Here is a 121,896-nt window from a genome sequence, read left to right on the forward strand (position 1 = left end):
TGAGTGAACTCCGGGAGTTGGTGAGGGACAGGGAGGCCTGGCGTGCTGTGATTCATGGGGTCGCAAACAGTTGGACACGACTGAGCGACTGAACTGAACTGAATGTCTTACAAATAGTGTCTGAAAGTGCCATTTCCTTGCATATTGTCAGTGTTGGGAATTATCAATATAAACAAAAAGAAAAAAACCTGTTTGATTCTGAGCCTATCCTGCCTCCATAATCATATTCAACACTCTGCCTTCAAGTATGTAATCTTACTTCTTTCTCAGTTCAGTTCAGTTCAGTTCAGTTGCTCAGTCGTGTCCGAATCTCCGCGACCCCATGAATCACAGCACGCCAGGCCTCCCTGTCCATCACCAACTCCCGGAGTTCACTCAAACTCATGTTCACAGAGTTGGTGATGCCATCTAGCCATCTCATTCTCTGTCGTCCCCTTCTCCTCCTGCCCCCAACCTTTCCTAGCATCAGAGTCTTTTCCAGTGAGTCAACTCGTCGCATGAGGTGGCCAAAATATTGCAGTTTCAGCTTTAGCATCAGTCCTTCCAATGAACACCCAGGATTGATCTCCTTTAGAATGGACTGGTTGGATCTCCTTGCAGTCCAAGGGACTCTCAAGAGTCTTCTCCAACACCACAGTTCAAAAGCATCAATTCTTCGGCGATCAGCTTTCTTCACAGTCCAACTCTCATATCCATACATGACCACGGGAAAAACCATAGCCTTGACTAGACAGACCTTTGTTGGCAAAGTAATGTCTCTGCTTTTTAATATATTATCAAGGTTGGTCATAACTTTCCTTCCAAGGAGTAAGTGTCTTTTAATTTCATGGCTGCAATCAGCATCCGCAGTGATTTCTTTCTACTGAGCCTTAAATTCTCAAAGAAGGGAGTAGATTAGATCAGGGATAGAAAGCACTACCACTGTCCCATCACATGCTGAATTTCCATCCAAGTACTAACAGGCCTGATCCTGTTGAGCTTTTGAGATTAGAAGAGTGCACATTCAGGGCGGTATGGCTGTAGACCACCTGCTGAATTTCCACAGTGTTCAGAATCTTGTTCACCTCAGCCTTACGGGTGGCCATCACTAATGTAAAGAACTTGCTCATTAGGGCAAATTTCCCTTTATGTAAGAATTCAGTTAATAAATGGAGACAGAATGTTAGAATTATATTGTCATCAATCATCAGTGTTTGTTTATTTCGGGTATCAGTTCAGTTCAGTTGCTCAGTTGTATCTGACACTTGTGACCCCATGAACCACAGCATGCCAGACCTCTCTGCCCATCAGCAACTCCCAGAGTTTACTCAAACTCATGTCCATTGAGTTGGTGATGCCATCCAGCCATCTCATTCTCTGTCGTCCCCTTCTCCTCCCGCCCCCAACCTTTCCTAGCATCAGAGTCTTTTCAAATGAGTCAGCTCTTCACATCAGGTGGCCAAAGTATTGGAGTTTCAGCTTCAACATTAGTCCTTCCAATGAACACTCAGGACTGATCTCCTTTAGGATGGACTGGTTGGATCTCCTTGCAGTCCTATGGACACTCAAGAGTCTTCTCCAACACCACGGTTGAAAAGCATCAATTCTTCGATGCTCAGCTTTCTTTATAGTCCAACTCTCACATCCATACATGACTACTGGACAAACAAAAGCCTTGACTAGATGGACCTTTGTTGACAAAGTAATGTCTCTGATTTTTAGTATGCTGTCTAGGTTGGTCATAGCATTCCTTCCAAGGAGTAAGCATATTTTAGTTTCATGGCCACAATCACCATCTGCAGTGATTTTGGAGTCCCAAAAAATAAAGTCAGCCACTATTCTCACTGTTTCCCCATCTATTTCCCATGAAGTGATGGGACCAGATGCCATGATCTTTGTTTTCTGAATGTTGAGCTTCAAGCCAACTTTTTCACTCTCCTCTTTCACTTTCATCAAGAGGCTTTTGAGTTCCTCTTCACTTTCTGCCATAAGGGTGGTATTATCTGCATATCTGAGGTTATTGATATTTCTCCCAGCAATCTTGATTCCAGCTTGTGCTTCTTCCAGCCCAGCGTTCCTCATGATGTACTCTGCATATAAGTTAAATAAGCAGGGTGACAATATACAGCCTTGAAGTACTCTTTTTCCTATTTGGAACCAGTCTGTTGTTCCATGTCCAGTTCTAACTGTTGCTTCCTGACCTGCATACAGGTTTCTCAAGAGGCAGGTCAGGTGGTCTCGTATTTCCATCTCTTTCAGAATGTTCCACAGTTTATTGTGATCCACACAGTCAAAGGCTTTGGCATAGTCAATGAAGCAGAAATAGATGTTTTTCTGGAACTCTCTTGCTTTTTCAGTGATCCAGCGGATGTTGGCAATTTGATCTCTGGTTCCTCTGCCTTTTCTAAAACCAGCTTGAACATCTGGGAGTTCACAGTTCACCTATTGCTGAAGCCTGGCTTGGAGAACTTTGAACATTACTTTACTAGTGTGTGAGATGAGTGCAGTTGTGCGGTAGTTTGAGCATTCTTTGGCATTGCCTTTCTTTGGGATTGGAATGAAAACTGACCTTTTCCAGTCCTGTGGCCACTGCTGAGTATTCCAAATTTGCTGACATATGAGTGCAGCACTTTCACAGCATCATCTTTTAGTATTTGAAGTAGCTCAACTGGAATTCCATCACCTCGACTAGCTTTGTTCGTAGTGATGCTTCCTAAGGCCCACTTGACTTCACCTTCCAGGATATCTGGCTCTAGGTGAGTGTGAGTGATCACACCATTGTGATAATCTGGGTTGTGAAGATCTTTTTTTGTATCAGTGTATCAGTGTCTGTTTATTTCAGGTGCAGAGGAAATGTTAAAGTACTATGAACATGTAATCAGTGAAATTCAGACTGAGGGCACCTCTATAGTTTATATGGCTTATTTCCTTTAAAAAAAAGAAAAACGTGGGGGAAAAAAAAGGATGCAGGGGAAACAGCGTAAAAGATACCTAAAAGACATATCCACCAATTGGAATGTATGGAGTATACTTGAATCCTTATTTTTAAAAAAATACTATTGGAAAGAATCCACCGTTCATGAGACAATTAGAAATGTAAACACGGAATGGATATTTGGTTAAAGTAAGAAATAACTACTAATTTTAAAACACATGATAATCATATCATTTATGTGTAAACAAGAGCCTTCATCATTTAGAGCAGTGGTTCTCAGTTTTGAGATTTTGCTTCCCAGGATATTTGGCAATCTCGAGACAGTTTTGGTTGTCATAACTGGAGGGAAGGTGTTACTAGGCTCTAGTGAGTAGCACCCAGGGATGCTGCTAAACATCCTATAATGCACCAAATAGCTACTCACAGCAGAGTCATTTGGCTCACAGTGGTAATGATGCTGAGATTGAGAGGCTCTGTTTTAGAGATACATACTGAAATATTTGGGCGGTGGTGAAGAATCCACTTGACAAGTAGGAGACACAAGTTCAATCCCTGGGTTTAGAAGATCCCCTGGAGAAGGGAATGGCTACCCACTCCAGTATTCTTGCCTAGGAAATCCCATGGACAGAGGAATCTGGAGGGCTATAGTATGTGGGGTCACCAAAGAGTTGGACACAACTTAGTGACTAAACAACAACAAACTGAAATGTTTATGGGTAAAATGATATTATGGGTGGGATTTGCTTTAAAATAATACAGTACCCCTCCCCTCCCCCACTTCATCAGCAGTTTTATTTCCTGCCCTGTTTCTGTTACCTGTGGTTAACTCTGGTTCAAAAGCATGAAATGGAAAAATTTAGAAATAAGCAATTCAGAAATTTTAAGTTGCACACCATTCTTCTTTTAAAAATTATCTAATTGTTCATTATTTATTTTTGGCTGTGCTGGGTCTTTGTTGCTGCGAGGGCTTTTCTCTGGCTGTGGTGAGCTGAGGCTACTCTCTAGTTGTGGTGTGCGGGCTTCTCACGGTGGTGGCTTCTTTTGTTTTAGGCGCGGGCTTTAGGGCATGAGGGCTTCAATAGTTGTAGCACGTGGGCTTGGTAGTTGTGTCTCCTGGGATCTGGAGCACAGTCGCAGTAGTTGTGGTATCCAGACTTGATTGCTCCTTGGCATGTGGGATCTTCCTGGATTAGGGGTTGAACCCCTGTCTCCCACACTGGCAGGTGGATTCTTTACCACTGAGCCACCAGGGAAGCCCCTTGCACACTATTCAAGGTAGTATGATGAAATCCCACGGGGTCCCACTCCGTCCTGCCTGGGACATAATTATCCCTTTGTCCAGCATATCTGCCCATTAGTCATTTAGTAGCCATCTAGGTTATCATGTTGACTGTCATGGTAACCCAGTTCTCATGTTCAAGTAACCCCCATTTTACAGAGACCACATTCACATAACTTTCATTCCAGTATATTGCTAAAATTATTCTATTTTATTGTTGCTTACTGTTGTTAATCTCTTATTGTGCATAATTTATAATTGCATTGTAGGCAAACATGTATAGGAAAAAAATCATACATCTAGGGTTCAGTACTGTTTCATACATCCACTGGGTGTCTTGCATCCCCCACAGACAAGGGGGGATAACTGTATGTGACAGAGGAAATGGATGGAGGTCTGGAGGCATGGACTTGTTGATGGTTGTTGTTTGGGGCTGGGTAAATGTTATGGGACTTCATTATATTCGATCTCCTTTAGGTAAGTTGGGGCTTCCCTGGTGGCTCAGATGGTAAAGCGTCTGCCTGCAATGTGGGAGATCCGGGTTTGATCCCTGGGTCAGGAAGATCCCCTGGAGAAGGAAATGGCAACCCACTCCAGTACTCTTGCCTGGAAAATTCCATGAACTGAGGAGCCTGGTAGGCTACAGTCCATGGGATCGCAAAGAGTCGGATACAGCTGGGCAACTTCACTTTCACTTTCCTTTAGGTAAGTTTGAAATTCTCTAAAATAAAAAGTTTAGGGAATTCCCTGGCAGTCCAGTGGTTAGGACTCTGTGTTTCCTCTGCAGGGGATCTGGGTTCAATCCCTGACTGGGGAACTAAGATCCTGTAAGCCATGTGGTGAAACACCCCCCCACCCCCCAAAAAATCTTCCGATGAGGTGGATTGCCATTTCTTCTGGATTCCTTCTCTAAGAACCATCTTGTTTATTCTCTAGTAACTTTGAATTTTTTCTAATCTCATCCATAGGGAAATTGTGAAACAGCTTATTTTGTGTGTCCTCCTATCTCTGCCTTCCCGACCACCAGAAGGGAGGTGTGTAGGTCAAACTTCCCCCACCCTGTTTCCTTGACCGATTTTTTTTATCTGCAAAGCAAGGACACACAAGAATCTTGTTTACTTTCTGGAGATTTTTTAAAATTTTGTCTGTGCCATGAGGGATGTAGTATATTAGTCCCCCCACCCCAGAGATTGAACCTGGGTCTCCTGCATTGCAGACAGATTTTTTACTGTCTGAGTCACCAAGGAAGCCCAAGAAATTGAAGAGGAGAGGTTATTTACCAATTAACTATTAAGTTAAAATTACACTGAAATTCAAAGACTTTGCTTCCAGACCAAAGACTGCACTTAATATTAAGGGGAGAAAAAAATGCAATTTTGGTAATGCCAGATGAAATGGAATCCTCAGTCTTATAAAAGCTCCACGGGTGACTTCTCTGGTGGTCCAGTTGCTGGGCATCTGCACTTTCAATACAGGGTGTGGGGTTCTAAAATAACTTGTATAGAATTTATATTATTTCTCCCTTACATATCTGGTAGAATTTACCTGTAAAGCCATATGAACTTGAAGTTTTCTTTGTGGAAATGTTTTAAACTATAAACTCAATTTCTTTAATAGATATGATATTCAGGTTATCTATTTGTTCTTTATCTTTGGTAGTTTGTATCTATCAAGGAATTCATCCATATCATCTAAGTTGTCAAATTTATTGACATAAAAGTTTTCCATAAGCATCTCTTATCATCTTTTTAATCTTTGTAGACTCTTTAGTGATGTCGTCTCTCATTTCTTAAATTGGTAATCTGTGTCTGAAATAAAGTCTTTTTTTTTTTTTTTTGGCTGTATCTTGTAGCATGTGGAATCTTAGTTCCCTGGCCAGGGATTAAACCCATGCCCCCTGCATTGGAAGCATGGAGTCCTAACCACTGGACTTCAAGGGAAGTCCCTGAATTAACATTTTATAGAATTATTCCTTACGCTGAATTAATGCAACAGGAGGCTTATGGGAAGCAGAAGGGAGACAGTCAGATGAAAATCTGATTTGTAACCAGGCTCTGTCTTTATGAAAGGAGGATGCAAGAGTGATAGGTCACCTTGAAGTTTTGTGCATACTGAGTTACTTCAAAGAAGCACATAGTTTTCATCACGGTCATTGACTCTCACATTCTGGATCCTTTCCAAATCATTCTATTATTTTGGGAGTATGTGATCTTAAATAATGCCACTGTGCCTGTTTTTTCTCAAACACTGGAGATTCTGACAACATTCAACAGCTCAGATAATATTCTAGGTCTGCTTTTCCAGGAAGAGTCTGGGGGATGTTTGAAATTGTGGGAAAACCATAGGTTTTAGAGTAAGACAACTGTGACTTCAAAGTATGGCTGCTCTGCTCACTATCTATGGACTCAGGGTACAATTGTGGAGGTTCTTTCTGAACTCTACTTTCCTCGCGTACAAACTGGGGACAATGAGACCTACTTCATAGTGCTCTTTCGGTGTTTCAGTGTGATAACACATGGGTCTAGCATGTATTATCAACTCTGAGTGGATCTCAGGCTGTGGTCCCCGGGCCAGCAGCATCAATAGCACTTAGAAACTTGTCAGAGATGTAAATTCTTGAACTCAACTCCAGACCTACAGAATCAGAAATTCTGGGGATGAAGCCCAGTAATCTATGTTTTCATAAGTCTCCTAGGGGATCGTGAGGACCTGCCATGTTGGAGCACATGGATTAGCACATTCTTTGGCAGATGGTCGAAGCTCAAGATATACTAGTTTTCTCTTATTTATGCTTTCTTGAAAACTATTCTTTCGGCTTATTGTTGGCTCTCATATGAATTAAACTTGTCAAGAGTTACGAGAGTCTTTCTCTGTCTCATCTTTTTTTTTCTTTTTCCAAAGTTCCTGGTACATGTTAGCATTCAGTAGAACTCACAAAGTTAACTGTATTTCCACGTGTCACAGAGGACAGAACTGCCCTTGGCTTTCCAGAGCTATACTTATTTGTTTGACTTATGCAGCACCTTGGCTCAATCGTGTCTCTGAAAAACGAAGTGCTCCATGTGTGCCTGGCGTGAATACCAATCTATGTATGACACCAGGGATGTCAGAGTATAATGTCTTACTTTTGGTGTCGGCCAATAAACATAAAGGCGTGAGCAATGTCATAGGTCATTTGGTCCTGATTAAAGAAGGGATGTCATAAAACCTCACAAAACCTAGGTGGAGTGAGAGAGAGAGGAGGGCAGGCCAATAAATAAATGAAAACCCTAAGATGCACAGAAAATTCTTTTGTTTAAAAAAGGCAACTTTATTTGGTTTAAGAAACACCTTAAGCTGAGAGACCAGTCACAGCTACCCTATAGGACAGTTGTGAGAAATGAATGTGATAATCCCTGTATTTGAGGCATGGTGAAGTGACTTAGCAGCAGCAGCAGCACTTTATTAAGCATTCAGCATATTACTAAATTATTACTAGTAATAATAGTAGGTGGTAAGTGAATGTTTACTGGATAAATGGCTTATTAAATGAGTGCTTGGTTGAATGAAATAATGAACTATCAAGTTCATTCACAGATAATTTTTCTTAGCGCAAAAGCAAACTTCAGGGAAAATTGTTCATTTTGTAGTGAGTCCCATAGCAGCTACTGGATAAGTAGAGTTGAAATTCAAAAAAGGAAAGAAAAGTTTTATTTATAATAGTCCCAAACTAGAAACCACCCAAATGTCCAACAAAATGGAGAAAGAATGAATAAAGAAGCTGTGGCTCGTCCATAAACTGGATACTCCTTAGAAACAATAAGAAAAAAGCTAAGGTGTCATACAACTTAGGTGAATCTCAGAAACATTATACTGAGCAAAGAAAGCCAGATACAAAAGGGTGCATGCTGTATGATTTCATTTTTGTCACATTGTAGAAGTGGCAAACCTAATGTACAGTCAGGAAGCTCATCAGTGGTTGCCTGAGTTGGGAATGCAAGTTGGGACTGACTACAAAGGGACCAGCAGGAACCTGAGAGGGTGATGGCGAAATTCTGTATCTTGATTACAAGAGGGTGTACATTTGTCAAAACTCATTAAACTGTATATTTTATTTATTTTTAAAAATGTTGTATATTTATTTGGCTGTGCTGGGTCTTTGTTGCTGCACTTGGGCTTTCTCTAGTTGTGGCAAGCGGGGGCTACTCTCTAGTTGCGGTGCCTGGGCTCCTTATTGCAGGGGTTTCTCTTGTTGTGGAACACGGGCTTCAGGCACATGGGCTCAGTATTTGTAGCTCTCAGGCTCTAGAGCTCGGGCTCAGTAGTTGTGGTACACAGGGTTAGTTGCTCCGAGACATGTGGGATCTTCCTGGATCAGGGATCAAATCTGTGCCCCTTGCACTGGCAAGGTGGATTCCTATCCACTGTACCACCGGGGAAGTCCAAACTGTACATTTTAAAGGGATGGATTTTATTTTAACAAAATTGATTTTAAAAAATCAGAAAAAAGAACAACAACCCCAAAAGTCTCTCCTACCAAGTCTTAGAATTCACTGTGGTGCCACTGTGGATTCTGAATCCAGAGTGAGATGGAGTGAAGGCTACAGTGTGTCCTGCTCTGGCTGGAGAGGTCAGGGCCCATATGCCTAGGTGCCATCTACCAGGGCTGATCACTCTGGGGAGACCAAGGAAATGGTGTGGGACAGTGTGCCCTAAAATGAAGTAACTGCAGCAAGTAGAACAGATATTTCAAGCTTGTTTTTCAGGCCTTCTTTTGTCTTGTTCTTAAACTAAATGTTAACCTCTAATTCATCCTGACCTGGCTTATGTTCAAATGCATTTAAACATGATGTTCCAAGCCCTACAGGAATCTTTCAGAGGGCCTGGAAGAATCTTAACAAGATGTCTCACCTTGAAAGTCTATCTTACAAATCATTTTCCAAACTGCTATAATCACAGACATTCTGTGTGGCCTCCAGCCCTACTGCAGTGTGTGTTTGATCACCATAGAAGAGTTCAGACCAGTCTGGGAGAACAGGCACCAGGGAGGGCTGCTTCTATCCACCCAACTACCATTCATCTCTCCATCCATCTAAACACAGAATCCAAACATGGTCATTTAGTTTACTTGAAGCATAGAAAAAAATACATACAAAATAAAAATTACCACCCATCAGTGAAAACCATTGACTAACATTTTGATCTACACTTTTTTCAGGGATACACAAAAACACATAAACAAATTTATTTAAGATTAAAAAATAGGATCTTACTGTATGAATTGTTTTGTAATCAATTTTTGCCCTCATGTGATTCATTGGAGGGACTGACGCTAAAGCTGAAACTCCAATACTTTGGCCACCTCATGTGAAGAGTTGACTCACTGGAAAAGACTCTGATGCTGGGAGGGATTGGGGGCAGGAGAAGAAGGGGACGACAGAGAATGAGATGGCATCACCGACTCGATGGACATGAGTTTGAGTGAACTCTGGGAATTGGTGATGGACAGGGAGGCCTGGCGTGCTATGATTCATGGGGTCGCAAAGAGTCAGACACGACTGAGCGACTGAACTGAACTGAATATAGTGGGAGCATTTTCTGATGAAATAATCTCAATCAACATCCTATTAGTCAGTTACTGCTGGGTAACAAGTAACCTCGAATTCTCAGGACACACACAGTTAGCATTGGTTCTCATTTAAATGTTTTCTGGTCAGTTAGGGTGACTCTGGTCCATATGTCTACATCCTGACACTAGGATCAGTAGATCAGTTCCAGCATGTTCTCATAATGATGAGAGAAACACAAGGGGTCACACCCTACTGGCACACTTCAAATCTCTACTAATTTCACATCTGGTAACATTCCATTGGCCAGAACAAGTCACATGGGCCAGCTTGAAGTGAAAGGGCAAAGAAACAGACTCCACCACCTGTGGAGGAATTGCAGTCACATGACAAAAGCCCTGGATACAAGGAGGGAGATGAAACTGGAGCCAAGATCGCAGTCTACCAGAGACCTCATTTTCAATGCCAGACTCATGTGAATGTTCACAAATTTATTTATTTATCACTTGTAGTGCTATGTTCCAGCTACAATTCTAAGTACCTTATAAATATTTAATTCTCAAAACAGACCTGTTTACAGATGAGGAAACCGAGGTACAGAGAAGTTAAACAGCTTACCCACAGTCATACAGCTAGTAAGTGGGGCGGCAAGGAAGTTTACATCCAGAGTCTGTGCACACGAGTATCACGCTTGGCTACGTCTCTTTTGATTTGTCTGTTCACCTCCTGCTCCCACTAGACTGTGGACAGGAACTCAGCAAACAGAGTAGTACCTGGCTCTGCAAGCACTCAGTATATATTTGTTGGATCAGTTTCATCATTATCCTATCATTAGATATTTCACTTGGTTCTAATGGATTTAGCTATCAGTATTCTATAATATTATGGGGTGAAATATGTCCCCCCAAGATTCATTTGTTGAAGCTCTAACCCAATACCTCAGCATGTGACTATTTGGAGAAGGGTCTTTAGAGATTTGATTAAGTTAAATGATGCTTTTGAACTGTGGTGTTGGAGAAGACTCTTGAGAGTCCTTTGGACTGCAAGGAGATCCAACCAGTCAATCCTAAAGGAAATTAGTCCTGAATATTCACTAGAAGGACTGATGCTGAAGCTGAAACGCCAATACTTTGGCTACCTGATGTGAAGAACTGACTCATTGGAAAAGACCCTGATGCTGGAAGGACTGAAGGCAGGAGGAGAAGGGATGACAGAGGATGAGATGGTTGGATGTCATCACCGACTCAATGGACATGAGTTTGAGTAAACTCTGGGAGTCAATGATGGACAGCGAGACCTGGTGTGCTGCAGTCCGTGGGGTCTCAAAGAGTTGGACATGACTGAGCAATTGAACTGACTGATGCTGTTAGACAGGGCCCTAATCCAATCTGACTAGTGTCTGTAAAAGAAGGGGAAGTCTGGACGCATAAAGAGTTACTGGGAAGCTTGTGTACAGAGAGGAAAGACCACATGAGCTACAGTGAGAAGGTGGCCATTCGCAAGTCAGGAAAGGTCTCAGAAGAAAACCAATCTGCCAACAGTTTGATCTTAGAATTTTAGCCTCCAGAACAATAAACTGTGAGACAATTAAATTTCTATTGCTTAAGAAATTCAGTCTGTGGGCCTTTGTTATGGCAGCCCTAGCAAATTAACATCAAGTTGTTATAAGCATCCTGCTGCTACTGCTGCTGCTAAGTCGCTTCAGTCGTGTCCGACTTTGTGCAACCCCATAGATGGCAGCCCACCAGGCTCCCCTGTCCCTGGGATTCTCCAGGCAAGAACACTGGAGTGGGTTGCTATTTCCTTCTCCAGTGCATGAAAGTATCGTAGGTATGTCTAAATTTATCTAAATCTGTGCGTATATCCATAACTCCTTGAGAGATCACTTTAAAATCCCATTTAACCATATTTCGGGGGGAAGGGTAGTGTTCTTAATCCCATGGGAATTGCATATCTGTTTTCTCCATAAAACTAAGCTATTTGATGACCAAGACTGTAAACTCTTGGTCTGTATGCCCAATAACTCTGGAATATGTAAGACATATCATGGACACTCAGTTAACATCTGTTATGGGAATCAATGGTCACACTTCATTTTTTTTTGTCCTGCCTCAGCAAAGAATTTACCAGGAACTTCTGATCAGAATGAATGGTGAGAAGTAGGGGAAGGAAATTCAGGGCTTGGACTCATCAGAAGGAGGAAGTGCAGGATGAGAGAGCAAGACAGAGAAAGGCAGAGAGGAGACGTCATCAGCAGCAAAGGTGAGTTACTGTTAGAAAGATGAAGTCTTCCTTTCCTCATCAAATTAGATGATGAATAGGAAGAGCAAACAGCAGAACTTCCAGGCGACTATCTGCCTTTGCTCAGGAATGCAGTAAGGGGATAGGAAGTCAGCCAAAACGGGGGTCTAGGGCTCCTTCTGATGAAAGCACTTCATTTCCTTCTGTAGGTTTTCTTTAACAAGGAATGAAAATAATAGGGCAAGAATTATGGGTAGTCTTTAGAAAATTAACATCCTTGGGTAATGATTTGCAGGAAGTTAAGATTTAGAGTTTTGGGGCCCAAACACCCTCTACTTCTCTTCCCTCCCATACCTGCTAAATCATTCATTCCACAGACGTTTATTGAGTGTCCACTGTACTTGACACTGTGTGTGGTGTGGGAACACAGAGGGGCCAGGACAAAAAGCACCTGCCCTTGTAGTGTTTGTGTCTAATTCTCATAAACAGCTGAAAAAAACCTGAAATGTCCAGTATTGAATGAGAGTCATTGAATAATAGTCAAGTGATTTCCCACTCATAAATTCATTGTCTCACTGCTTCATTCACTAATATCTATGGCTTCCTTGGTGGCTCAGTGGTAAAGAATCTGCCTGTCCATGCAGGAGGCATACGGGTTCGATCCCTGATCCAGGAAGACCACACATGCCTTGGAGCAACTAAGCCTGTACACTACAACTATTGAGCCTGTGCTTTAGAGCCCAGGAACTGCAACTGCAGAAGCCCATGTGCCCTCAGCCAGTGTTCTACAATGACAGAAGCCACCACAATGAGAAGCCTGCACACAGAAGCTAGAGAGTAGGCCCCACTCGCCACAACAGCAGCAACAGAGATCTCCGGGCAGCAACAGATATCCAGCACAACCAAAAATAAAATAGATAAATTTAAAAATTTTAAAAAAATTAGGGACTTCTCTGGTGGCCCAGTGGCTAGGAATCTGCCTGCTAGTGAAGGGGACATAGGTTGATCCCTGGTCTAAGAAGATCCCACATGCCCCTGAGCAACTAAGCCTGTAGGCCATAACTGAAGCCCTCATGCTCTAGCGCCCATGCTCCACAGCAAGAGAAGCCCCACTCCCAGCAAACAGAGAAAGTCAATGCACAGCTGCAAAGAGCCAACACAGCCAAAAATAAATTAAAAAAAAAATCTATACAGCATCTACTGTATAGTTGTTCTGAGCATAAGAGAAGTGGCTTGAAGTGGACACCATCACTGCCATGTGAGGGTTCAAGTCTAGTTGATGAGAAATCAGATGATGCTCATGGGTGCAAGGGCAGTGATAGGAGTATGACAGTAGCACAAGGGCAGTAGTAGTATACAGAGGGTCTGCACTGTAATAGTATACAGGAAGACTGGTAATATACAGGGGGAGTGTGTTAGTATACAGGGGCACTGTGGTAGTATACAGCAGGACTGTGGTAGTATACAGGGGGACTGTGGAAATATACAGGACTGTGGTAGTTACAGGAGGAATGTAGTCGTGTACAGGAGAACTGTGGTAGTATACAGGGGGAATGTGGTAGTATACAGGGGCATGCAGTAGCATACATGGGGACTGTGGTAGTGTACTGGAGAACTGTGGTAATATACAGGAAGACTATAGTAGTAGGGGAACTGTGGCAGTATACAGGAGGACTGTGGAAGTATACAGGGGGACTATGGTAGTATATAGGAGGACTGTGGTAGTATACAGGAAGACTGTGGTAGTATACAGGAGGACTGTGGTAGTATACAGGAGGACTATGGTAGTATACAGGCAGACTGGTAGTATACAGGAGCACTGTGGAAGTATACAGGGGAACTGTGGTAGTATACAGGGGGACTATGGTAGTATACAGGAGGACTGTGGTAGTATACAGGAAGACTGTGGTAGTATACAGGCAGACTGGTAGTATACAGGAGGACTGTGGTAGTGTACAGGAGGACTGTGGTAGTATACTGGAGGACTGTGGTAGTATACAGGCAGACTGGTAGTATACAGGAGGACTGTGGTAGTATACTGGAGGACTATGGTAGTATACAGGGGCATGCAGTAGCATACATGGAGACTGTGGTAGTATCTAGGAGGACTGTGGTAGTACACAGGGGGAATGTGGTAGTACACAGGAGCACTGCAGTAGTATACTGGAGAACTGTGGTAGTATACGGGGGACTATGGTAGTATACAGGAGGACTGTGGTAGTATACTGAAGGACTGTTTTCGTATCTAGGAGGACTGTGGTAGTACACAGGGGGAATGTGGTAGTATACAGGAGCACTGTGGTAGTATACTGGAGAACTGTGGTAGTATACATGAGGACTATGGTAGTAGGGGAACTGTGGCAGTATACAGGAGGACTGTGGAAGTATACAGGGGGACTATGGTAGTATATAGGAGGACTGTGGTAGTATACAGGAGGACTGTGGTAGTATATAGGAGGACTATGGTAGTATACAGGCAGACTGGTAGTATACAGGAGGACTATTGAAGTATACAGGGGTACTATGGTAGTAGGGGAACTGTGGCAGTATACAGGAGGACTGTGGTAGTATACTGGAGGACTACGGTAGTATACAGGAGGACTGTGGTAGTGTACAGGAGGACTGTGGTAGTGTACAGGAGGACTGTGGTAGTATACAGGAGGACTGTGGTAGTATACAGGCAGACTGGTAGTATACAGGAGGACTATGGAAGTATACAGGGGGACTATGGTAGTAGGGGAACTGTGGCAGTATATAGGAGGACTGTGGTAGTATACAGGAAGACTGTGGTAGTGTATAGGAGGACTGTGGTAGTATACTGAAGGACTACGGTAGTATACAGGAGGACTGTGGTAGTGTACAGGAGGACTGTGGTAGTATACAGGCAGACTGGTAGTATACAGGAGGACTATGGAAGTATACAGGGGGACTATGGTAGTAGGGGAACTGTGGCAGTATACAGGAGGACTGTGGTAGTATACAGGAAGACTGTGGTAGTATACAGGAAGACTGTGGTAGTGTACAGGAGGACTGTGGTAGTATACTGGAGGAGTACGGTAGTATACAGCAGGACTGTGGTAGTACAGGAATCCCAGGAAGAAATGTTCACTCTTAGGAAAGGGTCTCCTAGCAAGGAACATTTGTTCCTAATCTTGCAGGATACCTGGTATTGGTCACATGGAACCTACTGCTGCTGCTGCTAAGTCACTTCAGTTGTGTCCGACTCTGTGCGACCCCATAGATGGTAGCCCACCAAGCTCCCCCATCCCTGGGATTCTCCAGGCAGGAACACTGGAGTGGGTTGCCATTTCCTTCTCCAATGCATGAGAGTGAGAAGTGAAAGTGAAGTCGCTCAATCGTGTCCAACCCTTAGCGACCCCATGGACTGCAGCCCACCAGGCTCCTCCATCCATGGGAGTTTCCAGGCAAGAGTACTGGAGTGGGTTGCCATTGCCTTCTCCGTACATAGAAGCTAGTTTAAAGCAAAAAGGATAAGTTTTATGGATCACACAGTTCTCTGAGACTCAGGGAAATCAGAATCTGCCATGTCCTTGAACTCTACAGACTCCAAGAGCCAAGGTACAGATCTTCTCTGACTCTCCAACACTTGCTCTGTCTCTCCTTCTCTCTGCACATCTGCTTTGTGTCTTCCCCTCAATAGACTAGGCATCTAGATTTCTCTGCCCACCCACAGCCTCTGAGCTTGCCCATCTTTCAATCAAGTAACCAACAAAAAAGGGCTTTCTTATTTTAGGCCGAATTTACATTTTGGGGAGAAAATTGACCGATTCTTTTTTGGTTCAGTCAGCTATGGTCAGGGAGGGGCCAGGTCACTGGTGACAAAATGGATGCCAAGTCTCCTTCCTGAAGTGGGTGAGGCATTCTCAGGAAGGGGTGAGATGATTCATGTTGACAGTGTAGAAAGCCTTTTTCATATGGTGCAAAGGTGAGGAGTCCATTAATGATTCTAATTTTAAAATCATTCAAGAAAACTGGCAGCATATGCTATGAAGAGGAGCAAACACCCAGGTCAAAATTTGAAACCAATAGAATAACTCAACACAAAGAACTACACAGTAAAGCTTGGATAATTAATACCAAAGGATTAAGTAATAGAATCTTGTGAGATTTCCATAGTCACTATAACCAAGAAGAAGGAAGTGTAATTAAATTAAGTGTAATTAAATTCAGGGGGTCAGGATCTTGAAAGCTGGAAGTAGGAAAGAACAGAAAAGAGAAAAAAATGCAATTTCCTCAGGTGTGGGGACCTATAGCACAGAGTTCCTTACTTCACAGGCTGCTGTGAGGACAAAATGAGCTTGTGCACAGAAAGAATTTAGCCCAATGCTTGGCACAATTTTACTTATAATTAGGAACATAAAGGAAAGGCAATGCACTACAATATTCTTCCTGGAGAAGCTCATGGACAGAGGAGCCTGGTGGGCTATGTCCTTAGGGTCACAAAGAGTTGGACATGACTTAGCAACTAAACCAACACCAAAAAAGGATACAGGGCACCATGGGGCTTCTCCTTGGTTATCTGGCAAGTCAGTGAAGGAATTCCTAAGCCCAACTCCAGGAAAGCAATGCCATCCAATAGAGATGTGAGTATGGGTCCCAATCTCTTTGGGCATGAGGACTCTTTCTAACATCAAAATATCTAAGCCAGGACCTTTAGTGTTCTGAAAATCCTGAAATTTGAGTGCTGAAAGGAACAGTTAATGTCATTGAATAGAGACATCTCAGTTTACTGCTGTGGATACTGAAGGTCAAAAAAGTGAAGGCTATCGTCACTATCACGCTGAAAGCTAGACATCAAAATTGACAGAAACTCCGCTCCCTACCTGCCTTCCACTAGGATTCTTGTGTCCTCAGCTGTTCTTTGACTTTTCTGCTCCTGCCTCACTGCCCCTACTCTGAGAGCTTGGGTTTTATAGCTTCTTGGTCTAAACTTCTTTAATTTGAGGTTGTGCCAACACTCATTCATTCCTTCACGTAGGCCTTTATTCATCCATCAGTGCTCAACTGCTATTTGATACCCAGGTCGTGTCTGGACACTGAATATACAGCTAGCGAACAGAGGGTCCTAGTAAATGAAAATTCTTCGTTATCAAGAGGAGTTCCCAGGACTTCCCTGGTAGCCAGTGTTTAAGAAACTGCCTGCCAATGCAGGGGACACAGTTTGATCCCTGGTCTGGGAAGATTTCACATGCAGTAGGGCAACTAAGCCCATGCACCATAATTACTGAACCTATGAGCCTTAACTACTGAACCTGCATGCCCCCAGAGCCCGTGCTCCACGAGAGAGTAGCCCTTGCTCACCACAACTAGAGAAAACCTGTGCTCAGCAATGAAGACGCAGTACAGCCAAAAGTAAATAATATATAATTAAAAAAAGAAGTGTCCCCAAATGTAGAAGGACAGGAGTGTCAGCCCCTCAGGGTCACTTGAGAATTTCTAATTAATATCAGTAGTATTAACATCTTTCTTTGGGAGTTCAGAAGTCTTACAGGCTTCAGAATGATTTAAAATTTGCCCAGTAGCTTATTTACATGGCCTGATCTTCATTTTTGATCTAGTTTAGTAACCATTATTTATCTACCTAGCCAGCTTTGTAATTCACATTTTCCCCTAGCACACAGTTAAGGGAACTGGTGAAATGTTCATGTTGGATGTGACCAAGATCCCTGTTCAGGCACGCACAGACCCAGGAGACTGAGCTGTCTCATTTTACTCCTGAGTTCATGAGTTTTGGAAAGCACATGTCCTGTCTTAAGAATGGAATGCTAAGAGTTAAGACTTATTCAAGACAAAACCATGTAAAATCAAAGTTCTCACCACATTCTTTCTAGGAAGCAGATATTTTAAAATGTTCAACCACTGGCATTGTGTTTCTAAAATAACACGTTTCCTTTTCATGTTATTTCAGCTGTTAAAGAGACAGATGAAACTGATAGTTACTTGGCTGAAAATATTTGTGTTGGGTGATGTCCCTATCCTGTCTCTACACCCAAGACATTCATTCTACAAGCATTTATTGACAATATTAGAGTACAGGGTTCGAGCTATGGGTCATGACATACTGATGGGTCATGAATGGTGCTGGGCTGCAGTTGGCATTTTTAAAAATGAAATAGAACCAAGTAAAACAGGACACATCAGCATGAATTATGTGCAGTAAGGGTAAATATTATTACATGCACCTTTTGATTCTTCTCTGTATGCATGTATGTGAGTGTGTATAAATGTGAGTGAATACTACACTGTGCTATAAAACTTATTTCTTATTGTGAGTCACCATCAAAAATGTTTGAAAACACTGATAGAACAGTTTAAAAAAAACACAGACTCTGGAGTTAGAATGAATTCAAATCCTGGCTCCATCACTTTTCTAGATGTATGATTATTGGGCAATTACTTAAACTCTCTGTGAAATGGGAATTATGGCAGATCCATTAAGCCCAGGAGGACCTGGTACATGATACTTTTGCTATTAGTGTTTAGTCACTAAATCATGTCTGACTCTTTTGCAACTCCATGGACTGTAGCCCACCAGACTCCTCTGTCCATGGAATTTTCCAGGCAAGAATACTAGAGTAGGTTACCATTTCCTTCTACAGGGGATCTTCCTGACCCAGGGGATCAAACCCACATCTGCTTGGCAGGCGGATTCTTTATTAATACCACGGAGCCATCTGGGAACCCACACATGATATTTTTTGGAGCCTACTAATATGTTTGATTTCTTTCAAAACCAGAAGGAAAAAAAATAAACCTTTAGGGCTGAAGAAGGTATTTTACACTTTTTTTCTCATGTAATAAAAAAGCAAATTTTTTAGGGTCCACCAAAGTCTACTTTGTGGGAGGGGCCCTCAAAAGCAAAAATTCCTGGGCCAATGAGAGTCATAACACTCTGAATAGGTAAGGTGACCAATTCACCCCAGTTTTAAATAGAAAGTCCTGCATCCCATGAACTCCCTCAGCCATAAGCAAACAGGACTCTCAGCTACCATGCTGATAGACTTGTTGTGAAACTGAAATTAGATGATTATTGACAAAGCTTGGCAGATTGCCTAGTACATCAGCGCTCAGTAAATGCCTTACCAAGGGTCAGGCACTGTGCTGGCCTTGAAGAACTGTAAGGTGAATCAGACAAGCCCAGCTCTCGAGAAGCAGCAGAATATTACAGTGGGTGAGAGTGAATGTGGAGCCAAATGGCAACTGTTCCAATCCCAGCTCTGCTACTTCTTAGCTTTATGATTTAGAACTAAGTACTTGGACTTTCTGTGCCTCAGATGCTTATCTGTATAGTGGATAAGATCGTAATTGTACCTACTTCACTGGAAAGTAGTAAATGTTAAATGAGTTGGTGCTTAAAAAATACTTGCGACAGTGTTTTGGAGAAGGAAATGACAACCCACTCCAGTATTCTTGCCTGAAGATCCCATGGACAGAGAAACCTGATGGGTTCATGGGGTTACAAAGAGTCGGACACGACTGAGTGACTAAGTACAAGCACAGCGTTTAGTATATGACAAGCACTTCGCAAATCTCAGCTATTTAAACATGAATCAACTAGCAGCTGGGGTTGCTGTAACAAATGCCATAGACTTGATGACTTTACCAACAGAAATTCATTTTCTCATAGTTCTGAAGACTGAATGTTCAAGGTCAATGTTTGGCAGGGTTCAGTTTCTGGTGAGAGCTCTCTTCCTGACTGACAAATGGCTTGCTGTGTCCTACATGGGAGAGAGACAGTGAGACACAGTGAAAGAGGCCCCTTGAATCTCCTCTTGGCACCCTGATAACCAGAAATGAGTCACAGGCCCATGCTTATGTCCTTCACTGGTGGAGAAATATAGGATCTTCATACTCAGTTCAGTTCAGTTCAGTCGCTCAGTCATGTCCGACTCTTTGCGACCCCATGAATCACAGCACGCCAGGCCTCCCTTTCCATCACCAACTCCCGGAGTTCACTCAAACTCATGTCCACAGAGTCGGTGATGCCATCCAGCCATCTCATTCTCTGTTGTCCCTGTCTCCTCCCACCCCCAATCCCTCCCAGCATCAGAGTCTTTTCCAGTGAGTCAACTCGTCACATGAGGTGGCCAAAGTATTGGAGTTTCAGCTTTAGCATCAGTCCTTCCAATGAACACCCAGGACTGATCTCCTTTAGAATGGACTGGTTGGATCTCCTTGCAGTCCAAGGGACTCTCAAGAGTTTTCTCCAGCACCACATTTCAAAAGCATCAATTCTTCGGCGATAACTTTCTTCACAGTCCAACTCTCACATCCATACATGACCACGGGAAAAACCATAGCCGTTTAGTTTAATTACGTTTCCTCCAAATAGGACTGGTCTTCTGTCAGCAAAGTGGAAGAGGAGCATGGCTGTCGAGTAGGCTTCTGACAGTGTCTGCCCTGAGGTGTTCACAGGCCACCTGGGAAGCCAGACAGAACAATAAGAGCTAATGGTATGTAGCTGTGGCCCTAATGGTGCAAAGATGGCGGCGGGGGGGGGGGGTGCTTCAGGGATGTGACAGGCATGTGGGGTGTTGCAGGTCTGAGAAAGATTTCACAGCTAAAGAAGTGGGCAGAGGAGAGGAAACAGCACAGGGAAGGTTGTGGAAGCATCCGGAGCACAGGGTGGTCAGGAATGGGCTGGAAGGGAGACTTTAGGAGGCAGGAGTGGGTACCGAGATTAGAAGATAGTCAGGAGAAGTGGGTGATCCCAGATCATGGAGGCATTGAATGTTGGACTTGAGAGGTTGGACTTGATCCTGAGAGTGGTCGGAACCCTTTGGATGTTTGAAGCTGGGAAGTGGCTGATTAGCTGAACCACTTTTCAAGGGAAACCCTATGTTTCTCAGTCTTGCACGTGTGCTTCCCAGGGGATAGGTGGTGGTGTGGTTGGGGCTTTTGAAGCCACGGAATGAATGAGTGCGTTTCCTTACATGTAAGTGACTGGTTTGAGAATAATAAAGAAACTTATCCCCAGTAAGCAACTTAAAATTTTATTTTGATACTGAAACAAGCAAAGACAGAGGATTTTCAAGAATAATGAAACAACAGAGAAGACTTTAAAGAAATTATGAGTTTGTGGTGAACTTCTTTGGGCTATGATCCTAGTCCTCCAAAGTCTACATTTACTGTCATCTATAATCAGGTGATAGGTGGTGGAAAGGTTGCAGAGCCCTGGAGCCAGTATGGAGGGCAGCAGGAAACTATCTTAACCCTGCTCACAGAATGTTCTTTACCTGCCCAAGATCTCTCTGAAGAAATGTTTCCCTGGAAAGTATCCTTTTCAGACAAGTTCACAGAGAGTATCAGGCACTTTGTGACTTAGTGTGAATTTATCTAAGCATACTCTACTGGATAGTTCTATTGTCAACCCTGTTAAATGGGAACTATGTTTCCACAATCCCTTTCCTGTTTGGTTTCAGGATAGAGTTGCCTGAAAGAGGAACTTGCACCAAAATGGGGAGGTGAGAGAGAAGCAGCAGCCATTACTCTCTGGATGTCATCATGGTTAGATGCAGTGCCATACGAAGAGGTGCCAGTGCATTCCTGCTAGCCCTAGCCCTCCTGCACTCTGAAACCAACTCTTCTATCAAAGTGGTGCCCCTGATGACCAACAGCAGTGGCATGCCCATCACCAGATGCTGTGGGCCCACAGCCCATACAGCTTCTCTATCAGTTTCCCCTTCACACTCCACTGGGATATGCTTCTCTGATTGTTAGGCTGGCAACTCTCTCATCTCACTCTTCCTTTCTGACTTCCACTTCCATGCTCCTCTCATGATTGCATAAGGTTTAATTCCAAATTCCTTATCCCAGAGCTCACTTCGGTTCTGCTTCCCTAATTGGACCTGGTTGATATACATAATTTCCTTTTGATGCTTCACTCAGCCTTGAGGACAGAGAGGTTTTAATGGAAAATAAAGTGAGGAGGTAATCTCTAGCAGGGACCAACTGCATAGTGTAGGGAACTAAACATTGTCCTATAGTTGGTAACAACTTATAAGGGAAAAGAATCTGAAAAAAATATGTATGTATATATAACTGAATGACTTTCCTCTACACCTGAAAGTAACACAAATTTGTAAATCAACTATACTTCAATAAAATAAACTAATTAAAAAAGATACAGGAGGTAATCTTTAAGCTGTGACAATATTTGAGAGATGAGCCTGGATAGGACATGGCAGTGGGAGGTTGTAAGCCCAGAAAGCAGTGAGGCCCTCCTGGCCCCACCCCACCCGCCGTGGGCAAGGAATAGAGAGCTGTGCAGAGGTGAGAGAGCAGCAGTGAAGGATGGTTCCCACTTCCTGCTTTCAGCACGACCTGCCTCTGACAGCAGCTTGCTTGTTCTCTTCTGGCTTTCATAATGGTTGTTTAACAGATGACGCTTTCATGCCCGAGAGAGAAACAGAATTAAAAAAAAAATACACAAAGGCAAGAGCAGTGGAAAATAGAACACTGGGTAAGAAGAAAGTCACACAAGGGATTCATTAGTCTGGACGGGACTTTGAAGAATTCCTTTTGTGGCACTGACTTTATAAAACTACATCCTTCTTTATTGTCCTTATATCTGGGATCATAGATGACATAAGTAGATGTCTCTTTATATTTTGAGAATGTTGTCTATTCCATTGTTCATGATTCTATATGTAAAGATCCATGTAAAAATTGTCCTTTAAAAGTGCAAAAGTGGGAAAAATCTGGAGTCTTGCCATTCATTTATAAGGCAAAAAGAAGTATGATATTTTTATTTTTCTTCTCGTCCTGGTTGCCAGGAAACTCAGATACACATTTTATGATTGTAGGCAGGAGTGTTCTTTAGTCTAAGTTAATTCTATCTTTCTGTACTTAGTTCCCTTGAGTGTCAGTCCTTGAAAAGTTTCTTTGTGAATGCTTAAGGCAATTTTGTGTTTGTTGAATTTGCCAAAGGTCCTTCCTCTTGCCTTCTTCTTTTTTTTTTTTTTTGTTCTGTTTTAGAGACAACCTAGAGAGGGCATATTTCATTTCTGATAACTTGGCACCATTCCTTCCTATTCCACCGAAGAGACAAACATAATTCTTGACTAGGAAGAACACAAAGAAGGTGAAAGCTGTATTTCCAGTTTGGACAGAAATGAAATTGCACTTGCACGTGGATCATATCTATGTATATGGTTATTTTTGTCATGAAATGCAACCAAGATATGGAACACCTTCAGAACTGCTCATCTGTGTGGAAAAAAGCTTAGTGGTTTGCTCCTAAATAGTAAGTGAGGAGTTTTCAGACTCATATGATGCACAGGTTACCATGGAGCCCTTGGGCTCCTTCTATTGGTTCTTCAGCTTACTCATTTTTAGGTAATGGTCTAGTTACTAAAAAGCAAAAATCATATAAATTGTTGTCAAGTAGAAACATGTACAGGTGACTTTATTCTTTTCCAACTTTTTGAAACTGTAGTTATATGATTTGTAATTAAAATTAAATTTATTAAAAAAAGTTTGTTATGACAACAAAGTGAATCTCTTTTGTAAGGTTGAAGTCCATAAATTTAATCACAATAATCCTATCCTAAGGCTACAGAAAAGTAGATTAAAATCAACATGGATAATTTAATCTGAAGCCCTGAAGGGAATTCAACCTGGTTCCAGAAAATAAGAAAACAATAAATGTCAAGGAAAATTCAATCTCACTTCATTAGAGAAATGAAGGATCTGTGTAGTACAGACCAGGTTAACTCTCAGTAAAATGGCAAAAAATGATGTAGTTGTTACATAAACATATCATAGCAAACCCAAATACACAGACATACTCTGTGTACACATGCAAGCACACCCACACAACATAAGTACCATTAAAGCAAGAACGTTTTCTGTTTCGTGGTATTCCCAGAGACCAAAACACTGTCTTAGAGTAGTAGGTACTCAAATCTATGTCAAATAAATGATTCAAATATAAATAACAAAGAAAGATACCAGCATGCCCCCTTAGACAGGGGCATATTCTCCATAAGTATTTTGCACTAAGAAAACATAGAGATTCTTAATTTAATAATATCTGTGAGAGAATAAGCTAAGACCAGCAGAATGGGTTGAAGAGGATATTGCAGACCTAAATAAAAGTTAGTACTATTTGATATATAACAAAGAAACCTGATATATTAATAGCTATGAATAGATATAGCTGAAAGTCAAATTTTGGTGGAGAGTCTTGAGAGAATCAGAATGAATGTGGAGAAAAGGGAAAAAAATAAAAAATTAGACAGGAGATGATAGACATGAAGAGGCAAAGGTGACTCTTTGATGGCTTTGAAGTAGAGACTCACGGATGGAAAAGAAGATGTATTCAGAGATGTAATATAAAAAATTTACCTTAAAATGAAAGAAGAATAAAATTTTTAGGTAGATAGGGCATATCACATGCAAAACTGATTAAAAATGATGGTGATCAGAGCAGATCTGCAGTCTGATTTAAGACCTTGAAAAATGAAGACAAATTATTCAAGTGTCCAGGAAGAAGCAGTGGAAGGCAGACTGGCCTCAGACTTTTCCACAGCAGTCCAAGCCAAAGACTATGAAGTAAAGTCTGCCAAGTTCTGAGGGAAACAAAATGTGACCTGGGAACACTGTACCTGGTCAATTCTTATCCAAAACCAGTGAGACACGCTCACGTGTGAAGGAAGTCAAGATGTCCAGCACCCATCACCAACCAGCACTTAGCAAATTCACTAAGGATGAACTGATTTAAGCTGATTTAAGCAAGAAATGAAACATAATGAATGAAAACGCTGTGGTTAAAGTACTCATAGATAAACATGGACAGACTAAGGCCGACAACAAAAGGATTCACATTTTCAGAAAAAAATATGGATACAGTAAATCTTGATTAAATAAAAATGATGTGAGCAAAAAAAAAATACTAAGAGAGAAAGAGAAGGAAAAAGAGAAAAGGTGTAGCTGTGCTGACAAGTGTGTGTTGTCTAGTGTAACAAACTGATGATACCACATAAAAACTGAAATGCATTTTATTTATTTATTTATTTTGGGCCACACTCTGCAGCATGTGGGATCTTAGTTCCCCTAACAGGGATCAAACCTGTGCACCCTGCACTGGGAGTACTGATTTAAACACTGGGCCAGTTCCGTTCAGTTAAGTCACTCAGTCGTGTCCAACTCCTTGTGACCTCATGGACTGCGCCATGCCAGGCCACCCTGTCCATCACCAACTCCTGGAGCTCACTCAACCTTATCTCCATTGAGTTCGTGATGCCATCCAACCATCTCATCCTGTGCATTCCCTTCTCCTCTCACCTTCAATCTTTCCCAACATCAGGGTCTTTTCAAATGAGTCAGTTCTTTGATCAGGTGGCCAAAGTATTGGAGTTTCAGCTTCAGCATCAGTCCTTCCAATAAATATTCAGGACTGATTTCCTTCAGGATGAATTGGTTGGCTCTCCTTGCTGTACAAGGGGCTCTCAAGAGTCTTCTCCAACACCACAGTTCAAAAGCATCAATTCTTCAGCACTCAGCTTTCTTTATAGTCCAACTTTCGCATCCATACATGATCACTGGAAAACCATAGCTTTCACTAGATGGACCTTTGTTGGCAAAGTAATGTCTCTGCTTTTTAATATGCAGTCTAGGTTGGTCATAGTTTTTCTTCCAAGGAGAAAATAAAAAAGATGCTTGTAATTTAATTAACAATCTTTTAATTTCATGGCTTCAGTCAATATCTGCCGTGATTTTGGAACCCCCCAAAATATAAAGTCTGTCACTGTTTCCATTGTTTCCCTATCTATTTGCCATGAAGTGATGGGACCAGAGGCCATGATTTTAGTTTTCTAAATGTTGAGCTTTAAGCCAACTTTTTCACTCTTCTCTTTCACTTTCATCAAGAAGCTATTGAGTTCCTCTTCACTTTCTGCCATATGTGTGGTGTCACCTGAATATCTGAAGTTATTAGTATTTCTCCTGGCAATCTTGATTCCAGCTTGTGTTTCATCTAGTCCAGCATTTCTCTTGATGTACTCTGCATATAAGTTAAATAAGCAAAGTGACAATATATAGCCTTGGTGTACTCCTTTCCTGATTTGGAATCAGTCTGTTGTTCTGTGTCCAGTTCTAACTGTTGCTTCTTGACCTGCATGCAGATTTCTCAGGAGGCAGGTAAGGTGGTCTGCTATTCCCATCTCTTTAAGAATTTTCCATAGTTTGTTGTGATCCACACAGTCAAAGGCTTTGGTGTAGTCAATAAAGCAGAGGTAGATATTTTTCCGGAACTTTTCTGCTTTTCTGATGACCCCACGGATGTTGGCAATTTGATCTCTGCTTCCTCTGCCTTTTCTAAATCCAGCTTGAAAGATGGAAGTGTACAGTTCATGTACTATTGAAGCCTGGCTTGAAGAATTTTGAGCATTACTTTGCTAGCATGTGAGATGAGTGCAATTGGCATTGCCTTTCTTTGGGATTGGAAAACTGACCTTTTCCAGTTCTGTGGCCACTGCTGAGTTTTCCAAATTTGCTGACATATTGAGTGCAGCACTATCACAGCATCATCTTTTAGGATTTGAAATAGCTCAACTGGAATTCCATCACCTCCACTAGCTTTGTTCATAGTGATGCTTCCTAAGGCCCACTTGACTTCACATTCCAGGATGTCTGGCTCTAGGTGAGTGATCACACCATCGTGATCATCTGGGTCATTAAGATCTTTTTTGTACAATTCTTCTGTGTATTCTTGCCATCTCTTCTTAATATCTTCTGCTTCTTTTAGGTCCATACCATTTCTGTCCTTTATTGAGCCCATCTTTGCATGAAAAGTTCCCTCGGTATCTCTAATTTTCTTGAAGAGATCTCTAGTCTTTCCCATTCTATTGCTTTCCTCTATTTCTTTGCATTGATCACTAAGGAAGGCTTTCTTATCTCTCCTTGCTATTCTTTGAAACTCTGCATTCAAATGGGTATTATCTTTCCTTTTCTCCTTTGCCTTTCAGTTCAGTTCAGTTCAGTTCAGTCGTTCAGTTGTGTCCGACTCTTAGCGACCCCATGAACCACAGCACGCCAGGCCTCCCTGTCCATCACCAACTCCCGGAGTTCACTCAAACTCATGTCCATCGAGACGGTGATGCCATCCAGCCACCTCATTCTCTGTTGTCCCCGTCTCCTCCCACCCCCAATCGCTCCCAGCATCAGAGTCTTTTCCAGTGAGTCAACTCATCGCATGAGGTGGCCAAAGTATTGGAATTTCAGCTTTAGCATAAGTCCTTCCAATGAACACCCAGGATTGATCTCCTCTAGAATGGACTGGCTGGATATCCTTGCAGTCCAAGGGTCTCTCAAGAGTCTTCTCCAGCACCACAGTTCAAAAGCATCAATTCTTCGGCGATCAGCTTTCTTCACAGTCCAACTCTCACATCCATACATGCATCTTCTTTTCTCAGCTATTTGTAAGGCCTCCTCAGACAACCATTTTGCCTTTTTGCATTTCTTTTTCTTGGGGTTGGTCTGGATCACTGCCTCCTGTACAATGTTATAATCCTCTGTCCATACTTCTTCAGGCACTCTGTCTATTAGATATAGTCCCTTGAATCTATTTGCCACTTCCACTGTACAATCATAAGGGATTTGATTTAGGTCCTACCTGAATGGTGGTTTTCCCTATTTTCTTTAATTTAAGTCTGAATTTTGCAGTAAGGAGTTCATGATCTGAACCACAGTCAGCTCCTGGTCTTGTTTTCTTCTGATTGTATAGAGCTTCTCCATCTTTGGCTGCAAAGAATATAATCAATCTGATTTCAGTATTGACCATCTGGTGATGTCCATGTGTAGAATCTTCTCTTGTGTTGTTGGAAGAGGGTGTTTGCTATGACCAGCGTGTTCTGGTGGCAAAACTCTATTAGCCTTTGCCCTGCTTCATGCTGTGCTCCAAAGCCAAACTTGCCTGTTACTCCAGATATTTCTTGACTTCCTATTTTTGCCAGGGAAGTCGCCAAAACATGTATTTTAAAGTAATACACAATATTGTAACCAAATGAGTTGAAAACTTATGTCTATACAAAACCTGCACATGGAAGTCTAGAGCAGCTTCATTCATAATAGCCCTAAATTGAAAGCAACGAAGATTCTTTCAATGGATGAGTGGATACACAAATTGGTGTTCCATATTTCATTCATACAGTAGAACAGTATTCAGTAATAAAAAGAAATGATCTATCAAGCCACGAAAAGACATCTATTCAGAAACTTTAAAGTGCTAAGTGAAAGAAAGCAATCTGAAAAGGCTACACGCTATATGATTCCAACTATATAACATTCTGGAAAAAGCAAAAACAGTAAAAAGATCAGTAGTTGGCAGGGGTTACTGGAGGGGGAAAGGATGAATGAGTAGAGCACAGAGGGTCTTTAGGCGGTGACACTATTCTCTGTGGTACTGTTATGGTGGATACATGTCATTATATACTTGTCAACCCAAAGAATGTACAACACAAAGAGTAAGTCATAATGTAAATTATGGACTTCAGTTAATAATGATGCATTAGTAAGAAGGGCAATGCCAAAGTATGTTCAAACTACCGCACAATTGCACTCATCTCACACGCTTGCAAACTAATGCTCAAAATTCTCCAAGCCAGGCTTCAACAGCACATGAACTGTGAACTTTTAGATGTTCAAGCTGGATTTAGAAAAGGCAGAGGGACCAGAGATCAAATTGCCACCATCCATTGGATATTGAAAAAGCAAGAGAATTCCAGAAAAACATCTACTGCTGCTTTATTGACTATGCCAAAGCCTTTGACTGTGTAGATCACAACAAACTGTGGAAAATTCTTCCAAAGATGGGACTACCAGACCACCTTACCTGTGTCCCTAGAAATCTGTATGCAGGTTAAGAAGAAACAGTTAGAACTGGACATGGAACAACAGACTGGTTCCAAATCAGGGAATGAGTATGTCAAGGCTGTATATTGTCACCCTGCTTATTCAACTTATATGCAGAGTACATCACGCAAAATGCTGGCCTGGTTGAAGCACAAGCTGGAATCAAGATTGCCGGGAGAAATATCAGTAACCTCAGATATGCAGATGACACCACACATATGGCAGAAAGTGAAGAGGAACTGAATAGACTCTTGATGAAAGTGAAAGAGGAGAGTGTAAAAACTCGCTTAAAGCTCCACACTCAGAAACTAAAATCATGGCATCTGGTCCCATCACTTCATGGCAGATAGATGGGGAAACAATGGAAACAGTGACAGACTTTATTTTCAGTTCAGTTCAGTTCAGTCGCTCAGTTGTGTCCGACTCTTTGCGACCCCGTGAATCACAGCACACCAGGCCTCCCTGTCCATCACCAACTCCCGGAGTTCACTCAAACTCATGTCCATCGAGTCGGTGATGCCATCCAGCCATCTCATTCTCTGTCGTCCCCTTCTCCTCCCACCCACAATCCTTCCCAGCATCAGAGTCTTTTCCAGTGAGTCAACTCTTCGCATGAGGTGGCCAAAGTATTGGAGTTTATTTTGTGGAGCTCCAAAATCACTGCAGATGTTGACTGCAGCTATGAAATTAAAAGATGCTTGCTCCTTGGAAGAAAAGCTGTGACCAACCTAGACAGCATATTAAAAAGCAGAGACATTACTTTTCCAACAAAGATCTGCCTAGTCAAACTATGGTTTTCCAGTAATCATATATGGGTGTGAGAGTTGGACTATAAAGAAAGCTGAGCACCAAAGAAATGATGCTTTTGAACTGTGGTGTTGGAGAAGACTCCTGAGAGTCCCTTGTACAGCAAGGAGATCCAACCAATTCATCTTGAAGGAAATCAGTCCTGAATATTCATTGGAAGAACTGATGCTGAAGCTGAAACTCCAATACTTTGGTCACCTGATGCAAAGAATTGACTCATTTGAAAAGACTCTGATGCTGGGAAAAATTAAAGGCAGGAGGAGAAGAGGACAACAGAAGATGAAATGGTTGGATGGCATCACCAACTTGATGGACATGAATTTGAGCAATCTCTGGGAGTTGGTGATGCACAGGGTGGCCTGGTGTGCTGCAGTCCATGGGGTTGCCAAGAGTCAGACAGGACTAAGTGACTGTCCTGAATATTGGTTCACCAGTTGTAACAAACATACCACACTAATGCAAGTTGTTAATATTAGAGAGGGGCTTCTCTGATATCTTAGCTGGTAAAGAATTTGCCTGCAATGCAGGAGACCCCGGTTTGATTCCTGAGTCAGGAAGATCCTCTGGAGAAGAGATAGGATACACACTCCATCATTCTTGGGCTTCCCTTTTGGCTCAGCTAGTAAAGAGTCCGCCTGCAATGTGGGAGACCTGGGTTAGACCCAACCAGAGGTTAATTAAACCAGTATTAATGCATCATTATTAACTGAAGCCCGTAATTTGCATTATGACTTGCCTTTTGTGTTGTACATTCTTTGGGTTGACAAATGTATAATGACATGTATCCACCATAACAGTACCATGGAGAATAGTATCACCACCCTAAAGACCCTCGATGCTCTACCCATTCATCCTTTCCCTCTCCTGGAACCCCTGGCAACCACTGATCTTTTTACTGTCTCTCTAGAGAAAACTCTGTGTGGGAGAGACAGTATACAGGAACTCTCTGTACAATCTGCTCAGTTTTTCTATAGACCTAAAACCACTGTTAAAAAAAAAGTCTACTAATTAGAAATTTTTACAAAATTTTATAAATTTTAAATAAAAAATCTAAAATGTAAAGCTTTTGTCTCAATGTTTGCCAGCCAAAAATTTTCAAGTTATTAATATATTACAATAGATAAGTATACAAGTAATTAATAGATAAGTGTACAAGAAATTAAAACTTTAAAATAATACATTTATAGCATTTATACTTCAGAAGCTAATAAAGACTAAAGCTGTATTAATAATTTTGGGATGGTTTATTATTCTAAAATGGTAATATTGTGGCATCTGAGTGAAGATGGTATGTGGGAATTCTTTGAAATTTATTATTTTGACTCCTGTATGTCTGCAATTATGTCAAAATAAAAACTAAAAAAAAAAAAAAAAAAAACCTCAAACATCAAACCTTGCAGGCTTATGTGTTATTGAGTTTAGTTCATAGCCAAATACTGTTTGTGTGCTGCTTCTGAAAATCTAGCTTGATCTTTCTTTCCCTGTGGTGACTGGTGTGTAAAGTACAACATGTATTTCACTTTAGAAAGTCTATACCAAAAACTCTAGACCATTGGACCCTTAGAGGCTCCACCCATGTTCTCAGGGATTATCTCCCCCATCTGGCTTACAGAGGGATCTACGTGCTGGCTCCTTGGGCCCACCAAGTCCATTTAGCATGACGAAAACCTGTAAAGGATGATCTTGGTATTTTTCGGTCCTTCTAGAATACATTATGACTGTGTATAGGGGAGAAGACATGGCCTGAGGCAAGACAGGAAAGGTATTTCACTGTTCCTGCCAGAGGGACAGGATAGGATGGGGAGAAAAACATTTGCTGGGTCAATAGTGACACACCAGGTGCCAGGGCTGTGTGGATTTGCTCCAGGGAAAATACCACCCCTGCAATCATGCTGTGATTCACTTCACCGTTTGCTTCCTCTCTGATCCTTCTCCATGACCCACCAGACTGTGTGCCGACCACACGGGTGAGTTAGTTGCAGATAAAGTGGGAACCACTACCCTGCATCTTCAAGTCTTTGGTGGTAGCATTAAGCTCTCATGGGGAAAGAGAAAAGCGTTATAAGAAGGATGACACACTGAAGGAGCTTGATGAATGGTAGCCGTCATCATCATTGATGTCACGTTGTCATTGTTATTGGTTAAGGCAAAGCAGGGCCAACATTCAGATTACCACTTTCCTTTATAAGTACCATATTCCACTGGTCCTAAGGAGCACATTGTTTTATATTTTAAAGTCTCTGAAATCAAGATATGATAACAGTTGATGATGTGTTACTGCTATTCAGTTGGATTAAAACTGAGTGCATTCACAGAGGCCTTCTGTTTGCTTCTGCCAGTCCCTTGTGGGCAGAGTTAGGCATACCCAAAACCAATGAAACTGAAACTTCATGGTCCCTCTCTTGTGTGGTTCTTCCAAGGCCCTGCAAGGGGCTTGAGTCACAGTTTCACATGATCATCTGGTTTTGTCAAATTTGTAAGAATAAGATATTTCATATTCATTTTCTTAAAGATGGTCCAAATTGCATAAGCTTCAGGCTCTGGCTGAAGCTTCTTTTGTGTCATTCTGCTTGTCTTTTTTCTTGCTATTTCTTTTCTGTATATTTCTCATTTACCCCTAAACCATGGCCTTTAGTGTCTCACCTTTATCTGGGGGTCTTGTAGCAGACTTCCATTGGGAGTGGCTTTATTTCTTAGTGTTATGTTCAATAATGATGTATTTTATAATCAATGATGCCTTAAGTTCCATGAACATAGTATGTAATAGGACACTCAGGCTGGGGCCAGCTGAGATCCAGGGGGCCAGCCTGTGAAGTTGGACAGCACTGTTCCCTAGAGTTTCCTTTTGTGGTCTGGAGAGAATAGCTTCCCCTCCCTCAACTACAACTGACAGTTCAGGAGTTTCTTAAAACTCAAGAAATATCTGGGGACATTGAAAAAAATGCCTGGTCACATATTTTGGTTTGTGTGGGGCTGAGGAAAGGATATGAATTCAGCCCAGATGTGGCATTCAAATCTGTCTGAGGAACTGAACTGGTTGGAGGTGGTCCGGATGTAACTAGACTGAGGGAGAGGTATGGGACCTCTATGAGGGAGTGAGAACTCGCAGAATGGCTCAGCTGAGCAAGTAGGGGCTAGATATGAGCCTCTTTTGATTTATTACCCCTTCCAGGGCCTGTGCAATAAGGAGGAGAGGGATGTGGCATAAAACAAAAGACCTGTGCCACAGGAGGCCAAGCACTCTTCTAGGGGAACTCCTTCCAAAAGAGCTAGCTATGAGAAGCAGTGTAGCGGAGTAGAAGGATTACCTGGAGGAAGCCTGTGAAACTGTTGGAATGGGAGTCACTCAATTTATACTCACTTAGGATACTCAGGGATACATCCCTGCCAGGCACTTCAGACGTATTTGGGAAAATTAAGCAGGACTTCTCACAAATAAGCTTGCAAATATGCCTTAGTTGTTTTCAAAAGGTAGTTAAGCCCATGGTACATCCCATACACCTCTACTCAACTTTAATCTGCACTGTCCAATATGGTAGCGACTAGTCATGTGTGTCTATTGAGCTCTTGAAATATGGATAGTGTGGCTGTGGAACTGAATTTGAAATGTTATTTAATTAAAAAATGGAAGCTATATAGAATATTTGTCCTGTAAAACTTATAAGAAGATTTTGAAACATGTTTCATTTTTGATATTTATAGATTTAGAATTGATTTCAATTTGTGCAATACCTCCTTAAATGTGATATTAATAATTAGACATAAGAGTGAGTGGATTTACTTAATTAGGTGTGATTTTGAAGTTGACATGCTTTTGCTTCAAAGTTACATGAATTCTTCTCAAAAAGGTGAATATAAAAGGTCAGTGTAGTTGTAAATATCGAAGGAAAACAATTTTTTGGTACTTGGGTTTGTGAGTCTACTTGCCAACTATAAATTTTATGAAAGCTAAAAAAAGATCAAATACTTCAGATAAAAGTTTAGTATCCAAATCAAGATGAAAAAGAAGGGCAAAATATAAACCAGATTAGAAAATTTAGTTCCAAGTAAAGAACGGAAAATTTCTAATGAATAATTATAAAACATAACATCAATTACGTGCAGAAATGATAGGATTTTGGATATAGCAAGATTAAATAAGTCATTAAGATTAGTTTCATTGGTCCCCATCCCTTTTAAAAATGTGGCTCTTAAAAAATTTAAAATGACATATGTGGCTTGCATCCATTTCTTTTTTTAAAAGATAGCTTTTTTTAAAAGTTATTCTTTATTTTTGGTTGTGCTGGGTCTTCACTGTTGCAAAGGGCTTTCTCTACTTGTCTGCATGCTTCTCACTGAGGTGGCCTCTCTTGTTGCAGAGCACAGGCTCTAGGCACATGGGCTCAGTAGGTGTGACATATGGGTTTAGTTTCCCCTGGCATGTGGGATCTTCCCAGAGCAGGGATCAGACCCATGTCCCCTGCCTTGGCAGGCAGATTCCTATCCGTTACACCACCAGGGAAGTCCTGCATTCCATTTCTATTGGACAGTGCTGATCTAGATGATCTGAAAGCAGGTCCACATTTTGTCCTTCTCCATATCCTCAGTGACATGTAACAGGGCTACATAAATGGTCGCTGAGGAAGATGATTTAATCTTGGAGCAAGTTTTCTGCAGCTGAGCATGATGGTTGCTCAGGTAAACTGCTAAGACTGAAGTCATAAAATAATGTGTGAAGCCACTCTTACTTTCCCAGGACAGCTTATTACTCTCCATGTTTCTCTAACATCTTTTCTTTTGGTCACCACTAGCTAAATGATCTGTAGAAGCAACCCACTCCAGTTTTCTTGCCTGGAGAATCCCAGGGATGGTGGAGCCTGGTGGGCTGCCGTCTGTGGGGTCGCACGGAGTCGGACACGACTGAAGCGACTTAGCAGCAGCAGCAGCTAAATGATGAAATGTTGAATCTACCACTGGTCTATTGATTCCTGCCCCACCACTGCTCATTGGTTTCTTCCCAAAGCACCTATGGCATCACTGATTATTATGAAGGGAGTTGGCAGTAACTTGTCTCTAGTCAGGTTTGCCAAGTAGGCTTTTGAGTTTGAAACTGTGAACCTCACTCATATGCATTTCCTGTCCAGGCCCTCAGTAAGAAACTGAGCTGCAGAAAACAAAACAAAACAACAAATACCTATGATTTGTCCAAAGAAGTTAGGTAGTTTGTTGCTTATCCACTTTATGAAGCCTCTTCCCCTAAAATTCAACATGGCTTAAAAAAAATTATTTCTTTACTTGTTTGCACTGGGTCTTTGTTGCTGTGAATGGCCAGCGAGTGGGGGCTCTTCGCTAGTTACTGGGCACTGGCTTCTTACTGCGGAGGCTTCTCTTGTTGTGGAATACGGACACAGCAGTTGTGGTGCACAGGCTTAGTTGCCCCGTGGCATGTGGAATCTTCCTGGAGCAGGGATTGAACTCTGGTCCCCTGCACTGAGGTGAATTCTTAACTACTAGACCACCAGGAAGTTCTCAACATGGCTTTTGTGTCCAATCCTAGTATTGCACTGAAAGCCTGACTCTCTGTGATGTGAATTACCTTTCCCTTTCAAGAGGAGCTGGAGAAAATGGAATATTTTTTTCTCTTATGCTTGACAGGAACAAGTGGGTTTTCTGTTGACTCTGCAACACAGCACATCTATGGTGGGATCTACTCCGGTTCCTGCTCAACCTATTGTTCAAAATAACCAGTCTATATGATCTAATTAAGCCAGTCACTTCAGCAGAGAAAATAGTTTGCTTTATTTCATCACTCAATAAGCAGATTAATTTCTTGAACATGACTGGAACTGCTGTGCTGCTGTGTCAGGAGACTGAGTTTTCAGTCAAGACTGGGCGAGGACATGGCCCGGATCACCTCTTCCCCTTCTTGTGTATTGCAATATCCAAGCTAGAAATGCTGGAAAAACCTTCATATATCATTTAAGGTAGATACTATGTGGGGATATGAAGCATGGAGTGTTTTTGTCTGATATGATTAGGGCTGCCAGATAATTTTTTGGTTGAAGTATGTCTCATGCAATATGTGGGACATATCATACTTCTATTAAAAATTATTCATTATTTGTATGAAATTCAGATTTACCTAGGCATCCTATATTTTTATTTGCTAAGTCCAGCAACTCCAGATAGGATACTAGAATGGCCCCAAAGAGGCACCACTTTCTTTTACCATTTCTCAAACAAAAAGATGATGTGTTTAAGAAAGGATATCTGTAGAACAATAGTATCAGAAACAAATAGTTAGGAATGAGTTTAACCAGGGAAGGGAAAGATCTCTACATTGAAAACCATAAGACACTGATGAAAGAAATCAAACAAGACACAAATAAATGGAAAGGTATTCTGTGTTCATGGATTAGAAAAATTAATACTGTTAAAATGTCTATTCTACTCAAAGCCATCTAGAAATTTAATGCAGTTTCTATCAAGATTCCAATGGCATTCTTAACGGAAGTAGAAAAAAACAGTTCTAAAATTTACACGGAACCACAAAAGACCATGAATTGCAAAAACAATCCTGAGAAAGAAGAACAAAGAGAGAAGCATAACACGTCCTGATTTCAAGCTATATTATAAAATTATAGTAATTAAACTGTACAATATTGGCATAAACTAGTTACACAGATCAATGGAACAGAACTGAGAGCCCAGAAATAAACTCAGGCATATATGGTCAACTAATATTTGACAAGGGAGCCAAGAATATTCAATGAAGAAAACACAGTTTCTTCAATAACTGAGAAAATTGGATATCATATAAAGAATGAAACTTGACCCCTTATCCTATACTACTCACAAAAATTAACTCAAAATGGATTAAAGATTAAATTTAAGATGAGAAGTCATACAACTCCTTGAAGAAGACATAGGAAAAAAGCTCTTTGACATGGGTCTTGACAAATGACTTTTTGGATATGACACCTAAAGCATAAGCAACAAAATAAAAAGTAAACAAGTAGGATGACATCAAACTAAACAGCTTCTGCCCAGCAAAAACAAACAAACAAAAACTAACAAAAGACAACCTATTCATTGGGAAAACATATTTGCAAACTGTACATCTACTAAGGGGTTAATATCCAAATTATAATGAAGAAAACTGACCTTTTCCAGTCCTGGGTTCACTGCCGAGTTTTCCAAATTTGCTGGCATATTGAGTGCAGCATTTTCACAACATCATCTTTTAGGATTTGAAATAGCTCAGCTGGAATTCCATCACCTCCACCAGCTTGGTTTGGAGTGATGCTCCAAACCCACTTGACTTCGCATTTCAAGATGCCTGGCTCTAGGCAGGTGATCATACCAATGTGGTTATCTGAGCCATGAAGATCTTTTTTCTAGCCACAGAACTGGAAAAGTTCAGTTTTCATTCCGATCCCAAAGAAAGGCAATGCCAAAGAATGTTTAAACTACCACACAATTGCACTCATCTCACACACTAGCAAAGTAATGCTCATAATTCTCCAAGTCAGGCTTCAACAGTACGTGAACCGGGAACTTCCAGATGTTCAAGCAGGATTTAGAAAATGCAGAGGAACCAGAGATCAAATTGGAAACATCCATTGGATCATTGAAAAAGCAAGAGAGTTCCAGATAAACATCTACTTGTTTTATTGACTATGCCAAAGTCTTTGTGTGGATCACAACAAACTGTGGAAAATTTAAGAGATGGGAATACCAGACCACCTGACCTGCCTCTTGAGAAATCTGTATGCAGGTCAGGAAGCAACAGTTAAAACCGGACATGGAACAACAGACTGGTTCCAAATCAGGAAAGGAGTACGTCAAGGCTGTATATTGTCACCCTGCTTATTTAACTTTTATGCAGAGTACATCATGCAAAATGCTGGGCTGGAAGAAGCACAAGCTCAAATCAAGATTGCCAGGAGAAATATCAATAATCTCAGATACGCAGATGACACCACCCTTATGGCAGAAAGTGAAGAACTAAAGAGCTTCTTGATGAAAGTGAAAGAGGAGAGTGAAAAATTGGCTTAAAACTCAACATTCAGAAAACTAAGACCATGGAATCTGGTCCCATCACTTCATGGCAAATAGGTGGGGAAACAGTGACAGACTTCATTTTTTGGGGCTCCAGAATCACTGCAGATGTTGACTGCAGCCATGAAATTAAAAGATGTTTGCTCCTTGGAAGAAAAGTTATGACTGACCTAAACAGCATATTAAAAAGCAGAGACATTACTTTGCTAACAAAGGTCTGCCTAAGTCAAACTATGGTTTTCCAGTAGTCATATATGGATGTGAGAGTTGGACTAGAAAGAAAGCTGAGCACCAAAGAAATGATACTTTTGAACTGTGGTGTTGGAGAAGACTCTTGAGAGTCCCTTGGACTGCAAGGAGATCCAACCAGTCCATCCTAAAGGGAATCAGTCCTGACTATTCACTGGAAGGACTGATGCTGAAGCTGAAACTCCAATACTTTGGCCACCTGATGCGAAGAACTGACTCTTTTGAAAAGACCCTGATGCTGGGAAAGATTGAAGGCAGGAGGAGAAGGGGGTAACAAGGATGAGATGGTTGGACGGCATCACCAACTAGATGGACAGGAGTTTGAGTAAATTCCTGGAGTTGGTGATGGACAGGGAGGCCAAATGACTGAGTGACTGAACCGATATAAGATAATGGATGTTAACTTATTGTAGTAATCATTCACAATATATCAAATCATTATGCTATATACTTTAAACTTACATGGTGTTGCACATCAGTTTTATCTCAATAGATCTGGAAAAAATATTTGTGTGCTATGTGGAGATAATCAGAGACCAGCATGGTGTTTGATGATTGATGCTGAATTATCTTACTGAAACCAACAGAGGTCAGATCTGAGTGCTTGTGTTCATGTTTTCTATGATATTCTGAACTATGTTAAATGTGTCGTTCAAATTGTAATGTGCTGCTCTGCCTGCTTTGATGTGTTTTCCCTTTTATGTGCCCGTATGAACTCCTCATTGAGATTGTAAACCCAACAGGGCAGAAACTGTCTTCTTTTTACTGGGATCCCCAAAGTCCAACAAAATGTCTGGGTACCAGCAGATGCTTGGAAGTGTGATACATGATAATGAAAGGGAGAATTGCCTTGGTCTGAAATCCAATGGGTATTCTAACAATCTCAGTGGGAGTTTTGTGCCCCAGGTGCCAGGCCGGAGGTCAGTGGAGTAACCTGGTCTGGAAACAGGGCAGTCTGTCGAAAGCCCTTCTCTGGTTTGCCCCAGAACAAGTGCTCCATCCTTGAGGCCAACACAAGCAACAGCCTCCCTGCCGCCTGTCAGTGAACTGCTGCCAGAGTGTAATTGTACCGGATGCTGTGAGAGGAAGCCTGAACTAAATGAGGCTTCAGCAGGGCCTTTTCTTACCTGTTAATGAAGCCTCATTAGAAACAGCAAGAAACCGTGCTGAGAACTGGAAGCACCAGTCTGCTGGGCTCTCCTTGCCAAAGAATGATTAACCTAATGATTTACGGCAGCTGCTCTTTGAGACTACAGAGCCGAGGAGACTGAGTGTGTACGGCCGGCGCAGTGTGCTGTCTGGTGGCAGCTCAGGAGGGTGTACAAATCCCTTCTCCCCTAGCTTCCAGGTTTTGGGAAATACACAGCCATTCAGATCCAGAAGTACCTCATTCTGATGGCCGGCCTTCTGAGGCTCTCTAGCTGTAGTTTAAGTTAGGGATTTAGATCGTGGCTGGGGAACAAAAAATCACTATTGTAAGTAAAAAAGAAAAGAAGCAGACCCCAGTGAACGGGCATTCTATAAAGTTGGCTGCACACTCTTCTGGAGAGGCTCTGATACCCAGGGCTGCAGTCACGGGCACCCCTGGGTGTGCAGCTATGGAGGGGATTGATGTTTTCTGAAATGCAGCCGTAGATGGTGTCTCGACTATTTCCGTGCTTCAGACAACAAAGGGAATCATGCAAAGGTGCCATGCAAACTGTGAATGGCTGTCCTGCCCACCTGACTTATTAATACAATTCCTTTGATCATGGAAGCCAAAAGGGAGCGATTTCAACCAGGCGATCCTCATGTCGTGCCTTGCTTCTCTTTCTAACTTTCTTAAAGGTAAATAAGATTCCATTTGTTTATGCTGACCTTGGCTATTTGGAAGCCCAGGAACTGAAGGAGGGGGGTCTTCGAATGTGCCCATATTGGACACACTGCTCTGTCTGGATCAGCTGCTTATGTGAGGAGAGAGAATCAGCTTGGATAATTTTTAAATTTTGGTCTGTAATTCTGTGTGACAGGTGTGCTGATAGGAGCTTGGGGGAGGAATTAAGAAATTAAGTCTGGGTTGTGTGTGTGTGTGTGGTTTTGGAGGCACTGAGAGCCTGTGCTAGGACACAGGTGGTGGTTTCAGTTTTAATCAGAAGACTGGGGAGTCTCGAATGGGTAGGTGGCGGATTTATGAACTATATTTGGCTGGCCTGGGCCCTGAGAGGGCTGGAGAAGGACCCTGGAAGAATGTTCTGAGGCTACAAGTGTAGGCAGCCACAATCACAACCTAATTCATCTCCCACAGATTTAAACTGGAGTTCCCTTTAAACTGATTGAGAGAGGTGCTCTGCCAACAGCAGTGAAATGTGGGTGTCTGCGCGTAACTATTCATGCAGAGCACACTAAAGACACCTGAACGCTCTGTGATCACGCTACATGCTGACCCCCTCTAGCGAGAACATTGTTTTTTCCCCCAATGGTGGCAATCTGGTATGCTGAGCACAACTCTTAGCCCAGAAGCACATTCATGTTGATAAACCCGTGAGCAGCTGACCCTCGAATAACGAGGAAGATGGCATCATGGTCCAGGACCCTTCCAGAAGCCTTTAAGAATGGCCCCATGAGGGAAGGCCAGGTAGGTAAACAGATATCCATCTCTGTCTGATAGTGGGTTGAACAAGGTGGGCAGACTGGAAGCCACACACAAAGCATTTATTTGAGAGGGGCAAGGGAGGTTGCTCGAGCTATAGACTACTTGAATTAAGGCAGCAGGACCCTCTCCACTTCCAGGAAGCTTTTCAGCTCAAGTTGAACCCACCAGGAAATCCAGCTTGGGGTGGGGAGTGGGAAGGGTGAGGGGAGATGGGGGTTGGGAGTGTAAGGGGGTGGGGGTGGGAATTCCTCGGGAACTTCATTGGTCACTTGGTGAGGAAGGCAGCATTTTCTTCACGAAAAGAGGGTATTTCTCCATTAGCTGAAACAAAACCCCAAAAACACATTTGAGTCAGAAAAGCCATGGATAATGAAAATTAGTAAAGAAATCACAGTAGGATTACAGGAAAGGTAGATGCTTCACAGAAAGAATTTGGCCTTTGGAATAGGCCACTTTGGGTTTCAACTCTACCTCCACGGTTATTAGCTGTGTGACCTTGGGTAAATGACTTAAGCTCTCTTTGATGTTGTTTCCTGTCTGTAAAATGGGGATAATGATGTGGTTCTGGCAGAGTTTCGAGGGGCAATGAAGATAGCACAGAGCTTGAGACTGTGCTGGCACACAGCAGGCGCTCACTGAATGGAGTTCTTGAAGTAAATTTAACCTATCTTGTTACTTTTGTGTTTCAGTTATTCCTACGCACCTGAAAAAATTAGCGTTGTTACAAACATCTAGCTTTTATAATCAACAGAAATCAATCCAATAAAAAGATAGTTGGAAACAGGAGCTGGATGACATGTTTTTCGTTTGAAAGGAGGGAGTGTTAAGTTGCTTCCTGGCCCTCTTACCTTCTAAGAAGGGGATGGTACAGAGCACAGTCAGAGCCAGGACCCTGTGTGACCATGGGAAAATCTTTTTCTGCTCTGGACTTCTTCTCTCTGGAATCATGAGCCATTGTACTACATAATCAACAAGTTGCCTCTTAGTCCTGCTCTTCTATTTCTCATTCAATGTGTGCCATAGAATGGACCTTGGAGGGCATGAAGGTATAGAATTATGATGAAAGAAAGGTTTGAATTTCCTTAAAGAATTGGCAAGGAAGCTGAGCCCCAAGCCTCATGCCTATGCTTCAGTACTGCTATATGCAGATATATGTGCACGGTGTGTATGTATACATACCACACATGTATATATGTGTGTTATATATGTATCTGTACCACACACACACATGCATGTATATATACCATACACACACATATACGTCCATTGACGTACGCATGTCATTCCCAACCTCTCACCTCTGTCCACTATGGAGGCTGGAAAAGCTAAATAGTTGCTTTCCCAGCTTCCCTTGCAGGTAGGTCTAATCATGTGAGCAGACTCCGGTTAATGAGATAAAAGAGAAAGCCGATTGGAGGCCTTCTCAAAACATTTTCCCTTCACTGAAAAAAGGAGTGAGTTATGCACGGAAAATCCTTTCTTCTGTCCCCTCTTCCCTCCTTCTTCTTGCCACGCATGAAGTTATGCTGTCTGGAGCTGTGGCAGGCATTTGGCAATCATGGGTGACAAAGATGAAGACAGGAACGGTAAATCAGAGGGATGAAATGAGCTGGGGACCTGGCTGACATCACGAGCAGCCTAGCCTACTTCATTTCTGAAACTTGCAGGTGAACGTGGTTTATGCCCTTGCTGCTCAAAGGGTGGGCCATGGACCAGCAGTACAGGTATCACCTGAGAGTTCTGTCAGAAATGCAGAGTCTCAGGTCCTGTCTCAGACTTACAGAAGCAGAATTTGCATTTTTAAAAAGACGCCCAGGCTTGGCATGTTTCAGGCATGTTGGTTTATAGCTTCATTAATAAGGACTTACTACACACAGCAGAAAGCATTGCTAACAGCTGCCATGTAGTATGAGGTAAGTGTGAGCCATATAGGTGTGTCTATAGGTGTGTGTCTATATGTCTGTATACTTGAATATACAGTGACATCCACACATATATGTACACACATATAAGTATATACTATATATTCATCTATATACTGTGTTGTTGTTTAGTTGCTAAGTTGTGTCTGACTCTTTGCAAACCCATGGACTATAGCCCCAGTCTCCTCTGTCCATGGGATTTTCCAGGCAAGAATTCTGGAGTTGGTTGCCATTTCCTTCTCTAGGGGATCTTCCCCATCCAGAGATCCAATGCTTGTCTCCTTCTTGGCAGGTGGATTCTTTACCACCGAGCCACCAGGGAAGACAAATACTATGTACATATGAATGGAAAAATCCTGGGAGGACATTCAGGCTGTGGGAGTTGAGGGGGTGTGCTGGGAGGTGATTTCTCCTTTTTACATTAATTACTTCTATAGTATTTGAGAAAATGTTTACTTGAAACCTGGACTGCAAGGAGATCCAACCAGTCCATCCTAAAGGAGATCAGTCCTGGGTGTTCATTGGAAGGACTGATGCTGAAGCTGAAACTCCAATACCTTGGCCACCTCATGCAAAGAGTTGACTCACTGGAAAAGACCCTGATGCTGGGGCGGGGTTGGGGACAGGAGGAGAAGGGGATGACAGAGGATGAGATGGCTCGATGGCATCACCGACTCGATGGACATGAGTTTGGGTAAACTCCGGGAGTTGGTGGTGGACAGGGAGGCCTGGCATGCTGCGATTCATGGGGTCACAAAGAGTCGGACACGACTGAGCGACTGAACTGAACGGATGAGTACCTACCCCTCTCCTAACAAAGCTGAGCAGAGACGCACCTGCTCTCCTCGCGGTCCAGCAGCGCGTGGTAGGATGCCACGTCCCGCTGCAGCTGGCATTTGTGCGACAGCAGGTGCTCCCGGGCCTGCAGCTGCTGCTCCGCCTCCGCACGCATCTCCCTGAGCTCCGCCTCCAGCCTGCTGACCACCGCGCCCAGGTTCTGCAGCTCGATGTCGTGCCAGTGCTTGGCGTCGTGCAAGGTGTTCTCCAGGCCTCGCTTCTACAAGAGAGGGAACGTGAGCCAAGCCTGAGGCCGACGGCCAGGCCCTGGGAAGAGGGAGGTGGGCAGAGCAGTGGGAGGGGCTGGCTTCGGCCAGGCCTGTCCGTTTCTCCCAGGACAATAACCTTGACTGACTGTGGTGGCTCAGAGGTAATGAATCCTCCTGGGGAGGCCAGAGTCTTGTTTAGTCTAATTCACTGATCCTTCCTATGGGGGTGGAGGTGGAGAGGGAGACGAGGAAGAAAAAGAGGGGAGGAAGACCAGAAGGGAGGGCCTATGAGACAGGATGATGAGAGGAGAAGAGTGAGAGAAGGAGAGAGCTAAAAGGAGCGAGAAACACACACACACAGACACACAGGAGGCAGTCTGCAGGGGTTTCTTCAAAGAAATTTTGCAGTCTTCTCCCTGAACTGCCTCCAAGCCTTTTTGCTCCTGACTCCTCACCCTCTGGGCCCTTCCTTCCTCTGTGAACCCCCACTCACCATCCTGCTGGGATGCTGTCTCCTCCTGCACGCTTCCCACATTGCACAGTCAGAAATAGCGTCTCTGGTCTCTATACCCTCGGCACGTCTTTCCCTAGTGTTTCGGTAGCACACTGCGCTAGTTCCTCTTCCCCAGCTGCCCCTCCGCCCTACCCTTAGCCCGTCTCTCTCTGAGCTGAGCCGCACCGGTTGGTCTCTACCAGACTCACGACTTGGTCATCTCTGTGGCTGACTCCTGTGCTGATGTGTCCAGCACAGACTTCTCCCCACCCATGCAGACTTGCTACTGAGGTTCTGCCTAGAAATATACACAGGTTGTGGGCACCTCAAATCAAGGTGTTCAAAATGAAGCCACTGGCTTCCTTCCAAACCTGCTGGCCCCTCCTCTCCTGTGCTCCAGCTGGTGAACTCAACAGGAGCTGGAGACCAGGGAAAGATATGCCCCTGATCCTGCTTCCCTCCCAAATTCAATTATCAGAGTCCTGCCTCTTGTATATTCCGAAACAGTTTCCCATTTGTGCCCCCTCTGCTCCAGCCACCAATACCCTGGATGGATGCTTATCACCTCTCATCTGGAGGAACCTCCAGGGCCTCCCAGCTCATTTCCTCTGACTGTAGTTCCTCCTCCTCTGCACTGCAGCTTCCACCCTTGCCCTGCCGCTAACAGCTGTCACCGTGTGCTGTCTGAAGCCCAAATCCACTTGTATCCCCCTCTTCCTCACCTGGCTGACTCCTATTCACCCCACGTCCAAGATCAGGGGTCACCTTTCTTAGGAAACCTCTTGTGCCTGCCACCACCAGGCTGGATTAGGGGGTCCCTTCTCTGGGTTTCACAGCTTCCCAAGCACACACATGCCCTTGAAGTGGGCTGAGCTTCTTAGGGGCATGTCTCTTCTAGCAGATGCTGAGCTCCTTGAGAGCAGGAACCTGGTTTCTATAACCCCAGAGACAAGACAGGACCTGATACAGAGCAGAGGTGTGTGTGTGTGTTGCCTAGATAACAGCACTTGTGTTATGGTTATACTTAGTGCCGTATCTCCCCACTAGACTGAAACTTTCTTCTCATCTTCCCATATACCAAGCCCTGAAAACTTAGGGCTTTACTGACCAGTAAACACCTTTAAAAAATGCTATACATCTTTAACAGTTTTTAGTAGTTCTAATTATATAGTTCTATAATTTAGAATCTGGCTTTTTATATGACACGTAAGAAACAAAAATCTTTCTAAATTGGACAGTTTTGTTGAAACAAGTTTCTGTACTCTCTTTTGACCATTGTGATTGAAATGGAAGATTCTTGGTCAAGATGTTCTCTTGAATCATGACTACTGTTAAGCAGAGGCCACAATATTATCTTATTTAAATCTTCCTAACTTTACAGGATATGAGAATGTTGAGTCAGATTCCCATCCTAGGTATGTCTACAGGTGGCAAAATGTGATTCGTAGAAATAAATGTAGATCAGTGTCTAATCTGGTTATTATTTACTGGTAAGATTTGGCATTTGGTATCAGATGATCCTTTGCAGTCCTCAAAACTCTCATGTGCTGTGAGATGGGAAACCCATACGACTACATTTAGACAGTCGAGAGTTAAACTTGACACAGGAAAGGCCAGGACTGTTCCTGGCCTACTCACCAGAGCTCGTAAGGACTCTGTCTCAGCCTGCAGGCTCTGGATTTGGCAGGAAGTGTTGTGCAACTCCACCCTGAGGGCTGCAGCCAGCTTCTCTTCCTGGGTCTGGGCCCTGCGAGCCAGTTCTGCCTGTTGCTGTGGAGAGTCAGGAGTGAGCAGAGGAGCCACGGCCTGAACCCGTTGTTCCCTTTCACCCTCTTGGAAACAGCCATTTGATTTAAAAATCACTTTTTTTTAAATAGGTGCCCACATGAACTTGTATTCCAACACTTAATTAATTTGAACACATAATGCATGCAAATAGAAGAAAATACAAAAGATATTCTAAAGGATATATGGCAGAAAGTCACCTTTTCTTCCTGTGCCCCAATTACTTCATTCTGTTTCCAGTTTCTTATATCTCCTACCAGAGCTATTTCATTCATTTATAAACAGATGCATATGAGCATCCCTCCTTGCTTTGGTACTTAATACATTTTTAGAAACTATTCTATAGCAGTACATGTAGATCAATTACATTCTTTTTAAGGGTTGCATGATATTACCTTGCTTGGAAGTACTGTGAGTATTTGGAAGCTTCCCACTGATTGACACTTACCTTGTTTCCAGTCTTGGCCTGTTATGAACAATGATGCAATCCCTCATTTTCCATACATGGGGGGATCTCTGAGGGGCAAATTGCTGTAGTGAAACTGCTGAGTCAAAAACATAGGCATTTCAGACTTCTCTGGTGGCTCAGTGATTAACAGTCTGCCTGCCAACGCAGGGGGCACAGGTTCAGTTCCTGGTCTGGGAAGATTCCACATGTTGGGGAGCAACCAAGCCTATGCACCGTAACTACTGGAGCCCTTGTGCTCTAGGGCCTGCGAGTCATGACTACTGAGACCACAAGCTGCAACTACTGAAGCCTGTGTGCCTCGAGCCCATGCTTAGCGACAAGAGGTGCCACTGCAAAGATAAGGTGGTGCACCGCAACGAGGGTAGCCTCCACTTGCCACGACTAGAGAGAGCCTGTGTGCAGCAATGAAGACCCAGTGCAACCCCCAAAATCGATTAATAATAAAAAACCCAGTGCCAAGGGGTCATCAGGAAGGATTAAAAAAAAAAGTAGGCGTTGTAACCACAATAAACTGGAAATTTGAACTCCCTCCAGCGTTGCAATTGTCCCACACCTTCCTCCAACAAGGAGTGAACCAACTCAACCTGATAGCTGCTGTTTTCCTGCAAAAATCCGTGTGACCACCACTGTGAATACAGGGGGAAGATCTGTGTTTCTCCCCAGAGCAAGATGGACATATTCTGATTCCCCCTACATTCAAGAGAGCGGGTCAGTGTTACTCCTCTTTGCTGGAGAAAAGGGAAAACACCAGAGTTCTCCCTCGTGTTTCTTCAGTGCAGTCTGATGAAAGGTTTCCAAGTCAATGACGTAGGAGAAAATAAACGGCTTTCTCTCCTAGGTTACTGGCTTTCTGAGTTTCCCATCTTTACCATATATGAATACTTATTTATAGAATTACGCCCAAATAGTCCAACCTAATTGACTGGCTGAAAAATCCCAAATCAAAAGGCTCAGATCTCAGAAGCAGTTCTGCCAGTTCTTGCTGTTTGAGGTCTATTAAGAGCTCAACAGAAATGTCCCTTAAATGCCAGGAAACAGCTGAAGGACAGCAGAGCCCGTGGGCCCAGCTCTGACTGGTTGGCCCACGGCTGTGTGTCTCTGGCCCATTATTCAGCCTCTCTGAGTTCCAGTCTGTACCCACAGATGACATTGAGTGGGGAATGATAATCATATGATGACTGCTTCCTGGGGTCACCGTGAGGCTCCCATCAGTTATGCATGTGGAGGTTTTTAGAACTGTAAAAGTGTGCAAATATTGGCTCTGTATATTTTCTATATGTAAGCTGTGATTCATGGGGTCGCAAAGAGTCGGACACGACTGAGCGACTGAACTGTTCGTGTCCGACTCTTTGCGACCCCGTGGACTGTAGCCTACCAGGCTTCTCCGTCCATGGGATTCTCCAGGCAAGAATATTGGAGTGGGTTACCATTTCCTTCTCCAGGGGATCTTCCCGACCCAGGGATCGAACCCGGGTCTCCCGCATTGGAGGCAGACGCTTTAACCTCTGAGCCACCAGGGAAGCCCAAGGAATAGTAGCTAACAAATGAGTTTGCAAAAGTCACTGTAGTTGAATACTCCTACTGATAAGTAATGGGCTTCCCAGGTGGCTCAGTGGTAAAGAATCTACCTGCCAATGAAGGAGACACAAGAGATGCGGGTTCGATCCCTAGATCGGGAAGCTCCCCTGTAGGAGGAAGTGGCAATTCAATCCAGTATACTTGCCCAGAAAATTCCATGTACAGGGGAGCCTTGTGGGCTACAGTCCACAGGGTCACAAAGAGTCAGGCATGACTGAGCTATACAGTAGTTTGAAATCAGCCATGATGAGACTACTTACACCATGGAAACTGGCAAACACTACAAATCAGGGATTGAATTGTTGTTTTGTTGATTGTGCAGACTTAAGAAAGGGATGCAGAAAGTGTTAATAATGCAGATTAAACTTAAAAGTGGGTCATGTCTATAGCTATTGCATTGATAATGTCACAGAAATTAGAGGGGCTATTCTTCCAGTATTTGAAAATTACTATGTGATTCACAAAGAAGTCACTCATAGCACTGATGAATGAACTCATTAAAGTCAATGAAAATATCAACCAAAATTCACAGCAGAGTTGTCCTCATTCATATGAGTGACTTTTTGTTTAATTTGATATTAATAATCAAGCACTTTTCTGATTTTGTGACACTACAGTTGATGATAGAATTATTAAAATGGCTGGCAGATTTTGTAAGAAATAGCAAGTCACATTGAAGCTATAGGTTCTAAGGGAAAAACAAAGTATTTATCTTAAAATTTGTTATTTCTAAAATAACATAAAGAAAATATCAACAGAAATTTTTATGTTACCTCTAAGTAGTATATGCAGAGTACATCATGAGAAATGCTGGGCTGGAAGTAGCACAAGCTGGAATCAAGATTGCCGGGAGAAATATCAATAACCTCAGATATGCAGATGACACCACCCTTATGGCAGAAAGTGAAGAGGAACTAAAAAGCCTCTTGATGAAAGTGAAAGAGGAGAGTGAAAAAGTTGGCTTTATAAAGCTCAACATTCAGAATACTAAGATGATGGCATTTGGTGCCATCACTTCATAGGAAATAGATGGGGAAACAGTGGAAACAGTGTCAGACTTTATTTTGGGGGGCTCCGAAATCACTGCGGATGCTGATTGCAGCCATGAAATTAAAAGACGCTTACTCCTTGGAAGGAAAGTTATAACCAACCTAGATAGCATATTAAAAAGCAGAGGCATTACTTTGCCAACAAAGGTCCGTTTAGTCAAGGCTATGGTTTTTCCAGTGGTCATATATGGATGTGAGTTGGACTGTGAAGAAAGTTGAGCACCAAAGAATTGATGCTTTTGAACTGTGGTGTTGGAGAAGACTCTTGAGAGTCCCTTGGACTGCAAGGAGATCCAACCAGTCCATTCTAAAGGAGATCAGTCCTGGATGTTCACTGGAAGGACTGATGCTGAAGCTGAATCTCCAATACTTTGGCCACCTCATACAGAGTTGACTCACTGGAAAAGATCCTGATGCTGGGAGAGATTGAGGGCAGGAGGAGAAGGGGACAACAGAGGATGAGATGGCTGGATGGTATCACTGACTCGATGGACATGAGTTTGAGTGAATTCTGGGAGTTGGTGATGGACAGGGAGGCCTGGTGTGCTGAGATTCATGGGGTCGCAAAGAGTCGGACACGACTGAGTGACTGAACTGAACTGAAGTAATAATATGAATATGACTGGAACATAAATACATGTGTTTTCATTTCCCTGCAGAGAAAAACTGGGAAATGTCACCAGCACAGCATGAGTTAGAACTGGGCATTAGGGGAAGTCCAGTCCCATGGAGGCACATTTCAGTTCCTTGGTGGGCAGGTCTGGGGTAAAGCTGCTGGCAAAGGAATGAACTGTCCCTCTCCTCCATTCAGATAATGTAGTCTGTGGTTCAGTGGTACACACTGGTCTCTGGAGATATGAATCCCCATGTCTCAGTTTTATTAGCGAAATGCTGTACCCAAATGTTTCCCAAGTCTTCTTAGACAACGAGCATGGTTTGTCACATATATGAATACCTATTCAAACTGTTTTTATTTGAATCAGTTTACTTTTTCTTTGTAAATAAATATCTTTAAGGATGTGATCTGCAGTTAAGTTCTCAAATATTAACATGTAGCTGCTCATCTAGAAGACCTTGTGAAAATGCAGATTCTGAGTCAAGATATCCTGAGTGGGGCCCAGGAATGTGCATTTAAAACTTCCATGTGATGCCTGGTTCATGGATGCAAAGTTCTAGGTTGTTAGGGAAACTGATAAAACTGTATTACTTGCCAAAGATAAAAGATAACTGAAAAGTCAATAAAATGAAAACAAGCCACTGTATTGTGTTCTAACAAATGCTGCTTGCCAAGCTGCTGAATCTCAAAGCTGGCTTTCTCTTTGTCAAAAGGTGGAATTAATAAATATAAGAGAAGTGTTAGTGATGTCCCAGCACTAAAAGGAAACTTCCTTGCACCATTTTTTAAATTAAGGTGGAAAGAAAAAGAAACTAATTTGATACCTATGGGTTTAAATATTGTTTTATATCACATTTCCAACATTCTCAAGAGGAGAAGGGGGTGACAGAGGATGAGATGGTTGGATGGCATCACTGACTCAAAGGACATGAGTTTGAGCAAACTCCAGGAAATAGTGAAGGACAGGGAAGCCTGCTGTGCTGCACTCCATGGGGTCACAAAGAGTTGGACACAACTTGGCAACTGATCAATAACGACAACCTTCTTGAATCAGCTTGCCACAAATGATACTTGCCCTTCATATGGGGACGGTCAATTGTTTTAACTCACCTAAAAGTATAGCATGTTCTTCTCCAGTGACTTTTAGATTTATGCTGACCCAACACCTCCAGATTTCTCCTCATACACCATACACCAAACAGCAGGTGTGTGTTTCTAGCCCCTGAGCATGGGAAGGGAGGACCTTGATTCAGTGCCATTGCTGGGATGTGTGCTGAGATTCAAATATGTTGGTCCCTAGGCTTGCAAACCAGCTTGAAACCTTGGCTCCACTGTGCAGGAGCTGGGCTACTCAGGTTTGCACTCCAGCAATGTTTCTGGGGCGGGAGAGCGTATTGGCATTTTGAAATATGGTAAAAAACTTCAAATTAATTTTTACAAATTGGCATGGTGTTGCACATTAAGGATGGATGTGAGAGAAAAAGAGCAGCAGGCTGTCAAGGAAGTCAGAATGAAGAATTGGATGGTAAAGAGCCATCCAATTGGAGAGGAAAAGAGCCATCTCCACACCTCACCCACTCTGCTGATTAGCGCTGCCCTTCCTCCAAACACCCTGGGCACTTGGAGAGGTGACTGGGAAGTGGTGATTGTGTGGTGTGAGGGGAGAGTGAGAGTTTAAGAGAGGCAGAGTATGGAGAGCACTGAACACGAGTCCAAGCTGAGCACTCAAGGGTGGACATGTGCAGTCTGCCTTTCCCTGAGCTGTTGCTGCATGGGCTCTGGATTGTCACAAGCTCTCTGGGTTTTGCAGCTGGGGAACAGCTTTATGAGAGCATCGCTCTGCCCACGTCCTTGCTCGTGTCCTTGATCTTAAGCTTCTCAGATTTCACAGTATTACACTGACCTCATTATGGTCACTTTCATGGAGAAAGGGAAAGCAATGGGTTCCTTGGAGAAGCAGGGGTTTCTGATTTTGCTCCACAGATGAATCTTATGCCTGGTGGGCTACACTCATGGGGCTCTCAAAGAGCCCGACATGACTGAGCAACAGACACTTTCATTTTCACATCCACAGGGAAGACACAGAATTGTGGTCTGGAAGGATCCTGACAGAAGCCTGGCATAACCTTTTGGTTCCTTAAGACAAAGCCCTCCCAACCTCACACAGGATGTCACTTGTGCTCATCCTTAAAAAAGAGGATGAATCAAGGTCTCCCTGCTCCCCAGCTCCCCACCCACTCCAAGTGATCTGTCTGGGTCAGCCTAGCAGTGAAGAATGTTGATTCTATAGTTAGAACACATAGTTTGAATCCTAGCTCTGCCATGTCCTAACTTTGTGATCTTGGGTAATTTATCTAACTTCTCTGTGCCTCAGTTTTCTTCTCTATATAATGGATGAAATCACAGTAGCTATCTGGGGTTAGGAAGATGAAATAAGAACGGGCCTGTCAAGTGCCCTGGACACTGGCACTTGGTAAACCCTTAATAAGCTCCTGCTTTCCTGGTTTGGCTCACTCTGTCTTGTGGAAGAGTGGTCTTTCTGTCCACAGCCTCCCACCTGCTCCCCAGCCAACCTAACACTAGGGGGTAGTACCGTGTGTGCAGGAACAACTTACTCACCCCTCAACTTCCACCCCAGGCACCTAAACTAGTTTTTACCCCTAGAACATACCCAATGACCTTTATTTAAGGTCAACAATGCGTCCCAGGCACAGGTTCGGGACTACAGTAGAGGAACACCTACCAGGAATGGAATTAAATCAAATCTCCTTTTCATTAGGAGGACTAGCTGTCATTATTATGACTATAAGGGGTCGCAAAGAGTCTGGCATGACTGAGCGACTGAACTGAACTGAACTGAACCTGAAGGCACTTCATCGTCACAAGTGTCATATAGATGCTACTGAGCTGAGGAAAGCTTTTGCCAGGCAGCTACCCCAGCCAGATGTAGGATTTACTAGGGAGAAGGCTGGATGCCACCCAGGAGGACTTGGGTTCTCCTTAGTGGGAATTAAAAAGAAGTTCTTGTCTCCCTCAGCGAAACATCAACACTGGTAGAAGAGCTGGCCTGGCCTGGCTGAGCCAAGTCTCTTCTTAAATTTACACGAGAGCTGTTTGGCTGCTGAAGGTGCTCTGTTTAGGGTACAGAAGCAATTCACAGCCTCAGTTGAAGCTGCCAAAGGAAACCCATGGGAGCACATGGTCTGGCGGATCCCTGCCTTCTTGGTAGTGGGCAAGCATGCCCGCTGATGAAAGAGGCAGAAGAGGCTCAAGAAGGAGTATTCTGAGGAGAAAAACAGATTTTGCTTCCTAAAGTAATTATTAAAAAGGTTAAAATGACAGCATTTTTGCTCTGGTTCATGGAGATCACTCCCTTCCTAAGAAGGCTCACCTCTGCTCTGTCCCTGCCAGGAGACCAAATGTTGAATACAAGCCACCCTACCTTAATGTCTCAGGGATTTGTGTTGTCTTGTCTTTGTAGATCTCTTGGTTTAGAAGTAAGATCCCTATGCTTTTCTTGGGAAAGAGCTGATCTCTCAGCTTTGAGATCAGCAGAATCAGGTGCCAGGAACGGCCAAGAATTGAAGCCAGGGACTTTGTGTCCACATCACCAAGCTCAGGGCCTGGCGCCTAGTTTGTGCTTGACAAAAGGCGTCTGAATGAGTGAGCGAGTGAAGATTTCTTGGTAGAAGGTGTGAGGACAAGGTTGTAACGGTGAGTGATCCCCTGACAGGCAACTGGGGGTTGACCAGTCGTGGGGCTGAAAACAGAATATAGGAGGTGAGGACCTGGGCGCGCCCTCGACAACACCTGTGATTGTGCTGGGTAGTCAGGTAAAGGAAAGGGTGGGACAGTTCATCTTCATCTTTCCCACTCTTGACTCTCCACACCTGCCCCCTGCCACACCAGCTGGGTCACACCACTGCAGCACACAGCTCCAGAAACCAAATTCTGGCCCCTGGCTCCTATACTAACACTTCCTTATAGGCTAACAACAACTTTTGAAAGCTAGCTGGAACCACCATCAAGTAAGTAAAAAGACCAGTGACAGGGAGGTACCTGGTGGTCCAGTGGTTAGGACTCTGTGCTTTCACTGCCAGGGCTTGGTTTATTCCCTGGTCAGGAAACTAGGATCCCACAAGCCATGTAGTGTGGCAAAAAAACAAAAAAAAAGACAAGTGACAAGCTAGGAAGGTATTTGCAACTTATATCATGGAGAGAGAATTAATTATTTCTTTAACGTACAAACAGCCACTACAAACCAGTAATAGAGTCCAAGACCTAATAAAAATGGGCAAAAGATATGAAATGATAGAATACACAAAAGCAAATATGGATGAAATTCAGCCATGATGTCCCACCTTCCTCATAATATGACAAAGACAAAATAAAAGTATACTGAAAAACCAATTTTACCTATAATATTGGCAAAGATCACAAAAAGATCACAGTGTGAGAACTCAGTCTTGATGAGGATGCAGGGAATATATATTCTCAAACATTTCTAATGAGAATTGTTATAACCTTTATGGAAGGTAATTTGGCAATGTTTATCAAAATTACTGATTGCATATAATTTTTGCTCCAGCAATTCCATGTCAATAAATTTATCCAACAGATACATTTTTATATTGGGAAAGGAGGGACATACAGTTAGTGACTAATCAGTTATAATATTATAGGAAAGATTGGAAGCCACCATTCATCAACAGGGTGCAGGTTAAATAAACCCTGGGATACACATTAGCTGGAACAAAGGTTGGCAACTTTTCTGTAAAGGGTCAGATAGTAACTGTTTTAGGCTTGGCAGACCATATGGTATCTATTGCAACTACTCAACTGCTGGTATAATGCAAATACAGTGTAGACAATATGTAAATGATGAGCATGGCTACATTCTAATAAAACTTTATTTGCGGAAAAACAGGCAACAGGTCAGATATTGCTTGTGGGCCAGATTTAGCTTTGTTGCCCTCTGTGGTACAGTATTGTGCAGCTAAGAAGCAGTATATTCCAAATAATACTATTTGTGTAAAAAGAGAGAAAATATGTACGTATTTTCTTATATATGCATAAAATGTCCCTGAAAGGGCACATAGGGAAAGGGCAACATTTACTGACCCAACACCAAAGACTGGCTGCCTGGGACATGGGGGAGGCGACACTTCTCACTGCTTATTATTTTGCACATTTTGAACCAAGTGAAGGTATTAGATATTAAAATGAATAAATAAAATAAGAAATAAAAGTGAGCTGGGGCTCTTTTCAAAGCTGACTCTGTGGTAATTTTATGAGGTTTAGAAATGCTACATGACTCCTTTTCAGTGCTTGCTGTGAGGTCTTATTTCACGGAACAGCCATTGAGATTTTAGCCAACTCATCAACACACAGGGACCCCCAGATTACAGATATTCTCGGAGTCTGCTCTCCCAAAGGAACTCCCCCAGTTGACTATCATGGCAGGACCATATGGAGCTTCTAATTTATCATCTTGCAGCTAGAGCAGGTGACAGTTGAGTGCCAGAAATGCATTTAATCCAAGTTCATATATCCTAGAAAATATTGACTCTTCCAGGTAAAAGCAAGCAAAGAAAGGGCACAGACACAGCAGCCTGTATAAAATATCTACCCTCACAGGGCAAGCTACTGTTGGTGAATACAGATGACACGGTGACATGTTATCCAAAGCATTTAGTTGCTCACGGGGAGCTCTAGATCCATGCTGCCCAGTATGGTAGCCACTAGCCAATACACAGTGATTTATGTAAGAAGTCATAAAAAAGAAATCAAGAGTTCAGGTTCTCAGTCATGTCAGGCGTATTTCGGGTGCTCAATAACCACGGCTGAGCCGCCTCACCGACTACTGCACAGGTTAGAGAACAGCCCCTCCCCGCACCTGCCCACGGACATTTTCATCAGAGGGCACCACTCCAGTCAGCCTCAGTGTCTTCTCCAGCTCGAAGTCAGCAACAACCAGAAACCTCACAATTCATCTCCATCTGTTCACCTCTCTTCATTCTTAACCGTTTCCACAATCTGTCATCCTGACTATCTGAGGTATGATAGTTACAGCACAGAGAAAGTTTCTGACCACAGATGCCTTAAACTGATCTGAGGCAAGTGTGGCCTACTGTCAGGGCAGGAGGCATGGGAGCAGGCTATTTGTTGTGGAGTCCCTGCCCCTGAGGGACTCATCAGAGCGCGCCCCCCGCCCCCGCATTAAACAAGCCTTTGATTACTGTGCACATCACCCAGCTGCAGTGAACAAGGGACAGATATGCAACTTCTGGGAATTGGGAGGAGGGCCTCCAAGTCCATCAAGGGCAAACTGAAGTGGTTAAGGTCAACCTTTCAATCCCTAAGCAGCCTGATTCAGAAACTTTGGGAGCCCTTAGTCTGCAGAGTGGCCCCATTTCCAGGAGAACTGCACACTGTAAGGAAAACATCAGGTGGAAGAAACAGGGATTATATACATCATGACGGACTGACATTGACATAAAACGCTATGCATGTGTGTGTGCTAAATCTCTTCAGTTGGGTCTGACTCTTTGTGATACTATGGACTGTAGCCTGCCAGGTTCCTCTGTCCATGGGATTCTCCAGGCAAGAATACTGGAGTGGATTGCCATGCCCTCCTCCAGGGGACCTTCCTGACCCAGGGACCACGCCCCCGTCTCCTGTATTGCAGGATTCTTTACCACTGAGCCAGAGGGAAAACCCACAAAAGACTGTAACAGACATTTAGGACTACATTCTTCAAAGTGTCTTTTTGGCTACCCAGAACATCATTTTCCTGTTGATGATATGATGCTTGAAGTGTTTGCAGCTGTGAAGAAAAACTTAGTAGAAACAGCCTGGTTGCAGGGAATCTAGAAGCTCCCAGATCTTTCTCCTCCTTTTCTCCCTTTCTGCTTGCTTTCCTTTCTTCCTTCCTGGTTGCAGAAAACACATCTATGAAGTGGGAATAACAATAGTTCCTACTTTTGAGGCTGTTTGAATGAACAGAAAGGATGTCAGAGGTCTAGCCAGCACAAATGGCCTCACATGGTTATTGGCTTTATTTTTGAGTTTTATTAATAGTCTTCTAACAATGATGAACAGATGACTTCAATGCACCTGTAAGTTCTGCAAAAGTTTTAGGAAGAAGAACACTAAACTTAACCTAGCCAACGTCTGGGTAGAGCATACTTGCACTCAGGACTCTCTGTTTTGTTTGTTACTCTACAGAGTGGAACTATCTCAGCACATGAATCTAGGAAACAGGCAAATAATAGTGACCCTGCTGGATTTCCCAAGGAGGTCTTTTTAAGGTCTGCTAGTTGCAGACTGGGTAGTGTGTCCATGGCTAACCAGGTGGTCTGGAGGATGGTGTGGCATGCTGTTGGAGGTTCTCAAAGTATACCCGGATATCATGAGTTGGGTAACCACATCAAACAGAAAAGAAAGGGCCAGACTTTAAAACACTCTAGAAATTCTCTGGACCAACCTGATGACCCAGTCACTGAATCCTGCAACTTGAGAAGCTCCAAACACTGGCCCACTGTGGGAATGTAAATTGATACAGCCACTATGGTAGACGTATGGAGATTTCTTAAAAAACTAGGAATAAAACTACCATATGACATAGCAATGCCACTACTGGGCATACAGCCTGAGAAAACCATAATGGAAAAAGACACAGGTACCCAATGTTCATTGCAGCACTATTTACAATATCTAGGGCGTGGAAACAACCTAGATGTCCATCAACAGATGAATGGAAAAAGAAGCTGTGGTCCATATATACAATGGACTATTACTCAGCCATAAAAAGAAACACATTTGAGTCAGTTCCAATGAGGTGGGTGAACCTAGAGCCTATTAAACAGAGTGAAACAAGTCACAGAGAGAAAAACAAATATGGTATATTAACGCATCTATGGAGTCTGGAAAGATGGTGCTGATGAGCCCATTTACAGGGCAGCAATGGAGATGCGGACACAGAGAACAAACTTATGACATGGGGCTGGGGATGGGTAGGAAGGGGAGAGTGGGGATGAATGGAGGGTGTAGCGTGGAAACAAATACACTAACAAATGTAAAAGAGATAGCCAGTGGGAATGTGCTGTGTGACTCAAAGAACTGAAACTGGGGCTCTGTGATCACCTAGAGGGGCTGGATGGGGTGGGAGGTGGGAGGGAAGCTCAAGAGGGAGGTGACATATGCATACCTACGGCTGATCCATGTTGATGGATGGCAGAAACCAACACAATATTGTAATTATTCTTCAATTAAAAGTAAATAAAGAAAAAAAAACTGGGCCTCTGAGGTTCCCAACATCTATAACACCATGACTAGAGAGAACCTATCGGGAACTTCTTTACAAGCTTTTACCGATTAAGAGTTGGCAGGAAAGTGGGAGCAGATGCTGATAGCCTCCACCTTGACTCCTTAGGTGACACGTTAGTTCTCCCCAGCTTCCTTCCCAATGCCAGATTCTGCACCTGGGAGCTCTCTCTGAAGACTCTGAAAGGTCACTCTGCTAGCAGATGTCAGATGACTGACAGGAGAGGGTATTACTACCCCAGCTTCCTTATCTCTCTTATATTCTTTACTGTCCCCCAGACCCACTGTGGGGACGCTCCAGTCTCTCACAGTGGGAGCTGGCTGGATAGTGTGTTCTTTATTGGTTCACTTCCCTGCTTTCTGCAACTTCCAAAGAAACTACCTACACTTCAACATTTGTCTCAGGGTCAGTTTCTGGGGGAATGTAAATGAAGACAAATTAATCATGTCAATTAATTTTTAGCCTCTCCAGACTGAGAGGTAATTAAATACATGTCTGTATTCTCTCCGCAAAAGGTTTTGAAAGCAGTGTGTGCTAAGCTATTTCACATTTACGCTTTGGCGCCAAGAAACTGACAAGAGATGTTCAGGCTGGACAAAAGTCAGCCCCAGAGGGCACGATGGCAACTGACAAAACTATTTATTGGAGGACTTTTGGCTGTCAGTTCTGATTGCTGTGGATGATTAGAAGAATTCACTCATTCTGCAAATATTTTCTGAGCTCCGCCTCTCTGCAAGAGGCCCACTGGAAGCACTGACCAATCTGAAACAAACACTGTATTCTCTGAGATGTAGCTTTCAGATTACTCTATTTAGAATAAAAAAAAAAAAACTCTAATGGATCTGTTTCAAATTAATGTTTGAACGACTGTTGGGCTGATGATGATTCTCAAGAGGGTAAGGGATGAATAATAATAACAAATTTTTTCTTTTTCACGCAATGCACAATTTATTTCTGTTAATTACAGTGCCCCTCCACCCTCTCCCAGAGAGATAATCACTGTGGCGTGGTAAGGACCCCGGGGGTGTTGGGACAGAAGCAAGTTTGCAAACTGCTGGGTCAGTATGATTTAGCTTTGGGAACAGGGCCAAAGAGAAGTGACAGCCCAGTGCAGAGAAAGGGTCTCTGTACCCAGAGAAAGGAGAGCTAAACAGTGGTGTTACAACCAGCTGTGTGACCTCAGGACACCATCTACCTCTCTGGGTCTTAATTTCCTCACCTCTAACATGAGGGAACGGGACAGATGGTCTCTAGGGTCATTCACTGTAAATGTTCCTGAGTTCCCTAAGAAACAATGGACCCAAACCAAATCTATGTTTTGGTTTCACTGTCTTTCTGTGCTGTTTCACCTCTCACGGTTGTCGAGGCTGTATTTCAATGGAGTTACTAGGCACTATTTGCTGTGGAAATTGTTTCTAGTGACCTGGCCCAAGGAGTTGAAAGAAGAGGTGTTGGAAAGGCGTAGAGGGTAAAGAATTGGGGACTGGAAGATACTTTCTGGACTGGAGAACTTTGGGGGTTCCACATTTGTGAAGACCCTGTGGGGAAGTTTCCTGTTGATATGTGGGGGTAGGGGATGAGGAGGGCTGAGAAAAGAAAGAACAGAAAAGGCCTTCCTCATTTCTTTTTGGTAGATTTGATCCACCCATGGTCCCCAACCTTGGCTATGTATTAGAATCACCAGTGAGCTTAAAAGCCAGGAAGTCCCTCTCCACCTTCTGATTTAATTGGTCTTGGGCCTGGGTATTTTTGAAAGTGCTTTGAAATAATTTTTCTGTGCAGTCAGGATTGAGACCCACTCAATGGTCACCAAGACTTCAGAGCAACCCTCTTGCCTTTTTCCAAATTCTATCTTACTTTTCTCATTTCCTTTCTGCTTCTCTTCCTCTTCTGCTCTTTCATCCTCTGTCTCAGAATTCCAGAGTCATGAATTGGTGGGAGATGGACAAGGGAAGAACAAGCCTTGTGCTTTCTATTTCCTGGTTAATTCCTTTCTTATTTCTGAGGTCTAATAAAAGATACTTTCCCTCCATGAATATAAGTCATACTATTTAAGAAAATTTTGAGAAATACTCAAAAACAAGAAAGAAAACACACCACAACATGAAATGGGTCCCTCACTTAAAGACAACCACTGCTAATGCTAATACCTTTACATTACAGGGTTTTTTCTTTCTGATTTTTTTTAAAATGGGAGACCTTTTCTTTATAGCTTAATTAAGGTATAATTTGCTTAAGTCGCTCAGTCATGTCCAACTCTTTGCAACCCCATGGACTGTAGCCCACCAGTCTGCTCTGTCCACGGGGATTCTCCAGGCAGGAATACTGGAGTGGGTTGTCATGCCCTCCTCCATGGGATCTTCCCAATCCAGGGACTGAACTCAGGTGTCCCACATTGCAGGAGGATTCTTTAGCATCTGAGCCACCAGGGAAGCCCAAGAACATTGGACTGGGTAGCTTATCCCTTCTCCAGGGGATCTTCCCGACCCAGGAATTGAACCAGGGTCTCCTGCATTGCAGGTGGATTCTTTACCAGTTGAACTACCAAGGAAGCCCTAAATTATATAATTATAAAGGTATAATTGAAGTACAATAAACTCCCTCTGACTTTTTCTTGAGGCTTAGCTTCTTTGTTTGAATGCTTTATCTACTGTGTATAGCAGGGGTCAGCAATTACAGTCCAAAGGCCAACTCAAGCCCACTCACCTCCTGTTTCTGAAAATAAAGTTTTATTGGAACACAGCCATGCTCACTGGTACTTTCTGTCCACAGCAGTTTTCACACCACAGTGGCAGAGCTGAGTACTGCAACAGAGGACCTCTGGTCCAGGAAGCCCCAGTATTTACTATCTTGTTCTATACAGAGCAAGTTTGCTAGCCCCTGGTACATACCATTCTGTACTCTCTTTAGTATCCCCATTTTACCTTATTGCCTGAGCAGTCCCCATACTGCTTCATAAATCTAATTTCTAATAATTGCCTGATATTCTATTGTGTGCTCAGGTTGTGGCTTACTCTTTCTCCTGTTGTTAAACATTTATCTGCTTTTCCTCCCAATTTTTTCACCCTTGTAATAATAAATGCGTCAGTGGGTATATATGGATGTAAACTTTATCTATATATTCAATGATATCTTTAATGGGGTCTAGATTATTTAGTTGGTAGGTAGGGGCGTTTTAAGACTCTTGATACATACCATCAAATTCCTTCCTCAAAGATGTCAGACTGGTTTATGCTTCCCAATAACTCAGGAGAGCACCCACATGCTTGCCAACATTGAGTATTAACATTTTAAACATTTTCTGCATTTAGACAGGTAAACAAAAAACTATTGCTGTAAATTGCAAGTTTTTGTCTGTCTAATGAGATTGAAATGGTTGCTTTCCTTCTTTCACATGTTGGCTGCTATTCATCTTTGCTCAGCCTCCTTCTGCACAGGGCAGAGTGAGGGTGCTGGTCTTGCCTCTCACCTTAACTTGGAGCAAGGCTCCTGCCTGCACGCGGTTCTTTTCAACATCTCTTTCCCAGTGAATTCTGATCGTCTCAAGGATGTCATCCAGCCCAGTGCCAATGGGAACATTCAGTTGTTCCAGCTCAGACCCTGCCAGCTGTTTGTACAGCATTTTCACATCCTGAAAATGACAACATACACCTCAGTGAATTCAAGAGGAGAAAGAAAAGACATGAAGTTCTAGCAGCCAAAGCCCAGTTCCATGAGCGATACTTGGCTTCTCAGTCTGCTGCTGCCCATCGTGGGGCTTCACAGAGACAGGCAGCTTAGGCACCACATTCTCTTTTCCCTAGGATGTGTTTCTTAAGTTGGTCTTCACAATCCCAGACCCACCCAAAGAAAACTCAAAATAAATCACAACACAGAGTGAGCAACAAAAGCAAGATGAAACTTAAGAATTTCATCAAGTCAGAGTAGGCGGAAAGAAAGTTAAAGATAACTGTGAAGTTTTTAAAAAGGGGTACCTTTTAAAAAGGGTGACAAACATGGAACTAAGAACAGGAGGAAGTGGCTGGCTCAAGGTTGGACAAAAAAGGTAACTTCCCAATGCGAACATGGTTAAGTGGGTTTTCACTTTTTCAACTGCAAGCATTTTAGATCTTGGATCAGTGATAGGTGTCATGCAGTTTAGAATCAGTGCAGTTCTGCAGGACACTGGACCATATCACCGTTGGTGGGCTCCTTTGGTCTTGTCACTCTGATCTGACCTAATTTTATTATAAAGTGTGACTAAGCCACAGCGTGGATCTACTCTTAGAGTTATTTCGTTTGTTCTGTCCAGTGTTGAAAAAAGGTCCGAGCTAGAAACCTTGGGAGATGCTCCCTTTAATTCAACACACATTCCATCATTCACTGCTGCCTGGACCTGCTGCCTCCCCATTTATGTACTTGCCTGGTCCCTGAAGCAATTTGAGTTTGAGACTCAAGATAACCTCACCCACTATAAGAATCTAAAAATATTTTATTGGCATTTTGCCCACAGCCCAGGGCAAGCGACACAGAAAGGCTGTTGTCACTTGTGTTGTGAAGCTCAGCCAGACAGGTGAGGGCTTTTGGACCTGTAGACAGCCCACTCTCCACCTACCTCTTCATAGCTCCTGGACAGAAAGCCGAGTTCTTCTTTCAGGCTTTCTATTTGACTCTCCAGATCCATTTTTGACGAATTCGCTTCATCAATGACTTTATACAGAGAGTTAATTTCCTCTTCTGCTGCCTTTCTAAATGGCTGCTCATTTTCATACCTGTAGGTAAAAGAACCCAATCAGCAAGATTGGATAACCCTGAAGAAAAGCAATCAGATTATAAATGTGACCAACAGGCTAATTATGGGATAATCAGGAAATGAATATTAAAAGTCAGTGTTTCAGTGGGTTTGAAAGAAAGAAAAGAAAGTGAAGTCACTCAGTCGTGTCCCACTCTCTGCAAGCCCATGGACTGTGTAGCCTACCACGCTCCTCTGTCCACAGGATTTTCCAGGCAAGAGTACTGGAGTGTGTTGTCATTTCCTTCTCCTCAGTGGGTTTGAGGGCACTCAATGCAACTGTTACATATTGATTTATTAAAATGAAAATGATTGCAGCCAACTGCTGAAAACAGGGCGCCTGGGTTATCAAAGTATGAGCCTCATGGAGCCTGGAAACAAGGAGCTCTTGGGAAAGCTTCTCCAAGAGACCATTTCCAGGTAAGGGGACCAGTACTGTCATCATTGTTCTAATTTGTCATCCTTTTAACCTGAGGATACTTTAACAAACATTACTGAGAATCTGCTAATCACCAGGCAGAAAGTGAAGAGGAACTAAAAAGCCTCTTGATGAAAGTGAAAGAGGACAGTTGGCTTAAAGCTCAACATTCAGAAAACTAAGATCATGGCATCTGGTCCCATCACTTCATGGGAAATAGATGGGGAAACAGTGGAAACAGTGTCAGACTTTATTTTGGGGGGCTCCAAAATCACTGCAGATGCTGATTGCAGCCGTGAAATTAAAAGACACTTACTCCTTGGAAGGAAAGTTATGACCAACCTAGATAGCATATGAAAAAGCAGAGACATTACTTTGCCAACCAGGGTCCGTCTAGTCAAGGATATGGTTTTTCCCGTGGTCATGTATGGATGTGAGAGTTGGACTGTGAAGAAAGCTGATTGCCGAAGAATTGATGCTTTTGAACTGTGGTGTTGGAGAAGACTCTTGAGAGTCCCTTGGACTGCAAGGAGATCCAACCAGTCCATCCTAAAGGAGATCAGTCCTGGGTGTTCATTGGAAGGACTGATGCTAAAGCTGAAACTCCAGTATTTTGGCCACCTCATGTGAAGAGCTGACTCATTGGAAAAGACCCTGATGCTGGAAGGAATTGGGGGCAGGAGGAGAAGGGGACGACAGAGGATGAGATGGTTGGATGGCATCACTAACTCGATGGATATGAGTTTGAGTGAACTCTGGGAGCTGGTGATGGACAGGGAGGCCTGGTGTGCTGTGATTCATGGGGTTGCAAAGAGTTGGACATGACTGAGTGACTGAACTGAACTGATGTGTCAATAATCTCAAAATGAAGAACGTGTTCCTCTCTCCAAAGAGCCCATGTAAAATTTCAGGACTGTGGCTGCAAACCCAGATGCCTGGGGCCAAAAGGGGGATATAGATGAGTGACAAGGGCCAGGTCTGGGCCAAAGTGAGACGTGGGGATTGATGCACCTAGGAACACACATCCGTCAGCAACAGGGCACTGCTGCCCAGCCCCTCCCCAACACTGCAGCATCAGAAGGGGTATGCCTTTCTCTTCTACAGAAACTGGAGACCTGGATTTATATGTGAACTATGCAATAACATAGGGCTTGCCTGGCAGCTCAGATGGTAAAGAATCTGCCTGCAGGAAACCCAGGTTTGATAACTGGGTCAGGAAGATCCCCTGGAGGAGGGCATGGCTACCCACTCCAGTATTCTTGCCTGGAGAATTTCATGGATAGAGGAGCCTGGTGGGCTATAGTCCATCGGGTCGCAAAGAGTCAGACACTACTGGGTGGCTCACGCACATGCATTAACACACAAACACATATACATACACAGATACAAGAGTGAAACCATCACCTCTGAGTCTCTTTAATCTCTGGTTTGCACAGGACTTTTTTTCTAACAACTATCCAACATATTTTCCAATTTCTCCCAGTGTCACTCCTTTCCTTCACCACCATCCACTCAGTCCCATTTCACATGTTACCTTCATCTATCCACAGAAGGGAGATGTCTCATACCTCTCATTCCAGAAAGCATCTTAAGGTCTTCGAATTTTAACGAACTTTAGCGTTTGACTATTGCAGCTCCTGCCAGGTGACAATCCCCTGATGGTGTTATTGATAGGTGATCACACAGGCTCGGCTTCAAAACTTCCAGCAATGGGACCTCATTGCCCAAGGCCACCAGGCCATTTTTGAATGATTCTAACTATTGCAATGGAGAAGGCAATGGCACCCCACTCCAGTACTTTTGCCTGGAAAATCCCATGGATGGAGGAGCCTGGTGGGCTGCAGTCCATGGGGTCGCGACTGAACAACTTCACTTTCACTTTTTACTTTCATGCACTGGAGAAGGGAATGGCAACCCACTCCAGTGTTCTTGCCTGGAGAATCCCAGGGATGGGGGAGCCTGGTGGGCTGCCGTCTATGGGGTCGCACAGAGTCGGACACAACTGAAGTGACTTAGCAGCAGCAACTATTGCAAATTGCCTCCTTCAGGAGCTTTAGTTTCCATTCCTATAAGAGTCTGAGTTCCATCCTCTGCAACACCTGAAGTCAGTCTAAATCCTTCACTGGCTGCCCCCAAACATTTGGAGATACTCCCTTACTCACTCTCTCATCCCGTCTCCATCCCCTCCACCCCTCCAAGACCTTTCTCCTTCAGGTTAAACATTCCCACTTCCTTCCTCCATTCTTCACGTAAATCAGTTTTCATATCCATCATTACTGAGGGCAGGGTCTATGACCTTTTCCATTTTTTTTCTCCATCACCAGGTTTAAGATATATTTGTGGAATGATAAGAAATACTCTCACTGGTCTACATCCTTCTTAAAATGTGATACAGAGAATGAAATGTAAAACTCCAGATGTTACCTGATCAGTTCACAGTCCTGGAGTCTGCTCCTTTGTTTAAACCCTTTAATTCTATTCATCACACACCCTAAGATTTGCACTGTGAGTTTTTGTTGGGTGTTTGTGTGTTTCAGTTTGACCAGCTGTAAGAGTCAGACACGACTGAGGGACTTCACTTTCACTTTTTACTCTCATGCATTGGAGAAGGAAATGGCAACCCACTCCAGTGTTCTTGCCTGGAGAATCCCAGGGACGGGGGAGCCTGGTGGGCTGCCGTCTATGGGGTTGCACAGAGTCGGACACGACTGAAGCGACTTCACAGCAGCAGCAGCAATCAAGGAGAACCCCTGAACATTTTTCATAAGAGCTGCTTGAAACCCAGTTTTCCTATCTTGTCTAAGTGCACCTAGTATTTGAATCCCCAAGTAGGAGTTCATGCTTATCCTCTTAAAATTTCATTGGCCTATTATTCCAATGTGTTGGGACCAGAATTGTGATTCTGTCAGTCAACTCTTCACTACCCCTCCTGGCTTTGGATCGTTGGTCATTTTGTCACATCTGCTTTCAAGCACCTTACAGTTAAAACTAGTAAATGAGGAGACTGAGGACAGGGCCCCATGACATACCCAGAGGCTTCCCTCAGAGCTGGGCCTGTATCTTTGAATCAGCACTCAAGGGTGGTTTCTGAAGCATTTTTTCTGTGTTCTATATGTAGGATTACATTTTCTACCCAAATGCATTCTTTTTTTGAAGGACTGTATTCTCATTAACACTTAGTCCCTTTGGAGACAAATCCTGTCTCTCCAGCTGAAATGGAAAGCCACTCATGTAATAGGGATTGGTTCCTTTTGACCCAAATTGGAAGACTCCTTCCAGTACATGATCCATTCAGCATTACTAGAGGTTTTGGTCTCCTAAAGACCATTTTTTTGGAAGTCCTCTGAGGATTTGAAATATCTCTGTGACATCCCCGAAGGCTGGTGTTAAACCTTTAGCCTTTTTTTAACCACCCCACTTAGAGTGGTGCTTCCGTTAGAGCCCCTGGGTGCTCATGGCACCCAGAACCATCTTGCCTCGAGCCGCAGGCCTCCCTGACACGACGGTGTCTATGGCATCTCATCACTGCTGCTTGACTGCTCCACCATCAACGCAACTCAGCTTCCTCAAAACCAAACTCATTATCAGTGCCTGAATTTTAGACAAGCTTTCCCTCCCCAATTTTCCATTTCATTCAAAGAATCACCAGTGTTCTAAATTACTCAAGTTCAAAGCCTGGAATTTGCCTTTAACCTTCTCACTTCAGGCTGTCTAAATAGATAATTTTCAAATCCAGCCAGTTAATTTTTCAACCCATCCCTCAAGTCTGCCCACTACTTCCATCCCAGGCCAGCCCTGAACTACACGTGCCTTCTAGTGTCTTCCCAGACTCACAGTATTGCCCACAGAGTGACTGTACTTAACCGCACTGAATCATCTCTCTGCTCAGATGGCTTGTTGCATCCTCTGGCTCCTCAATAATCTGACAAACTGACTTTCCAACCACTGTCCCAATCCAGACCCTCACTCCCACTGTTTCCTACTTATTTGCCTGCCTCTTCTCTCTACCATGACAAAGCTTCCTTTAAAGCTCAAGTCTGGTAATGATGGGCCACTGCTCAGACCCCTTCTGTGGCTCTCCTCTGCTCTCAGATACGTCTGAGCCCTTTGGAATGGCTGACGTGGCCCTCCAGGATCGTTTGCTCTACATGCCCGCTTGGGATGGCACTAACACACCATGTCTTCTCACGTCCTCCCAACTTGGCACATGCTGCTCATTCTGCCTGGGAAGTCATGTGTCCTTTATTTGCCTGGTCAACTTCTACGTGAGTTCAGGACCCAAATCAGGTATCACCTCTTTTGCCAACCCTCCCTCATTTGGGCTCACCTCAGTGATGGCATCTATGCTCAGTGAGACCACTGTCTGCTCACTCCTCGGTCTTTGATATTAAACTGTGGGCTCACTGAGGTCAGGAACCATGCCTGATTCACTTCACGCCTAGCACCTGGCAAGGGGCCTGGGACAAGCGGACATTCAAACACATGTTGAACTCGTTCATTCACTCATTCAACAAATGTTTGTTGAGCATCTATCTCATGTCCTCTGTTTCAGGAGCTGGTGATACAATGGGGTACAAAATAGATCAAACCCCTGCTTTCAGTGAGTTTACATTCTATTCTGTTGAACGGCAGGACAAAGGTATGTATGAATAAATGAATTAATGCCTGAAGGGATAAATGAATGAAAGACATTTCAGTCAGATCCTGTTTTATCACACTTCATTAAGTTCTACCTTAAATTTAGTGTGAATGGTTTGCTATTTACTGGTGTTTGTCTTTAATTGTGCACTGAGCCATCGTGACTGGATGATGGATCCACTTCCTTGTGTGCCTGTAACACTGGCTACCAGTGTTGGGTAAATGGCAACCCTGGCTGATTGAGAGTCTCTTTGACTCTAGAGTGGCCACTATTGGAGGCCTTTTAGCAGGGAGAGGAGCTTGGTGTCAGAGAAAGGAAAAGACTAGGGATCTGAAGAGATGGTGGGGATTCCCTTTTTCATCACAGTTCAGTTCAGTCCCTCAGTCATGTCCAACTCTTTTCGACCCCATGGACTGCAGCGTGCCAGGCTTCCCTGTCCATCACCAACCTCCAGAGCTTGCTCAAACTCATGTCCATCAAGTTGGTGGTGCCATCCAACCATCTCATCCTCTGTTGTCCCCTTCTCCTTCTGCCTTCAATCTTTCCCACCATCAGGGTCTTTTCCAAGGAGTCAGTTCTTTGCATCAGGTGGCCAAAGTATTGGAGTTTCATCACAATACCCTTCTTATTCCTAAGATAAGAATGACTGTGGGATCATAGTCTTCCCTACAGACTCCCAACTATATGCTTTTCTTCTTCATCTTTGCCAGTTTAGGGAATAACAATCCCATGATGCACCCATTTGCTCAACTCCCAGGACACCTTCCCCACAAAATATTCTCAAAATCACTGTGCTCATCCTTAAAAGGGCATCTTCATTCTGCTTTTCCATTAGGCCAGTGTTTTGCAAAACTCACTCTCCTTCATGATTTTGCCCTAAATGTTTATCTCCTTTATCATTATTTACTTTTTATTGTTCCTCAAATTCATCTACTTCAAGAGCAAACCTTAAATCAACAAACTTTAAACTTTATATTAAATAAATAAATTTTAAATTGATACTATAAAATGTAGTCCTATAGTAGAAAGACAGTTTCATGGGCCATAAACAGAAGGTAACATGAAGATCAATGACCATTAAAAATAAAACGTTAATCTTCATACCACTTAAATGATCTTCATCAGTCACATGTTAGGAAATACTGTATTGGACTCCAAAGAGATGGTTCTCAAGGCTGGATGGACATCCAGAAAGCCTGGGGACCTTAAAGATACAGAGGCCTGGCCCCAGCCCTGGGACTCTGTTTTAATTAGCCTGTGGGGCTTGTGTACTGGCGCCTTCAAGTGCCCGGGTAAATCCCATATGCAGCTGGAATTGAGAAGCATAGATCCAAACCAGTAGTTCTCAAAGTGTGTTCCTAAGACCAGAGTATCAGCTTCATTGGGACCTTGTTAGAAATGTGAAGTTTAGGTACCACCTACTGAATCAGAAATTCTGACTGTGGGCACAGCCATCTGTGTGTTCTACCAGCCTCTCAGCTGATTCTAACGTTCAGTGAGTTTTCAGACCCCTGCTCTAAACCAAGTGACACTCGTGAAATCTCTGAGGCCTTAGACCTATTTGTGTCGACAAGGAGCACTTGAGCAGGGTGGTCTTGGCTCCAGATTCTCCCAGGACTGCTGTTATCCCACCCAGCCTTCTGTGACACTGAGGTGCCTGCTGCAGACACATTACCCAAGTGACCCAGGAGTCCTGGGTGTGGAGGGACAGTCCCCTCTGCTGCAGAGTGTTCAGTTCAGTCAGTTCAGTTCAGTTGCTCAGTCGTGTCCGACTCTTTGCAACCGCATGAATCACAGCACGCCAGGCCTCCCTGTCCATCACCAACTCCCAGAGTTCACTCAAACTCATGTCCATAGAGTCGGTGATGCCATCCAGCCATCTCATTCTCTGTCTTCCCCTTCTCCTCCCGCCCCCAACCTTTCCCAGCATCAGAGTCTTTTCCAGTGAGTCAACTCGTCGCATGAGGCCAAAGTATTGCAGAGTGTTACCTCTCCTTAAAGTCGTCCGCGCCCGCCTGGATATTCTCTGTCTGGAGCATGAGCCGTGCGTTTTCCAGGACCGCCTCGCCCACCTAGAACGACCACACACCGAAGGACAAGGTCACTGCCACGTCTTCCCACTTCCCACTGGGACTCATGCTGGGCACAGAGGCTTTGGGGCACTGCGAGAACTTTTCTCATGGCAAGTATTTTTAGAATTCAAGTGTCCCTCTTTAAGAGAGGAGGAGATAGACACTAAAGTCTAAAATCTGGATGTATTTTAAGGGCTTTTAGGGTTGGATTTTGGAGGAAAAAGATTACTTAAGGCAGACTTGTCCATAGTCTCTTTCACAACGATGAGCTTTTGGCTCTCCAGAGAAATTTCTGGCTCCTTAAACAAAGTTTCAGTGGCTCAACCTAGTGTCTCTTAACATTTTCTGGTCATGGATGCCTTGAGAAGCTGATGAACTCTCTAGACCAGTGCTGGCCAACAGAATTTTCTGTGATGATGGAACTGTTCTACACTGCGTGGGCCAACAAGTGGCCTCAAGTGGCTATGGAACACTCAAAATGTGGAAGAGGCAACTGCAGAAGGGGAGCATTCAATTTTATTTAAACTTAACTATTTACATTTAAATATATGCTGGACAGCTCTAGAATTCTGTCCACTCTGAAAACATCCATGTGAACATAAACACTGTACATACAGTTCAGAGGTTTCATGGAGAAGAATGGTTTTTCAAACTTGGACCACAACACCTCTCAAGATCCCCATAGGTGGGAATTGGGGGGGGGATGGTCCTCTTTTTAACTTGAGAAGCTTCTTTTAAAAAACATATATTTTTAAAATATTGACTTTTGTATAATCTTCAGTTTGGGCTGGGGGATAAACTAACTGGTATTTTAAAAGAAGGAGGCAAGAGGCTCTCTTGGAGACTCAGTGGTAAAGAATCTGCCTGCCAATGAAGGAGACACAGGTTTGATTCCTAATTCAGGAAGATCCCACATGCCCCGGAGCAACTAAGCCCGTGTGCCACAATTACTGAGCCCATGCTCTAGAGCCAGGGAGCTGCAATTACCGAAACCTGTGTGCCCTAGAGCCACGTGCTCTGAAACAAGGAATCTTCACAATGAGAAGCCTGTACACTGCAACAGAGAAGCCCCTGCTTGCCACAACTAGAGAAAAGCTCACACAGCTATGAAGACCCAGCCCAGCCAAAAATAAAAATAAATAATAAAATTAAAAAAAAAAAATGGAAGCAAACCTGAGAAAACTTTCTGGAGTGATGAAGATGTTCCAGGGACTTCTCTGATGGCCCAGTGGTAAAGGATCCACTGCCAATGCAGGGGACATGAGTTTGATCCCTGATCCGGGAAGACTCCACATGTTAGGGAACAACTAAGCCCGTGCACCACAACTACTGAGCCTGCACATTCTAGAGCCCACGTGTCGTAACTCCTGAGCCCATGTGCTACAAATACCAAAGCCAGAGTGCCTACAGCCTGTGCTCCACAGGAGAAGCCGCTTCAATGAGAAGCCCTTGCGCTGCAGTGAACAGCAGCCCCACTTGCCAAAACTAGAGAAAGCCTGTGCAAAGCAACAAAGACCCAGTGTAGCCAAAATAAAATAAAAAAAAAACAAAAACAAAAAAAACAAAAACATGTTCCACATCTGGATCTGATGATTACACGGATATATAATAAGCAAAGGGACTTCCCTGGTGGCTCAGATGGTAAAGAACCTGCCTGAAATGCAGGAGACTTGAGTTTGATCCCTGGGTTGGGAAGATACTCTGGAGAAGGAAATGGCTTACCCACTCCAGTATTCTTGACTAGAGAATTCCAAGGACAGAGGAGCCTGGTGGACTAGAGTTCATGGAGTCATAAAGAGTCAGACACGACTGGGTGATTAACATAGATAACAGGTAAAAATTTGTTAAGCTGTACCTTACAGATTTGTGTACTTTACTATATGTAAGTCAGTAAGTAAAGTTGTTCAGTCGTGTCTGACTCTTTGCAACCCCATGGACTGTAGCCTACCAGGCTTCTCTGTCCATGGGATTCTCCAGGCAAGAATACTGGAGTGGGTTACCATTTCCTTCTCCAAATATATATAAGTTATGTTTCGGCTTTCCTGGTGGCTCAGATGGTAAAGAGTCTGCCTGCAATGAAGGAGATCTGGGTTCAATCCCTGGGTTGGGAAGATCCCCTGGAGGAGGGTATGGCAACCCACTCCAGTATTCTTGCCTGGAGAATCCCAGGGACAGAGGAGCCTGGAGGGATACAGTCCAAAGGGTCACAAAGAGTTGGACATGGCTGAGCGACTAAGCACAGCACAAGTTATCTTTAATAAAAATATGTAAAATTGAAAAAATAAAATGATGCAAATGACTGTTTTAAGCTCTTATCAGTCCTTTGCGCTTAAAAATTAATGAGTTGCAAGTTCTTTGCTGACTTGGCGGAGGACTTCCAGCACCAGAGGTCAGAGACTGGAGATGAGAAAGAATGAGGAGAAGGAGACCCCAGTTTCCTTCTGCCCTGTGTGTGTCAGGGTGGGGCTGGAGCAGCAAGAAGATGAGGTTGCTGTTGGGAAAACCAATGAAGTGGACAAACCACACAGGATGACCCTACTGGATCAGAAGAGCACCGTTTTTTCCACCTGGAGCTGGGACTTGGTCCACCCTGCGTTTTCTGTATCCCCAGCAAAGTCTCATCTCACCATGCTGAAGTAGCCCTCCCCAGGTCAGCCCCTTGTTCCTTGCTGTGTCCCCAAGCTTTGGCTTGTGGTGGCCATTCCATCAACATCTGGAGAAGCACCAGGTTTGGTCAGGAAGGGGTGAAAGGAAAGCATGGGTAAAGGTTTTATTGTGGTTTTCATGGGAAGAAATGGGCAAGGCAAGGTAAGCAGCTGGGACTGGCTGGTTTAAATAATTTCAGTGGTCTCTATGCTATAGTGGTGGTCCCCAGTTTTCTCATACCTGGCCCTGGGTGGTCGGAGCAGAGGAATATTGCCTCCTGGAAGGTGACAGCCAGCAATGGGAGTCAGGTTGGGGTGCTGACTCAGAATGGGCTGATCTGCATCTCAAAGGCATTCTCCCAGGTAAGCGGTTAGTCTCTCTAGGATTTGCTAGCCCTGTGAAAGCACAGTCTCTGCCTATCAGTGAGGCCCCAGCTGTCAGAGCATCAAGAATACAGACAATAAGAAGACACAGTTGTGTTGTTGAATAGGGTTCATTCCAGGGCTCTGGCTAAGCGAGGCCTCTGAGGACTATCTCTGGCAGCTCTGACCCAGCCCTCTCTTCAGCTCTTCACACACTGCCACCCCCACGCCAGGAGCCCCTTTCCTTGTCTCTGGATGCTCAGTGATGCCATCTTGTAGATGATGAATTTGAAGCTCAGGGCATTCACTCTGCTTGTTTTCTCACGATTGTGCCCGTGGCAAATATTCCACCCTGGTTGGGACCTCGAGGCATAGAAGGAGTCCAGATTGTGGGCTCAAAAACCCCGATACAGAGAAGATGGCTTCAGAAGTGCTCTAAACCGTGTGGCCATGTGGGGCTGATGCGGGCAGAACAGGCCTGCAGCTTGTACCATTTGGAAGACCACCGTTAAGGAATAAGACAATGACTAATGTAGGGCTTCCCTGGTGGTCCAGTGGTTAAGAATCCACCTGCCAATGCAAGGGACACTGGTTCGATCCCTGGTCTGGGAAGATCCCACATGCTGTAGGGAAACTGGGTGCGTGCGTCGCGACTACTGAAGCCCACATGCTCTAGGACCGATGTGCAACTACTGAAGCCCTTGGGCAGCAAGGAAGACCCAGTGTAGCCATAAACAAATAAGTACATATATACATATATAAAGACTAAGGTGGGGCGTCCCAGTGAGGGAGCTCCACGTTTAAACTATTCTCTTGGGTACAACTCCATTTTGTGTCTGCTTTTTTTTTTCTCTGTACCAATAAAACTTTATTTACAAGAACTTTATTTACAAGGCTGTATTTGATCTGTGGCTGCAGTTTCCTGACCCCTGATGGAGCTGGTGGACAGCCAGGTGCTGAGTTAGGTCTCGAGTCTGGGTCTTCTGGCTCAGGATTCTATCCCTGTCCCCGGTGACACATGGCTTCCTCTACGTGTGGCCCAGGAGAGGCTTATCCACCAACCAGGAGCCAAGCAGCTGTTTCTGGAGCTGCTTAGAGCCTTTGGGAGAAGGGAAGGCTGTGTTCCCAGCCTGTGAGATGCCTGCAGGCACTTCCTCTCTTATGGCTTGATGTGTTGTGAACCCCCTGATGCTCAGGTGGGTGTTGCCACCCCTCTGCTGCTGGTTGACAGTTCAGCAGAAGTGAACCCTGTGAGCTGGTGTGTCTGCTTTTAAAACTGGGGACCGAGGGGTTGGACAGAAAAAGTTAAAAACGAAACCCAACCCTGGGGCATGAGTGGCGGTGTGTGTGTACCAAATTCAGAGGCACACAAATCTGGAAAAGCAGAAAGATGCTTGCGGATGCAGTCACCTACGTCTGGTTGTCCAGAATAAACACTCTAGTGCTGACATGGTGCGTTACGGCTGGGGCGTGGCTTGTGGGATCAGTGACCTCTGCCCGGTGGACTGCAGGCTCTAAGTAGGAGCCTGCCAGGAGCCCCGGCACAGGAGTCGGTGTGAGGTGCCAGCTGATGGGAGGCAAGGCCGGGACCCTGCCCTTGCTTCTCCTCCTCAGCCCGGATGAGGACCGGAGGCGGCCTGGGACCGTTTGGAGGCTGCCCAGCAGATGAAGTGGTTCTGTCCGAGGAGGCTGGGCGCGGCGCTGGGCTCCGGGAAACTGGGGGCCTTCCTGCTTTCACTGTTGTTTAGTAACAACAAGGGGTTTATTCGAGCCTCAGGCGCAGGCTAATTATAGGTCCCAACTTGCCAAAGCACAGCTGGCTGGCGGTGCTACCCCATGTCCACAGACGGGATCCTAAAATAGACCACCAGCCAGGGCTGAGCCACGGAGAGCCTTCCTCTGTCCTCCTGTGGTCCCTCAGACCCACAGAGGCCACGGACCTTGGGTTTCAGTGGTGGCTCAGCGCCCGCAGCCAGGAAAGGGCCGGGAGGCCGGTCCAGGGCTGGGACTCAGCTGAGGTTTAGCACAGGCTGAGGACTGGGATTGTGGCCGAGGCCAAAAGTAAGCATGGAGCCTGCAGTGGAACAGGGACCATCTTTGTCTCTATATCTGGGAAAACCATCTTTTCTGGGGCTGAAGACAGAAAAGGAAGAGAAAGGGAAGTCGGACTTACTGCCCATCCACAGGTGTGCGCGCCCCCGCCCCCCTCCATGTGCTGGCGCTGGCTTGGACTGGCTTGCCAGGGCAGAACTGTTAACTATTTCAGGAGTTTTGTGAGCTGCTTGTTAAACATAGCCATCACGAAAATTTTAATTACGTGAATTTACATGTGCTGTGTTGTGCTTAGTCACTTAGTCGTGTCCAACTCTCTGGAACCCCATGGACTGTAGCCCCCAGGCTTCTCTGCCATGGGGATTCTCCAGGCAAGAATACTGGAGTGGATTGCCATGCCCTCCTCTTGGGGATCTTCCCCACCCAGGGGTTGAATCCAGGTCTCCTGCATTGCAGGCAGATTCTTTACCATTTGAGCCACCAGGGAAGTCCTACAATTACATGAATTATATTAAAAACAAAAGTAATAAATACTCAGAATACAAAAGTAATGAATACTCATCAGTTCCAAATTGTTTTGCTATGTTTGACTGTCATCTCTGCTTATGAGGTTATTTGTTTCTATTATATCTATAGTGATGTGTGGACAGGGAACATTGCTTGCCATCCCAGTAAACAAATGTTGCCTGCCTTTCTATTAATAGTTCTACAAGGACCAGGCCATTAGCCACTGCAGCTGCCCCCTACCCCCATGGTGCACCCTGAGAACCCAGGATGGAGGAAAACAGGAAGCCTTCTGTGCTTTGGATACCAGCCTTAGATAGTTAAGATGCATATTGAAGGAATAATTTCAATGAGCTCAGACTCTTCATCTCCCTTTATATATAAAAGCACTGAAATCATCAGCTTGAGATGTCAGTTTCTTATGATTAGCAGTACTCTTTTGATGTTTGTTTTCTAGCATAAAACTCCTATATCCTGCAACTTACCTTACCTCTTCCAAGCAGGTCCTCAGAGCTATCTGAGAGGCTGTCTTCTGGGCTATAGTCGTCAGTAGGACCCCAGATGAAACTTAATTCTCAACTCTTAGGTTGTGCATTTTTCTTTAATAGACAGGTGAAACTGTGTAACGCTGTCCTACATGCATCTCTTCCCAGCTCTGCGTCTGTGTGGGTAGCTTGATGTCATTGGTTGAGAGCAGCTCCACTAGGGAGACTGGCAAATATTGTACCACAGAACCTTTTATCCGTGGAGAGCCAGCTGTTAAACAGATCCCAGCTCACCAACAGTGCCCTACGCCCACTCAGTACTTACATTCACAACTTCACTAAATGCTCATGCCTCCCCATCCCTCCCCCCCATGCTGATATCAACACACCCATTTTACAGATGAGGATGCTAAGGCATATGTTAATTGCCTAAGCAATTAACCTTAGCAATGGCAGAGCTGGAATGTGGCAGAGCCAGAAGGCCAAGTCAGGTTAATGTGACTTGAAAATGTGCAAATCTTTGTCATCAGTTTTGGAAACCAAAAGACACATCAGAATCAAGAGAGACTGTGTTGTGGAGGAATGTTTTCTGTCTTTTTGCTGTAACACAGAAGAGTCAGGATTCCTGGTTCCTATTTGGGCTCCATCATGAAGACAAAGAGACATCTTCCCTACTGTGTGTGAGAATGCTAACCAATCAATCCAAGCCATCTCCCACTCTAAGTCCCTGAGCTTTCATTTCTGAGCTCTTTAAGCTGGGAAGAGCTGAGGCAGATCTGTGGTCCGACTCTGAAGGCCCAGAGGGCTCGTGTGGCTGCATGCTTTGCTGTCAGGCCCTAGACAGCAGAGGTCATTTGTATTTAAGGCTTCAAGAGGCATGCGTTATCTATCTGGTCCTCTCGGATTTATGGCTATAGTGGATGCAAATTAACCTCACTTCTCCAATCACCTTTTGTTTCTGGGGAGAAGGCAATAAAAATACCACACACTAAGATGTGCAGTCCCTGACTGATGCTGGGAATGCATCATGCTTATTCATGACCCTGGAGCCACACCCGTCCACTTTTCTAGTAGGAGAAAAGTATACCGTAAACTGATGTAACAGTTGCTCTCAAGAGCAGACTTAAGGGAGGGCCAGCTGGCAGCTTGTCCCCAGGTATGCTGGGGACACCAGCAGGTGACATCCTTTCCTTCTCTCTGTCCCACTTCCCAGAGCTGGGACTCCTACCATCAAGGCCATGTAACTTAACACCACTTCTATTAAAAAGAAACACCATCATAGCAGCAATAGGACAAATTGCTATGTGAGATTAGCTGGTTTTGAGGGATTAGTACCCATTGGTTTTGCTAGAAGCAAAAATAAAACTCACCTGCAAAGCCTAAAATGCTGTGGATGAGAGTAGCTGGGGTTGACTAGCAGGGGAATGGCAGTCAGAGGTCAAGGTGGGTAGGGGTGTGTTCTGTTCGGGATGGTACTGGTGGGAGGGACTGCTCACTGGCTGTGTGGGTTCAAGCTGCTCCGGGCGTGGCCTGCAGCTGTCTCATCTGACATCCCTGGACCTGTCTTCCTCTGCGCCTCCACGTGGAGGCTTCCTTAGTAGAATTTACCCCAGTGGTTCTTAAAGTGTGGTCCCTGGACCAGCAGGATCAGCATCACCTGAAACTTGTGAGAAATGCAAATTCTCAGACCCTACCTGCCATGTCTGAGTCAGAATCTCTGGAATGGGTCCTAATCTCTGTTTTAACCAGCTTTCCAGGGGATTACAATGTACATTGGACTTTAAGAGCCTCTGCTTTGCACAGACCTGCCTCCAGTCCTGCTCAGGCCACCCCCAAGCTGCTCCTGGACCTCCTTGCTCTCCTGGCCCTCCTTGCTGTCCTGGCCCATGCTGTGATCTCTACCTAGAACAACTGGTCTTGCATCCCGAACCTGGCCACCTGAGAAACTCTTCCCCACTTTAGTGTTCATCTTGAACATGGCTTTGTTTATGAAGCTGCTTTATTAACTCACTCATTCCTGCCTTCATGTCTCCAGCACGTGATGATGATTTCCTCTGTGCTGGTTATGTCCTGGTTTTGGGGAATTAGCAGGTATGGTAGGAGACATGGTTAGAAAGGCAGGCAGAGGCCAGATCTCAGGGTGAAGGTCTTGGGAAGAGTGGAAAGGAGATGGCCTCTGCTGAAAGCTTGTGAACAGGCACAGGGGGGACCCCCATGGTAAGTGGACCCCTCTGACTCCTGCAGGAAGGGGGCTGTAGGACACTGGGGGCCATGCCAAGGGCCCAGCTGAGGGGCTTCTGCATTCACCCAGGAGAGGTGATGGTGCTTTGACTAGGGAGGAGGTGGGGATTGAGCAGTTGCAGGGAGCATGAGAGAGAGGAATTAAGGATGATCCCTAGGCTTTCAGGTGGAGCTACTGGGGGCTTCCCTGGTGGCTCAGATAGTAAAGAATCTGCCTGCAATGTGGGAGACCCAGGTTCGATTCCTGCGTCAGGAAGATGCCCTGGAGAAGGGAATGGATACCCACTCCAGTATTCTTGCCTGGAGAATTCCATGGTCAGAGGAGCCTGGCAGGCTACAGTCCATGGGACCATAAAAAATTGAACACGACTGAGCAACTAACAAAAAACAAACAAAAAAACAAACTGACCCTTGCTGCCTCCCTTCCTTCCTCCTTGGGTTATCCTACATCTAAGTCAATCCCTTTCCCCCACTCTCTGGTGATCACGTCTGCGACTCTCTACACAGTGTAAATGCTGTGTAGGCAATGAACATGTTGGCCTGTTCTTGACCCCAGCTCCTCCCTCACCAGTTTGGGCCAGTTGCTGGGATAAGTGATCTAAGATTCAGTTTCCTCATCCATTAAATGTGGATAATGCCGTGCTCTGCCTCCTGGGGTAGTTGTGAGAATCACATGAGCTGGTGCATGTGAAGAAGGGCAGGTGAGGATTTGACTATCGTTGTGTTTCAAACAGGGCAAGGATGAGCAGCATTTTCAAAAGGGTTTATTGTTTGGGCTCAAGGGTATAATGAATGCTTTATTCGGAGTTAATGATGTTGACATCCCAGCAGACAGAGCTGCAGAAGGGGAGGAGGTGGGTAAGACTGGGCCCCAGGAAATGAGACTCAGCTGGTGCACTGGCAGATGTAAGAACCCTGGAAACACTTCTCATATTTGTTTGACTTTCAAGTTTAGAATAAATGCTAACCTGTCTCCTGAGAAACCTATATGTGGGTCAAGAAGCAACAGTTAGAACCGGACACTGGACAACTGACTGGTTCAAAATTGGGAAAGGAGTATGACAAGGCTGTATATTGTCACCCTGCTTATTTAACTTCTATGCAGAGTAGATCATGTGAAATGTCAGGGTTGGTCACAAGCTGGAATCAAGATTGCTGGGAGAAATATCAACAACCTCAGATATGCAGATAACTCTAAAGGCAGAAAGTGAAGAGGAACTAAAGAACCCCTTGATGAGGGTGAAAGAGGAGAGTGAAAAAGCTGACTTGTAAGTCAACATTAAAAAACTCGGATCATGGCATCCAGTCCCATCACTTCATGGCAAATAGATGGGGGAAAAGTGGAAGCAGTTACGTATTTTATTTTCTTGGGCTCCAAAATCACTGTGTATGGTGACTGCAGCCATAAAATTAAAAGACCTTGCTCCTTGAAAAGAAGGCTATAACAAATCTAGACAGCGTTATTAAAAGCAGAGACATCACTTTGCTGACAAAGGTCTGCAGAGTCAGAGCTATGGTTTTTGTAGTAGTCATGTATGGATATGAGCTGGCTGAGAGCCTAAGAATTGATGCTTTCAAATTGTGGTGCTGGAGAAGACTCTTGAGAGTCCCTTAGACAGCAGGGAGATCAAACTAGTTGATCCTAAAGGAAATCAACCCTGAATATTCACTGAAAGGACTGATGCTGAAGCTGAAGCTCCAATATTTTGGCCACCTGATGTGAAGAGCTGACTCGCTGGAAAAGAACCTCATTCTGGGAAAGACTGAAGACAAAAGGAGAAGGGGACGATAGGGGATGAGATGGTTAGATGGTGGTATTACTGACTCAATGGACATGAATTTGAACAAATTCTGTGAGATAATGGAGGACAGAGGAGCCTGTTGTGCTCCAGTCCATGGGGTCAAAAAGAGTCAGACAAGACCTAGTGACTGAACAACAGCAACCATGACTTGTTTTCAGCAATAAATGAACAAGAAATCATCATCTGTCCCTATACCCCACCTTACTGCAATTTCATCAAGATATTGAAGGCCACCATATCTCCAAGCCAAATGGATGCATCTCTGTGCTCATCCTGACCTGCTCATTGCATTTGTCACAAGACATACTTTCCTCTCTTGGCTCCTATGAGCCACTCTCCCCCACTCTTCCTTCTACTTTTTTGGCCAGCTTTTGACTATTTCCTTTGTGAAGTCTTCCTCTCTTCTCTGACTTCTAAATGCGAGAGTTTCTCAGGATTGGGTCTTTGGGTTTGTTCTTTATAATCATAAGTGATCTGATTCATTTGCATGGATTGAAACGTATATGCGACGACTTCTGTATTTTTGTCTCTAGCCCAGAACGTTCCTTTCTATTCCAGGCTCGTGTACCATTCTCCCCTTGACATCTTCTCTACTTAACAAACTTAACATGACTAAAATGGAATTTTTTCCCTCAAAAACCACCCCCTACTTCTCCATGCCAGTAAACAGTACCAACATCTACCCAAAGGCCAGAGTCTTGACATCACATTTTCTCTCATCTGCCACATCTAATCCAACACCAAGGTTAGTCAGTTTTACGCCCACTCCTACCCCAATGTGCCTCAAATCCATCTACATCTCATGTTTCCACCCTCACCCTGGTGTACATCTCATCACGCTCTCTGACCCCAAGACACCACCCTCCTAATCCATCTGTCCTCCTCTCCTTGAGTCCGTTCTTTATCCTGCTTCCAGGGAGATTTTCTTCAACTCTTCACATCAGACCATGTTGCTGTGATTAAATAAAAACTCTTCTGCAGTGTTTCTTTTGGTTAGAATAAAACCCAAACTCCTGACAGCAGCCCTCAAGGCCCTGCAGGTGTGATAATCTTCCCACTGCTCGCAGATTAAACCCTGCTGGTATCGGTTTCACGGACCATGCGGGCCTCTCTGCTGCCTCAAGGCCTTGGCGGGTGGTGACTCCTCAGCCTGGACTGCTCTCCCCTCTTTGTGTGGGTGGCTCCATTCTCGTGATCTCCCCACCGAAGGCAGGATCTTCTTCTGCTCTTCCTCTGTCTGCTTTGTTCTCTTTCTTTAAAACACTTATCACAGCTGCGTGTTCCTAGATGCTCAGTCATGTCCGACTCTTTGTGACCCCATTAACCATAGCCCACCAGGCTCCTCTGTCCACAGGAATTCTCCAGGAGAACACTGGAGTGGGTTGCCATGCCCTCCTCCAAGGGATCTTCCCAATCCAGGGACTGAACCCAAGTCTCCTGCATTGCAGACAGATGCTTTACTGTCTGAGCCACCAGGGAGGACCATGAATGCTGGAGTGGGTAACCTATCCCTTCTCCAGGGGATCTTTCCAACCCAGGAATTGAACTGGGGTCTCCTGAATTGCAGCGGATACTGTACCACCTACTAGAGAAGCCCATCACAGCTTATAATTATTAAAAATCTTTGTTTCTTGATTTATTAGTTGCTATCTGTGTATTTTCTGCCAGAATATAAACTCCTTGAGGCCAGGCACTGCTTTTCTGTTCTGCTGTTGTTCCATCCCCAGCACAGTGTCTGGTACAGGATGAGATGGATAAATGGGCCCAGAAATGGTGCTGCTTCTTCAGGGACAATCAGACAGGGGAGCCCCTCAAGGCACAGCCAGGTCTGTACCTACTTCCAACCTGAGAACCACCTTCGGCACCTCCCCTCACTCCCAAATCAAACATAACACTTCCCTACATTGACATGCTTCATTGCATCCCATCCCTTATCCAGCTTGGTTTGAGTCCTAATCATCTATTTTCTAGTTCAACCTGCTAGTTGTTACCTGTAGATGGAAAATATGAAGCCCACAGCCCGAGTTAAGGTTGCACCTGCAGGTGGAGTTAGGGGACATGTCATCAGATGTCACCTCCCAGACAGCTCATCCCAAGCGTAGTCACAGCCACTGGGTATCCAGGGAGAATCGGGGACACCGAGGGCCAATTTTGGTCTTTCTGGGGAAGCTGAGGTTGGGGGAGCCCTCCTGAGTCTGCACTGCATGTGAGTTTTGACTTCATCATTACACTGCACTCCACCTGAGAGAAGAGGTCTTAGTAGGAGAGGTTGGAGGATTGTGGAACACGAGGCTGATAGTGCCGGTGTGGGTGCTGGTGTTAGTGCTGGGCAATCAGGAGCTCCTAGTCCTTAGAGGCTGCCCTCAGTCATGGGGAGGACAGAATTCCCTTGTCTTCACCCTCGCCGGAGGCCTCCTTCATTCCACAACCCCCAACATCCTGCCTCAGTTACCTTGGACTTGCTTTGAGCAAAGAGTTTAACCGCCACAGTATAGCAGTATGTAATCTTGGATATACATGTCAGAAGGGTTTCTTTGTCATGCTGCTAAGTCGCTTCAGTTGTGTCCAACTCTGTGCGACCCCATAGACGGCAGCCCACCAGGCTCCCCCGTCCCTGGGATCCTCCAGGCAAGAATACTGGAGTGGGTCCTGCTCCAATGCATGAAAGTGAAAAGTGAAAGGGAAGTTGCTCAGTTGTGTCCGACTCTTAGTGACCCCCTGGACTGCAGCCTACCAGGCTCCTCCGACCATGGGAGTCTCCAGGCAAGAGTACTGGAGTGGGGTGCCATTGCCTTCTCCGTTCTTTGTCATGCTGCTAAGTCACTTCAGTCGTGTCTGACTCTGTGCGACCCCACAGATGGCAGCCCACCAGGCTCTGCCGTCGCTGGGATTCTCCAGGCAAGAACACTGGAATGGGTTGCCATTTCCTTCTCCAATGCATGAAAGTGAAAAGTGAAAGTGAAGTCACTCAGTTGTGTCCGACTAGTAGCGACCCCATGGACTGTAGCCCACCAGGCTCCTCTGTCCATGGGATTTTCTAGGCAAGAGTACTGGAGTGGGGTGCCATTGCCTTCTCTGTTCTTTGTCATGAGCTGGCCCTAATTTCTATGGATGCCCTAATAAAATCAGAGATTTGAGTACCAAGCATTTCAAGATGTGGTGACTCTGGGAGGCTCTGTCTGGGCAGCCAGCTGGTCTCCCTCTGCGACTTCTCTCTGTATCTCTCCACGTTCTACATTTGAAGCAAATGCTTTCCAAGTTCTCACTCCCCTTTCTACTGGAATGAACTTACTAAGAGCACATTTGAATTTATTCAGGGGTGTGCTCTTAAATAAACCCCAACAACTTGACCCTGCTCTTCACTCTGGCTTTCTCTCTCCTCTCCCCTGCTGTGGGCTGAACTATTTTCCTGAACAGATGAGGGCCTTTCCAGGTTCCAGACCTTGGCTCACACTGCTGCCTCTGCATGCCATGACCAAACCAGGCCACCCAACCCCACAATGGGGAAACTGAGGCCCAGAGAGTTCAGGAACTTGCCTACACGACTAGGCATCCAAGTTGAATTTAATCCTCATATGTCGTAGCTCATTGCCCCTTTGTCTTTTAAAAAAAATTTTTATTATGGAAAATTTCAACTACATAAAACTACAAATAAAGGTAGAAAGAGACACATCTCCTCACTTCAACAATTAAAATCTCATGGCTAATGAAAAAAACCTCCATTTCCACTGACCTCTACTGCTTATCTCAGATTGTTATACACGTCACTTCATCTGTAATTATTTCAGAAACTCTCTTTTGTATGTCTTGTACTTCAACTTAAAAATTAACAAAGCCATGCACACACTAGTTTAAAAATTAAACGGTACTAAAAAAAAAAATGCTTTTAAAGGTTTGTAAAGAAAAAGCACTCCCAGGCTCACATTTTTCTGACCTCATGTCCTAGTCCCCAGCTGTTTGTCTGTCCAGAGCTTGCCCCATCTTTCTACAGATTTTTTGATTGCTTGAGTTCTCAGCCATAGGCATTATTTATTGACTTCCTGGCGGACATAGGAAGATTTACTGCTCTCACACTGCACCTCCCTTTTCCTTTATTTATTGGCTCTCTTGGTAACTTTCAATAATAAAGCTGTCTGTCTTGCTGTATCAATTATTCACTCTTTCTCTTATAATTGCAGATGTTTTATATTCTAAGGTCAAAAGAGAAGACAGGAAACCAGTTTAATTACTAAAGGACTGATGCCTCTGTAAACTACAGGTCCTTTTTGCTAAGAATTATGATGGAAGTGCCCCTGATTGTGAGAAGCTGCAGGCAGAGAGCCAAACTGTTGCTTCATTTCTCAACTGAGCATCCTCAGGCCTGCAGAAAGTCACTGTTTGATCATTTTTCATGGCGCTGCCCTCTCCAGGGCATGCCTGCACCACCCACACGCAACCATCTTGCTTCGCCACCCACCATGTTTGAATTGTGATTCTAACACTGAGCAGCTTAGTTTTTTCTCTTGTCAAAGGGAGCAGCTTTATCTTGATAGTACCAGGCACACAATGATCCCTCAATAGATGTTTGTTGAATGAATAAGTGATCCATGTTTAAAGAGCCAAACATGAAATAGCACTGAGAACCCAGTTCACAAACATCAGACTGGCAAACCTTTGGAAGTAGAGGACATGAAGAAGGGGGGCCTCACATTCTGTTTCTGGGAGAGTACCTTTGTGTGGCCACTCTGGAGAGGCATCTGGCAATGTTGGATAAAAGCTGACGATAGGCAGAGCCCATGCTGCTCCTAGGTACCAACCTGGAGCCCAGTAGGAAACCCTTTCTTTTTTGGGGGGTGTGCTGTGGCTGCTTGTGGGATCTTAGTTCCCTGACCAGGGATTGAACCAGGGCTCTCAGCAGGGGCAGTGAAGAAGCATAACCACTGGGCCACCAGGGAATTCCCGGAAACCTTTCTCTAGTGGGACAGAGAGCAAATACTTTAGGCTCTGTGGTCTTTGTTGCAAACACACAACTCTGCCTGGGAGTGTGAAAGCAGCCAATTAGTATACAATTAGCACGTGAACAGGTGTGACTGTGTTCCAGTAAGACTTATTTACAAAACAGATGCCTGGCTGGATTTGGCCTGCCTGTAGTTTGCCTACCTCAGGCCTAGAAAGGACCTCCCCTGTGAACGTGAAGTTTATGCCCCTCTTGTTTGTGACAGTGAAGCAAAGCAACCGCTTGGGTTCAACAGTGAAGCAACCTCTGTCCATCGACAGAAAAATTCATAACCTATGATGTAAATACAATGAAATGCTACATGCATCAACAAGGACAAATCTCAAAATCAAAATGGAGAGTTATGAAAGCAAGTTGCTTAAGGAAACAGTATATAACAGTTAATTTCATGTGTCAGTTGGGCTTGGCCATTTCATGCAGATGGGCACAATAAAGGACAGAAACAGAAGGACCTAACATAAGCCGAAGAGATTAAGAAGAGGTGGCAAGAATACACAGAAGAATTGTACAAAGGCCTTAACGGCCTGGATAACCATGGTGTAGTCACTCACCTAGAACTAGACATCCTGGAGTGTGAAGTTAAGTGGGCCTTAGGAAGCATTTCTATCAACAAAGCTAGTGAAAGTGATAGAATGCCAGCTGAGCCATTTTAAATCCTAAAAGATGCTGTTAAAATGCTGCACTCAATATGTCAGCAAATTTGGAAAACTCAGCAGTGGTCACAGGACTGGAAAAAGTCAGTTTTCATTCCAATTCCAAAGAAGGGCAATGCCAAAGAATGTTCAAACTACTGTACAATTGCATTCATTTCACATGCTATCAAGGTAATGCTCAAAATCCTTCAAGCTAGGCTTCAGTAGTATGGGAACTGGGAAATTTCAAATGTACAAGCTGGGTTTACAAAAGGCAGAGGAACCAGAGATCAAATTGCCAACATCCACTGAATCTTAGAAAAAGCAAGGGAATTCCAGAAAAACATCTACTTCTGCTTCATTGACTACACTAAAGCCTTTGATTTTGTGGATCACAACAAACTGTGGAAAATTCATAAAGAGATGGGAATATCAGACTACCTTACCTGCTTCCTGAGAAACCTGTATGCAGGTCAAGAAGCAACAGTTCTAAGTGGACATGGAAAAATAGACTGGTTCAAAATTGGGAAAGGAGTACATCAAGGGTGTATATTATTACCTTGCTTATTTAATTTCTGTGCAGAGTTGAGCTGTGAAATGCCAGGCTGGATGAAGCACAAGCTGGAATCAAGACTGATGGAGAAATATCAACAACCTCACAAATGCAGATGATACCACCCTAATGGCAGAAAGCTAAGAGGAACGAAAGAACCTCTTGATAAAGGTGAAAGAGGAGGGTGGAAAAGCTGGCTTAAAACTCAACCTTCAAAAAACTAAGATCATGGCATCCAGATTCATCAATTCATGGCAAATAGATGGGGAAAAAATGGAAACAGTGGCAGATTTTATTTTCTTGGGCTCGGAAATCACTGCAGATGGTGACTGCAGCCACGAAATGGCTGATTCATGTCAGTGTATGGCAAAAACCACTATAATATTGTAAAGTAATTAGCCTCCAATTAAAATAAATAAGTTAATTAAAAAAATGCTTGCTTTTTGGAAGAAAAGCTATAACAAATCTAGACTGCATATTAAAAAACAGAGACATTGTTTTGCTGACAAATGTGCATATAGTCAAAGCTGTGGTTTTTCCAGTAGTCATGTATGGTTGTGAAATTTGGACCATAAAAAAGGCTGAGCACTAAAGAATTGATGCTTTCAAACTGTGGTGCTGGAGAACATTCTTGAGAGAGTCCTTTGGATAGTGAGGAGATCAAACCAGTCAGTCTTAAAGGATATCAACCCTGAATACTCTTTGGAAGGACTGATGCAGAAGTTGAAGCTCCAATACTTCGGCCACCTGATGGAACTCATTGGAAAAAACCCTGATGGTGGGAAAGATTGAAGGCAGGAGGAGAAGGGGGCGACAGAGAATGCGATGGTTGGATGGCATCACCGAATCAATAGACATGAGTTTTGCAAACTTCGGGAGATAGTGGAAGACAGGGAAGCCTGGTGTGCTGCAGTCTGTGGGGTTACAAAGTGTTAGACATAGCAACCCCAAAACAGCAACAAATGGGGCCAAGATGGCTCAGATGGTAAAGAAGACGCTTGCAATGCAGGAGACCCAGGTTCAATCTCTGGGTTGGGAAGATGCTCTGAAGATGGGAGTGGCTTCCCACTCCAGTATTCTTTTGTCTGGAGAAGTCCATGGACAGAGAAGCCTGGCAAGTTATAGTCCATGGGGTCACAAAGAGTTGGACATGACTGAGTGACTAACTAACATGGTGCCCAGATATTTGGTCCAGCATTACTCTGGATGAGATTAACATTTGAATTGGTGACTTTGAGTAAAGTGGATTACCTGCCACAATGTGAGAGGACCTCATTCAATTAGTTGAAGACATGAATAGAACAAAGACTGAGGTCCTGAGAGGAAGGAGATTCTATCAGCAGATGGCCTCAGGACTTGAACTGGAACAAAAGCTCTTTCCTAGATGTCTAACCTGTAGAAGGCGATGGCACCCCAACCCAGTACTCTTGTTCTGGAAAATCCCATGGATGGAGGAGCCTGGTGGGCTGCAGTCTATGGGGTCGCGAAGAGTCGGACAGGACTGAGTGACTTCACTTTCACTTTTCACTTTTCCAGCATTGGAGAAGGAAATGGCAACCCACTCCAGTGTTCTTGCTTGGAGAATCCCAGGGATGGAGGAGCCTGGTGGGCTGCCGTATATGGGGTCGCACAGAGTCGGACACAACTGAAGCAACTTAGCAGCAGCAGCAGGTGTCTAACCTGTTGACGCCTCGATTTTGGACTTCTAGCCTCATCATCGTGTGAGCCAATTCCTTAAAATGTTTCCTTGAAACATCCTATTGATTCTGTTTCTCTGGAGAACCCTAATGCACAATGTAATACAATTCCAAAGAATAACAAGGAGAGATAAGAAAGCCTTCCTCAGCAATCAATGCAAAGAAATAGAGGAGAAAAACAGAATAGGAAAGACAAGAGATCTCTTCAAGAAAATTAAAGATACCAAGGGAAAATTTCATGCAAAGATGGGCTCGATAAAGGACAGAAATTGTATGGACCTAACAGAAGAAGAAGATATTAAGAAGAGGTGGCAAGAATACACAGAAGAACTGTACAAAAAAGATCTTCACGACTGAGATAATCATGATGGTGTGATCACTCACCTAGAGCCAGACATCCTGGAATGTGAAGTCAAGTGGGCCTTAGAAAGCATCACTATGAACAAAGCTAGTGGAGGTGATGGAATTCCAGTTGAGCTATTTCAAATCTTGAAAAATGATGCTGTGAAAGTGCTGCACTCAATATGCCAGCGAATTTGGAAAACTCAGCAGTGGCCACAGGACTGGAAAAGGTCAGTCTTCATTCCAATCCCAAAGAAAGGCAATGCCAAGGAATGCTCAAACTACCACACAATTGCACTCATCTCACACGCTAGTAAAGTCAAGCTCAAAATTCTCCAAGCCAGGCTTCAACAATATGTGAACCGTGAACTTCCATATGTTCAAGCTGGTTTTAGAAAAGGCAGAGGCACCAGAGATCAAATTGCCAACATCCGCTGGATCATGGAGAAAGCAAGAGAGTTCCAAAAAACATCTATTTCTGCTTCATTGACTATGCCAAAGCCTTTGGCTGTGTGGATCACAATAAACTGTGGAAAATTCTGAAAGAGATGGAAATACCAGACCACCTGACCTGCCTCTTGAGAAACCTGTATGCAGGTCAGGAAGCAACAGTCAGAACTGGACATGGAACAACAGACTTGTTCCAAATAGGAAAAGGAGTACATCAAGGTTGTATATTGTCATCCTGCTTATTTAACATATATGCAGAGTACATCATGAGGAACACTGGGCTGGAAGAAGCACAAGCTGGAATCAAGATTGCTGGGAGAAATATCAATAACCTCAGATATGCAGATGACACCACCCTTATGGCAGAAAGTGAAGAGGAACTCAAAAGCCTCTTGATGAAAGTGAAAGAGGAGAGTGAAAAGGTTGGCTTGAAGCTCAACATTCAGAAAACAGAGATCATGGCATCTGGTCCCATCACTTCATGGGAAATAGATGGGGAAACAGTGGAAACAGTGTCAGACTTTATTTTTCTGGGCTCCAAAATCACTGCAGATGCTGATTGCAGCCATGAAATTAAAAGACGCTAATTCCTCGGAAGGAAAGTTATGACCAACCTAGACAGCATATTAAAAAGCAAAGACATTACTTTGCCAACAAAGGTCCGTCTAGTCAAGGCTATGGTTTTTCCCATGGTCATGTATGGATGTGAGAGTTGGACTGTGAAGAAAGCTGAGCGCCGAAGAATCGATGCTTTTGAACTGTGGTGTTGGACAAGACTCTGGAGTGTCCCTTGGACTGCAAAGTGATCCAACCAGTCCATTCTAAAGGAGATCAGTCCTGGGTGTTCATTGAAAGGACTGATGCTAAAGCTGAAACTCCAATCCTTTGACTACCTCATGCAAAGAGTTGACTCACTGGAAAAGACTCTGATGCTGGGAGGGATTGGGGGCGGGGGGAGACGGGGACGACCGAGAATGAGATGGCTGGATGGCATTGCCGACTCTGTGGACATGAGTTTGAGTGAACTCTGGGAGTTGGTGATGGACAGGGAGGCCTGGCGTGCTGTGATTCATGGGGTCGCAAAGAGTCGGACACGACTGAGCGACTGAACTGAACTGAACTGATAAAGTCTAAAATCATGCAAAACAAACCTCTAAATGATATGTATATACACAGATAGTAAAATTGATAAAAGCTTGGTGGGAATGATAAATGCCAAATGTAGAGGAGTGGTGGCCTCTGGAGAGGAGAATGGAATCAGGACAAAGCACGAAGGGGTTTCAGATGTATCTGAAATCTTTGATTGTGCGTTTTTTAAAAAAAGTCTGTAGCAAATAACATTAAGGTAGACAACTTTGGATGCTGGGTATCCGTTTTATATATTTGACGTATTTTATAAATTAAGAAGAATGAGGCACCACCACACAACAACAAGGGGAAGAAAGTCAGTGCAGTGGCTGTCACGCCCATGCTCCTGAAATGTAGAGCAAGAGTCGCTGGGGCAACTGGGTAGAGAAGGCAGACCATGGGTGCTGGGAGATGACTAGGTAGAGGGCAATGGGGACCTCTAGAGCTCCAGAAGAGGCCTCTGGGCAGCAAGGATGAAGATGAGGTAGACTTGGCATGGGAGAGTGGGGCAGAGCAGCGCGGTCTGTGTGGGTGAGGCTGGGGTAGGTGGCTGCAGAGGCATGGGTCAGCCATGTGGGTAAGGTCATAGTTGCATGGGCTCTCTGAGGGGCACTTTGTATTTACCTGGAGGAGGTGCTACAGAAATATTAATAGTTATCCTCTACTTCCCTTTGATAAGAGTTGTTTCCTGAGATCTTGCCAACATCAGAGGAATTTGTGTTGCTCTGAAATACACTGGGGACTTGCTGAGGCTTAAACTGAATCGCAAGTACTTCTTCCCTATTTCAGTGTGGCTGCTGAAGCAGACATTGTCGGCGCTCAGCCACATCCCCTTGGATTGTTTTTTTCCACCATTTTCTGTGCCTGTGGGTTTCCTGTGCTTTCGCTTCCCATAGTCTGCACTTGGGACTCTTTTTGGAGCAGGGCCCTCAGGCCAGCAGAGTTCCCTGGGCTAGTCCTTTGGGAATGACTGACAGGTGTGGGGTGTGGAAGCCCAGCTCCCTCACTTGGGATTAGGACAACTTTGAGTGGAAATTCTCCTCCTGAATTCCCCTGAAGCTGAGATGATTTGCTTGCTTGTTTTTCCCTCACAGGTTTTCCAGGAACACCTCTATAATATGCCACATGGTGAAGAGTTCTAGACTTGGGCTCTGCCTCGAGGGCATCCATCTAAGACAAGTGTTCTTCTCATCCCAGAAACTCTCTGGGGTCAGGATACCTCAAGCTGTCTAGTGGGCTGTTGGGCACACAGGCTGTAGAATCAAACTACCCAAGTTGAAAGACTTGTCTCTATCACCTATTAGCTGTGTGACCTTGCAAAGATTACTTAACTGTCCTGTGCTTCAGTTTACTCATCTTTATTTTATTTTTTAAGTTTTATTTTTTCATTGAAGTATAGTCGATTTACAAATTGTTGTTTCAGCTGGACAGCACAGTCTTTCAGTTATATATATGTTTATATTCTTTTACATATAGTCTTTTTTATATATATATATATTCCCTTACATATATATTGTCTTTCAGGTTCTTTTCCCTTATAGGTTATTACAAAATACTGAGTAGAATTCCTTTTGCTATATCATGGGTTCTAGTTTGTTATCTATTTTATATATAGTAGGATGTATATGTTAATCACAAATTACTAATTTATCCCTCCCCTCCCTATCCCCTTTGGTAACCATAAGTTTGTTTTCTAAGTCTGTGAGTTGCCTTATCTTTAAAAAGGGGGTTATGAAAGTGTGGGCCACATAGAGTTGTTGTCAGGTCAAATGGCTTAAGAGATGCAAGAACCTCAGAACAAATTCTGGCATGTGGTAAGTGCTCAATAAACGTTAGCTTTGTTACCCTCCAGTAGAACTTAAGTGCAATCAGGAATTAATATGCTTTACCCTGAACCTGAGATCCAATCAATCCATTCTAAAGGAGATCAATCCTGGGTGTTCATTGGAAGGACTGATGCTAAAGCTGAAAGAGTTGACTCACTGGAAAAGAGTCTGATGCTAGGAAGGATTGGGGGTGGGAGGAGACGGGGACGACAGAGAATGAGATGGCTGGATGGCATCTCTGACTCGATGGACATGAGTTTGGGTGAACTCCGGGAGTTGGTGATGGACGGGGAGGCCTGGCGTGCTGTGATTCATGGGATCGCAGAGAGTTGGACACGACTGAGCGACTGAACTGACTGACTGACTGACCCTGAACCTGGCTGTGAACACCCAGGCTAATTTAATGAAGGAGACAAACCCTTCTCTGTTACATGGACTGCTGCTGCTGCTGCTGCTGAGTCGCTTCAGTCGTGTCCGACTCTGTGTGACCCCACAGACAGAAGCCCACCAGGCTCTCCCGTCCCTGGGACTCTCCAGGCAAGAACACTGGAGTGGGTTGCCATTTCCTTCTCCAATGTGTGAAAGTGAAAAGTGAAAGTGAAGTCGCTCAGTCGTGTCCGACCCTTAGCGACCCCACGGACTGCAGCCTACCAGGCTCCTCCATCCATGGGATTTTCTAGGCAAGAGTACTGGCGTGGCTTGTCATTGCCTTCTATACAACCTCAATTTATTGCAACGGTGTGGGATGGGCAGGTCAGTAGATTGGCAGAGTGGATGTGGCTAACAGTCTATTGAAAGAACCATAGAAGAATCCCCACTCTTCCTTTGCCTGAGATCCCACCTCACCTTCTAACCCCAGGGCTGGTTGAGGAGCAGGAAGGTGGGTTTGGACTCTGTCCAGGAATGGGATTTAATAGAGAGACAATAAGAGAAGGGCACCAGCAAAAAAGAGAGGACAGAACTCAAAGTATTAGACTTGGAATAGGAAATCAAGGTTCCAGTCCTGGCTCTGGCCTTTACCAGGCACGTATTTCTCACCTCTGAGCCTCAGTTTCCCCATCGGTAACAGGAGGTAATTATACCGGATCTGACTCCACAGAGAGGCTGTGAGGATCTATGGAGACAGAGCAGAGAACATGCCAGGTACTGTGCACCGCTGTGCACTGATTCCTACAGATGGCGCCAAAGCAAGCGTTAGGAGAGCAGGGCCGCTGCACAGCCCACAATATCTTTGGAAATACCTTGCTGCTGCTGCTGCTGCTGTCACTTCAGTCGTGTCCAACTCTGTGTGACCCCATAGACGGCAGCCCACCAGGCTCCCCCGTCCCTGAGATTCTCCAGGTAAGAACACTGGAGTGGGTTGCCATTTCCTTCTCCAATGCATGTAAGTGAAAAGTGAAAGTGAAGTCGCTCAGTCGTGTCCGACCCTTAGTGACCCCGTGGACTGCAGCCTACCAGGCTGCTCCATCCATGGGATTTTCCAGGCAAGAGTACTGGAGTGGGATGCCATTACCTTCTCCAGGAAATCCCTTAGGAAGGCACTATTTGGGGAACCGACAACCAACACATCCAGGACAGCTGGCGTTTTTCTCCAGATGAGATAGCTGATTTACAAGAAGAGCTATGCTATCTGGAAAGTTCCTCCCTTGAAACACTGCATCCTGCTCAGCAAGGCAGAACCCTCTCAGCAGGAGGGGCGGTGGCAACTGAGTCTGTGGAAGAGGAAGCAAATTCATCTCGTGCTCAGTACAGGGCACATCCTAACAGGAAGAAGAAGGCCAGCACCAGTTAAAAGGGGCTTGTCTCTCCCTGCACTGATTAAGGTGCAGGACACGTGGGGCCTTAGGGCAGGAAGTGGAGCGTTGAGCTGTGCTGCCTCCCACACTGGAGGGCGGGCGAGGCCCTGCAGATTGCTTTGCCAACGCCTTGCGGGAAACCTCAACTCAGACATTTCATGATGCAGTTTTAGAATGCAAAGGGCTCTCGGAGATCATGCAAAATGAAGAACCAAGGCACAGAGAGGTGTGATGGCCGGTCTCTCCACTCTTTAGTGATTATAGCAAGGACTCATGAGAGAAACATGGCCTTGATTGGAGAGGCAGGACTTCAAGCCCTATCTTTGTCCCCTGGGGATGTGTGATGCTCTAAAAGCCCCTGATTGTAGAATGGGACTAAGGAAACTTTCTCCCCAGAGTAGCAAGAGGACTAAAGGACGGGCATGTGTAACAGAATGTTAAACTGTCTGAGCCCAGACAGGGAAGCTGCTCGCTTCTCTTTCAGTGCCCGGAGGTTCACCTGCCCCAGCAGCAAAGGCTGCGACAGGTGTGGCAGCCTGGGTTCCACTGAGAGGGGTCCACCGGAGGGCACCTTTGGGGGTGGGGTTGCCGTGGGGGGCACCAGCAGAGGAGAGGCCTCTCCCTGCAGCTAGTCCTGCAGAGGGGGAGGGGAGCCTCAGAAGAGCTAAGAAAAATGTTCTCAGGAGAAGAAACCTGGTTTGAACTCCAGCCACGCCCAGACACTGTGAAGCCACCTTACAACAGTCTGTCAAGGAAGAACTTTTCTGCCTTCCTTCCCTCTCCTTGCTTCCTGCTTACACGCTGACTGCATTAGAAACAGCAGTTGGGAGGGCAGGGTGGGGTCAGGGGTTGCCCACCTGGGAGGAGGGAAAACATGGGTCCATGGGTTGAATAATATATTGACCAGTCATGCTGTTTACTGGATTGAGACAGTGTTTGGGGACTTAAAATAAGCATGGAATTTTTAATTACCTATAAGTGATCAGAAAAATCCTGAGACCATTCACGTTTTCAACAAGGGGCAGGAGACAGCATTCACCTCCCTCTGAATACATTGAAAGGGACCTTGGAAGAGGTCCCTTTCAAATCAAAGCTGCGTTTGTGAGTGGACCTCATGAGGCCCTCCTGCTTAACACACAGTTGACATCCATCCCACACCCTGCACTATGCTTTGGCACACGGCAGGCTCTCAACAATGTGTGGATTCATTTATTCACTCCTCATCCCTCTTGGCTCTCCAGGTCCTAGAGGCCAAGAATTTTGACGCTTTAATATCTGAATTCCATAGTGCCTGGTGCAGAGTAGACCCATCAATAACTGATGAATGAATAGAATAAAACTGAGTTCTGTGCCAGCTCCATAGCAGCCACCATGACAAAGGTTACACTGTGGAGCCTGCTGCTGAGGAAGGGGGTGGGGCCAGCACACGCCATTATCTCTAAGATTCTCTACTTACATGTGACACTAATTACACCCTCAGGCTGAGCTGCAGCCTGACAGGGCGTTTCCCCACTCATATTATTCTCCTTCAGTTTCAAAAGAGTTGGGGCCATGATGGCAGGTGTAATTCTGTCTGTCCTTTTGCAGATGAGAAGATGAAGGTGGAGAGACTGGGGACCCAGGCAAAATCTTTGGTGAGCTGAGAGCAGGTGGGACTCAGGACCCCTGCTGCAAACTCCAGCTCTCACCTAAAACCCAAAGCCACAGAAAATGCAACTGAAAGAGAAAAGGAGGGGGTGGTTTCTCCCACCACAAATGGAAGCAGGAGAGAACAGACTTGCTAGATAATAATATGCAAAGTCTCAGGGCAAAGTGCAATTTTATGGTTGATTTATATTCCTCAGGAAATTTGGAGCTGTCATGGAAATGCTGACATGAATGGACTGACTGAGGGGAGGTATGAAGTGTGTGGCTGGCCTCTCTGGATCAGGGTGGCTCTAGCAATGAAGGGATGATTATAGGCATCCAGATCTTGACACAAATCCGATTTTGCAGCTGGGTGACTAGGAGTTCAAGCCAGTTCCTAGAAGAACCAGAAGGTGGCGCCACTTGCCAAGATAATCCGGTCGAAGGCAGAAGCCTGGGATCCCGCCCTCCCTCCGCCCCCCGCCCCGCCTACAAGGGAGTCTCTGCACGCTCTAATTTGGCGTGGAGTCTACTGTTGGATTTTTACCACAAAGTGAGATGCTTTTCAGACACCAAGGGTACATCTCTGATTCAGTTCAGTTCAGTCGCTCAGTTGTGTCTGACTCTGCAACCCCAAGGACTGGAGCACGACAGGCCTCTCTCTCACCAACTCCCAGAGCTTGCTCAAACTCATGTCCATCCAGTCAGTGATGCCATCCAACCATCTCATCCTCTGTCATCCCCTTCTCCTTTTGCTGTCAGTCTTTCCCAGCATCAGGGTCTTTTCCAATGAATCAGTTCTTCGCATCAGGTGGCCAAAGTATTGGAGTTTCAGCTTCAGCATCAGTTCTTCCAATGAATATTCAGGACTGATTTCCTTTAGGATTGACTGATTGGATCTCCTTGCAGTCCAAGGGACTCTCAAGAGTCTTCTCCAACACTGTAGTTTAAAAGTATCAATTTTTTGGCGCTCAGCTTTCTTTACAGTCCAACTCTTACATCCTTACTTGACTACTGGAAAAACCATAGCTTTGACTAGACTGAACTTTGTCAGCAAAGTAATGTCTCTGCTTTTTAATGTACTGTTTAGGTTGCTCATAGCTTTTCTTCCAAGGAGCAAGCATCTTTTAATTTCATGGCTGCAGTCACCATCTGCAGTGATTTTGGAGGCCCAAAAAATAAAGTCTGTCACTGTTTCCATTGTTTTCCCATCTATTTTCCGTGAAGTGATGGGTCTGGATGCCATGATCTTAGTTTTCTGAATGTTGAGTTTTAAGCCAACTTTTTCACTCTCCTCATTCACTTTCATCAAGAGGCTCTTCAGTTCCTCTTCACTTTCTGCCATAAGGGTGGTGTCATCTGCATATCTGAGGTTATTGATATTTCTTCTGGCAGTCTGATTCCAGCTTGTGCTTCATCCAGCCTGGCATTTTGCATGATGTACTCTGCATATAAATTAAATATGCAGCCTTGACGTACTCCTTTCCAGATTTGGAACCAGTCTGTTGTTCCATGTCCAGTTCTAACTGTTACTTCTTGACTTGTATGCAGATTTCTCAGGAGGCAGGTAAGGTGGTCTGCTATTCCCATCTCTTTCAGAATTTTCCACACTTTGTTGTGATCCACACCGTCAAACGCTTTGGTATAGTCAATAAAGCAGCAGTAGACGTTTTTCTGGAACTCTCTTACTTTTCCGATGACCCCATGGATGTTGGCAATTTGATCTCTGGTTCCTCTGCCTTTTCTAAATCCAGCTTGAACAGATGGAAGTTCACAGTTCATGTACTGTTGAAGCCTGGCTTGGAGAATTTTGAGCATTACTTGCTAGCATGGGAGATGAATTTAATTGTGTGGTAGTTTGTACATTCTTTGCCATTGCCTTTCATTGGAATTGGAATGAAAACTGACCTTTTCCAGTCCTGTGGCCACTGCTGAGTTTTTCAAATTTCCTGGCATATTGAATGCAGCACTTTAACAACATCATCTTTTATGATTTGAAGTAGCTGAACTGGAATTCCATCACCTGCACTAGCTTTGTTCGTAGTGATGATTCCTAAGGCCCACTTGACTTCACATTCCAGGAAGTCTGGCTCTAGGTGAGTGATTGCACCAGCATGATTATTTCAGTCATGAAGATCTTTTCTCCATAGTTCTTCTGTGTCTTTTTGGCACCTCTTCTTAATATCTTCTGCTTCTGTTAGGTTCATATTGTTTCTGTCTTTTATTGTGCCCATCTTTGCATGAACTGTTCCCTTGGTATCTGTAATTTTCTTGAAGAGGTCCCTAGTCTTTGCCATTCTATTGTTTTCCTCTATTTCTTTGCATTAATCACTGAGGAAGGCTTTCTTATCTCTCCTTGCTATTCTTTGAAAGTCTGCATTCAGATGGGTATATCTTTCCTTTTCTCCTTTGCCTTTAGCATCTCTTCTTTTCTCAGCTATTTGTAAGGGCTCCTCAGACAACCATTTTGCCTTTTTGAATTTCTTTTTCTTTTGGGGCTGGTCTTGATCACTGCCTCCTGTACAATGTCACAAACTTCCATTCATAGTTCTTCAGGCACTCTATCAGATATAATCCCTTGAATCTATTTGTCACTTCCAGTGTGTAATCATAAGGGATTTGATTTAGGTCATACCTGAATGGTGTAGTGGTTTTCCCTACTTTCTTCAATTTAAGTCTGAGTTTGGTGATAAGCAGCTCATGGTCTGAGCCACAGTCAGCTCCTGGTCTTATTTTTTCTGACTGTATAGAGCTTCTCCTTCTTTGGCTTCAAAGAATATAATCAGTCTGTTTTTGGTATTGACCATCTGGTGATGTCCATGTGTAGAGTCTTCTCTTGTGTTGTTGGAAGTGGGTGTTTGCTATGACCAGTACATTCTTTTGGCAAAACTGTTAATCTTCGACCTGCTTCATTTTGTACTCCAAGGCCAAATTTGCCTGTTACTCCAAGTATCTCTTGACTTCCTACTTTTGCATTCCAGTCCCCTATAATGAAAAGGACATCTTTTTTGGGTGTTAGTTCTAGAGTAGAAGGATATAGCTCAACTTCTCCTGTGAGAACTCCAAAAGTACAACTTGCTGCTGAACAACCACCGACAGAAGAATGTTGTATCCCACCAAAAAAGATACCCCATGTCCAATGGCAAAGGATAAGCCCCAGCAGGATGGTAGGAGGTGCAAAATCACATTTAGAATCAAGTCCCATACTTGCCAGAGATACTTGGAGGGCTCAAACAAAGCCTTGTACACACCAGGAGACCCCACAGAGATTGAGCCAGACCTGCCTTTGAGCGCTTGAGTGTCTCCTGTGGAGGTATGGGTCAGCAGTGGCCTGCCGCAGGGGGCAGGGATTCTGGTGTAGCAGACCTGGGTGTGGCATAAGCCCTCTTGGAGGAGGTCATCATTAACCTCACTATAGAGCTGCCAGAACTTACACAGGACTGGGAAACAGACTCTTGGAGGGCACAGACAAAACCTTGTGTGCACCAGGACCCAGGAGAAGGAGCAGTGACCCCACAAGAGACTGACCCAGACTTGCCTGTGAGTTTCCAGGAGTCTCAGAAAGGAGGCATGGGTCAGCGGTGGCCTGCTGCAGGGTCAGGGGCACTGAGAGTGGTAGTGGGTACCTGGGACCTTTTGAAGGAGGTCAATATTATCTTCATTATCTCCAAACACCATAGTTTGGCCTCAGGTCAAACAACAGGGAGGGAACACAGCCCTGCCCATCAACAGAAAATTGGATTAAAGATTTACTGAATATGGCTCTGCCCATTAGAACAACAGCCCCACAGTCAATCTCTCCCATCAGGAAGCTTCCATAAGCCTCTTATCCTTATCTGTCAGAGGGCTGCTGCTGCTGCTGCTAAGTCGCTTCAGTCGTGTCCGACTCTGTGCGATCCCATAGACGGCAGCTGACCAGGCTCCGACGTCCCTGGGATTCTCCAGGCAAGAACACTGGAGTGGGTTGCCATTAAGAGAATGAAAACCACAGAGAACTAATCAAGCTGATCACACGGACCACAGCCTTGTCTAACTCGGTGAAACTATGAGCCATGCCACGTAGGGTCATCCAAGACAGATGGGTCATGGTGGAGAGTTCTGACAAAATGTGGTCCACTGGAGAAGGGAATGCAAACCACTTCAGTATTCTTGCCTTGAGAACCCCATGAACAGTATGATAAGGCAAAAAGATAGGACACTGAAGGATGAACACCCTAGGTTGGTAGGTTCCCAATATGCTACTGGAGAAGAGTGGAGAAATAACTCCAGAAAGAATGAAGAGACAGAGCAAAAACAACTCCCAGTTGTGAATGTAACTACTGATGTAAGTAAAGTCCGATGCTATAAAGAACGATATGGCATAGAAACCTGGAATGTTAGGTCCATGAATCAAGGTAAACTGGAAGTGATTGAAGAGGAGATGGCAAGAGTGAACATCGACATTTTAGGAATCAGTGAACTAAAATGGACTGGAATGGGTGAATTTAACTCAGATGGCGATTATATCTACTACTTGGGCAAGAATCTCTTAGAAGAAATGGAGTAGCCCTCATAGTCAACAAAAGAGTCTGAAATGCAGTTCTTGGGTGCAGTTTCAAAAACGACAGAATGATCTCTGTTCATTTCCAAGGCAAACCATTCAATATCATAGTCATCCAAGTGTGTGCCCAGTAATGCTGAAGAAGCTGAAGTTGAATGGTTCTATGAAGACCTAAAGACCTTCTAGAACTGACACCCATAAAAGATACCCCTCTCTGATTGCCCCTGTGAAACTGCTGATTCCTTCACCCTTCGGTACTGAAGAGTTGGCTGAGAAGATGGTAATGGGAAGGCCTTGCAATCCAAGCAGTTATTACCATTTTAACCACCACACACAATGACATAAATTACCACTACAGTTAATTGAGCACATGCCTGACTAGACACTAAGCTAAATGCTTTAAGTGAATTATTTAATTCCAATGAAATTCCTGTAGGGTATATATTATTATCCACATTTTACAGATGAGGATGTGTTGAAATTCAGAGAGGCCAATAAATTTGTTTTCCATCACAAGTCCAGTCAATTGCAAAGTCAAATTTGAATGCAGTTCTTTTCGGGTTCTGTAGCTTGTACCCTGAATCACTGTGAGGCACGTCTCCTCCTGTCCTCCTGCCCTCTCTCCTCTGCTCTCTCTGTGCCTGGCATTGTCCCAGGGGTTAGATTCAGGACCTGCTGGACTAAACCTCTGCTGTTGGGGATGAATGACAGCAGTGGGCCATGGGAGCGTGATTCCCATCTTTCTGAGAACAGGAAAAATATTCACTTGTATCCGGGACTACCGTTAGGTCAGGCATGATGCTGGGAGGTGTTCAAGCTGGAAATTCCAGGTGTCTATTGGCTATCTTTAATCTGGGTTTTTGTGATCAGGGATCAGTTTTGGGCTCTGTGCTCTCTCAGTAAGCCAATTTCTCCCCTCACTGCCAGTTACCAAGACCTTCAATATATTCTGGCAGGTGTGTGTGTGTGTGTGGGTGGGGGGTCAATAAAACTGATTCATCAATACTGGAGCACACACACCACTTGACCCTTGAAACTGAAGCAGATGGCCAACATATACTGAACAGTCCTATCCAAGCTGGCCAACTAGCAGAGCCACGAAAGATTAGGGAACCAGGCTCACAGGAGGGCGGTTTCTTCTCTGAGGCGTCCTCCATGGCTTGGGGATAATGACGAACAGTGACAGAAGGTCTAGGGCCAAGGCTTGGGAGATCAGAGAACTTCACCCTCTCACGCTGAGAGTGTGATTTCACTTGGAGTGAAATGGGTTTGCCGCAGGGCACACAGCCCATTAGCCTTGAAGTGAAGACAGACATGGGAGTCACCTGTACTCGGTGTCCATGGATTGAAGTGATTTGAATGGAATCTGACCTATTACCTGTGTGTCTGCAAGATGTCAGTGTGACCCAATCTCATTTAACGGTTGAGGGAACTGAGGTTCAGAGATGTGGAATGACTTGTCCAAGATCATACAGCAACTTAGTGACATTTACTGTGTTTCTAATATATAAACAGTACTCTCCTGGGTTCTCTGTACCATGTGTGTGGTTTCATACACCACACAGATTTGGGATCTGATTTCAAGTGCAAAAGGAAGTGAAGGTGAGGTGAATTAGGTTCAGAAATAGTGGCATTTCTGGAACCTTTAAATGACATTTGAGGAAACACGATAAAATGTTGGAAATCAAGACTGTAATGTGATAAAAACAATAGCTGATGTTATGGATTGAACTGTGTACCAGCCAAAAGATATGCTGAAGTACCTGTAAATGCGACCTTATTTGGAAATATGAGGGTTTACAGATGCAATCAAGTTAAGATGAGGTCATTAGGGTGGACCCTAGGCCAGCATGACTTGGTGTCCTTATAAGAGGGAATATTGGACACAGAAACACAGGGAAAAGGAAGTTGGAGACTGAAATAATACATCTACAAGCCAAGGAAGGTCAAGGATGGCAGGCCACCACCAGAAGGTAGAAGAAGACCTGGAATAGATCCTCCCTTAGAGACCTTCAGTTCAGTTCAGTCGCTCAGTTGTGTCTGACTCTTTGCGACCCCATGAATCACAGCACGCCAGGCCTTCCTGTCCATCACCAACTCCCAGAGTTCACTCAAACTCATGTCCATCGAGTTGGTGATGCCATCCAACCATTTCATCCTCTGTCGTCCCCTTCTCCTCCTTCCCCCAATCCCTCCCAGCATCAAAGTCTTTTCCAGTGAGTCAACTCTTCTCATGAGGTGGCCAAAGTATTGGAGTTTCAGCTTTAGCATCAGTCCTTCCAATGAACACCCAGGAGGAACCAACTCCAGTGACACCTAGATTTCCAACTCCAGCCCCCAGAAGTGGAAGAGAGTCCGTTTCTGTTGTTTAAGCCACCCTCTTTGTGTTGCTTTGTTATGGCAGCCAGCAAACAAATACAATAGAAAACCTCTTATTAAGTAGTCACTTTGCGGGTCATGTCTCTCTGTCTATTTAATCAATATTCATTGTGTATCTACTATGTGCCAGGCACTGTCTAGAGTGCCAGAGAAAGATCAGGGAGTAGAGAGGCCATGTTCCTGCCTTCTGGAAGCTTCTAGTTCCTCTGCATTATCTCCCAGAATTCTCACAATTCTATGAAATAGGGTCATCCCCCCTCAACTCGAGATAAGGGCCTCACATTAGGGAAGGACAAAGTTGGGCCTGTTGTCTGTCACTCTGTTCCACCTCATTTACAGGGAGGTGCACGACTTATTCCTGGGGAGAGAAGGTGAGACAGTCAGGGGTGTCAGACCCTAGCATTTCTGAGGTCAGAGTCCCGCCTACACCTTGGCCCAGCCTGGAGAGCCCTGCGTAGCCACGTGTGAGGCAGAGATCTGGACTTGCCAGCTCTGTCTCCAAGCTCCCACTTCCCCACTGAGGTCAGGCCACTCAGGAGGCCCAGTTTGGGTGGAGGATGTAAAACCCTGGCCCTGACAGCAGGCAACTGCAGTTAACAGCTGGGCCGTGGTACGGTCACCTGGATACAAACGTTCGCAGTGTATCAGCGACTACCAGAGTGTTGCTCTGTGATCCTGGTGGGAGGGGACAGAGACAAGAGACATGATCGCATCTAAACCGGGAGGCAAGGTCAGTGCTCTACAACCACATAAACTCAGTGGGCTCCTTCCAGCCAGTGCTGGGAGGGACTGCTGTTTACTCACAACAGCTCTAGGCCTGCTGCACCCTGTCCACTGGGTCCAAGCTGTAAGCTACCCCATCATCCAAGAGCCCCTGGTTCCCGACAGCACCAAATGCAGAACAAATCCTTACTCTTAGCTTCCTGCAAATTGCCCAGTTCAAGCCTACACCTCACAACAAGCTCCTTGCAGTCCCTCTTCCCGAGATGTCCCAGGTTACCTCAGAGTGTTTCTCTCCGGCTTCAGCAAGTGATACACCTGACTTTGTCCCCCTACCTGTGTGCTCTTAGTGCTCAGCCTGGCTGTGGCTGGTGCCTGCCTCACTCCCAGACCCAGGTCCTTGGGGGTCAGCACCGGGGGCTCCTCCCACTGGGCCTGGCCTCTCGCCTCCCAGGAAGAACGCTCAGCACTTTAAGGGGCCCCGTGGACGTGGACGTAGGTGTGGTGGCAGCCATCGTCCCTGCAGGGGAGACTGTGGCTCCGCCCCCGCAGTCTGTGGAAACCTCTGATGTAGGAGACCGTTTTACAAGGAGCACCCCCTCTCCTTCCCCACAGGCTCCCACCGGAGCTCCTCCGTTCCATTCTGATAAAGAGGTTCTGCCTTCAGGACCGACTGCTCAGCACATTTTTCTAAGCATTAAAAAAATCACTGAAGAAGAAAAATAGAAATCCCTGGGGGGCCGCACCATCCCCGACAGCGAAGCTATTAAACTTTCAAGTCCCAGCACTGAGCGGCCTGACAGCTGGAAGGCGCCCAGCCTCGCGCGCCCTCGCTAAAGCAGTTCATTCCAGTTAGAGCAAGCTTGGGTAAGGATCAATCACTGTTTCTGGCAGTTCCTCCCAAATTAGAAGAGGCAGAAAAGCAGAGAGAGAGGAGGCATATCGCAGAGTTTAATCTTCTCTCAGAGAAGGACTCTCCTTGACTATGACTCCATCTTATCAAACAGTGGGCACTCAGGGGATCACTGGCCCGTTTACCCTTCAGGGTCTGGGGTGTCTTATTTATTTCTTCTTCTTCTTTTTTAAAGTCTTTATTGAATTTGTTACACTATTACTTCTGTCTTATGTTTTGGTGTTGTGGCTGTGAGCCCTGTGGGAATCTTAGCTCCCCCGTCAGGGATCGAACCTTCACCTCATGCGTTGGAAGGCGAAGTCTTTTTTTTTTTATTTTTTTTTATATCTAAAAAAGAATTTTATTAAAAAAGCACAAATGCAAAGAAATGAACAGAGGAAAATTTATGCGTCGAACCTGGACTGGTCACTTATGATAATATACATGCTACAATTCCATTCTCTCCAATCATTCCACCTTCACCCTCTCCCACAGAGTCCCAAAGACTGTTCTAAATGCCTATGTCTCTTTTGCAGTCTCTTATACAGGGTTCAGGTTACCATTTTTCTAAATTCCATATATATGCGTTAATATACGGTATTGATGTTCTTCTTTCTGGCTTACTTCACTCTGTATAATTGGCTCCAATTTCATCCACCTCATTAAAACTGATTCAAATGCATTCTTTTTGATGGCTGAGAAATACTCCATTGTGTATATGTACCAAAGCTTTCTTATCCATTCGTCTGCAGATGGACATCTAGGTTGCTTCCATGTCCTGGCTATTATAAACAGTGCTGCAATGAACATTGGAGTACATGTGTCTCTTTCAATTCTGGTTTCCTCGGTGTGTATGGGAAGGCGAAGTCTTAACCACTGGACCACCAGGGAAGTCCCTGGGGTCTTTTAAATGAGTTTAATAGGAGGCTTTTCATAATTCTGGAGGGGCAGGCAACACTGAGTTGGTCCCGACTAGGACGCTACCTCAAGGAGAAACTTCATCTCTGTGGGCCTCAGTGTCTTTGTTCATAAAGTGGGTGTTAATGGCCTGAATTGTGTCCCCCTCTCCAACGTGCACGTTGAAGTCCCAACCCCTAGCATCTTAGACTGTGACTGCATTTGAAAAGGACTTTTAAAGAGGTGATTAAGTTAAAAGAGGTGGCAGTAGTCTGACATAAGTGGGTCCTTATAGGAAGAGGAAATTTGGACACAGGTATAGAGGGAAGACCGTGTGAAGACACAGGAGAAGACGGCCACCTGTGAGGCAAGGAGTGAGGCTTCCGGGGGAACCGTCCTGCAGACACCTTGACCTCGGGCTTCCAGCCTGCAGTGCTGTGAGAAAACAAGTTTCTGTTGTTTAAGCCACCCAGTATCACCCAGTCTGTGGTCATTTTCTACGGCAGCCCTGGCAGACTGATCAAGTGGACACACCTCCATTTTTCTGGGGGACACAGACACTGTTGAGAGAATCCACTGAGACAGTGAATAGAAGCTCCTTTAATATCTGCAGGTGTCACACTGACATCAAGGTGCTACCTGAGCGGTGTGTGGTGACAGTGCTCGCAGTTCATCTCCATGGGTTTTATCAGAGCAGGATTCTTGGGAGGGAATCGTACAGAACTCCCAGGGCACCTATGCCCGCTCCAGAGGGCAGCTGGGACCTGGGTGAACCACCAGGCCAGTGGGGGTTGCCCAGGGGTGCCCCCTGCAGTGAAGGCCTGGCCTGGCTGGCCCTGGGTGAGCTGCCAGGTGCCTGCGAGCTGAAACCCCACCAGGTGCAATTCACTCTGCAGGCGGTGCTCCTGGGGACAGGCCAGGAACCTGTTCTTGTCTCATTCACACTTCACAGCTACACATGGACAAAGAGCCTTTCCACCTTTATTATGAGCATAAAACCAGCACTAGTAAGTTAAGAGTCACATCCTTCCCCAAGTAACAATCAATTCATTTATCAGATAAGCTTCCTCCTCAGAGTCAGCTGGAAACAGGCCTGAGCAGGGGGCCCTTACCTGAAGTGGTCAGAGATGATGAAGAAATAACACCATTAAAGGCTGCGGGTGAGGCCTGGGCGTACTCTGGCCAGCCAGGGAGGGCAGGGGAGGACGGGGCCTGGGTGCCGGGGGAGGGGCCTCTGGTCCTCCGTGCTGGGGGACATAGCACTGGCAGGTGTGGGCGGTGAGGGTTCTTTGCCTTGGGTGAAACTGTGCTCGGTGTCTGCTTAGAGGGGGGCCTTTTAAACTTTACATCTCTCTCCATATTCCCCTAAGAATTATTTAGATGGTTATTCATTGGTCCCTAAGATAGATAAATAAAAACTACCAGTTGGTCGGTTTTGTGATGGAGCTTTCCACTCTGTGCATGCTGCTTTTCGTTACTTACTGATAATGGCTGACATAACTTCTCATTTCTGCTAAATAGTGTATTTGTGGCACTCTGCTCTACCATCTCATTTACAACCTGGTAAATGAGTCTTTATGTGTTTTTCTCCAGCCAGACAACGATAAACTAGATTTTATTTTCCTAAATTGAGTCCTCAACTTTGGTAGATCAGCATAAACATTTTGGGGGAGTGGGGGGGTGCATGGATTACATTCTGCTGGGTTCATTCATTTTCTCAATATCTCCCTGGAAAGAGGCACCACATTTATCCTTGGCACTTGCCTGTATTGTTTTAATTTAGTTCTTCTGGAGAGTGTAGGTCAGTAGAGGGTCTCTCCTATTGCTCTTGGGGTTTTGTTTTGAGAGAAGGCTGTTGAGAAAAGTTTTCTTTCCTCACACCTGGTTTGGTACATCTCTGAGGCTGTGGGGGCTTCACCAGCCCTGGACCTGACTGGAACTCACCCTAAGTCATTGGTAGGAGTTTTATTTATAACTTTATTTTGTTTTAAGATAAATCATTCAAATGGCGCAAGAGCCCAAAGTAAGCCTGCGTCTCCAGTCCCCAGCTCCACACTAGAAGCCCCCGTGGCCACCGCTTTGTGTATGCTCCCAGGGACGGGCCGCACTCCCGCCTTTCTTCCTCTCTCCCTCCCTCCTTCCCTTCCCTCCTTCCTCCCTTCCCCTCTTTCTTTCTTTTTCCTTCCTTAAGGATCCTTCTCTCTTTCTTCCTCTCTCTCTTTTGCATTAAACGCAAACGGTAGCATAGCATAGATAGGTTTTGCAGTCTGCCTTTTAATTTTTAAAAAAATATATATTTAGTTTCGCGGGTGGTTCAGTGGTAAAGAAGCTACCTGCCAAGCAGGAGATTGCAGGTTCAATCCCTGGGTTGGGAAGATCCCCTAGAGAAGGAAACGGCAACCCACTGTAGTATTTTTGCCAGGAAAATCCCATGGACAGAGGAGCCTGGCAGGCAACAGTCCATAGAGTGGCAAAGAGTCAGACACGACTAAGCTACTGAGCATGCACCATAGTTTCTCATGAGGACATAACAAGCTTCCTTCTTTCTTTCTTATAACTGCAGAGGAGTCTGCTGCATTATTTAGCTTTATGGGGCAATTGGGCTGTTTCTAGTATTTCACTTCAGGTTTCTGATTTGAAACCTTAGACTGCCTGCTTCTGTATTTAGCCCTTACTGCCCTACCCTTCATGGGCTGCCTTTTGTGCGCTGAGTTGCACCCACTCTTGGAATAGAGAGCAGGGCACAGACTGGGAGAGCTTGGCACTTGGAGGGGAGAACTGTAAACTGCAAACTACACTCTCCACCCCCCACCGCCCTCCAACTAGGGGACCTGTCAAAATTCCAGCATGGCTTCCATATGCATCAAAGCATGTCCCTAGGGTGACCTCAGCCCACTCAAAATGCCTTCCTGAGGGAGCTCAAGCTCCTCAAAGAATTTACTGCTCCAGCCTGACAACAGGCCCCTGCTCTACCTTTTCTTAGACAATTACTTTGGGAAACATGGAATTGTACATCTTTTCTCTACTCTTTTGAGATATGAATCTCCTACAACCCAGAATGTTTCCTCTAGGACCTGGGTGCCATCTCTGTGAAATGCAAACATCTGGGGACATAGTTCCCCCTCTCCCAGTTCTGTGGGAGGGTATGATGCTAATTTCAGGGGGCTCCTTGCACCAGTCTGTTCCTATCATAAAGATGTGAGATGTGTGTTTCTCCTCTGGATAAGTGCCAGTTAGCGAACATGGATGGCCGAATCACCCGGACCACCCTCCTCAGCTTCCTGCAGTGTTCTCCTTTAGCACACCAGCGTTAAAAAAGCCTCCTACCTTTTGTTTCAGTGGAGTTGAGCTCAGTTCTGTTATGAAGTCTCACTCTCCTACTGCCGTAGTCTGAACATTAATAAAACCTATTTTGCTGATTTTAACAAATGTCCAATACAGACCTTCCCTTTGACAGTTGGGAGGTCAGCTCCAAGTGCAGATTGCCCTGCAGTCAGTCACACCTGGCCCTGACTCCCAGCTTGGTCCACACTGGGCCTGGATTGAAGGGTCACCCTCTGGCAGGTTCTTTGGGTCTCACATTTGGTCTCCCTTTCTTGGGGGGTACCTCTGAGGGATAATCAGCACCCCACTCCTCTCTAAACTCCTGCGGCGTCTGTGGTTTGAACCTTTCATGTAAACAGTTGTTTACCACCCACTTAATGTCTTTATCTTCTCATTTATTCAATTCTACAAACTTAATTGGGTATTAAGTATGCTCCCAGCAATGTACATACATTATTTCATGTTATACCTACAGATCAATCATTTTTATCATGAAAATGTCAAACATACATAAAAAGAGAATGGTATAATGGATGCCCATATACCCATCACCAGTATGATTATAAACACAGGGCTTTTTTTTCTTCTTTTGTTATACCAATATTCCCTCACATTTCCATCCTGTCCCAGATTATTTTAAACAGATCCTGGATATTATTTCTTTTTCAGATATTTCAGTATGGTATTGCTAAATTATAAACATGTATTTAAAATAACCACATAAATTCTACAAATCTAAAAATACATAGCATCTAAAAGGTAAATACAATTCTTCAATAGTACCAAATATCCAGTTCCTCTTTCTTTAATTGTTTGATGTATTTTTTACAGTTTCTTTGAATAGTGGTCCAAATAAAGTCCATTTCAATGGGTTGATATGTCAATTTAATCTCTTTTAACTTATAGATCCCCCCATCTCTCCTTTTCCCCTGGTAATTTTTGCTTGTTGAAAAAATTGGATGGTTAGCCCTGTAGTTTCCTACTGCCTGGATTTGCTGACTTCATCCCCATGGCGTCAGTTAACATGTTCATCTGACCTCTGTATTTCCCATAGTTCTTTCTTGAGACTTAATCACTTGCAATGTTCTTTGTTGTTTGTCTCTTTCTTTTTTTGGCGAAACTATTTCATAGGTGGTGTTGCATGCTCCATCAGAAGGTACAAGTCTGTTGGTCTTTTTTTGTGAGATTAGTAGCTATTTGATAATTGTTATACAGTGGAAGTGACAAATAGATTTAAGGGATTAGATCTGATAGATAGAGTGCCTAATGAACTCTGGACGGAGGTTTGTGACATTGTACAGGAGATAGGGACCAAGACCATCCCCATGGAAAAGAAATGCAAAAAAGCAAAATGGCTGTCTGAGGAGGCCTTACAAATAGCTGTGAAAAGAAGAGAAGCGAAAAGCAAAGGAGAAAAGGAAAGATATAAGCATCTGAATGCAGAGTTCCAAAGAATAGCAAAGAGAGATAAGAAAGCCTTCCTCAGTGATCAATGCAAAGAAATAGAGGAAAACAACAGAATAGGAAAAACAAGAGATCTCTTCAAGAAAATTAGAGATTCCAAGGGAACACTTCATGCAAAGATGGGCTCGATAAAGGACAGAAATGGTATGGACCTAACAGAAGCAGAAGATATTAAGAAGAGGTGGCAAGAACACACAGAACTGTACAAAAAAGATCTTCATGACCAAGATAGTCATGATAACGTGATCACTGACCTCGAGCCAGACATCTTGGAATGTGAAGTCAAGTGGGCCTTAGAAAGCATCACTATGAACAAAGCTAGTGGAGGTGATGGAATTCCAGTTGAGCTCTTTCAAATCCTGAAAGATGATACTGTGAAAGTGCTGCACTCAATATGCCAGCAAATTTGGAAAACTCAGCAGTGGCCACAGGACTGGAAAAGGTCAGTCTTCATTCCAATCCCAAAGAAAGGGAATGCCAAAGAATGCTCAAACTACCTCACAATTGCACTCATCTCACACGCTAGTAAAGTCATGCTCAAAATTCTCCAAGCCAGGCTTCAGCAATATGTGAACCATGAACTCCCAGATGTTCAAGCAGGTTTTAGAAAAGGCAGAGGAACCAGAGATCAAATTGCCAACATCCGCTGGATCATGGAGAAAGCAAGAGAGTTCCAGAAAAACATCTAATTCTGCTTCATTGACTATGCCAAAGCCTTTGACTGTGTGGATCACAATAAACTGTGGAAAATTCTGAAAGAGATGGGAATACCAGACCACCTGACCTGTCTCTTGAGAAACCTGTATGAAGGTCAGGAAGCAACAGTCAGAACTGTACATGGAACAACAGACTGGTTCCAAATAGGAAAAGGAGTACGCCAAGGCTGTATATTGTCACCTTGCTTATTTAACTTCTATGCAGAATACATCATGAGGAACGCTGGGCTGGAAGAAGCACAAGCTGGAATCAAGATTGCTGGGAGAAATATCAATAAGCTCAGATATGCAGATGACACCACCCTTATGGCAGAAAGGGAAGAGGAACTCAAAAGCCTCTTGATGAAAGTGAAAGAGGAGAGTGAAAATGTTGGCTTGAAGCTCAACATTCAGAAAACAAAGATCATGGCATCTGGTCCCATCACTTCATGGGAAATAGATGGGGAAACAGTGGAAACAGTGTGAGACTTTATTTTGGGGGGCTCTAAAATCACTGCAGATGCTGATTGCAGCCATGAAATTAAAAGATGCTTACTCCTTGGAAGGAAAGTTATGACCAACCTAGACAGCATATTAAAAAGCAGAGACATTACTTTGCCAACCAAGGTCCGTCTAGTCAAGGCAATGGTTTTTCCCGTGGTCATGTATGGATGTGAGAGTTGGACTGTGAAGAAAGCTGATCGCCGAAGAATTGATGCTTATGAACTGTGCTGTTGTAGAAGACTCTTGAGAGTCCCTTGGACTGCAAGGAGATCCAACCAGTCCTTTCTAAAGGAGATCAATCCTGGGTGTTCATTGGAAGGACTGATGCTGAAGCTGAAACTGCAATACTTTGGCCACCTCATGCGATGAGTTGACTCACTGGAAAAGACTCTGATGCTGGGAAAGGTTGGGGGCAGGAGGAGAAGGGGATGACAGAGAATGAGATGGCTGGATGGCATCACCGACTCTGTGGACATGAGTTTGAGTGAACTCCGGGAGTTGGTGATGGACAGGGAGGCCTGGTGTGCTGTGATTCATGGGGTCACGGAGAGTCGGACACGACTGAGCGACTGAACTGAACTGAACTGAACTGAACTGAATTGCTTAGATACATTATTTGCAAAGTGGTGATATTCAAATTCTGTTTTAAGAATTACTTTTATGATATACAAATAAAATTAATAATTACATTCTTGTTTGTTTTTTAACTATAATACTTCTACAAAATGATGCTTCCTCTCTTCTTCTTTTTTTAAACTGTAACCATGATATACCTACAGTTCTTATAGGAAAGTCAGGAAAAACGTCTGGCTCATTATCTACCAGTTTTCAAAATCTGAGTTGGTTCCCCAGCAGACTCCAAGGTGGATTTTGGAGGGGAAGAGTACAATACTGAATGCATAGGTTTATACATTTTGATGTATTTCAATCTATTATAGTTAATATTCTTATTGGTATTTAGCCATCTTTGATTAGTAGGAGTTTATTCAAATTGGCTATTAAGTCTTTTAATGTGACTCTCCTAGCTCTTTATAGTTTCCTTGGTTTCTCAGACTCATTGCCCCCAAACCTGGATCCAGCCATTTCTCCATGGAGCTTCTGTTCTTACAGTGAAAGATGGTGGTTAGAGACCAAATCCAGAGGCTAAAAATGCTCAGTACCACTGGATTGGCCATAGTTTCTAAGTCTTTTCACTGATCAGAGTTAGGAAATGAGTATATATTTATGTTGACCTACAACCAACAGCATGATTACTGAAATGACTTGAAATTCTTTTTGCAGTACTCTTCTGAATCTCCACTAGGGATTACTGTGATTTTAAAAGTTACTTGGAATAGTTCTTCTCTGTGTGATTATACCATAAATTTGAAACATAGTTGGATTCATTTGTTTCTTTTTCTTTTTGATTTTTAGAGTTTTTTCTTTAAGATCTAATTTTGTTTTATAATTCTCTAAAATATTTGCATGGTCCCAAAGTCATCTCCACATAACAAGATAAATTAAAACAACTCTAGTGTCTATTCCTTTTCCCTCTATCTGCTTCCTGTAAGTGATCATTTAAAAACATGTTAAAAAAATTTTTTTTCAATTAAAAGGGAATATATATATATATGTACTTAATATCCCTTCCTCTTTCTTAGATAAGTGGTAAATAACACCCATATTCTCTCCACCTTGCTTTTTAACCCCACAATATATCCTGGAGATTTTCCATAATAGTTTACAGAGTTATTTCTCAATTCTTTTGTGGATATATCATTCATAGCTTATTCAACTAGTCCCCTACTGATAGGTAGTTGGGTTGCTTCCAGTTTTTTGCCATTATTCATAGAATTGAAATAAATATTCTTGTGCATGTTTTTGCCAGGGTGTCATTGGGAGAGAGTCTTAGAAGTGGGATTGCTGGATCAAATTTAGTATACATAAATGCATATAAATTTGTATAGATATTGCCAAATTCTTCTTCACAAGTGGTTGCAATATTTTCTATTCCCATCAGTATTATATGAACTTCCCTAGAGCTTCACCTGGGCTTCCCAGGTGGCGCAGTGGTAAAGAATCCTCATGACAGTGTGGGAGACTTAGAGATGCGGGTTCAATCCCTGGGTTGGGAAGATCCCCTGGAGTAGGAAATGGCAACACACTTCAGTGTTCTTGCCAGGAAAATATCATGCGCAGAGGAGCCTGGCGGGCTCTAGTCCATGGGGTCGCAAAGAGTCGGACATGACTGAGTGACTCAGCACAGCACAGCACAGCACAGAGCTTCACCAGCAAAATAGACTGACACATTTGGGAGCTGTGCCAATCTGATAGATACAAATGGTATCTCAGGTAGGTTTTCGTTTTGTTTTATTTTTTGTATTTTACTATTATGACTGAAATTGAGCATTCTTTTATGCGGTTAAAAAACATTTTCTTTCAAGTGTAGAGAGAAGAGTTCAAGATAGGGGAACACCTGTGCACCTGTGGTTGATTCATGTCGATGTATGGCAAAAACCATCAAAATATTGTAATTATCCTCCAATTAAAAGAAATTGATTATAAAATTTTTTCTTTTAATTTTTTATGTAAGCGGTCTTTTCATATCTCTAGCCCACTTAAAAATAAGAGTGTTGCTGACTTTTTTTAATCCTCAAATTTTAAATGCTGTCTATATAATGGAGATATTAACCCTTTATATTCTAAGTTGCAAATACTTATTTTTTAGTTTGCCATTTATTTTTCAGTTATGCTTATGTTGTTTGAGAATGCAACATTTAAAATACTTTGGTAATCAAATTTATCAATATTTTAAAAGATCAATAAGTTTGCTTTTGGATTTTGAATTATATCAAGAAAAAATGTCCCCACAGCCAAGTTATAAAGAATTTAGCCTTGTATGGCTTCCTCTTTTACATTTAAATCTAGAATGAATTTGGAATTGATCCTAGAATATAGTGAGGGATGGATACAATTTTATTATTTTCCTTATGACTATCTAGTTTCCTGAATACCGCTCACTGAAAAAGCTTGGTTTCAAAGGCTGCCTTGATCAATACTAATTTCCATATGCAGAGGGCCTTACTTTTACATTTTGTCTTATGTTTCAGTGGCCTTTCTATCCTTTGTTTAACGATCGAGACTTTCTAGTATATTTTATTATCTGGAAGAGCTTTCTCTTCTTTTTTAGTTTTTCTTCTTGGCTCTTCTTGCCTTTTTCCTCTTACAAGTGAAATTTATAATGAACCAATCTAGCTCTAAAAAAGCAATGTTACTATTTTAAAGATAGAATTGAATTGATTTTATAAATCAGTAGAGAGAACTGGCATCTTTATGCTTTCAAGTTTTTATATTTCAGTGCATGGTATTTCTTTCCATTTGGGTCTTTCAGGAGGGTTTTATGGTGGTCTCATACAGATTTTGGACATTTCTTGTTAAATTCATTTAAAGGAATTTCATTTTATTTTTTGCTATCAAAAGTAAGATTTTTCTCTTTCATTATATCTTTTTTTGTTATTTATAGATACAATGGCATTGACTTTTACTTTCTTAAGTAACCCGGTACTTTACTAAAATTATGTTATTGTTTGTGGTAAAGTTTTCACATGGAACCTTTTGAATACTCCAGAAAGACCAACATTTTCCCTCTTGTATTCAAATTCTTGATGCTTTCCAATTGTTTTCTGATCACATTGACTACTACCTCTGACCAATGTTACACAGTAGTAGAAATAGTACTCATCCTTTTCTTTTTAACTTTTGCAGGAAGGCTACTAGTGCTTTCTTCTTAGAGACAATTTATCACTGAAGAAAGTGTCCAGGTATCCTCATTATCGAGATGTGGAGCGACCAAGGAAGAGTTTGCCTCCAGGTCTGTGGGGCCTCAGTCTCCCCGGCTTAATAATCCCCGGTCTTTGCAGCACGCCCCTATTTTTCATTATCTAGACTCCTCTGCCTGCCTCCTCAACGTGAACCTGACGTTTTAACAGATCTTAAGAGATTTAAAAGTGACTAAACTTGGTGTGCAGGAAGGGCCCAGAGGCCCCAAGTGACAGGACTCAGTCTCTCCCTTATTTTCTTCAGCAATTCTGCTCCCTCTCAGAGACTCTATGTAGCAAAAGAAGAGCCCCCAAAAAATCAAAAACAACTTTTCTTGGAAAGCAGCTTACTGACCACCTATATTAGTCAATCAAGAGCCTCAGGCCTCATTCCCCTCGCCTGCTCCATCCAAGGGATTTTCCCAGTCTTACACACCGCTGTCCCTCAGAGGAACTCTCGGTGTACTTCTCTCTCTCTAGTCACGTTTCTAATGATACTTCATGTCCCTTACAGATCTGCTAACAGAATGACTACCTCACTGGCCTGCTCTCACTTCAGAAACTGTATGTATCGAGAAACAGACTGAGCGGTTTGTCTTGGGTAAATGTATTCAAGCTTTTACAGGCTCTAAAACTCCGCAGGTTCTTTCTCGCTCCGCCTTTCAGGGACACCAGGTTGTGAATCACAACAGTGGCCCTGTGGTCTTTGATTTATTCAGTGGGGAGGGTTCTTCTCATATCTGTGTTTTTTTAACAAAACAAAACAAAAAACTGCTAGGACCACAAGTGCTGTGAGGAGAGAAACCTGGCCTGGATCTAGATTCCCTGTTTCTGGTAGTTTCCCCAGATAGGTAGATCCTCAGAGTATGGACTCTTTTTCTGCAAGGGACAGAAAGAGACTGTGAGAGTGGGGAAAATATTAAAATCAGGCCCATTTGAAATCTGAATCCCTTTGCCTTTCAATGGTTTTGACTTCTCCTTTCCTCCAGCTGACAGCCCTTGCCATTGAAGGTATAAGCCGCTGTTTTCTCCCATGGAGACCCCTAATTTCTGTGGAGACTTAAGCCTCCACGGTCCCCTTTCTTCCCCCTGCAGCCTCTCCACAGCCCTGGCCTCTGCTTACTCCTGGTGCTTTGACTCTGTGGCTGCCCCACCTCTCTTCCTACTCTTCTTTCATGAGCAGCTCTGAGGCAGGGAGATTACCTAATTCCAAGCTTGCGGTTGGCCTATTTGAGGATGAAAGGGCCTGATGTTGCCGCCAGAACTTATTATCAGCATTATTCACTTGGCAAGAAAAGTCAGAGCACTAAGCAAAGCCAGAGAGGGAAAGGACCACCTTCTGCCTGAACTGGTGCCTGGGTCCTCCTTGACCTCTTGGCCACCATCTGGGAGCTTTTCCATCTGTTTTACTGCTGAGCAGAAGTAGCTGAGAGTTTCTATTCTAACACAGCTGGATCACTGAGAGAGAAGTTTGGACATGAAAAAGAATTTCATATGCATTTAACTCTAACTAGGACAGGCATCATACTTTGTGAATCTCAGTGCAAAGTGAAAGCACAGAGCCCCTTGTGCTTTCCTGCTTTCAAAAAGCAGGAAAAGGGGTGCCTTGAAAGGTATTAGAATTTTCCTTTCTTTCTGGTTTTTCTCTTGATTTGTCATGCTCATTTTTGCTGTTTAATCTCATAATCCTTCAAGTACAGGGGCAATCAAGGCACAGATGCAACCCTCACAGGCACCCAGGGGGCCATGCCCTGTGTTTTGGCGTGCTGTGAGGCCCGCTACTATGGGGGTTACCCTTCCTGCCAGCTATTGGACTGATGTGCTAGGTCCTGGCCAGGGGTGGGGAATTACAGCCAGGCATCTCCCTTTCTACAGACTGGCCACCCTAACATGGAGGACAAGGGACCCCTAACAGTGCTGAACCTCAGTACTACTCTGTAAGCGCCTGGATCAAGGGTGGGTGAAAGGCTCACCTTTCTCCTGTCAGTTGAATGCACTGTGGTGCTGCCAGTCCCAGATCTGCCCCCCTGAGATGCCACCTGGACCCTCCCTGCCCCTGTGACCAGGCCTTTGCTGGGGGGTAGGGCAAGGAGGGGAAGTCAGGAGAGGCCTTGAGTTGCAAGGGGTCGCAGGACCTGGCTGTCCCAGAGAGACAGGGGAGCTGAGGCTCCAAGTCCCTGACACACGCTTCACTGTGCCATTGGACTTCATTTACAAAACACGAATTCAAAGAAACAGCTAGTGAAAGTTTCAATATGGCAGCTACTGAGCCTTAAACCCCAACTTTGGGGCCTATTAGAGTTTGGGCTCCATAGTGCGGCAGTGGGCCTGCCCCCATGAAGCTGGCCCTGACTCTGACCCCAGTTCTTCCAAGGCTGGTAAACTGACACAGTGAAGGGGCGGCGGGGAGACGATCTCCCCAGGCTGCTCACTGGACTGCTGTGCTGTGAACTCCTGAGCCCCCGTCCTGGGTCACGTTCCATGCTGGGGCTTGGTCCACAGGGACGGCACTCTCTTTGCCCCTCTCACCCTCTTCCTTGTTCTTCTGAAAGCACGCCTGTGTCTCCTCGAGATTGGTGGTGAAAACTCTTGGCGGAGGTGGAGAGGCTGTGGGAGGCTCCGGGGCAGAGGGGCCTCTTCCCAGAAAAACTCTGGGAGCTCTCCATTAACACTCTCCCTTCTCAATCTTTTTTCTTTTTTCCTTCTCAAACAGCTACAGAAGTGTTGGACATGAAATCATGCTTGGTACTTGCTCTGAACTTCTCCACTGCTCCTATAGCTGAGTCTAAGAAAGTGTCACTGAAATGGACTTCCCAGCCCAACCTACTCTTGGCTGACAGGGGTCCATGTTGGGTTCTGTTTGGGGCCCAGGCTAGGGAGAAGGTGACATTTTTCTCCAGGCGTCCAACCACCATTCAGTCCCTTTAGGGCTCAGTTACTGAGAGCTTGACCCCAGGCCTCAAGCACAGTTCTGGTCCTGAGGAGCCAAAGAAGATCAGGGAGGGCTTCACAGCGGAGGTGCCATTGAAACAGACTTGAAGGATGAAGAGGAGGTGCACAGAGGGGAGGAAGTGGTTGCAGATGGAGGAGAGTGGGCTGCCAAGAAGAGAGGGTAAGGGAGCGTTGTGAAGTGTCGAGAATGCTGGGGACAGGTGTTTGGAGAGACAGGCAGGAAACTCCAGGTCAAGAAATCCAAGTGAGGGCAGAGGAGCCCAGGAGCACTTGGCATGCCTGGCTGCCTCTGAGCCCCCATGAGGAGAAAGCAGCACAGTCTGAAATAAATGGACTGTGGTGGTACAGGGGGCTGATCTCTAGGCCAAAAGGGGGAGAGTGCTTGGGATGGGTCCCTCCTGAGCTCTATGGGGACTGGTGGCTGGGAGTCTAGGGCTCCATGACCTGCACCCAAGGAGGCAGTAGGCCCCACTTCCCGAGGGAAAGGCATCATTTCTCAGTGCCCCGAAGCTGGGCCTGCTGTTTGGGGATAGATAAGGTGTAGGAGGGAGCTATCTCCCGTGGCCCTTGGGTGACAAGGACACTGCTTGGGGATCGGGGAATAAGGGGTCCTTTTAAGGCCCTGAAGGGGGCCATGGTCCCAATAGCAACCCCAGGGCCCAGCTCCCCGGGGGGTTGGGTCCTCTTTGAGGACACCACACTGCACACGCACAGCCCTTCGTAGTCCGTGCAGCCCTTTTCACATCTTATTTCAGTTCATGCTCATAGTGGCCCCTTTCCAGTGGTGAGGTGTTCATCCATCTCAAAGACAGGGAAAGGGAGGTGTGGGGTGGATGTGCTCCTCACATGGTTGGTCCGTGTGAGGGGCAGAGCCAGGATTTGAAGGGAACAGGTCCCTCTCAGTGTTGACCATCGATCGTGTATGTGGCTCTAGGTATCTGCAGTGCCAGGAATGAAACTGTCTTTCTAGGCTGTTAGCCGCTGATTTTACTAAGTACATGACATTCAGTTAACCCCTAACAGCTCCACACAGTAGACAGTGACGCCCAAATTGCAAATGAGGAAACAAGCTCAGAGAAGTTACATAACTGACTCAAAGCTACCCAGCTGGAAGGTAGCAGAGCCAACATCCAAATTCAGGTTCCCCTGACCTTTCCATGTGCCTAAGTGAGCCTGGTATGTGAAGGCCTAGACACACAAATGACACAGGACAACATGACAACTGCCGCAGTGGATGTGTGTGCAGGCTGTCACGAGGCCACAGAGGAACAGCCAGGCCGAGGGCATGAGGTGTGTTCATGGCCTCCCAGCTGGGTGGTGTGGCTGGGACAGAAGTGACTTTGGGAGGGCCCTGTGGACTGAGCTCAGGGTTGTGGATTTAGTCCTGTCGGTGAGCAGAAGCCCAGAGGGTTTGGGCAGGGTCATAATGCAGAATTTGCATTATGGATTGCATGTGTCCAAAAGATCACTCTGGTGACTGGGTGGAGAATACCAGGTGGAGAGAAAGTGTTGGTAAAGCTGAAGGGGGAGGCCTGGAGGCAGATAGCCCACATGGGTCAGTTTTGCACCAGCAACAGAGGAAAAACTGTGTGTCTTTCTCAGATATGTAGGAGTTTCTCTTTTTTTTTTGGATGAAACAGAGCTAGATATGGCTGGAGGACTGGGCCATGTGAAACAGAAATAATTCCATTTTACAGGTTGTTCTAACTGTATCTTCAAATCCATGTTTCATAAAAGAGGGAAAAGGGAACTCTGTATTCATAGCTAGAATCTCAAGTCACTTAAAACAGAAACGGCCCCTATTTGGGGGCTGACTGTCTTGGTGTCCATGGGCAGGACCTATGCAACTTATTTATCTATGGACTTGCTGGAATACCCATGTCATTATTTTACCCATTTTACAGATAAGGAAACTGAGGCTCAAAGAAGTTGGGCAAGCTGCTGAAGCCTCTGAAGCCAGATTAAGTCAGTCTCTGTTGAGTACGGACTAAGTTTTGTCACTGTACTTTTTGACTTAGGAATTGGGACATTTGACTGATAAAAAGTCTGTGTGGCAGCTGAGTGCAAGAAATTATCTGGCAGGAGCTGAAATACTGGAATATTCCAATAAAGAAATACTGGAGTAGGGGCATTCTGGTAGACACAAATATTTGGAATTATTACTGTTGGAGAGAACCCTGGAGGAATGGCTGGCCGAGATTTGTCAGCTTCAAGGCCCCAGGCTGCTCTGAGGTGGCTCTCCTCACAACACAGATGGATGTGAGCAGAACAGCAGCTCTGAGGAAGAGCCGAGAGGACAGTGTTGGGTGTCATGTGTACTGTGCTGTCTGCCGGGCACCAGCTGGTGGTGGAGAAGCCTCCAGGGGGTAAAGTGGGAGGCAGGAGGGACAAATGGGGAGCCCCTGAGTGTGTCTGCCCAGCATCACCCAGTCACACACGAATGAAGGTCTGTGACGTCCCCCTGGGGTCTGTGTGATCCTAGGGTACAAGGGATCTGAGCTGGCAGTTCCTGGCTGGACTAGAGGCTGATTTAGCTCAGAGGGATGCCAAGGCCAGCATTTGTGGAAGAAGAGAGACAGAGAAGCCAGCCACCCACAAAGAGACAGATGAAATGTGCAAAGCTGGCTGCGGGCCCAGTGTCAGAACCACAGGCTGCAAGCAGACGTGACGGATGATCTCAGCGCCCTGCAGAACCACCCTGGAGATCAGGTCCTGACCAAGCAAGGAGAAAACCTCTGTGCCCTGCCCTGGTCAATAAGGTAGCAACTGGCCACTTGTGGCTGTTTAAATTTAAAGGAATGAAAATGAAATAAAAGAAAAATGTCAGTTCCTCAGTTTCACTAGCCACACAGGTGCTCAGTAGCCAGAGATAACTAGATGGTATGGCTACAGTACATTCCCATCATCGCAGAACTTCTATCCAAATGTAAATTATCTCAGTAATAATTTTAGTATTGATTACATGTTGAAATAACATTTAAAATATAATGAGTTAAATAAAATACAGTAATATGAACCTCACGTTTCTTTTTACTTTTATTACTGTGGGTAGTAAATTTGTCAATTACCTGCATGGCTCAGATTTCTACGGGACAGCCCTGAATTGACGCAAGTAGGAACACGCCTCCATTTAGCCACTGTCTTTAATGCCACAGCCATTTGGTGGTGAGGATGGCTTGATGATGGCTGTAAAAACCCTTTCTTAACACGAAGTTACAGAGTCAGCCTAGGCTGAGGGGAGAAATGCAAGCTTTGGAGCTGGAACAATTTAGGTTCAAATCTCAGCTCTGTTTCCCCATCGGCTGTGTGATTTGGGGCACGTAACTTCTTTGTGCCACAGTTTTCTTGTCTAAAAATACAGCCAGTGAACGATCCTCTGCACAGTACTGCTTTGAACCCTAGAGGAGACAGTGTCTGCAGAGGGTCTGGCATGGGCCCAGCCCTGAGGGCACCTTAACAAATGGTGCCCCCTTTTATTCTTTTTATCACTGTCATTAATGTTTTTAGCATGGAAGTGTAAGGGGTTATGGTCAGTCTCTCTGGCCTCAGGCCACTCACTTCCCTGCCCCCCCATCCCCCACCCCGCCTCAGCACCCTTACTCTCTTTAATGACCCCCAGGGATGGTGCAGCAGTCTGCCAGTCAGCATCCTCTCTCAGGCACTCACCTGCTGGCAGCTGCTGGCCCATGAGGCCCGGAGGGCGCCCCAGTTCTCTGAGCGCGTGGCTTTGCTCTCCAGGTGCATGCGCAGCTGTGCCTCCAGCTCCTGGCTGACTTTCTCCAGGGCGTGTACCTTGGCCATATATTCCACCAGGCAACCCCCCAGGTCCTCGACGGCACCGAGGTCCCTCTCCAGGCTGGGAGCGGGTGCTGTGGCCAGGCCTGAGCTCCGCAGGCCCTGCAGGAAGACGCTGCTGATGCCCAGGGCCCTGCGGGTCACGCGGGCACCCAGGCCACCTGTGGACCCACTGGGTGTCATCCCTACATAGACCCTGGGTGTTCGGACAAGGCCACCCACAGCAACGGTCCTGGAAGCTGGGAGGCCGTCCAGGGAGGATGGCGGCTGAGCTGCCCTGAAGGACGCCTTGCGCCTCTGCAGAGGCATGCTGGAGCTGGCCCCTGCGGGCGCGTCCACCACCACTCGCCTTGTGCTCATCTCCCCTTCTGCCTCTGCTGTGCCTAGTGGACTTACAGAGCCCAGTAGCTTTTGGTTTCCAGCCCCAGCATCCCCGTGACTGGGCCTCTCTGGAAGCTTCCCTGTGCCAGGGCTGCTTTGTCTGCTGTTTTCCATGAGTTTCCACCATTCACCAAGCTGAAAGGGAAACGGCCCGCCCAGGGCTGTGTGCAGAGAGGCGCTCAGGCATTCTCAGCAGGATCATGTGCTTGACCGCCTAGATTTTTCTGCGGGTGGTGGGGAGGCTGGATCCGTGTAGGCTGTGGGGGTGGATCGTCTGGGCCTGTGTATTTCACTACCTAAGAGGGCAAGTCCAGCACCCAGCAGTCCCATTTCACAGATGAGAAAACTGAAGTTCAAGGCCATTAGATCAGCGTACTCTTGCCTAGAAAATCCCATGGATAGAGGAGCCTGGTAGGCTGCAGTCTGTGGGGTCGCTAAGGGTCAGACATGACTGAGCGACTTCACTTTCACTTTTCACTTTCATGCATTGGAGAAGGAAATGGCAACCCACTCCAGTGTTCTTGCCTGGAGAATCCCAGGGACGGGGGACCCTGGTGGGCTTCCGTCTATGGGGTCACACAGAGTCGGACACGACTGAAGTGACTTAGCAGCAGCAGCAGAGAGAGTGGCTTGGAGAAGGCAATGGCAACC

General features: G+C 44.6%; 1 protein-coding gene across 1 annotated transcript; it reads right to left on the bottom strand.

Moving 5' to 3' along the window:
• Positions 1-40,621: 40,621 nt before the first annotated feature.
• Positions 40,622-121,359, bottom strand: BFSP2 (beaded filament structural protein 2). The gene is made up of 7 exons (XM_055420529.2): positions 120,736-121,359; positions 69,685-69,767; positions 62,462-62,618; positions 61,337-61,498; positions 45,683-45,814; positions 43,342-43,562; positions 40,622-40,904 (listed from the first exon to the last, which is right to left on the bottom strand). The coding sequence occupies exons 1-7, from the start codon at positions 121,357-121,359 to the stop codon at positions 40,901-40,903; spliced, it is 1,383 nt and encodes a 460-aa protein (XP_055276504.2). The 3' UTR covers positions 40,622-40,900.
• Positions 121,360-121,896: the final 537 nt, after the last annotated feature.

The sequence above is a fragment of the Moschus berezovskii genome, chromosome 1 (assembly GCF_049115385.1).
Source record: "Moschus berezovskii isolate FMDL1 chromosome 1, NW_MosBer_1.0, whole genome shotgun sequence".
Taxonomy (NCBI): domain Eukaryota; kingdom Metazoa; phylum Chordata; class Mammalia; order Artiodactyla; family Moschidae; genus Moschus; species Moschus berezovskii.

Coding starts and splice junctions, on each gene's coding strand:
- BFSP2 (XM_055420529.2), bottom strand. CDS start 121,359: ATGGAAAACAGCAGACAAAGCAGCCCTGGCACAGGGAAGCTTCCAGAG. Junction 69,768..120,735: donor GGGCCAGCAGCTGCCAGCAG/GTGAGTGCCTGA, acceptor TGGTCGTTCTAG/GTGGGCGAGGCGGTCCTGGA. Junction 61,499..62,461: donor TGTCCAGGAGCTATGAAGAG/GTAGGTGGAGAG, acceptor TGTCATTTTCAG/GATGTGAAAATGCTGTACAA.